At 42.3% G+C, this 135766-nt stretch overlaps 1 protein-coding gene across 4 annotated transcripts; it reads left to right on the forward strand.

Annotated features, from left to right (window-relative positions):
- The first annotated feature begins 13263 nt into the window (after window positions 1-13263).
- Window positions 13264-116372, forward strand: C1qtnf7 (C1q and TNF related 7). 4 transcript variants are annotated; one of them, XM_076546228.1, is made up of 3 exons: window positions 13264-13516; window positions 109043-109288; window positions 115288-116372. In XM_076546228.1, exons 2-3 carry the CDS (start codon window positions 109051-109053, stop codon window positions 115917-115919), a joined length of 870 nt encoding a protein of 289 aa, XP_076402343.1. In that variant the 5' UTR covers window positions 13264-13516; window positions 109043-109050; the 3' UTR covers window positions 115920-116372. The 4 variants fall into 4 exon arrangements, with proteins under 4 accessions (XP_076402343.1, XP_006995457.1, XP_076402344.1 ...); XM_006995395.4 differs by having other exon boundaries at window positions 13267-13827; XM_076546229.1 differs by lacking the exon at window positions 13264-13516 and adding an exon at window positions 47719-49014.
- The last annotated feature ends 19394 nt before the right edge of the window (window positions 116373-135766 follow it).

Below are 135766 nucleotides of genomic sequence, written 5' to 3' on the forward strand. Positions count from 1 at the left end.
GGACACTCTCTCTGCACTTCTTTTAACTGTTGTGTACTAGTCAGAGTTGTCCAGAGAAAGAGAACCAAATAAACGGAGGGAGGTGAGGAGGAAGAGTCATTAACTTAGTGTAAGAGACTAGCTCATATAATTTTGGGCAAATGAGTTCAAATTTTGTTTGTCAGGCCCGTGGGCTGGAAGCTTGAGCAAGGCATCTATAGTAATGCCTGAGACAAAATGCGTTCTTTACTGGGGAGATTTGTTTCTCCACTCAAGGTCTTCAACTAATAGAGTGGAGGCTGCTCACTGGTTTAGTCATTTCACAGAAATGTTGATTCTATCTATAACATACCTTCCCAGAGTCTAGATCGGGGCTTGATCAAACAAGTGGCACTATAGCCTAGACAGACAGATGTATAAAGACTACCACACCCTGTGTATTAAGTCTTCATAGACCTATCAATGTGGAAGTCAAGTCTCTTGCCCTGATGAAGGGCACTAAAGTCATTGTTTTCACCATTCCTTCCCAATATGCTATGGAAAAACAATATCTTTTGTTAAAATAATAAAACTACACACACTCAAAAAAAAATTCCTAGGAAAAAGGCTCTCAAGGCAAGCCTGGCTAAAGAGAATTCTCTGATTTCCTAAATGGAATATTATTGGTGGGGGAAAAAAAGAACTTGATGTATTAATTGGCTTTCATCACAATAACAAAATATTTGAGATGAATAATTTATAAAACAAAATGTTTCTTCTGGCTCATGGCCTTGGAGGTTCCATTCTAGGATGCAATGGTTATATTCTTTCAGAACTGTGGCAAGACAGGACACCATGGGGAGAGGGCTACAAGGGCAGAATGGAACAACTCATCTTATGACCCAGGAAGCAAGAGAGAAATAAGAAGGAAGAGATCAGGGGCCCACAGTTCCTGCTGAGGGTATGCCTCCAATGATCTCAATGAAAATAAGCTCAGGAGACAGGCACATTGTGAAGCTTGAAATACTTTCTTCTACCAGGCCTTCAAACAAGAACCCCATCCTGGTTTCATTCTTGTAAGACTCTGAGTATAGAATCCAGCAGTCTCCCACCCCATCCTGCCTCTGATTCTGACCTGCAGAGCTGTGAGCTCATGACTTGGACCATTTCCACCCACACACACACCCTAGATTCCACCTCTTGAAGGTTCCATCACCTCCCTGGGTCCCCACCCTTGAATCAATTCTTTAACACAGGGGCCTTAAATCACAGTAACTGCTTTCCTTGCAATGCACATGTTTGGTCTTACTACAGAAAAAGTAATCCCTTGGCCAGCAATATTGGCATTATTTGGGGTTTTATTGGAAAAGAAAGGCCCCAGATTCCACCTACAACTGCTAAGTTGGAGTCATCCTAGCAGGAACCTCCAATGCATTCATTTTCTAAATCTGTGGAACAAATTATCATAAACATGCAAAGCAAACCAAGTCATGAGCTCACAGCTCTATGGGTCAGAAATGGAAGCAGGATGGGGTGGGAGACTGTCACATTCTATACTCAGTCTAATAAGTATGAAATCAGGGTGGGGTTCCCGTTTGAGCCTGGTAGAAGAAGGTGTTTCAAGCTCACCAATGTGGCTGTCTCCTGAGCTTCTTTTCATTGACACTGCTGAAACGAGATCTTTCTTCAGCAGTGGTGAGGAGGCTTGCTCTTTGCTCCCGGAGGCTGCCCACATTCCCTCTCAAGGTGCTGCCCCCATTCTCAAAATCACGATGCATAGTTAGCAAACTGCTTTAAACCTTCATCTGTTCTCAGTCCCTGTTGTGTACTGCCGGAACCTGGAGGAAGCACTCTGCTTTTAAGGACTTATATGATGAGATCATACCATAGATCATTTACCTTCAGGAGTTGACTGTGTCATACTCTAAGACACGTACTACCTTCATGGGCTCCTGTGATAAAGGGTGGACACATTAGGGGTTCCACAAAGTCATTGTATAAAATAATACTCATTGCTGTGACAAAATACATTAAAAAGGCAACTGAAGGAGGGAAGGATTTACTTAGGTTCATCTGTTGAGGGTGCTGCCCATCAAGTCAAGGAAGTAGAGGCAGCAGGACCTTGAGGTGACTCGTCCCTTTGCATCTGTAGTCAGGAAGTACAGAGGGATGGATGCTGGCACCCAGCTAGCTTTCTCTTTTTATTCAGTCCAGGACTCCAGTCCATAGAATGCTGTGACCTACATTTAAGGTGGATCATGCTACCTTAAATAGCCTAATCTAGAAAATCCCTCACAGATGTGCCCAAGGGAATTGGCTTGTTTTGCTTGTTTCTGTAGTGATTCTAAATTCTACCAAGTCAACAATCAAAATTAACCATAAACATCAACTATAAATCCTATGCACCATAATAATGGTTCCATTAAGCACGTTTTACTGTGGGTTTTCACACAGTCAGCTCTTGAAACATGTGACACAAGAAACCCTTCACATTCAGTTAATGTAGTTTATTTATATTGCACTTCTGGGTGCCTTGTCCCATTAAATTCTCCAAATTGCTTAGTCGTGGTGGGGGATGCATTTATCTGAGCATGGAGAAGCTGGGGGTCAGAGAGTCTGTGCCCTGCCCAAGAGGTTAGACAGAAAATACACAAGCACACACAGACACACAGACACACAGACACACACACACACACACACACACACACACACACTCCAGTTTTGAACCCAAACTTCTGATTAAAAGCAAGCACACTTCCTCCCTCTCTTTCTGTCAAATGGCGTGTCTAAGTATTTCTGAGAGACCGGTCTTGGTTGGTTATTAGAAAAGCAATTCTGTCACTAAGTTCATTTTTACTGAAGTGCAGGAGGCGAACATAATGATTCATTAATTTGTTCAGTAATTATTCAAGGGGGCGCTTGCTGCTGCTGTGTGACAGGCTTGCTCTTTGGTGGCTGAGACCAGCGAAGCTGCTCTCTCTGCTAGAGTGGCATGTCAGCAGTCAGCAGTCAGCTGGCAGCAGCAGCTGAGCCCTGCAGGAGCTGGCAACTCAGAGTGACTGTGACTGGTCTGCAGGTTTGGGAAATCTCTGCAGAGAGCTTTGCAATTTGCAGTGTAAATATGACCAGATGGCATTTAAGTCACCTTTAGGGAGACAGTCTTAGATAAAGGCACTTTCCTCTGAAATGTCTTAGCCCAACCCTGGGAGTGATACAGACATTCCCAAAGGCAGGAAACACAGATGAAGCCACCAACTTCATAGCGAACATCAATCACACACTAGCCCGGAGCTTGGCTTTGGGAAACCTCAGTTGGAGTAATGTACCTGCTGGATGCTTCTGCTCAAGGGTGTTATCCTAGACACATCAAGAAGTTTTAAGGATGACCTCAGGAAAGGAGACACCAGATAACAGCAAACCATTGTGTAGAAACAATCTTAAATTCTCTCTCATGGCCCCAGGCTCGGCTGTCAGTCACTGAGCAAAAGCTGGGAAAGCAGGTGGCCCCAGAGTGGGCCAAGAAGAGGTGGCCTGGAGGAACTCATTGCTGCCAACTTTCTGCAGTGTCCCACTTCATGCCTCGAGGCCATTGGGTTTGGTAATGGTGTTACCCCATCCAAGCCACAGTCTTAGACAGTGAGCAAGAACTGTGTCTCTGGTGAGCCACTTTCTCTCGGACATTTTAGCAGCTCAAATGGAAAACTCTTGGGGACCCAGTTCTTGAAGCCTGGCGAGACAAATCATCAAGTTAAGTGATGCCACCTACATACTTTGTTTCATCTGGAAAGCTTTTCAAGTCTTTTTTTTTTTTTTTTTTTTTTTTTTTTAAGGAGTCAAGCATCTGGCCACCAGATGCCAGTCTCCACTCTCTGAATTATGTTGGCAGTTTAGCCTGGGGGTAATTTAATGGCCAATCCTCACTGAAGTTGGTGCTCTGCAACTTCTAGGCTGAACTTGGATTGTTATGTGGCATTTAAATCTAGGACAATGGCAGCCTTAGGGAAGAGGAGGTAAAGGTGAGCCCAGAAAACTGTCCTGGGAACAAAGTGATCACAGCCAACAAAACTCCTATAATTTTTCATTTAAAACATTGTTCCTAGAGTAAATAAATTGAAATAAGTATATAAAATAAGACCATCTTACAAGTAATAATTTAAAACAACTACCAAATTGCACTCCATTTCAAGACTTTTAACATTTATCAGAAACATATTTGTGTGCAATGAACTGAACTCATCCCAACTGACGTTTTAAACTCAATCAAGTCTTGATAGTTGCCAAATATTGCAGCATCCACTGTTTTGAAGAGCACACGTAAGCTGGAGGAAAGAGTCCAAATTCTCAAAATAATTGCAGAAATTATTTTTGAGAACTTATTCATTCGAAATCAACTTTCTTTCACATGTAACAAAAAACAAACCTGTCACATGTACAGTTCAGAGCTGTAACAACTGTCTACCATTGTAACCCTAACAACCAATCAAGATATTAAATGTTCCAACGACTCCACACTTTTCCTGGAGGTTCCCAGCTTCCAGCCTCTCCCCTACCCCAAGTTCAGTCAACCCATTATATCTGATTGATCAGTGTTTTCTTTCCTACAATTTCATGTCCTTGAGTCATTCCAGTACATTCTCTTTTTTATCTGACTTCTTAGTGCTTTCATTTAATATCTGGGTAACATATGGCAATTATCTGATTTTTCTTCTGAATAGTATTAATTGTAGAGATTTGACACAATTTGTTTATTCATTCAACCATTACTGAAAATCTGGGCTGTTGACAGTGTTCTAGCTGAACAGATATAACATAGATAGATGTAATAAGCATGCTGTAGATGGATATATTTATTTCCAGATTTTTTAAATCATTAACTGGGCTGCTACTAATATCTTTAATTAGCTTCTTACAGATGTATTATTTTAGTTGTTTGCAGTCATGTTATGGTTTGTTTATGAAGTACTACTTCCTACAAGGGCACTAATCCTGCATGAGGGCCTATCCTCACAGCCTCATCTAAACCTAATTATCTCACCAAGATTCTATCTCTAAATTCTATCCCATTGAGAACTAAGGCTTCAACATCAGAGTTTGAGAGAAAATATAATCCAGTCCATATTAGCCTCATAATAGCAAATTACATTATTTTTTTTTGCAAGTTAGTGTATGAGTAAATATACCTTTCTGGAAAAACATCAAGGAGTTACATAAAACTACTTTAATCCCTTTTCTGGAGCAGCCACTGTTGAGCCAAGAAACTCTGAGAGACTCAGTCTCTTAAATTTCTACCACTTCCAAATGCCATCAGCCTGGGGACAAAGAATCTTTTGCATAGACTCATAAAGGTCACACAATACCTGCCTATAGCTGTGTGTGGTGTTTGTCATCTCCATTACCTCACAAAACCTACCAGAAAGCTACATTTCTCTGCTGTGGGATGTTCTGTATGTTGAATGTGTTGCTCTTATTGGTTAATAAATAAAACACTGATTGGCCAGTAGCCAGTCAGGAAGTATAAGCAGGACAAGGAGAGAGGAGAATTCTGGGAAGTGGAAGGCTGAGTCAGAGAGATGCTGCCAGCCGTCGCCATGACAAGCAACATGTAAAGATACCAATAAGCCACAAGCCATGTGGCAACTTATAGATTAATGGGTTTATTTAAGACATAAGAACAGTTAGCAAGAAGCCTGCCACGGCCATATAGTTTGTAAGCAATATAAGTCTCTGTGTGTTTACTTGGTTGGGTCTGAGCAGCTGTAGGACTGGTGGGTGAGAGAGATTTGTCCTGACTATGGGCCAGGCAGGAAAACTCTAGCTACATTTCTCATCAGTGTTTGAGGTTGAATTTATGTTGACAAGTCCCAAGAAAAGAAGTTACCCAAGAAGGCTTCACCACATTCATGCTACCATTATTGTAAGTTTGATAACATTCAAAATAATATACTACCATATACCTCATGTTTTTGGACTGTTAGGTTTTTTTTTTTTTTCTCACAAATGCAGTCTAGTGTTTTGATTTGAAGAATCAAGCTTACACCACAAGATATGAAGTAAACTTAAAGAGCCACTGTTATCAATGAAAATATATGATGTCAAGCTTTAGCTCCTTCTAAAACAAATTTGAACATTTATCCTCTCACAGGTTTATATAACCTTATGTCTTGGCCCTTCATGAACTAAAAGATTCACACTTCATAACCAGGAATAATTTTGTTCATGAAGGCAAAATAAAAGTTGAGCCAAAGATCCTGTCCATCCCCAAAACTAAATCCAAGAAAAAATGTTTTCTTGACTGTCTTCCCATTTCCCCTTTCATTCTGGCAACGGAACGCAATCATTTCATTTTCTCATCATCTATCTCTTCCCTCGTCAGTATTCATAACCCATTAGCATCCTGCCCCTAACATCATATCTGGTAGCACTTAGCAATTGTTTGAAAATATATAAAAACAGGCACTTATACCTAAAATTTGTCTCCTAAATTTGGCCACATTTTTGCAGCCTAACCTTCCAAACAGTCTCCTTGTCTTGGTACACATAATAAATAAAACCCAGATATTATGTGAGGCACCATGGATATCAGAAAATTACAAGAAAGTTTAAAACATGATTCTAGTCCTTGAAAAACATATGCTTTAGGACAGAAAAAAGCACACAAGGAGAGCTATGACATGAAGCAGAAAGTGGTAAGTACCCTCTGAGTGAGATAAATGACCACAGCTTGAAAGAATTGAGTGTCCTTGTAAGCAATTGCTTATTCTGCCAAGAGAGCTACGCAAGCAAGAGTTAGTATCCAAGTATGAAACAAAGCTTTCCTTAATAGCTGAGATGGTGCCCGTTAATACCACCTTTGTGCTGGGAGTAGAGCAGCTCTGAAGATGGTGTAAGAGCACAAGACCTGTGCTTTGACTTAGAAGTAAGCATTGTCTGTCCCTGCTTCCCATTCCAAAATGTGTAAAGACACCAAGCCTAGTTTCTTGATAAACTAGGAACATCAAACACCTAAAACAGAATGAAAGATTGGTGCGGTCATCCTCTGGAAAGATGGCTTTCTTGTACCTATAAGAAAACAAAGTTAAAAGCCTACCTCACCTGGAATGAACGTGACAAGAGGACTGTCTCATCCCCCAAAGAATCACAGTTCCTTGGGGTAGCCATAGAGAAAGAGAATTCATCAGAGGGGCTATGTATCGCCCATTGTGATCCACTCACAATCCTTCTCTGATAGAGAACAACTGGGCAGGAGCAGAAGAATAATGCAAAAAGAAAACGGGCTGAAAATGAGCTGTGAGAAAAGGGGGCAGAACTGCCCTCCCTTTTCTTTGAAAGTTCTTTTCACGGTCATGAAGAGCTTCTCGGAGTGGAGCATGCATTCTGTCAAACAAGTGTTTGTTGAAAAACATGGAGAGTTTTACCTATCAGTAGATTGAACATATCCCTCCTGCATCTGTGTCCTACGGTTTGAATGTGTCCCCCCAAAGGACTGTGTGCTGGAAACTTGCTCCCAGTGTGAGACTGCTGTAGGTGCTGGAACCTTGAAGAGGTGGAGCCATGTGGAAGATAGCTCACTATCTAACTGAGGATATCATCGTCTGGGGAGAGGTAGGTGGTTCCCATTAGAGCCCAGTTAAGTCTCATGAGAATGAGTAATTAGGAAGCAAGTCTATCCTGTGTAACTGATTCCACTTCCATTTGCCTGTCCACTTTTGATTCTCTGCCATGCTGTGGCAAGGACAAGATACCAATATTGTGCTAAATGAGCCCCCCTTGCCACCAGAATCACAAACCAGATGAACCAATTTATAAAGTACCCAAACTTATTCATTATGTTATAGCAACAAAAACCAGACTCATAGACCATGCCTTTGGTAGACTTTTTCACACTGACTCTGAGTATGAGACTGACCTGAATTAATCAGTCATCAGCAACTTACATAAGCAGTCTTGAAGAGACATCTGCTTATTTCTACTTTGAAATCCTCTTAGACTTATATAACTGCCGGAGGGCATATGTAATTGTCTGATGGAGGAGACAGAGGGGCAGAGCCAGTTGCCACAACCAATGACACTGTAAATTCAGTCCCTGCCAGAAAGCTACTGTGTATAAGTTGGCCTCAGCAAAGAACTGCCCAAGCTGTGATGGATAAGATGAGCAAATATAATCCATGGTCTGCATTTTCAGTGACTAAGGTTATGAAGAAGTTAATGTTGCAAATAGTTAATTGTTGTACCCTCCTTGGAGATTTCTGTATTTATTTTACCATATGTCCCTTATCATTGAACATTTCAAGGTTTAGCTTCACAGATCATACCCCAAGGAAACACTGGGATAATAAAAATTATGATAATTCAAGTCCCCCAAGGACTCTGGCTTTATAAATACAACAAAGAAAAGATATTCAAGATCTGATGGTGGAGTATTTGAAAAAAAAAAAAAAGAAGAAGAAATGAACCAACAGTATATGTTTAAAATCCTAAACGCTTGGGAGGACTGTGCTGTAAATGACATATCAATGCCACACCAATGCCACACCAATGCCCCTATGGAGGAGTAGATTTAAGGGAAGATAGTTTAGCTTGAAATATTAAACCTGAGGATTGCACTATTTCCAGGAAGTGAGAGCCAATAGACACCAGAAAAGAACCATGCCACACATCCCATGGTGGGATGCTACTGTCCATTCTAAACAGTGAATAATTGACTAGGGAAAACAATTCTGCATAAGGATGCCTCAGAGTGATTAATCTGACCACATATTCTGAGGCCAGGGATGGGAGAGTGCCTTCTCAAGGCTGAGAGCAGAGTTGAACTGTAACTCAAATGTTGATTCTTAGGTCACCTTACCATACTCCTCAAGAGACATTTAGCCATTAATTGGATATTTGCTCACTGGAGGGCAGCCAAGCAAACTGACAGCCTAAATGAAATCAGGTTTCTTAAAGAACAGATGCAAAAGCCAGACTCATTAGACTTGAGGAAAGATGTGGTTGGTGGGAAGAGAAGGCTAAGAGTTACTTTAGTGTATTTGAAAGCTCTTCATATGTGGGAAAGAGGGCAGGCATATTTGATGCTGCTTGGAGAAATGTATTGATGCTTTGTGACATCATGACTCCTTTCTCTGAGAAAAGTTAAATAGAAATAATGTGGACACTTGCCAAGACTGTGCTGATGATCATGAATAGAGTGAATGGATTAATTAGAATATCCTCAAGCTTTCTTCCCAAAATGTTGTCTTACAGCCTACAAAACAATTTTTATCTACTCTTAATCTATTGTTTTGACTCTACAATAAGCTGATCTGTTGTTACCCTTAGTCACCAGTGAATAGGTGACTTCACATTAGTTCTCTCTGACAGTCAGGTTTCCATTCCTGTAACAAAGTACCTAAGTTAATAAACTTATAAAAATAATAGGTTATTTTGTGTCAGAGTTTTGGAAGTTTCCCTCCATGCCTGATTGGCACAATTTTGGGGAGGCCCTCGGCAAGATAGGAGGCACATGTAGTATAACAGAACTGTTCACTTCATAGCTAAGAAGTGAAGTCAGAGAGGAAGGTCTAGATACCATAGCTTCCTTAAGGGAGGGGCAGGGGAGGACCCGCCATCAAAACCCTAAAGTTCGCACATGAGGCTCCACCCTGTAAAGATCCCACCATCACCCTATAGTAGTATCTTGAGGATAAATGTAGCAAGTAAGTCTTTTGGAGTCATTCCAGATTTAAACCACAGCACTCATCAAGATCAAAATCCACAAAGGGAGAGTGAGAGTCTGCAAACCCCAGAAATGACTGTGGCCCCTTCTGTGTCCCCAGTGCCCAAGAGAAGAGAGCATTATGTCAGCCTCCGTGTATAGCCTGACATGGAGGAGGGGCCACACCTCCAGAGAGTCTACACCTTGACACTGGGACTGGTTTTTCTCCACCACTCTAAACACAGATTGTGTAGCTCATCTCTGATTTCTAAACTTAACATCTTCCCAAGGGATGAGAGCACTTCCTGACAAGATCTATACCTCCCCCCAGCCTTTTTCTTCATGTCATGTGTGATTGATAGAACTCAGCAGAGATTTATTAGGAAATCCAGGTGAAGCCACTGGGTTTCAAGATATAACTTGAAACTTAGCTGGCTGCAGCACGCAAGCTGAAAATAATCAAAGTTAGCCATAATAGCTCAAAGCTTAATACATGAAAAACGACTGAACGTTATAATCACATTCAGAGAGGGGCAGGCATGCTTTCTAAGTTAAAAACAACCTGCTGTGTTTTAGAAAAGCTTTCAGAAGAAACCAGAACTTATGTCAAATACCTGCCCAGCAATCAGGCTAAGGGGATGGATGACCTAGAAAGGTTCTCTTCACTTGCCCTGGAGAAATCTTTTCAGCAGCATATAAGAGTTTAGACAGATTGGTCAAACCAGACACTCTAGCTGCAAATCCCTAGCTCTGTGACCACGAGCTAGTCACTCAGGCTCTCTGTGCTTCAAGTTGTCCAACCATAGAAGGATTATATTAGTAGACTGTTGAGAGAATAAAATGGATTAATAAAATTAAAGATAGATAGATAGGTGATAGACATAATAAATGAATAGATACAAGTAAATATACATAATAGATAAATTGATATATAATAAGCCGGGCGGTGATGGCGTACGCCTTTAATCCCAGCACTCAGGAGGCAGAGCCAGGCGGATCTCTGTGAGTTCGAGGCCAACCTGGTCTACAGAGCGAGTTCCAGGAAAGGCGCAAAGCTACACAAGAGAAACCCTGTCTCAGAAAAAAAAATTGATATATAATAGATGATAGATTAGACAAGAGAAAACTTTTGGAAAAGTTGCTCATTTTTATTATTATTATTATTATTATTATTATTATTGTTGTTATGTAGATTATGGTTATGGTTTCATAGGTATACACCTTCCTCCAACCTCATCAAGATGTATATATTAAATATGTCTAGAATTCTGTCTGATAACTACATTTAGATCAAGGGCCTTACTTCTTGCATGTCAATTTCTCTCCACACATTTTGTTTGGTTCATGTTTTAATCTAGAAATCTAGACACTTAAACAGAAATCTATAAACAAAATTGACAATTCCTTCCCCACTTCTTTTTCTCTATGTCTCTGTCTTTGAATGTGTGTGTCTGTCTTTCTCTGTCTCTCTGTCTCTGTCTCTGTCTCTGTCTCTCTCTCTCACACACACACACACACACACGCACGCACGCACGCACGCACGCATGCGCGCGCACACACCATACAAAAAGTACAGCAGCAATAGGATAACCACTATTCTCATTCACAAAAGGATGAGATCAGAGGCAGCAATTAATGATCCCTAGTTTATCCAGGCAGCTAGTATGGGCCCTGCCCCTTCATGGGCCAAAGAGAGTCTTGGATCTGCCCATGGGGAAATTCTTATGTTCATTGCTCTCTTCTGCTATCATCACTTCCTCCTGATGGCCCCCTAATTTCAGTTTTTCCCTTGGTCAGAGAGGTGAGTATTGGGGAGTGTGCTTTCACATAAGCATGCATTTCACATCTTGCCAGTAAAATAAGTTGTTTTCACCCTTGAAAGACATTCTGAGTACAGACTTACAGAATTGCAAGCAATATAATTTGGTAACAGGCATTTTAGCCCATCAAGATATTGATAGGCTCTTTCAAATCATAAAATGGGGTCCCTTCAGGCTATCCCCCTTTCCCCTTTCACTGGGATTTAAAACTTGACCATTCCTTTTCTGGCATAGTCTCATTCTCAAAACACCTTGCCAACTGCAACCAACAGTGGCCGCCACATGACATGTGTCTTTCCCCATCCCTTTCCTCTAGAGCTATAATATTACCTTTCAAGTTACTGTTGCTATCAAGATCACCAAAGGTTTTGCCACTTCAGGCATGGGTTGTTGCCTTTCCAGCCCCACATCCAGCCCCTCACACTCACCTATTGCCATCTAATAACACTGGGTTAAGAGTTTTGATAGAGCAGCATCCATGTCTATCACCAATTTTGGCATTGATCAGGATGGTCATGCTAGCTTCTGTGATAAACATCGTAAGAGGACTTACTAAATTCCTAACACATAGAAAGGCACCTGATTAATATCTATTAAATAAATGCTTTATGATATGCATATATGCAAATACATTGTTTTTGAAACATTTGTATTTACAGTTTTATAATTACACTTTTTAAAAATAAGGCCACACATTCAGGATTACAGGGAATGTGGCTCCAGCCTATGAGTTCAGTTCCCCACACTGTCCACCATCCCTGGAGACCATTCCTCAGCAGAAACCCAAGCAAAGGAGGAGGCCCCCATCATTCCTCTGCTTCTCAGCATAGAAAACTTAAAGCCTGTTCACTTGCTTGTAGGCTTAGGTCATTTCTATTAGTACTTATTATTTATAGTATAAAATATTTTTAAAGCTACCTATTGTGTAATAGTTACTTGAATGAACTCTAAAATACAAGGGAGGGATTGATAGCCTTTGAAATAATGATGTTCTATCCCAGAACTTTTTTTTGCATAATTCTGTGCAGTGAGCATATTTTGTGGAATGTGTCCATGCCGATGTTTCCAGTCATTCTTCAATGGTTTATTTGTCTAACTGATGTTTTCTATTCATTGAGGGGATTTTATTGCACAGCTATTCATTATTTATCAAAGCCATACATTGGTCTATTTTGATTTCTACAGAAACTGGGACCCACTGACTGTTTTGAAGGAGATTGTGCATACAAATCAAAATTGACACAAACTGTTGATTGATATAAACATAAGCATTACTCCATTCAGTATTTACTGAGCACAGGTTACTTAACAGGCACTAAGAAAGATGTATTTTGATGTATATAATAAAATATTTTTAAATCAACATTTAAAGAATGCTTTAAAAGTTAGCTATAATTTTAACTCGTGTGTGTGTATGTGTGTGTGTGTGTGTGTGTGTGTGTGTGTGTGTGTGTGTGTGTGTGTGTTGACAGTGGGAAGAAATGGATAGTAAAATGTACAACACATTCACCAATTAAAATGCCAGAAGATTTATTCTGATTACAGGCTAAAATATTAGAAGATTTATTCAATTACATAGACATAATTTGCAAAGTATGTGTCCTTCCTAGATTTATGATACACATGTGGAATAATGCTTAAACAAGACCAGTGCAAAAAACATCATTTTAAGTTTTTCCCTGTTTCAGGAAAACATTGGGTGCAACAATTAAGGACAAGTCACAGAGAAACAATCCTGCTAACAAAAGTGATGTGTGGACACGATTCCACTGGTTTAGCCCCCTTTCCTAAGTTTGCTGTATAAACTTCCCCGAGTGCTTTCGTTGCTTCAGGGAAATGATGCCAGTCGGTCTCTAGACACCACTTTAAAGGCTACAGCAATTCGAAGAATCCACGTGGTGCAAACAGCAATGGATGCAGAGGGATGGAAAAATCCTCTGGATACCTGAGACCCTCACTTTGCATCTGCCTCCATCTGGGGTTTGCAGAAGAACCTTGCCCACTCCTCCTCATGACTAACGAGTGTATATAGTAAACTCTTTGAAATGTGAGTATTATGGGAAGGATCGCAGTTGCTTTAAATTATAGAAGTTGGCAAGTGCCTGGGAGAAGGAGTGGGAGGCTGTTTAAACTGAGAAAGACGGTTGCAGAACTTCATCCGACAGCATGAGCTCCGAGCTTCGCACACATCCTCTACTTTCCACCAACAGACTTCTCTGCATTGTTGTGGAGCAGCTTCAATAGTGAGCACAATTCTGCTCTGAATACTTTTTAATGGTTTCTAAATTCATGGGAAAACCAAAGCAAAGAAGGCTCATGTTTGGGGGAGAAGTCTGAACCCAGCAATGCCCAGGAAAGGTAAGCTATGGTTTTCACTACAGTTTTTCTCTTTTCCTCTTCTGTTTAGACTTTATCAAAATACTTGCAGGAAGAACCACAGACAGCTACTTGTAAGGAGATGGGGGGATGTGTGGATAGAGTGTCAACAAATGATAAATCAGAGGATGGAAAGCCTCAGCAGCGGTCTCTTTCCTACTTTCTATTCCGCTTGATGTGATAAGCGTCTTTGTATGGAAATGCTGTTTCTCTTAGAAAAGGTGGGAGGGCTTCTCTGAAACCCCCGGATTTTCAGCATAGGCTGTCCAGTGGGCAGTGGGCTAATGTACAGTCAAGATCTCAGTATCTGTTTGTATGCAACTTCCCTCCCAGAGCTGAGCGTCTTAGAACTCAGGAAACCTTCTCATAGATGGTGGTAACATTCTAAAATGTCTCTCGGTTGTGGTTACTGTAACTGTTTTATGGAATACGTTTTCTACATTTAAGGATACCATTTGACTGTTTCTTGTAAGAAGCCGGGAATATATTACTAATATTAACTTTATCTCCCTAGAGGGGAAAAAATAAACAAAAGAAAACAGTTGACCGTGACATGGCATTTTTAGCTTAAGTCAAAGTCGGCTGAGGGTGGTGTTATCTGCGCACGGTGACTGACTTTTCAAGTGTGCCTTCGGATAGCTCTCGGGGTTTTTTTCTATGCATTGGTTTTCTGTGAAGCATCTTGGGGTGGAGGGTTATGAACTTTCTGTGCATCTTTCTATTTCCTGGAGAAACACTCTGTTGTCAGTGAGTTCCTGTTTTTCAAGGCAGAATTCCAGGTGCAATCCCCCCCACTCCCCACGCCCCAGATATTCACTGAGATCAGAAGATGGACCCTGCAGGCTAAAAGTTTCAGCAGAGCCCTGCGTTGACTGCTCCATGCGCACACATATGTATGCGCTCTCGGGTAGAGGTTAAAGAACTGTGGGTTTGAGTGAGCTTCGGTGGTTGGAATATGGAAGTAACCTCAGTCTGCAAGACCCTCTGGTGTAGAAAGATTAGCAATCAAGGCAGTAAGGCCTGGGAGAGAACAGGAGCTATTGCGGCAGTCACTGTCTCCGGCTAAGAAAGCCTCTACCTTCTTGTTGTTTTTTCCTCCTCTGTCAAAGTCTAGTTACATAATGAGGGCTGCTCTGGCTTCCCTTGCCTTGAGGTCTTATTGATTAAGGTCAGAGTAAAGGCATTACTGTATAAAAGCAAGGAAGTGACTATTAGCTCCTGGCAAGGTGGTAAAGGAACACCATTTGTTAGCTACCTCCCCTTACCCATGACTGCTAATGGGGTAAGTAGCCCGTGTCTGGCAATCCATAGACTTCTCTATTCCTTATCTCCCTGCTTTCTTTTTCTCCCTCTACGCTACCCACACCAGCCTACTGACCACTACCAGGGAGCAGGAGGTCAGACAGGCAAACCTATCACCTCCGCCTCTTTCCCAGTCCTTCCGGCCCACCCCTGGACAGTAGAGGAAGCCCCCACCCTATCTGGAGGGGGTCTCCAGTACCCCACCCATGACCTCATCGCAGGCAGCTAGAGAGCTGGATGGCCAGCGCTTGTATGGCGCCTGAGTGGGCCCTGGGGATGGGTGCGGCCTAAAAATGCGCAGTATGGCATGACGTGGTTTCCCATCACGGGCTCCCACAGAGGCCCGCTGCGTCTCTGGAAGTCAAACTTGCCAGGCCCCACCCCAGAGCCCAAGAAGCACACACACACACACACACACACACACACACACACACACACACACACACACCACACTCTCCCCCCAGCCCCCGCCCCCTGCCTCCCACCCCCTACCCCAAGAAAATGAAAACAAAATCAATAAGGGTTGCTAACAAAAATCCCCAAGCCAGCTGACTCATCTGAGGCTCAGTCACGTGGCTTTGTAATAAGACGTGGACAGTGCCTTGGAAGCAACCAGTCAGGGCAGTCTCCAAAGGGGTCCTGAGGAGAGAGACCCAAGGTGACCTAACTATGTCCTTGCTAGAGAATCTAGGAGAGAGAAGCAGCCTCATCCAGGAATGGGGAGAGGAGAATGTTAACTACTGAACTGCCGGGGAAGACCGTGGCTACCTGTCTGACCTGCTTTTGTGTGAACCAGGCTTAGCCAAGATTGTGGCCTATAGAATGGGTCTCAAGTCAGTAGTCCAGACGTGATAAGCCAGGCTTAGGGGTCAAAGATCCGAGGGCCCCAGAAGTAATTCCATCTTGTTCAGCAAGTCTTTCCGGAGGGCCCCACTGTGTGCCAGGCACTGTAGCAATGTGTTTTAAAAGCAATGGTAACATTAGCAGCAGTGCAGACAATACAAGGACACTAAGAAATGCCTTGTACCACAGTCGGCTTCAGTCTGAGAGAGAGTTCTATGGAGTGGCCTTTGAACTAGACTTCGGAGGTTGAACCCCTTACCACAAGAAATCCAAAGACAGAGGTATAAAGATCACCTCAGCTCTCCAGTGGGGACAGATTTGGGTTGTGAATCTGTTTCCCAAAGCCAGTTCCAAGGCAACTGGCTTCATGGCTATAATACATGGTTCAACGTATTGCTTGGTCAAGCAGCTTTGGGAAAGTGGAAAGCTATGCATCACAGTGAAGCGGGGCATTGGGTTCCAACTTTGTAGATGTCGGGCATCAAATCCCAGCCTTCACCCTGATGTATGAACTTGAAGCTATTCAAATGACAGGGTTTTCACTCCTTAGATGAGAAGAGCAAATATATCCATCTTCTGAGGGCATTCTGAGGACTGCCTTGGAGAGTCTGTGTGAGGGTCTATCTCAGAGTACCTGTCATGGCAGCTTGATAATATCAGCTCTCATCAGCAACTCAGGCTGGTTTTACTGCGGGACCTCTTCCCATTTTAGCTGGTTAACGTGTCTTCTGGCTCTCCGTGAGTGGGATCATTAGGACATAATGTTTTCCAAAGTCATTAGACCGAGAAGCTTTTTTTTTTCTTTTTTTGGAAAAACAAATGAATGCATGTTGAAAAACCAGTGAGCTGAGAACAAGTGTCCTTAAGTTGCATGAGGTTTCCCAAGACTTAATAGAAATGTACCAATTCTTGCTGGCCACTTCACAAACTGCCCTCTCTGGAAGCCCAACGGAGATTCTCGTGTCCAAGAAAATGGAGTTATAAAATCCATTTTCAACTTTTAGATGGAAAAGGGGCAGAAAACTAAAAAAAAAAAAAAAACACTGGAAAAGTCGGTTTCTACCTCCTGGTCGAGGACCCAACTGAGCAGTGTCCTCGCTAAGTCGGCTGAAACTGCTATCTCCCTTCCAGGGATGTCTAAAGAGAGAAAATAAAATGTGTACTACAGATCTGAAAGGCAAAATTCAATAATTGTTTTATGGAATGTAAGAGAGACTCCAAGCAAGTGAAACTTCCAAAAAAGAAGACCCCAATAATCAGAATAGCCAGCCACATTCCTTAAGGACTAGCATGCACAGAGCATCCTTCACAATATGGCTGGCCCATTCCTAACTTATCCCCAACCCCTCAGCTGGAAGCAGATGACTCATTCCACGCTGAGCCAGAAGAACTAAGAAAACCCCCTAACCTTTCAGAGCCTAAGTGCTAAAGGGGGATCTCAAACTGAAGTACATCTGATGCCTTGGCCCTGGCAGGGCAAGATTCCTCAAATTAGATAACATGAAACATGATCCTTAAAGATGAGGGAAGGCTGGTGGGTGGGGCATTCCAGGCAGAGGGGGCGGGCCTAAGGGAGTACAGGAGAGAATTGGGGAGTTGTAGGAGGGCAGCCCTGACAGAAGGAAGTGTAGCCACAGAGAACAGAGCACCAAGGAAGATGAGACGTTGGACTGGAACCCCTCCCCCGAAAGCCTTAAATGCAAGAACACAAGGTTTGGTGTCTTCCATGGAATAACCATTAAATGTTTGTAAACAAGGAAGTAACATGATGAGAACAGAGAGAAAACCACGTTAGAAGGCTAGATGTGTCCAGGTGAGGCATGAGGTGCTGGAGCTCTAGCAGAAGTTGTGGGGAGAAGGGGTACACGGAGCCCAGTCTACACAGCCTACACAGTCCAGACCATCACCCTGGTCTTTGAGACAGCAACCCTCAGGCCTCACCAGATCCACATTCCCGAGAGGGCCTCCTCAATTCCAGTACAGTGGACCAGGGTAAACAATGGGGAGTATGGGAGGGGCTGGCTGACCCAGGACAGCCCTCCCAGTCCACACGCAGGAAGATAACATTCTAAGCACTTTTTATGGAAATCATTAACTATGCTGTTCCCTGCTCCATCACTGGGTTCCAGACTTTTAGCTCATATCAAGCAGGCATGTTTCCAAAACAACCTTTGGATCTACAAAAGTTTTATGAGTTTACAGCTCAAGCAATTACATAATAATGGTATTGGCATGCAATGATGGGGGGGGTTGTTTTAATATATCCCTTCCGGAGGAACTTAAGTCCCTCTTCCTGGCTGTCTGCCTTTTGCAAAAATAAACTCCCCTGTGTCTGGGAACTCTGACCGCAGCTCATACCACATTCTCAGAGTTTTTTGAATGGTATTACTCACAGGGGTGCTTTTTGAGCCTCTGCAGTACCCCAGGTGATGGCATTCAGAGATCAGGAATTAATTCCCCTTGATTCCCCATTGCCTTACAAATGGAGCAGGCCTGGATCTTAATTTACAGCAGAGGTCTGCAAGAAATGTCACATTCCCCGTACTTTCTTTAATTCAGCTGAAATCTGATTCCAAGAATCCACACCAGCAGGGCTTGAGCTTTAGAAATTAATGGTGCTGCCAGCTCTACCATCTGCTTCACCAGGATCAGACACCGATCTCAGGAGAACCTGGTTCACACCGGTTACACCAGCTCTTGCTGGTGTATGACCCTTCAGGTCTTTGGATTACACTTCCAAACCCAGGCTATGTACTGGGGATCATGAAAAGATGGCAGGGCCTACAATCTGAGCATTACTAGACAGTCCTGGCCTCTGAGATAAGACAAGCCGTGCTGGATAGACACACTGATTTTTCATAGATTTGTCAACTCAAGTCTGCCAGGTCTGGGGAAATCTCTCATCAAAAGCCCTTCATTTCCCCCTCCCCCAAGTATACAGTGAATCTGAAAACATCTCTTTTAAAAGATTTTTGTGTTAATTTTTTATTTTGAGGTTGTATTTTAATTACATTTTTCCTTTTCCTTTCCTCCCTCCAAGCCCTCCCATCTGCTCCTCCTCACTCTCCTTCAAATTCATGGCCTCTTTTTTCTTTAACTGTTATTGCATGCATATGCATATATATTCCTGAATGTAACCTGTTGTGTCTATATAATGCTACTTGTATATACGTTTTCAAGGCTGGCCATTTGATACGGAACAACTAATTGGTTGTTCCTAGCTTTACTCCGCTGTCTGTAGTACTCCGTATGGGGTTGGGGCCTCATGGGCTCTTCCCTTTGTAGTTTGGATTGTCTCTTGGTGTTGTCCTTGTGAAACTGGAACTCTCTAGAAAGAAAGGCCGAATTTTCCCTTTCCTTGAAACAAGAAAGCACGAGGGGTCTGCCAACACCCTTGAAACACAGAGGTGGAGATGGAGAACAGCACAGAAATTAACATTTCAGGACGTGATTCTGTTCTGTTCCTGCTAAGTATTAAATAAGCACCCAGGACATGTGCTCCCCACTAGTTAATAAAACAAATTCTGCAAAGTGACAAGCTCCTGCCAAAAAAAGTATTTACTATGTTCCTCTTAATAGTGTCCTTCAGTTAAGTGCCCACTACATTGCCCGCACCGTGCATGTACTGTGGCCACATCACCCTTGTTTTTAGGCAAGAGAAGGTGAGAAACTTGCCTAAGGACCTCTAGGTAGTTTGTGTGTGCACAAGCTCATATGAGTGTGTGTGTATTTGCATGTACGTGCATGCTCATGTGTGTATGCACAGGGGAGCGAGAGGACAACATGGATGTTGTTCCTGAGGAGACATCTACCTTCTGTTTGTTTGTTTGTTTGTTTGTTTGTTTGTTTGTTTGAGAAAAGGTCTCTCATTGGCCTAAGTAGACTAGACTGGCTGGCCACTAAGCCCCGATGACCCACCTTGGCCTCTTTAGCCTTGGGGTTACAGGAGCATACCACCATGATCACTCAGCACCATTTCTAGATTTTTAAACATGAGTGGATATTAGAAATATGAACTGAGGTCCAAATTTTCATGGCAGGCACATTCCTAACTGAGCCATCTCTCCAGCCCATGGAGTAGGTATTTGCACTCATGTTATGTCTGTCTCAAAAAATATCACACATTTTCTACTCTGCCACACAGGATCCCAGAAGAAATTTCCTTATTTTTTGTTTAGCAATGAAGAACTGTTCTTGGCTAATCCTTCAGTAACTACCTCCAATTAAAATGAAATGGTTTCATTTTGTTTGTTTTATGTGTATAGATGTTTTGCCTGGATGTATGTCTGTGCACCAAGTGCATGCCTAGTGCCTCTGGAGCCAAAAGAGGTCCCCTGGCACTGGAGTTTCAAACAGTTGTAAACTGCTATGTGGGTGCTAGGAATGGAACCTTGATGCTCTGGAAGAACAGTCAGCATTGGTAACCACTGAGCCATTTCCCCGGTCCACAAATGCATTTTAAATGGAGCTCTTCTGTCACTGTAGAGTTTATACTTTATGTGGTAAGATGCACCCAAAATGGCTGATTACCTAGTCCTGTATATTACCGGTGGCAGATGGATGATCCAATCCCATTGAAGAGAGGGAAGCAAGGTAGAGGATGTTATCCGATGCAGGATTAGTAAAGAGATCAAATTCCCATCCATTCTTCTGTCTTCTACCTCTAACTCAGGAGAAGAAAAGTGACTCCCAACTAACGAACAACTAACTACAGAGCAGCATCAGACTGATGAAGTTTGGAGCCTCCACGTTCTCCCAATAATGCAAAGCCAGAGCTGATCCTGTCACCCTGAAACACATTGCTACCAGATGGTCTCAGACAAAACTCAAGAGCAGTCATTAAAACACTATTTGCTTGCTAATGGCCAACATCCTCCAAACAGCTTACCCTCTTAAATTAGGACAGTTTTTTAGAGTGTCGTTTTTTTTTTCCTACATTAATTTATTTGTATAAGACTTTATGAGTAATTTCGATTTCATTCTACTCTGAACTCTAGTTTGACATTAACCTGGTTTGGCATTAACTTGTTTACCAAGGCATTATATCAGCTTCCAGGATATAATGTTTCTGCTGTTTCTTTGTTCCCTCTGTAATAAAGAGCATGTTTCTGGGTGTGGATTTGGGGAATGCTATGTTTTCAGTGTGTTCCCCAAAAGTAGATATCGGAAATGAAATCCCATACAACAATGTTGTGTGGCAGAGCTTAATGGGAGGAATAAGGTCATGTGAACTCCCTGTCTCGAGTGTATTGATGCCCTCTGCACAGAGCTTCCTTGTGGTGAGTTTCATTGTACATATGCCTTCATGTTCTGTTGCTTTCTCAAATGAGATAAAACAGCATTGAGGCTTTTAATAGATAAGGGCTCTTTGATCTGAGACTTTGCAGCCTCCAGAAGTTAAGGTTTGTTACTTGTAAACTGTCCAGTCTCTAGTATTCTATCATAGCAATACTGTAGCTGGAGTTTTCTCCAGTCCTGCCCGGGCCCACAGCTGCTCAGACCCAAATAAACAGAGGCTTATATTAATTAAAACCATATAGCCTAATGGCCCAGGCTTCTTGCTAGCTAGATCTTACATCTTAAATTAACCCATTTCTATAAATCTTCACCTTGCCACGTGGCCTGTGGCTTACCAGTATCTTTACGTCTTGCTTCTCATGGCGGCAGCTGGCAGCATCTCCCTGTTCTGCCTTCACATCTTGCTTCCTCTGTGTCTGGCTGGAGTCTCCTGATTCAGCCTTCCTGTTCCCAGCATTCTCCTCTCTGCTTATCCCACCTATACTATACTTCTTGCCTGGCTGCTGGCCAATCAGCATTTTATTTATCAACCAATCAGCGCAACACATTGACAGCATGCAGAAAGACATCCCCAGCACAACACAAAGGGTATTGAAGTGGGAGCTTTGAGCATCTATCTCTTGAGTACTCTCCTTGTCACCTTTATGCTTCCACTCTCCTCCATGAACCCACTCTTGTGGGCAGCCAGCCCTCAGTTCTTAAAGCAGTCCTTTACTAACTGAGGTCTGAAGAATCTGAGTCCATTTCCATTAACAAATTCTGTCAACCCATTCTATTATCTACCAAAGAGTTGCAATGTCATATGATCCCATTCTAATCTGGATATATAATGTAAAACTCTTGTTTCTTGGAGAAATTTACATACTAGTGGTCCTGGAATACATAATGCCCCTGCAGTCAAGAGTGAATGCCATCCAAATGAACTTTTAAACTCCATCCAAGATACAGACTTTATTTTCAGCTTTAAAACCAGCATGAACAAAATGCTGATACCTAGTAAAACCATCCCTTCCGTGAAACACCACAGATGATTAGAAAGTTCTTCATTATTTCAGAATCTGGCCATTACTGAGGGCTTCTGATTGTCCTTATTTTTTCTTCTTACATAGCAAGAGAAAGTTCTCTCTCCTCTGCCTGCCTTCCCTACCTCCCCAGGGTCTCTGCTTATTGAAAGAACGTTTCCTAGTACTTTGTGGTTTACTAAGAATGTATGTGTGTTTTCCCTTGACACAGAACCCAGGCCTGACTCCAGGGTCCAAATGACCTCCACATCCCCTGTCCTAGTTCCTACTATTCCTGTTACTATGACACAAGTATCTGACAAATATAACAAGGAAGGAGGAGTTTAGTTTGTCTTACAGTTCAAGAGTACAGGCATTCATGGCTGGGAAGTCAAGACAGCTAGAGTTTGAAACAGCAGCTCACGTTGCATCTGTAGTTGGGAAGGAGAGAGCCATAATTGCTCATGGCCAGCTAGCTTCCTCCCTTTTGTTCAGTCCAGGACCCAAGTCCAGAGAACGGGGCCCACTCTAAGGGTGTGCCTTCTAACCTCAATTATCCTAACCAAGATCATCCCTCACAGGTGTTCCTGTAGGCTTACCCCAAGGTGATTCCAGAACCTGTCAGACTGATACTCAGTATACATACCAAATCCCCCCTCTCTAAGTCCTGAAGCCCAGAAGCTACCTGAAGGCTTGCCCTGAAAAAATAAATAAAAAAAAATAAAAAATAAAAATCTTATCCCTGATCTTGAGCTAGCAGGAAAGCTCATGGCAGTCAATTCGTGGACATCATATGGAAAGTCAGATGTCTCTCAGGATGACTCTAACTACCACTTTAGTTATTGTCTGGTACCCACAGTCCAGGGAGCTGTTAAGTTCTGTGATTCAAAGATCCTTCTTCTATTAATGCTAAATTTGCACCAATAAGCCCATCAGTTAAAAAAAATCAGCCAAAATATTCTGTTTCTTAAAATGGTTGGTTCTAACAAAGTTTGTTTACACCCATATTAGAACTGGTTTTTCTTTTCTTAGCTAACTAAAATTTATCAAAAATTAAGAATCTTAACTTATGATCTTTTTATACACCAGTCTTAGCCCTGACTTTTCCCTCTTCTTTGATGGATATGTAAGTCATTTGACCCGTCTGAGCCAATGTTCCTCCTTGAAAATGGGACCAATGTATACCTCTCCCCTGCTCACTAGATGTATTGACTCACTATGTAAGAAAAAGTGTGTAGACAGGAAGGCAAACCACATGGAGGAGCCTCATCCTTTAGGCAAGCTTGATAATTTCCCCTTGGCCACTTTGCTATGGTGGAGATCTCCTCTCTGGACAAATTAACACCTAATTTAATGAATCCAAGAGGAATATAAGCACACCAGGGACTCAGAGAAGAGACATATGTGGGAGTGTAAACACATCGAGGACGATAACTGCAGCCAAGCTGAGCATATTTCCATGATGCTGTGAGGACAAAATGACAAGCACATTCTAGGCTGGCTCGCCTTGGCTTGATTTTATCATGTCATTCCTTTTTATCCACAGTCTCTCTTTCTACATTTTCATTGTAGAACAGCCCCATTCAGCAGTCATCTATGGCCTGAGAAGATTAAATAGAAAATTCCATAAATAAATAGCTCTTAAGTTTTAAATTATACACCATTCTAAATAATATGTAAAACCTCCCAGCATCCTGTACTCTCTTTCCTGGAACATGGATTAGTCCTTTGTCCAGAGTATCCATTCTGTATATACGATTCATGGACTAGTCATTTAGTAGCCTTTCCAGTGATCAAACTGAATGTTCTGAATTCAGTGTATACCTTCAAGTAACCCTACTTTACTGAATATTAAGCCCAATGTGCAAACTTTTATTACAGGTTAATTGTTCTACATTGTTGGTTATTATTAATGTTGTTAACCTCTTACTGTACCTAATGTATAAATTAGACATTATTAAAAATGTGTATATATAGTTTTAAAACCCCATAATATACAGAGGTCAGTGCTATGTGAGGACTGGGTTTTAGACTGTTAATCTTCATAAAGAATGGGGCATATGTGTGCCTGGTTTGGGATGATTTGTGCTTGCTATTTGCAAATACAATTCAGTGCTCCTTCCCTGATGCTTCTGTCTATGAAAGAAAATATAACCATTTCTCAAAAATACAGTATCAATATGATACCAACATATTTCTGGGCAATACATTGAGTCAGCAGCCACAGTCATATATCTACAGGAGTAACCAGGCACCACACACACATGCTTATGTCCTGGGAAGACTCCATAGAGTGAGGACTACATGTTCTAGCTGAAGCAGGCAGGTCCCACATGTTCTGGGGATGGTGTCCAGGGAAAATACAGCCTAACAGTGCCAGGTCTTCAGGTCTTTTATTTTTTAATTTTCAAAAATTTATTTATTTTACACCCCAACTGCATTTTCCCTCCCTCCTCTCCTCTCATCCCCTCTGCCATCTCCCCTCTGCCCTCCCCCTTCAATCTACTCCTCCTCTGTTTCTGTTCAGAAAAGGAAAGGCCTCTCCTGGGTGTCAAGAAAGCATGCCATACCAAGTTGCGGTAAGACTCCCCTTGTGTTAAGGTTTAATAAAACTTTATGTCCAGATTTCTTAAGACACACAGGCAAACACACACACACACACACACACACACACACACACACACACACACACACACACAAATGCTTGTGATGTGTTTGACCTACAGAAACAGCACTTATATGGTTCAACTGGCTATCATATAGAAAGATTTAAAAACTCTATTTTCTCGTTATGTGAGAAATCCCAGGATCGTTTGCCACTCAGCATCACGTCCCGATTTAGTATATAGACTAAATGTTCCCAGCTGCAGCCTATGCTACAGCATACACTCATCTGACAGGAAAGTGCCAGTAGTCTGCAAACCCCCTTAATATTCCACAACACCATTATAAGGTTCACACTACACATCTGCCCCTGTGAGACCCAAAGCCTTACATCATCCGGAAGCAACAACTACATAAATGAATATGTAATCTGCTGGCTGATGGAGCTGTGTCTTCACCTCTTTTGTTGTGAGACTCAATGGGATACGTGTGAAATATGTTACACTGCCCGTTCCCACAGAGGTAGATAGTGGAACAAACGATTGCGACGATCCTGTCATCTACTCTTGGCAATTTGAGTTTCCATACCCCATAGCTCCTCTGCAGCGACTCAGTCTCGCCTTCATCTCCCTCTTTTCCAGTCCTTAACCAGGTCCTGGTCTCAGCCAGCCGCTTCAGCCCGTTTTCTTTCTGCTCTCGTCTCTGAGTCAGGCCTGTCTTTCATTCTCTGGTTTCCGTTACCCCCTGTCATCACACATTCTCTTGTTCTTCCCAGTCCTTTCTTCCCAAGTCCAGGCCTTTTGATTTCCCTCAGGCACCTTCTCCAGGCACCCCCTCTAGTCCAAAGTATTCCTCTTCATTTTTATTTGTGCTTTTATCTCCTGCAGTTTCCATGTCCCTAGATAACTGAGGTTCCCTAGCACAGTACCCAGATTTTAGCAAAAATTCCAGAAATACCAGTTGGTCCTTTTGTCCATGATTTTTAGACAATGGGGAAGAAATATGCAAAATAAACAATTGAAATGGGAACACAAAATCAGAGCCATGACAAGGAGAAGAAATAAAATATGTGAACCAAAAGGACCAGTCTAGTTAGAATGATTGAGCGTGAAATTTCGCTTCCTGGCAGCCCAACCATGTATTCTCTGGTGCATGGGGGGTGAAGGGCCAAAGGAGAGGAAATGAATTCTCCTTTTGCCTTGACTCAGCCCTGCTTTTGGAACACATGTTATTCCCTATATCTCCATTTTGTTTTCAGCAATCCATTAATCTCTTGCTGGACATCCAGCTCGTCACTGTGATTTGAGTGAGCCTCACTCAAATCCTGTTTAGAAGGCTGTTCTCTATGGTAAATACAAGGCTTCTGATGAGGATGATTTATGTTGATGCTGTTGCTATGGTATTGGGAAAGAAGACCTGTAATTCTTGGTTAATCAGCTTCCCGCATGCAGGTTCCAGATGCAGGAGGGTGGCTTAAGGAGGAAAGAATCAGATGGAAGGAAGAAAGGAAGGAAGGAAGGAAGGGAGGGAGGGAGGGAGGGAGGAAGGAAGGAAGGGAAGGAGGAAGGAAGGAAAGAAGGAAGGAAGGAAGGAAGGAAGGAAGGAAGGAAGGAAGGATGGATCTTCTGAATTCTTTTCCATTTTCTTCCAAAGCCACCCTATGCTTCCTCCTTCCTTGTTTCTTACCCATCACTCTCCCTGAGACCATTTCAGGTTACTGTCTCAATCCAGTTGTACTGGCAAGCTTTACTGATGAATCCAAAAAGTCATCAAGGTGAAGGCAGGCTCTGGAATTCAGCTCTTCCATTTTCTAGCTGGTATCATTGGTGAATTAATTTTTAACCTGCATCTCTTTGTAAAAAATGAAGATGGGGTGTATATTAGACTCACTAGATGGATGAGGCAAGTAGACATTGGGGTGACTAGCAACCCAGCCCCAGCTTGGTTTGAGCCACATGCACATATTACTCTCCCAACAATGTCCTAGCCACCTGGAACTCCACCTGCTTTGAGCTACATTCCTCCCTTCTCCAAAGCAAGCGAGTCATGCCAACCCATAGCCCCCCTAGCAAACAATTTAGTAAAACTCCTGTTGTGGCCAAAACACATCTTATAACTAAGGGTGGTGGGCCAATCCAGCCTAGACTAGTTTAGGCTGCTTGTGCAGGAAGGAAAACTCTTGTCTTCAAAATAAACATTTAGGGAGAAAAAAAATACTATTTACCATCTTATGCCTATGCATAATCAGCATATGATTACATATGCATAATTACGCAAGATTAAAATCAGATGCATCATTGGAAAAACATGTCCAATGGCTTATATAAACTAAACCTATCCATCAAAATGGAAATCACCCATACTCCTAGCAACTAACTCTTCCTCCTGGAGCCACACACAGACACCTCTGGCAGCAATCAGAGGCTTCGAGGAAAGAGCTGAACTTGAGTTCTCTTGCTGTTCGCCCTGTCTGTACTTTCACTTCACTTCTGAATGAAACCCCTCAATACTGTGCTAATTAACTGTATGTGCTTCTTCGATTCTTTAACAAGATGCCAAGGACCTGCAAACCCTCACTCCAGGCAGAGACCACTGGCAGCAGGATTTCGGTGAAATAGTAAGGGGCTGTGCAAATAAATCATAGCTACTGCTAAAATCCTGTCTCCACCATTTGGAGCAAACTACAGGATAAACCTTTAGCAAGCTGGTGTTGACTGAATCATGGAGCATCATCAGGTTCTCTTCCCTTCCTTCCTTCTTCCTTCCCTTGGTTTCCTCTTCCTTCTTTCCTGTCCTTCTAATGACCCCAATGTGGACACACATTTAATGGGCATCCTAATTAAACACAACATGTGTAGACTTCATGACATCAATTCCAACTGTAAACCAACTTCATTACAAAATCGTCACCCTTTTCTACCCAAGACAACATTGTGAGCAAGACTTGGGTGAGATCCTGGGGAAGGTTCTGAACTTTGAAGAAAGGGAAGTCAGGCTGTGGAAGGCATGTGTGGCTACAAAATGTCCACAGCATATCCAGCCTAATTCTTCAACAAGCATGGTGGACGGGAGAGAAGGAGGCTTGAGAAATTAGCAAAAACAACAGAAATTGGCTTTGGAATGGAACTGACTTTTAGAATATGCAAGACCTAAGCATATTGAAGCCAGCATAAATCAAACCAAATCACATTAAGTTTCCAAGTTAGTTTTTAAATAGTGAGAGTCTGTTTGCCTTCATCCACTAGATTTATCAGAGGATCTTGACCAAATTGGTCCCGACTTCACACTTTTAATTGCTATTTGTGAAACCGGTCAAACGTGCCACATCGATACCTCTCTCTTATCCTCACAGACATCCCACAAAATGGCTACCCTCCATTTTACACATAAGGAAAATTTTTCAGATGAGTAAACAGGACTTGCAGAGCACAGAAGTTTCCCTAAAGTCAGTAAGAAGCCAAACTAAGAGGCAAGCCTGGGTCGCTATGACCCTCTAAAGCCTACTGTTTTTGACCCTGCTGTTCTGGACATAAAGCACGGCCTCAATTCCTGCAAAGTTGCGTGTTCTTTTCCTAATCTGCAAAAAGATGACAACGGTGGGTGCCCCAAAGGATATGGCACACACCAGAATCTGAATAAGAGGAGACATTATCACCAAGTCTGTAGCTATCTCTTCAGGTCCAAATCGTTTCCGAGACAAGTGGAAAGGTGTGGGGTCTTTGCTCTCATTGACACAGATGCCCGGGATGATGGTAGAGGAGCAGCCAGCATAGGAATTGTCCATAACTGCCACTAATCAGGAAATGTTGCTCCCTCAGCTCTGGGCAGTCGGGGTTTGATAGGAATATGATTGCGCCAAGCATCATTCATCTCCACCATCTGCTCATTCCTACTCCCTGAACAAGGAGTCCTTGCTGACTTCTGCCTGCCAAAGTGTCATGTGTGCCAGCCCATTTGGCCATCTCCTCTTGAGGAAAACCCAGTCTCCACGTCCTTTGATGGCTCTGAAAACTGATTAGTGTCTGTTTGCAAGCCACAGTCTTCTCCTAATGCCTCCAGGTGTTTGTGCTCCACAGGGCTTTGATTTCTGGTCTATTAACTTAGAAGAGGATTAAACCTAATAAAAATATAACATTAGCTCCAAATAGCTGCATAATGTGTGACAGTGAGATGCTCTCCTCTGGTCTGCAGAACGCTGACATTAGTATGAGATCTCCTTCGAAATGAGAGAGAAATGAGCAAAATGCCACTTCCTCCCCATAAGAAAGGCTGATGCAATATCCCCTTGAAGGACTAAATGGCACTTTATATTGCCTTAATAATAATTAAAAAAAAACACTCTAATGCTACATCTAAAGGGGGAAACTGGCTTGCAACTTCATCCCAGAACAAATTTAGGTTCCTTGAGAATAAATCTTAATAAGTCTATGACTTTGACTGTTCAGTTCAGATAAGAAAAACAAAAGCTAAACTGTCCAATAAAGCACAGATTAGCTAAGCATCTATTACTTTTTCATCTTTTCAGCTCATCACTCCTTTTTTTTCAAAAATTATTTTAGCAAGAATCTGAAAGAAGACATGTCATATGCCTATAAATACAATCATCTCAGATAGAACACATGTCTCAGACCAAAGTCTAGGGAGTTTATGGCAATTGGGCCATGCTTGCTGTCCAGAATATCCACAGTTTATTACAAAGTTGTCAGGAGAAAGGTATTAGTTGAGCATCCTGCCTGGAGAGGGTCCTCAGCTCTAACTGGGTGCTGGACTAGTATTATCCCCTAGAATTAGCCCCTCTCAGTTGTTTGTTATTGCCCTTTTTCCTAAAGAGAAGCTGAGGGAGATGGAAACATTAGACAACACGACCAATATGGGCTTGAGATTGGTGTCTAAGCTCAGACCTCTCTAGCTGTTCAAAATGTGTTTGAATCTATGAATGAACACATCTTGGAAGGCAACAGCAACCATAAAAGAAACTATGCAATGAATCTCTAAGCCCTGACTCTGGAGGCAAATGTCTCCCATGATTAAAAGGCTTTCATAAGACACACCACAGCGTTCACAGCTAGGACAACAGGTTTCAACAGGCTTGCCCACAGCTGGTTGTGAAGGAAGTTTTTGTGGAAGACTCATGTATGCAGTTAATCTCTATCAAAACCCACTTTGCAACCAGGAAAAACAAGGCACAGTGGGCACAGGAGAAAAGGGTGGGCAGGGCTGTAAAAAAAATGAGAAACCCCACGTAGACTGTCAGGAAGAGGAAAGGAGAGACTTGCCTGTGGTATCCTTTGTGAGGGCCAAGTAGCTCTGTTTAGTCAGAAAGGAATGTTCTGGAAGAAAAACAGTAAGATGAAAGAAAGAGATTAGAAAGGGATTTGAATTGTGACAGGATGGAAATGGAGGAGAAGTGAGTCTGACTTTCTTTTGAAAGGAATGGGAAGCCATCAAAGGCTTTGGTGTGAGGGAAAGACATGTGGGGAGCAGAGTTTGGGAAGATTAAGCCATTTCAGTGCAGAGGGGAGGGACTGCAGTCTGGGGCCAGATGGAGGCCTTCCCTCATCACCCCACAGCTCTCTGGAGGTCAGGGCTGTGGGAGGGAGGCTCTATGTGTCCTTTCAGCTCTGCTGTTCTCTGTCCTGGGTGCAGGAGAGTCCAAAGATGAGCCAGTGGCCGCAGCTCGTCCTAATGTGCTCCATGCTGAAGGGTCTAAATGCCCATGGCCTTTGATGTGGAGATGTCATCAGTACATTGTGTAGATTCCAGGAACACATAATACAGGAGGCCCCATGCAACCACATGTGGACCTCAGCAAGCAGAGAGATGGTGATGAGGGGAAAATCAGAGTGAAGGAAAAACGAGATCTTTTCTCCAACGTAGGAGGACATAAATTTAAATTATGGGTCCCAGTGCGGATACAATATGTGGAGCCTGACTTGAGTACTGCTGGTGCTTGCGGAACTATCTTCCACAGACATTCTGCCTTACCCTTTGACTACTCATGCACGCATGTGAGGCCCCATTGGATTCAGGTTGCTATCCCAGCAGTCTAGAGATTGGAGACATCCTAGCCAGGTCTGGGATTTGGAAGTGAAAGATTTTTTTTTCATGCTGCTTAAAGGTTATAAAATTTCAAGAAGGCTATGCTAGGGAACAAGAATTAAACCTGAGTTCACTCTTAGCCATGTGACCTTAAGCAAGTACGATCATCTCTGAATAGTAATGGAGAGATACAAGGGTCCAGTGACACAGGGGTTATGACAACATCTTACTCAAACCAAGGAGTTGATGTAGGAGTGAGCAGGGTCAGAACTCAATGTGGACACAGCCAGCCAGGAAAAGCAAACGAATCTGGTGGGATTCCTGAGAAATCAGAGCTCAGTGGCTACTTGCCTGACTCAGTAGCCTTACTCACAAGGGAGCCACATGGAATAATTCATAAACACCTAGACCAGTTGAGAGAGAAACCAGAAATCAAAGAAGAAAGATTTACTGTGGCTTCTCAAACAAGAGGCCTCATGTTTTAATTTTGTACTAGGCCTATATTATATTGTTGGCCCTAGAAGTGAGATTGAGGAAGAAGGAATATCTGATCATACAATGGGTAGAAATGAATAAAAATAGATTAATGTTACCAATATTTGCGTGGTGCATGATTCTACCTTACATAGACCTCTGTAGGACATTGTGAGGCACATGGCGTCCCAGCCCTTTCCTGGCTCCCAGTTGAACAAGCCAATCTCAGATACCTCCAAGCAAGTGCTCTACCACAGTCCCATGCCCATAGTAAACCCACATACAGAGAAAACTAGGTTGTTAAAACAAATGTGAGTGTAAGAAGCTGACTTGTGGAATTAAAAAATAAATTTCAGCATTGAAGGTAATTTTTAGGTTGTCATTCAAACTTCTGAAAGCCCTAACAGGATAGCTGGCACCTCCTTGAGAACTCTTGGTGGCCATCATCACTCTTAGAGTCTGATTTCCAGGCCCAGGGATCCAGCTAGAGCAAGTTTCCATCCCTTCCAAGAAAGAACTCTTTTCCCAGGAACATCCTCTAAGTGCATGATAAGGTCAGGCAAACAGTGGTACCCACTCCCAGACTCTGAAGGCAAAGGAAGAGACAAAAATGGTCACCCTGCATAAAGCTGGGAGGCCAGGTGACAGCCCTACCCCTGTCCAGGTAGGGGTAAATATAGGCTGGCAGTACATCCCCATCCCAATAGACATAATGCCATCTGCTTCAACAGCCCTAATGTCCTCAGCTTTGGCCTCATCTGTCAAAGGTCCGGCAGGACTAACAGTAATGGTCTGTCCTTGGAAAAGGCCCCCAGAGGTCTCCACTTGAACAACCTGAGTAAGTAGAGCTTTGAGGCTGCAGTGGATAATCGGGCATTGAGAGTTCCTTTCTCAGGGCAAAAGGAACCCGTCAGTCTTTTAAACTGTTAGCCAACAGGTGAATTTGCAACTGTAGAATCTGTGACTAATGCGGACTATTTACAAATCACACACACTTGCCACACTACCAAATACAGTCGGTTCTCATGGCCCACTGCAGTTCAGGATACAAAGTCCTCAGTAGCTTTGAACCAGAGCACTGGGCCACTGATGAACTATGGCTGCGGAGAAGTCTAGGGCTCGGCTCCTAAAAGCCTTCATCGGAGTTACAGTAATTGATCATTATAAAACCTCATCTTGGCCATGTTTATGTTTAGATCGTACTGTGAAATCATTAACATTGAACTTCTTGCCAAGAGCACTGTAGTTTGTGCCTGAGCAAAGTTTATATGATACACAGTTTCCTCTGTAATACACAGCGTTCTCTCAATTGGGAATACTGATAGCAAGCTATTGATCTCCATTTTTTCGTCATGACTTCATTTATTTTTATTTTATGTGTATAAGGGTCTGCCTGCATGTATGTCTGTGTACCATGTGCATACAGTGCCCTTGGAGGCCAGAAGAGGGTGTCAGGTCCTTGGGATTGAAGTTAGAGACATTTGTCTATGTGAGTGCTGTCATGTGGGTGCTGGGAATTGAACTCAGGTCCTCTGGAAGACCAGCCAGTGATCTTAACCTCTTAGCACTCTCTCCTGCCCCCTCCATTTTAGATAGTAGGACTGTAAAGCAAAAGAAATGTAATAAACTTAACACTAAGTTCACTGGGAAAAAAAGAAGAATAGTCATTTACAACAGGAGGGCTGAGCACAGAAGGCAAAATGCTGTCCTCTTTACCCTCAGCCATGCACACTTGCAAATACAATAAGTAGCAAAGCACTGTGAGCATCCATGTGTAATTACAGATTTGTTAACCACGAGTGAATTCTTGGAGGTAGCAGCATCTGTGAATGACGAGGAGTGGTTGTCTATATAGTCATCCACATTAACCCTGTCCAGCAGGTCTGCAATGGAGTCACAGCTCGGCTTCTCTCTGAGGCCTGCCGATATTAACTAGCCTACAGAGGACCATGTGTCAAAGGGAAACACAGCACTCATGCAAAGTTCTCTTCTGCTTTGAAAAGATGAAGATCTCAAATCTTCAAACCTTTCCAAGATACCATATAACCATTTACATATTTCAGCATTCAATTAAGAAAATATTTTTCCGATAAAGGCAGACTCTTTTTCTAACTGAATTTTAAATTTATTTTTAGCTTGGTTTTGTCTAGGTTCATTTTTGTTTTGAGAACTTACTATGGAGCGGAGTATGATCTCCTGCTTCTGCCTCCTTAGTGGTGGGATTTCAGTCATGTGCCTCCATACCCTGTTAATGTGCTCAGGATGGAACTCAGGGTTTCCTAATGCTGGGTAAGCATGCTACCACTGGAGCCACATCCCCAGCCCTGTCGTTTCTATTTTTAATTGATACATGGTAATCTGATAATCGGAAATACTTGGCCAGGGGAGATGAGGAATGGTGGGTGGCAACTTGGAATTTCCAAATAGGTATACAGTACACATTGAACATAGACTCACTAGCAGATATACAACTTCAAACACTTATCTCTTTGCGTTGGGGACACTCAGAACTTTCTTATGTAGTTTTTTGAAACATGTTTGACTATTAGGTACAGTTACTCTACTGACCTATAGACTACTAGGATGCAATTCTCTGAGTATGTTTTAACACTTAGCCAGTGCCGCCTAGTCCTCTCTCTTCTCTATGCTTCTCCATTTCCATTAGGTAGCATTCTAATCTCTACTTCATGCGATCAGTGTTTTATCTTCTGCATGTGAGTAAGAACATGCTGCATTTGTCTTTCTGCTTCTGGCTTATTCCATTCAACATATTGTCCCCCAGACCACATAGACCAGACTCGGGAACCGCTGCAAATTGGTCTTAGTTCTGTGCTTTGGGATGACACAGAACGCGGTAACCCTTCTTCCACAGAGCAGCCTTTGAGACATTTGAAGACACTGTCCGCTCCCTCTTTCCACTTCCAGCATCCTATTCTGATCGTTCCTCACCAGCCTCTCCGATTTCAATATATTGGTCACTTTCTTGGGGCATGTTCTAATCCATCAAAATTCACAGCCATCTCCTGCCCAGGTTCGAGAAAAACATTAGTAACATCAAACTTTGGACAAAGGCAATTCATTCACAGAGCTTTTCTAGGGACAGATTTCTCAACATATATGAGTCTATTTTTTTTTTAGATCCTATCTTTCCATGTCTCATAGTTATCCTAAAGGGAACTAATGAGATGATTCAGTGAGTAATGGCACCTGTCCCCAAGCCTGACTACGTGACTCACATGGTAGAACTGACTCTCACAAGTTGTCTCCTGATCTTCACAAGCACACCGTGGTATGTGTGTATGCATGCAAACATACACACACAAATGCACACACACACACACACACACGCACTCGCACACACACATGCACACACACACACATGCACGCACGCACGCACAGAGATAGATAGAGATAAATGATAGATAGATAGATAGATAGATAGATAGATAGATAGATAGATAGATAGATAGACGATAGATGATAGATAGATAAATGATTTTAAATATTCTGATGAAACAATCATAAACATGCACCAAAAGTAATTTCACTACAAGAATGTTCACTATGGAGATTTTTATTGCTCCAACATGTGGATACAATTAAAACATCAAAACTTACAATGCTAAAAAAAAAAACTGAGCCACATCTGTACAGCCACATTACACGATGTAGCCATTAAAGATGATAATGTCAGAAAGCCTTTATTGAGCTGCATAGGTATCTGTAGAATCATAGAGAACTGTATAGAAGAATGAATACAACCTGATTACATTTTTATTAAAATAACCATCTATTCAAGATATATAGAGAAAAATATCCCCCAGAGGCTAACAGTAGCTCTCCATAGTAACCGCTTCTATCACTGTGACAAATACTTTAAAAAAAAAAAAAAAAAGGAAACCGTGTTCAAAGAGTAAAGATTGATTTTGGCTGGAGGTGTCAGAGGTCCCTTTCAGTCCATGGTAGACAGGCTCCATTGCTGTGCATAGAAACGCAGGTGCCATGGTGCGCTTGTGAAAATCAGCAGATGACTTGGGAGAGTCGCTTTTCTCCTTCTACCATGCGAGTCCGAAGGACTGGACTCAGGTAGTTGGGCTTGGGAGCAGGGGCCATTGCTCACTGATAAAGCGGAGCTGCACAGTGACAGGGTGTGGCAGAGGAAAGTTGCTCAGAGCAGCCAGGAGATAGAGAGACAGGGAGGGGCTGGAGACATCTTTCAGGGGCCTGTTCCAGGGACCTACTTTCTCCAACTAGGCTTCATCCCCTTCTATTTGCCATCTGCCAAAGTAGCACCCCAGCTGGGTACCACACCTTCTATGCATGAGCTGGCTCAAGACATTTCATACTCATACCATGCGTTCTCTGTAGTTTACTTGATCTAAAGTATTTATCTTTGTTTCTTGTCTCCTTCAATAAGAAACTTCATTTATAATAAGAAAAGGTAACCCTTCGTTAGTTTCCTATTACTTTCAGAATAAGAACAGCACCCTGGTATGGGACTTAGGACTTAGGGTGACTTTACCATTTCCTTATATTAGCACTTTCATTTTGTCCCAACACATCACCCTGAATTCCAAACTTCATACCACTGCTGGCTGTCTGATACCTTCTGATAATTTTCTCCTACAGAACAAAGTCAAGCCAGGCAGTGGTGGTGCATGCCTTTAATCCCAGCACAGAGCAGGCAGAGGCAGGTGGAACTCTGTGAGATCGAGGCCAGCCTGGTCTACAGAGTGAGTTCCAGAACAACCAGGGCTGTCTCAAAAAAATCAAAGGAAAAAAAAGAAAGAAAGGTAAAGAAAAAGAACAAGGTCAAGACACTCCCTTAGGAGAGATGGCCCTCTAAATACAGCTTTTGTCACTAAAACATGAGAAACAGATTCTGCTCCCCAACATCCACATTTTAAAAATGTGTAGGAATGGCAGCTACCTGTAATCTCAGTGGTCTTGAGGCAGAGAAGGGGGAGTCCATGACATGTTACCTAACTAGACCAGCCAACTTGATAATCTCCAGGTTCAATGAAAGAACCTGCCCCATCCAATGAAAGCAGAGAGCAATTAAGAAAGACACCCAACATCAGCCTCTACATGAACTTCTATACCCACACACGTGCAACAATACACATGTTAACGTGTACACCACAAACACATGCAAACAAAAAAGCAAGGTAGCTTGGAGAAACTGTTGTCAATTACATGAATAGCAAGAAGGCAATACCAATTTAAGGTCGTGTGTCTGCTCTGAGGTTGTGTCTCCCCAGGATCAGGATTGTACAGTGGGACTTTTCTATCTTTGTGCTATAATTGTAGCACAAGCAAATCACTTACATTGTCTATGACATTATCTAAGAAGAAATACTCTGAAATATAGTTTCACTATATTTCCACTGCCATGTCTACAAACAGTAAAAATGATTCCAGATATGCGCTCTTCCCCTTTCAGAGAATGACCTTGGCTATTCAGAGCCAGATATTAAAGTCCAGTTTGCAAACATATGCCCAGCATAGTCAAAATCACGAATATGGTCTACTGTGTCTCATTATAAGAATTTAATATTAAATTACAAAACCCAAATGGCATAAATAAATTCCAGATGTCCTCCCAAATCCCTAAATCTCACATTTGACTAGAAAGAGACATTGCTGTGTATGAATGGTTACATTTAGTTCCCCCCAAAGCCCAGAAGATCCTTAGCAGTTCTCCAGCCTTCTCCCAAGGAAATACATGAACTCTCGAGCTCTCATGATTCACAGCCCAGCTGTCTGACATGCACTCTGCATATTTATCTCCCCTCCAGGGACAACAGCATCATGGTAAAGTACAGGGAATGGGAGCCAGGCTGCCTGAGTTCCATGCAGTGGGATCGTTTTGGGCAAGTTCCTCCATCTCCTCATTTGTACTTGAGGATGAACACAGCACCTACATTTCATGGTGCTCCTACCACGGTGCTAGTCACACAGTAAAGTGCTGGACTTGTTACTAAGAATTATGTGACATGGGAGATCCTCCAAGGCAGAGAAAGTTCATGCTCCCCTTTCAGCCCAGATAAATAGACCTGTGTCTCCTTAACTTTAGATTACAAAGAGTCTCCTTTTGTGAAAGGAGACTAATGAACCAATTCTGATCATAGACAGTTCTAAACCTGGCTGACCCCTGACTTCTCTTACTGGGGACAGTATTCCTGATCTGTGTGCTTAACCATGTCTTTCTACCAAATGTCAGATGTGCAGAAACAAAAACACAAATGTTCTGCCCTCAGAAGGTTTTTGGGAATGGCTTCTCATCGCCAATTAGCTTAAAGATCAAATCTGTGAAATTCCAACATGTTTATAACAATAATAATCAAAAGCTGATCGTTTTCTTCCTTCTTACTCCGATGACCTCATTAATAATTGGCACCTGTGTTTATAAGAAACAATTACAACTATAAAAGGTCTTCATTACTGACCCTTAACAGAGCATTTACAGCCAGTAGATCCTTCAGCGGCTCAGTTCACACCTCCAGAGTGTGGGCGCACGCCAGACGGCAACAGCACAAGCTTCAGGCAAGTTCCTACTTGGCCTGCCTCTTGCCTCTGAATAACCACAAAAGTGTGCACAATTTTAGGTTTGCAGATCACTTTCACATGCAACACCTTGATTACTCCTCCCACCAGCTCTGTGTGAGGAGGTGTTACTGCCATCATCATCACCACCACCATCATCATCACCATCATCATCACCACCACCACCATCATCATCACCACCATCATCACCACCACCATCATCACCATCATCATCACCACCACCATCATCATCAATCATCATCATCTTACCATGTTACAAGGTAGAAAGCTGAAACCTTGGAAGATGAGAATCCTTGTCTCAAATCACTAGCCAGAAAGAAATTTAGGAGAAATTGAAACCTGGAAGTGTGTGTGTGTGTGTGTGTGTGTGTGTGTGTGTGTGTGTGTGTGTGTGTGTGTGTTTTCTAGTTTCCTACTAAACTTCACTGGTCAAGTGACAGGACTGGCAACTGCAAAGCTTGAAACTGTCCCAGGAACTCTTGGCTCTACCTCTTCTTTGTTTGTTCTTTGTTTATTTGAAGCTCTGATTTTCCTGTTTTGTCTAATGTTCCCATGGTTGGTGAGATAAAGCCCGGGTGCAGGCTAGTCCTTCAGCCAGGTGAAGCTGTCTCTGCGAGCTGTGACTATGTACAGCAGAGAGGGGACCATGTTTAATTGGTATTTTGTTGGAGCAGAATTTTGCTACACTGTAGCCAAATGATGCCTCATCTACAAAGAAAAATGAACCATTCCAGAGAATTTGTTCACAAAGAAGCCAAATCCTTTGCAACAAACAGCAAAGTATTATACTCAGCTCTGAAAGTATTCCTTATTGAGTCTAGGATGAAAATGTGAAGGAGGGATGTGTCAGTGAGGGAGTGTCTGACTTTGGGCAAAAGAAACCAACCTCTTTGGCCTGGTCTAATAGTTTTCTCTCTTAAAAAGCCATGTGTGGCTATGTAGTCAAGTGTTGGTACAATGGTGTCTGACTTAGTTTGACCTCCTATAGCAGGATACCATTGACTGGGTGACTTAACAAATATTTAATTATCAGCTATTAAGACTTAGTAGTTAATGACCTACGAATAGGCAGATCTCATATACAGTGTTGGCCACGCCTATCCTTCATGCTTGAAATGCTCTCTCCTGGCAAAGAGGGAGAGATCATTGCTCTCAGGTTTCTTCTTATAAAGGGCACTAACTTCTGTCATGAGGGCACCATCCTCCTGACTCATTTACCTCCCAAAGTCCTATCCTCAGCCATCAAATGAAGGCTAGGGTTACAACACATGAATTGTAGGGGAAGGGACACAAACCTCTACCTTCCTGCACTTCTTTCTTGGTAGCAGCTTTCTGTTACTTCAATGTCATGACTTTATTTTGGACCAGTGACAAACTACAAATAATCAAATCTGAGCAGGCACTATAGACTTAGTCTTGTCTCTTTTCCAGCAACCTCATCCATCAGCCTCTGCTCATGCACCATTCTCCCTAGTGAGTGGATCCCATGGCCTCCACTGGAGTCTGGGAGAATGTGTGTGAGCTGATTTTACTGCCTCCCTAAAGAAGATCTCTGTAGTAAGAAAGAAGGAGGAAATAGGCATTGAGCAACATATGGGAAACTGCCATTCCCTGAAGGTCTGCAATGTGATAGGTACAAATCAAAACAGTACCAAAAAGAAAGACCACTCCCCTTTCATTAAGCATCCAGAAAGTGAAATTCCATGAAATGTTAAATGTAAAGGAAGATGTACTTTTCTTAGAAGATTGCTCTGTGGACTTTTTCACTAGACAATGAGTGACTGGCCCAGCACAGACACTCAAAAAATGGCTACAAATGTTCTTTCCTCTTTTATCTCTCTCTTAATTGAAATTAGGGATGTCATGCTGAAATGACCACATATATTCTCCAAGTAAATAATCTGTTGTGATCTAGGTATGGCTGCTGTTGTCCAAATCTCCTAAACCACACAAGCACAATGTGTTGAGGCAGGCAAATCTCTCTTGCCTCCTAGGTTGTCTCTTTTGGTTGATTCTAGAACTTTTGGACTAGTGTGTGTGTGTGTGTGTGTGTGTGTGTGTGTGTGTGTGTGTGTGTGTGTGTAATACTAGAGATTTAACCCAGGGCCTCACACATGCTAGGCAAGAGATCTACTACTGATCTATATCCCTAGCCCCCCTTTCACTATTTATTTTGAGACTGGGTCTCACTAAGTAGTCCAGGCTGGCCTTGAAGTGTGATCCTCCTGCCTCACTTTTTTGAGTGACTAAAGTTATAGGCCTATGACACTAAGCCTGATTCAAAGGCAATTATTACACAATATTATCTGCACTATAACAAGATAGGTTATCTTTCTAGTTTTAATTAAAATTAACAAGCCCTCCTGAATTATAATAACCTCACATAAAAATACCCTGGGAAAGAATGACCCACAAACTTCCCAGAATCGAAATCTGACTTTTATAGCATGGGGAAAATACCACCACAGAACAGAAATACTTCCCAGGCAAGCATCTTTCAGGTGCATCAGTAGCCAAGTATATGGGATGATGTGATAAAAGAAAACTCCCAGAATGCTTATCTCACTGGCCCAGGGTGTTGTAAATATGGTATGTTGGAGTTATGTGGAATGGTTAAAGTGTCTCTGTACTGCCAAGAGGACTGGTGAAGAACCCCTCCTTTGTGCGGCTGCTCCTGATTGTCAGTGAACACCACAGTGAGTTTGGCAACGTGACAGCATTGCCTCAAGCTTCCTCACTGGAAAAAAAAATGTAAATCCACAGCAGAGCAGGATATCACATTCTATCTTTGCACGGACATGTCTGTCTCCCTTCTATGAAGCAGCCCAGGAAATGGGGGTTTGGGAAGCAAACAGCAGGTGTCTGGCATCACCTATGCCCATGGGATGTATGTCAAAATCTAATGCTAACTAGGATATCTCAAGAGATTTTTTTCAACAGTATAAACATTAGAAATTTATTTACAAGCCTAGAACTAAAAGTTGGATTTGGTCCCCAGGTCTTTCATGTAATAAATGTGTAAGTGTGGACCCATTACTTACTGCCCTGGTTCTTTCTCTGTGTGTAAAAGGGAAATAATAACACTTCCATTGAGCAAAATGCAAATCTATACTTAGAGGAAGTTGGATGTTGGTGATTTAACATGATGCATATCTCTCACTGGATTGAATCCAGGGGAAAATAACTCATGTCTTTCTATTAGTTCCAACTCTTTGGGTTGCACCTGACCAGTACCTGACGCAGAGTAGCTTACCAAAAAAAAAAAAAAAAAAAAAAAAAAAAAATGGGAATGTCTTATTTCACGCAGTTAGATAGTCTTAGCTTCAGGAATGGCAAGGTCTCCCTCTGCCCTCCCACCCCTGCCCCTGCCTCATGTGTGTTTCTCTGTGTGTATGTGCCTCTGTGTGTGCCTCTGTGTATATGCACATGTGTGTGTGCCTGTGTGTGTGTGCATGTGTGCCTCTTTGTGTCTGTATGTGCTTCTATATGAATATCTGTGTATACATGTGCGCATGTGTGCCTCTATGTGTCTATATGTGCCTCTATGTGTCTTTATGTGCTTCTGTGTGTATGCATGTGTGCCTCTGTGTGTCTGTGTGTTGTCTCCTCCTTCCTCTATGTCTGTGGACTTCACATTGTGGAGAAGATGGCCAATGACTGAAAGGACATATGTTTCCAAGGCTGTCTTTCTTGAGTCATGCATGCCACTGACCTTTGTTGCCAGATGTATCACATGTGTTCTCCATGACTCAACCTGTTCGACCTGCTCATGGTGGGTGAGGCTGTAGGAGCAAAAGGTGCTGTGTAAGGCAGCCTTCTTTGAGCCACACAGAAAAGGAGGTCCCATACAGGCAGAAAAAATATATTCACTTCAGTTAGGACAGCACCATGGAGGTCCTGCCTCATGAAACATGGGCTCACATTACAGAGATTTCTGCACAAAGCTCAGAGGAAACAGCATACAAATTATATTTACTGTTTGACTCAGAGATCAAATAATCAACGTTGCCTAATTTGCCTAAGAGTTCCCTGGTTTTTATCAATGAACTCCATGCTCTGGAGAACCTCTCAGCCCTGAGCAAATCATTTCTTGTGTTTTCTTTTTAGTGTCATATTTACCTTTCAAACAACATGTGATTTGAATTTGTTTAGATCCTCCAAAGTAGCTGTTATGAGTTGTTTGTAAAACAAGCCAGGACTCAGTAAACACAGGAATCCTGAATAATCTGAAAAGTAAGTGGAAGCTAATTGTTGATTAAGTCAAGACACGCATGTGCAGTGGCTGGGGATGCTGACATGGTGCACTTAGGATGTTGGAGATGAAGATGAAAAACAAGGAAAGAAAGAGAATAGTGATGGTTTGGGATAGGGAGACTGAGAACTAGAAGTGGCTTGAGACAAGATTGTTATTGGAGTCTTGGTTTTACTGTTGACAGAGAAACAAATTATCAATAAAGAAAAATGTTGAGACTCAGGACCTTGTTATTTTGAGTCATCATTTATGAAGTAAACGAGGAAATGCCTTTTGGTCACAAACTAAGCTTTGAAGCTAAGCTTATCTTTGAAATTTTTTGATCAAAATCTTAACATTAGAAAGAAGTCAATTTATAATCTTTAGAAGGATTGTTCTCAATGGAGAAAATAGCTCTCCAAATTATAATCTTAAGAATAATATGGGCCAGTGAGATAGCTCAGCAGATAAAGGCACTTGCCACCAAGCCTGAGGACCTGGGCTCGAATCCCCTGAACCCACACAGCAGAAAGAGAAAACTAACTCAATTAAGTTATCATTTGATCTGTGCACACACTCCATGGTACATGCATACACACACACACACACACACACACACACACACACACACACAGAGTGAGAAATAAGTATTTAAAATAATAATAATGTGAATGACATTGACTTATGCAAATTAACTCCAAATTCTAATGCCCCCTCAGGACATAGTTTTCAACAACTCTTATATGATTTTTGTCCTTACCCACTACCACTACACCATCCATTCACTCTCCATTGTTCTATACATGTAATTAAACACAGGCTGAGCTGAATCAGCCAATGAAGCTCACTGAGGCACATTCCTATCAGAGTCCAGATGGTCTGGGCCAGTTTTTAGACCCTAAACTTTTTGAACTCTAATTAGGAAGAAATATAATGTAACCCGCAATCAAACCAGTGTTCTTAAGTGGCATTGAGGATGCCACATTACCTGGTTTCCCTCTTGTTTCTGCCTTTTAATATCCTTCAGAGTTTATAAAAGTGACCTAAATTTTATCCTAGTACAACAGCGAAGATTAATTAAAATTATTCCAAAAGAATCCGTGAACTGTGTTAGCACATTCCAGTGTTGGCCATGATTCTCCTCTTATGTCCACTGGCTGCAATAGGGAAGATTTACATAGTTCTTCAGGGAGGAGTCTATTTATTCTCGAAAAGCCAACCACATCATGAATGGCCAAGATCACCTTCAGAAACACATGTTTTCAAGTTCGTATACTGTGTTGGGGAAAATAATGTGAAAAAAAAAATATGTTAGCGTCATGGTTCCCTCTCTACAAACCAGGACACTCTGAAAGGAAACGTGTACCAATTAGAAAGAGACAAAGTGCTGCTGTGGCCAGAGACTCAGAGCAGAAAATGAGAAGGAAAACAAGTCTTTATGACGATTTTGTGAGTTTCTGCATGCGAGTTGAGTTGATTCAGGCTCAGTGGAGAAAATAGAAACAAAACCGAACAGAAAAGCAGACATGAAAATGTTAATGTCCCTCTTGAGGGACACCAGAAGCATTTTGGACTTGTAGATCTACTTGTTAGTGTTTAACAGTCTTTGTGTTGTTATTGTGCGAGAAGGTGACTTTTGTGTATCAGGTTTGTATACCTAGTTTTTGTCAGGATGATGGGGTTATACCCAATAACTGGGAGATCACCTTTATTTCTTCTCAAACATGTACTATTTCTAATGGCTTTTTAAATTTTCTTAGATTAGACCATGATAGTGTACTTATATAGAGCTTTAGGTTTGATCCCCCAAACAGTGCTTAGACTAAACATAAACTTTATTATATAAACTTACTGATAATTTTGCCTTCTCTAACTCAATAACTAGAGCTGTTACTTTTGCCTCTGACCTTGTTGACTATAAGTATTTAGGGATGATGGCAATAGAATTGCATTTTTGGTCTCCTCTGGTTAAGACATTGTCTTTCTTCATTTCCTATTGCTGCAACAAAACACCTAAAACCAAGTCCCTTATAAGAGAAATAAGTTCACTTTGATTTAAAATTCTAATAGCCACATCTTGTTAGAGATCCAGCCTGCCCTGTAGTGCATCAGAAGTCACAGGGATGAGTGGGCTGGGTCAGGGGAAGCCAGACTTAAGAAGGTACCTAATATATTCTGACAAGAAGAGCACTGGGCCCTCCTTATGCCATAACCACCTCTTACAGGCTCGGCCTCCCAACCTTGCTTCAAGAGCTATAGAAGCTCAGCATGGGCTTTGGAGAAGACAAGTAAATTCAAACCTTCACACACGACTTCAGGTATAGAGCAACTAAAGCCCAAAGAATGCTAAATCTGCTGCTGTGGCCATTTCTATACAATATGATAATGCCAGACAAAGAAAATTAAGGAATAGAGATGGAAAAAATATCAATAAGCGATATTTTATTTCAGAAAAATGAACAAACACAATTGGATATAAGTAACAAAATGACTAAAAGGCTTGAACTCTGAGATATGCCCAGAAACCATTAATCCTGTCAATTAGCATCCAGTTGGAGAAATAAGTATCACTCCAGGAAGGGATTTAAGACAAGAAATCGAAGCCTTAAAAATACATTGAAAGAACAGAGAATTTATGTATGCATTAAATTCTACTGAAGAGCACAACGTACAGGCGGGTTGTGACAGCCCCATTACTCCTTATGTTCGTATCTTTCCCTAGGTTTGCTGTTACCAGAAGATGTCATCAGCAAGGTAGTTAGCTTAGTTTATTTGTTGGCGCTTAGTGTTGTTGTTTCTGCAGCTTCTCGGGAGTGTGTAGCTGGTTCTAAATAAGACATTTCATTGAAGGGGCTGTGGAACAGCAACTGGAAAAACAATGATGTTGTTTTGCTGTAAACCCAGAGGCACAGAGTTACGGGACATCCACACTAAGATGATCCAGAAAAAGGATCCTGCCTTGAAGTTCCCCAAATATCACATGACCTGACAGAATTTTCTTGAGTTGGCAACTGCCATGAAAAATAATGTCCTCTACACTTTTTCTGTCCCCGCATCCTCATGAACCTCTCAGTGGCTGGGTACTGGGAATTCTGCTTTGACGCTCTAGGTTGCCAGTTCCTGGAAAAAGGAAAAGGAAAAGGAGGGGGGAAGGAGGAAGGAGAAAGGAGAGTAGAAAAAGAGGAGTGGGTAGAGGAACAGGGGACAGAGAAGAGAAGAAATGGAGAGAGGGCGGGAACCAGCCAGGAGTGACAACACCGAGTTGGAAGTGTATTCTAGTTCACTGATGCTTACAGTTCTGAGAGTTTATGATCGCGGCTTTGAAGAAAGATCAAAAGAAAATTCATCAAACTTTTCAGATTAAAAATTACAGAATTACAAAAGTAATTCAATTTCTAAGAATGATTCCTTAGTCTAATATCTGGCTATCTTCATCCAAAAGAATTTATAATAAAAATATTTTAAAAGACGTTTTTCAGTTTATAAAGCAATTCAATATGTGATTTCTCATTGGTTATCTAGGCACTAAAAAATCGGATATTAATAAAACATTTCATATGTGTGACACTTTCACTGCTATAATCCATTTTCCCCGAAGCCCACCAAATAAAGCTGTGCTCCTCAGTTCTCTTAGCTCAGCATTCTGCAATTCATGCTCCTTGTATATACAATCACTTGGGCTGAGAATGTCTTTCCCTGTTTAAAAAAAAAATGAAGAAACAAAGAAACAAAAAAACTTCCTTTCGTGCTCATACACGTGTTCACACCTCTTCATACCTCTTCACACCTCTTCACACCCTATTCCCTCAGGTCCTGCCCCCATCTCTTTCTAGAAGGAAACTAGTGGTGATAATGAACAGGTAGACCTATCATGCAGAAGATGAACTAAACTGCCCTTCCAGGAGTCCAGAGATTGACCAGAATGCCAAAAAGGAGGTTAAAAATCTAGTCCTCAGTTGCCTCTCTTCAGCCTAAGGAATATATCCTTGGGTAGCCAAACTAGCAAGCCTATGCAAAGTAGGATGGGAAGAATCCATTAAGGGGTCCACAAAGAACTTAATGCAGAGGATCCATGACTGTTCTGACAGGCATATTTTTTGCTAGTCTCACTGCTGCTGTGAACCCTGTAGTACCTTTCTATTGTTTATCTTCTTTGTTAGCTAGCCTGTATTCAACCTTCCCTTTTCCCCTTATAGATCCTCGTGTGTCAGTATAATGGATGGAGAAACCTTTAGCAGGAGTGTCCTTCAGCCTTCAGGGAACTTACAAGCAGTAAGGCAGGCAAACATTGGGCAATTTATCTTGGAAGTGCATATGTGCTTTTCCAATTGCAATCATGGTGAAGCACATTTACAAGGTTTTATAAAAAGGGGAAATTGTTATGAATGAGAAATATTGGATATGATGAGATACTATGAAAAATAAGAGTGGAAGTAATCAAAGAAAGCACTGCAAAAGAAGAAGCATGAGATCGGAGTTTGAGCTAATTGTGAGAAAGGAAGCAGGGAGGTGGCAACCTGGGCAGTGTCTAGAGCTGTGTCATCTTCGCTCTGTGGGACCCTGTAGGAATCCTGAAGGCTGCCCTCCAAGCGCCTTTTCTCCCCCTGGTGCTATGAAAAACTGTCTCCTCTCAGGCCGACTGATCGGGGAATTAATGAGGGAAAGAGTGTCTGAACTGAGAATATGTAAGTGCAGGATGGATGAATGAGGGCAGGCCTCACATCGATGGAGCAGCCTTCTGGCCATCACAGGCCACAGATGGTTGTTGCCACTTACTATCTTTGTGACTCACCGCCAACCTCTCAAAGTTGTTTTAAGGATTGAGTGAGAAGGACACAAGTCAGCGTCCTCAGTATTAGCTCTGTTCTCGCTCTCTCCAGCCTCACTCACAGACTGGGTTAAATACTGCCAAGATTCATGTGTCAGGTTGAGCTCACTGAGACAAACTTTAATTAGAAAACTGTTCTTGCCAAAGAGAAGAAGATGTGGGCCTTAACTGAAATGACATTTAAAAAATGAGTTTATGAAAGGGTGATGGAAGTCAATGGCATAATTAAATACGAGTTAGACCTGGGCTGTGTACATTTTCAAGGCGAAAGCAGATCTCCCTTTATTTGGCACCTGTGGCTGCTGTAAGGATAAAGAGAAATGGAAAGACAGTTTGGACTCTGTTAAAGAAACCTAAAAGTGGCAATCATGGAGAGTCAATGGGGTGAATAACAGAGAAAGAAGAAAGGAAGGCAGGACAGAACTCAGGAGCCCTGGACCCAGGGCTGTGAACCAATGCCGTGGATGAAGTGGGAATCAGAAGTGCTCCAGGCCCATTAACCAGATTTTCTCTATATTCAATGCTGGAAAAGATTACTGCCTTAATTCAGTAGTCAAGCTATAAGAAAATGACACAGACCAGGTAATTTATGCACAATTTATTCCTCACAGATTTGGAGACTGGTAGATCCAAGATCAAAGCAAAAGGCAGTTCAGCATCTGGTAAGGATCCAGCCTTTGCTTGTGAGATATTGCCTGCAGCCTCCAGAGAAGTCCAATGTTATGTAGTCACATAGAAGAAGGGTAAAAAGGACCTTCCAGGTCTTTTCATAAGGTCACTAATCTAATTAGTGTGGACTCCATCCCCATGACTTATTCACCGCCTCAAGGTCTTCACCACAGTAAAATGAGGGATCATATCTCCAGTGAGGAAACTGGGTTGGAATATTTAAGTGACCCCTTAGGCTTTCCTTTGCTGGTATGTATTCCAGGCAGTGGCTTAGTCTTGAATTTTCTCTTTCCACAGCCAATATTCTCTCTGAGCAAATGTCTAGACAGGCTATGTCTCTTTGTCTGGCATAGCACGTTTTCTACATCTTGTCCCATTCTCTGACTAAAACTCAACTTTTTCACACAAAAAGCATCTCAGAGCCTTCTTCCAAAAAGATTATGAGAAAGAAAAGGGGAATAGAGGCAAGAAAATGGAGTCGTGCTGATGGAATTCCATTCCATGGTACAATTGCTTGCGTCCTCCATAGAGCACTTTCTCAAGGATCACCAAACTACACACCCATGCAAAGGCCACTAATATGACCATCCCATTTTGTAGCTGCCAGAGATGTAACTCTTGAAATATATACTTATCCGGTGATGTGTTTTCTAGAGGCCAAAGTACAGGTATCAAAACTCCACATTTGCCTCCACCTCCCATTATGGACATAGTACCAAAGGCTCATGGGGGCTGAGGAGAGCCCTTAGCTCCAGATCTTCTACTAGCTGTGTGAGCCTTGTGGAGTGTTGCAAACCCCAGCCCTCACATCTTTCCACGGCCAACTGAAGGCGATGACATTGATGGCTGCCACAACTATTCTCTCTAGCAGCAATTAAGAAACAATAGCAGCCGGTCTTAGAAGATCTGTCAGAGAGCCTCAATTCCCCACATATGAAACGTGAGACGCTCAACTTGAACTTTAGATATTATCAAGACTCAGCCAGCTTTCCTAAACATGATTCGGGGAGCAAGCCAGCAGATAAAAAAAAAGGATATTTACTTTTTTGTTTATGATGTTCCTTTAAACAGCCAGGCACTCTGTAGATTCCTGCACCATTGGACGCCCTAATCTTGCAGGCTCCCTCTATCCACCACCCTTTGAAGATCTTTTGAACACAAATCAGGAAAGCAAGTATCAATCTGAAGCCACACACACACACACACACACAATGTGAGTGTTTTTTGCTATCAAAAGGGAAGGGGATTTGAGCTAAAGTCCACATCTGTGCAGAGTTCCAAGCATCCAGCTGTTGGAAGTTCTTGCAAGCACTGTAAGTAAACAGCCCTCTCCCCTCTCCCCCCATTCATGCAGACATCTTCAGGCTATTTTCACCCTGGAGAAGACTCTTGGCTTCTGTTGTCTTATACTCTCTGTGTGCTTCTCTGATGCTTGGGGGTGTTTACTGACTTGGGCCTTAGTCAATAAAACATTTCTGGGGGACACATGTGCCAAACTAAAGAGAGAAAGTGAAAGTCAGGCTCAGCTTTGCCTGGGTTAGTTTTGAAAAGCCCCAGACATACATTCCTCCCAGCTACAGATCAGTACTCTCACCGGGAGCATGGTACAGATACAGTGGGAGCAAAAAAGCCTCTGACCTCCCTGTGAATGGCAGGGTTGTCTGTGAGTCTGCTCCCACTGAACCCAGGGTGAGGGTGCTTCCTTCCATTTGCTTTAAGATTCACTTAGTGGAGGAGGAAGAAAACCTCCAAGCCAACACTGCTCCTTATAGAGTTCTTTGTAGTGGGATAGATCCTGCGCTCGATTTCTTTTTTGTTAAGAATGCTGATTTATTTATACGGTCTGTTTTATGATTAAACTAATGTTCCACTCCTTGGGGCTGTGGGCATAGTGCAGGACAAGAGCATAAGCATAGGGTAAAGGATGGACTCTTGTTAACAGCAATTCTAAGAATACACTGTATGATTTCATAAATGATGTGCTATGTGAACAAGCATTGCTTTTACCAGTATTTTAAATTGGATTGTGGTTTGTGAAACTGTATGTTTTCATAAGTGACGTGCTATGTGAACAAGCATTGCTTTTACCAGTATTTTAAATTGGATTGTGGTTTGTGACTTTGGAATCATGGAAAGAACATAACAAACTTCAAGGAAATCTTTTTTTTTTTTAAGCAAATTTTCTGCCATAAGTTTATACAGCTTCTTCAAGAATCCAGTGTCCTTTTTTTAGGGTCCTCTTAGTGGTTTGATGGTTATATGGGACTTATATCCCAAGATCTCACTGCCTACCCCATTACCAGATTGTATCTCCCAATGTGTTTTCATTTAAATTAGTAAGGTCCCACACCCTTGCCTAAAGTGTGTACTCCAGATTCCCTGGAATGTCCCCAAATTAACAAGAATAAGCCCTCTTAATGCTAGCTGATAAAATCTGTCTTTCTTGGGTTCACGTGATGGGATTCAATGATGATGATGATGATGATGATGATGACGACAGTGGTCCCATTCTTAGTAAATCAGCAATTGTCAGCACACACTTAAAAGACTAGAAATGTTAATAAGATTCTACAAGTTGTCAAAATTCCTAGCAGTCCAGTTCATGTGCAAAAACCACATGGACTTTGAACTTGGGGTGACCTCTAACCTTTCATCTTCACCTAAGTAGATGTCGTCTGCCCACTGCACTGAAGGAAAGGCACAACACATATCAACCCTGCTGAGACAAGCGTGTTTGCGGTCATAACACAGCACAAGCTGGTTTTCATTTCACAGACTAAAGATGCTGGAGGCTTACCGTTTGACATGTGCGCTGTACTGTATCATAAGACAGAGGAGAACGAAGTCAGTGTGTGAAAGGAGATGATGTAAGGGGGACTATTACTGGGCATTTAGGGTATTTTGGTCCATTACCTGGACATATTTCACCTGCTCTGTGGAGGAGGTAGACAGCTGCCAGGATACAGGATCTGAAGCTGGAAGGGCCGGGGCATAAAACAAACTGACTTCTGTGTGAGTGTGTTTACACAATGCCTCTGCACCTCAGTTCCTTCCCTATAATGTAGCAGCAGCATTCAAGGAAGGATCAGAGTTCATATTACAGGTTCTTTTTTTTTCTTCTTATTTATATATGAGACGACTAAAGCTAGTGAGGTGGCTAGCCAGGGTCCCATGAGCAGCTAGCCACGGGGACTAGAAAGAAAATTATCTGCTCTCATTATTGCAAAAATTCTACTTTCTCTTCCTTTGGTTGCTGGCATTCCTTCATGTGCCTTCCCTGAGGAGTTCTCGATGTGGCCTTCTGGGAAAACACTATTGACCTTGACTGCATGCAAACATCCTGAAGCTCAAAAACATGAAGAAACTCACCCAACACTACACGGCTCCATGTTAACAAGGACAGGATCCAAATAGGTTTTCTAATTCTACATCCTGTGTGCTTTCATCGACTCCACGTTCTTTCCTGCCCTTGCCAAGCTGTTCAGGGGTCATGACTGTGTCTCAACAGGAAAGATGGAGCCCGCTGTGGCTGCTCACAGTCACTATCAACGAGGTTATAACCATTCTCGGCACAGTGCTTCATTTGCAAACCCAGGTGCCCACGATTCCCTCCTAGCAAATCCTCCAGACAGTTCAGGTGTACATCAGAGTTCGCCCGTCGCCATGCTCAGTCATTACTGCAGTTGGTGGGGGCAGGGTGGGGAGAGGCAAAGATTGTGTATCCCTGTGTATTTAGTGTGACCTTTATCTGTAGAAAGCAGAGTTCTGTTCAGAACAAGAAACTGACCATTCTCGGCTCACACAATTTGTGTCATGTCCTGTGGTCAGAGGCAATAGTAAATCAGGGTGACTTTCTGTCTCGGTTATGTCCGGTGAGTTCCTCCTCTTTTGGTGGGTGTCACCTTCTAATCCCTGTGACCACCTGAACTTAAGCCACCAGTTACATTTGCTGCCTCAGACTTCAGCAAGCAGCAGAGCAGAAGAACGCTTCCACTGAACTTTTTTTTATTACAAATTATCAGTGCAATTTTAAACAATCATTTAAGGGGCTAGAGAAAAGGCTCCATGGTTAAGAGCACTGGTTGCTCTTCCATAGGACCCTGTTCATTCCCACCACTGACATAGCTACTCACAACTGTCTTTAACTGCAGTTCCAGGGGACCTAAGGCCTTCCTTCTTCTAGATTCTGCAGGCTCTACATGCACAGGCTGCCAGTCATACATGCAGGCAAAACACGCATGCATATAAATTAAAACAATTTTTTTTAAAAAATCAGTTAATAGATTTTATCAACAAATGAAAAGACTCATATGGTATCTATATTGTGAGAGATTTCATTAGAAAGTGTTATCTATCTAATGTGCTGAGTAAAATGTACTGGAGTTGTTACCTCTGCTGACTGCTGACAAGCCTATGAACACCAAAAAGAAGCAAGGCCAAATACATGCTCAGAAGCTGGGAACTTCAGCCCTGAGAAAGGGGTCATGGAGGCAGAGGGGAACAGGAACCATGGAACAATGTCAGGGGTCAAAAGGAAATAATTCCCTCTTTATCACTTTTCAACTTCAAGACCCCAAGCATATCACGTAGCTCTTAAGTTTGTGTAACAGACATAAACAGCTCATCCCAGCATTCCACATGATATGTGCATAACAAGACCCCCTCGATGCTTCAACCTTGATCCTACTTGATTCATACGCATTTACTGAACACCCAATGTTTGCCAATCATTACTCTAGACATAACAGGGAACAAGAACTGAGTGCCTGCTCTCATGGACTCTGTGCTTTTAGAGGAAACGGCAGACAGAAGAATCACAAACCCAAACGTTCTTTCACAGACTATGAAGAACAACATAAGTTAACGGACAGAGGGAAGAGCAGGTGCCATCCTGGCTAAGGTGCTCGGGGACTCATTGCTGATGAAGAGGCATTTAGCCCAGTTTTGGGTCATAAGGAAACACACAGAACTAAATCCAGGAGTGAGTGTAGACTAACCACATGATAGCAAAGTCACTGAAACCCTTTCAAAACTATTGATTATCATGTGTATATTCATGTGTATATAGGTACACATATGTACATGCCTAAAGGGTAAAAGACCATCTCAGGAGTTCCACAGCCTCTGTCCACCTTTTATTATTATTATGATAATGATGATGATGATAATGATGATGACGACGATGATGACGATGGAGTGTTCCCTTAGCCTGGAACTTGTTGTACATTCTAGGCTGGCTAGCCAGTGAGCCCCAGGAATATACCTGTATCTGTACCACCAGAGTTGGCTTTCAAGTGTGCACCTCCATGCTAGGAAATTTTACATGGGTCCTCCCTCTATCTAAACTATCTCTCCAGCTCCAGTGAAACACCCCTGTTAGACCTGATTTATGCATCACCCGTGAGCCTCAGAGCTATGATAGATCCACAGGGTTTTCTTATAGCCTTGGAGCCCTGTTTTGGAGTTTACTTGTTCTTTCTTAGTATCATGCTAGGAGCATGGATGTGAAAAGAAGGAAAAAAGCCCCTGAGCCAGTATCCCACAGTAGTCATTTGCTTCCTTATTCTATTTTCTGGGTTTTTAAATAATCTTCTTCCTCATCAGAGCTACATTAGGAGGTCCTAAATGAAGACTAAATAATCATTTCTCTTTCAAAAGCTTTAATCATCACCATTTCTAGGGATTAAGTTGTTAGAGAAGACAAAGCCAGGACATGGCAGACTTTGGAATGGGGTGAATTGTGTGGCTCTGTGCTGACTCCCTGTGTGGCATCAAGTCTGAAATTGTATCTATGTTAATGGAGCCAACATGCAGCATTGAGAGCAGTCAGCCAATCCACTTCTACCGGCCAAGAGTCATGTGTACAGCTCTTCCAAACAACTGTTCTGGCATATTTCCTCACAGAGCTGAGATAGCACCTACCTGAAGAGAAGGTCCCCATGCAGAGAACATGTCCCTGAGGAGTCTTTGTCTCTTAATTACCCAAACAATTGCAGCCAGGGTATTCTTAGCTGTGAGGATCCAGACAATTGTCTCATTGCTGCATTTTGCCTTTGTTTCCAGGCTATAAATGTGAATTGTGGATCCCTAGCCCAGATGAGAACAGATGCACGGGTGGGTTGGTTTGCAAGGGCCGATTTTGTTTTCTAATTTGGCTTACTTTATAACAACTGCCATCTTCCCAAACTGCAAAACATATTTCAAATTTTTGTTGTAGAAACAAGTTTCAAAGCTAAGATTCAAGGGCAGCAAAGAATGGGAAAAGAGGATGGGATTAAGGGGTTGGAGTTCACTGGCCCACAGTCCAGGAAACCGTACAAGTGGGACATTTTGGCAGTTTCGGCGTGAGATGAATGGTGAGCTGCTGTGGGGTGGGAGAGAGGACTTGGTACTGCTATGAAGCACGCCTTTTACAAATATCTCCAGCAGTTTATCCTATAATTAGCTTTTTCCTACGACTTTAGGGGGATGGGATGCAGCTATTGCACTATGAAGCTTATTTGAACGGAGTCAGGAAAGTTAACCAACTAGTGTGAGCTGGTGAGAAACAGAACTCCAGCTTAACATAAGTCTTTCACTCTTCCTAGCCCACTAATTTCACTCTGCCTCAGACAAAGAGGGTGCTTTCTTTCCCGCATGAATTATGTGTCTATTTAAGTAAACCAAGAATTTACTGCAAGGTTTTCAGTGTTGATATGGTCTCCTGAGGGAAGAGACTGCGGAAGTGTCTTCTTTGGAGGTCTATTAAAACCACATTGGTTATCATATATGTCTGCTATGACTTCAGTGTGGTCCTTCCCCAAGGTAAAAACATAGACAAAGTAATCCCTCCGGGTCTTTTCTCACTCTCCAAAGGTCACATCTGTATCCATGCAAAGCAAAATGGTGGGTCACATGGAGTCCATTGCCCCCTCACTCATACTCACTCTATTCCAGATTGTCTGGAAGGATGATAGTCTCTTGGACAACGACTCTGTGGACTGTCATCCCACAATCAGGAAGAGGACCCCACTCTGGCCTATTCTGTGCCCAACAAAATAAGCACCATTTTGAGAACTCTTTTGTTTAATTTCTGATATTTTGGAGACACAAATCCAGACAAAACCTGGCATGAACATAGTACTATGTTAGAAAACTGGAATTCTCTTAAAATTGTATTACAGGGATATGTTAGCATTATATTTGCCTGTGAGTATCATAAACCCAGTTCCTTTAGCAATTACGGGCTTTATCTCACCTCATATAACAATAAGGTGGTCCAAGGTGCGGCTGCTCAGGATGCCATAGGGAAACCACTCCCCTTGAAAGCTCTTGCCCCTCAATGTCATCGCATGGCTCTCATTTTCGCAGTGGTAATGGAGTTGTTTTGCCTCCAGTATTGAGTTCACATTCCATTCAGGAAAGTAAAAGTTAATTCTTTGTCTACCTGTGCCTTATAATTTGAGATAAGAAACTGAGATGACTCAGAGGTTAAGAGCATTGGCTGCTTTCCCAGAGGTCCTGAGTTCAATTCCTAGTAACCACATGGTAGCTCACAACCATTTGTAATGAGATCTGGTGCCCTCTTTGGAAGTCTGAATGTTTTGCATTACAGTCTTTGATAGAAAAGAAAAAGTAAAAGCAAGTGAAATAGGCTTTGAATGAGTATTTATTAAAATATGTTATAAATTCCTACTTCTGAAAATAGTAAATTTAGAATTTGACACAAAAATGGGACATTATGTCAATATTTACTTTCTGTGTCTATTTGAACATTTAACAATTCTTCCAAGTTTGCAGATGGTTTTAGGATAAGTAGGATAAGCAATAATGACAGACAGTGTCAGAATTTTACCTGGAGTAGATGAAATTGGAAGGTCTAGGGTGTCAGATCAAGGTCTTAATCCCAGCTCACTAGCTCTGGGGCACTTCTGGACCTCCATTTCTTTATATGTAAAATGAAAGGTCTGGGTCTGTAGCCCATCTGGTAGAGTGCTTGTCCAGGACAAAAAAGGTCTGGATTCCATCCCACAAGTTGCTAAACCAGGAGTGGAGGTTCACACTGTAATTTCAGCCGACAGGAGTATCATAAGGTCAGAGTCATCCTTAGCTACAAAGATAATTGAGGCTAGCCTAGACTATATGAGACCCTGTCTAAAAACTATAAAATAAAATAAAAAGTTTAAAGAAAGGGCAATCTTTGCAAAGAGTTAAAGAAGCTGTATAATTTTCATGAACCACATGAAGTGCATAGCAGACATTCAGGAAAAGGGAACTTTCTTCCCATTGCTTGCTTCGCATCTTTTATTCCGTGAATTTCTAAGCCTTCAGGAAACCTAACTCAGAGCTAACAGTCAGAGCCTCCTCTTTACAAGAAAAGGGAGAAAACCCACTTGATGGTACCCAGGCTTTTGGTGGAGTGCACGCCAAGCTCCTTTCATTTAGGGCATCATCATTTTATCTTAGCAAACCAAACAAAAATGCCTAAGCAATTTTGTTTTTTCCAAGATGCATCATACACTTCAAAGTGCCATCTGCATGTGACTTGTTACAAAACAGAGTCAACAGAGCCATTTGGTGACATTTTTAAAAGTGACTTCAATGTTTGTTACCAAGGGATCTAATTCTTCGCATTTGTGCAATTTGTCCTGTGTTGCTGGGATGTGAAATAAAGCCTTCACAGAGGCACTGGGCCATTGCAGTGTGCTGTCCTCATCCTAGCCCACAAAGCCAGGTTTTCAATTGGCTTTCTCTCAATTTTAATTATCTCCCTTGTCACTTGAATGGTTCCAGTCAAAGATGGATGCTAGAAACTTATCACCTCACACCATGACTGCAGAGTTTACAAAAGAAACAAATAAACAACCCCCAAAAAAGAGCCCAGAGATTTACATACTCCAAATTCTACCTATCAGCCAAAGTCACATTTCTGCAAGATGGCAAGATGAAAACATTCGAGAGTACAGTTCAAAGTCATGAGGCATTCTTATAAACTTTACCTTCGGAGAGCTACCATTTGACCTCATTGTCTCCTTTCTTATCTACAACAAAAAAATGAATATTATGTGTCTCACACAACTCTCCTAGTTGATATGAAAATTACTGACATAATATGCCTGTATATAATTATTGACATAAACGCACATGTACAAAACAAGGCACAATTCCCCCATACTTATGTTGGTACTTCCCATCTGCTGGAGTACAGTGTGTAGCGAGCTGGCCCTCATAATTAATCCCATGCCCCTCTCATACTCCCCTTTCATTTCTCATCAGTTTATGGACAAGTTTTCTTATGGGAGGTCATTTTTCCTCCTTCACTGTTCTCTTCTCTTCCCTGATCTGGCTTTGCTAGATCCTTCCTGAATTTTAGCTGAGTCTCTGTCAGGTCTAAGAAGTTCACTGTCTGCAGACCGACAATCTTCTCCTAACCTTCACAAAGAGAATTCCTTTTCTCATGTTTATTGGAAGAAAAGAAAACTGCTAGTACCTCCCAAGTGGACCAAAGAGAAAAAAAATCCCTGCTCTTCTGACAGAAGTACTTCATTCCTCATTCCTCAGGCCTCACAAGGAACACCAGCCACCCAATGGCATACTCTCCTCTTACAGAACAACCTCTTGGAGTCGGTCCTGAGCCCATTTTGGAACATAGTCCAATGTAACAAGAACTACTATGCAGAGGCAACCCATGGTCCCTAGTGTCTCTCTTGACATACAGCATCCACATAAATGATGCAGGCCCCCGCTTCCCTAAATCTGGTCATCTTCATCGGCCAAGAGTTGAGAACTCTGGGGTAGAGGTGTAGAGTGCTGATTTCCCAGGCTGAGTCGCCCAGCTCCTTATTTGCAAAGGTTCAAGCCGTTGCTGAAAGGTTTTACTGAAAATATTGCTTGCACTGCCCGACTGAACTTTCTCCGTCAGTCCTCAGATCCAGTCACTAGAGGACAGCAGGAACGACTTAGAACCTCGCTGGTCACTCCTCACTCAGGGTTGTGCACTCTGTATCCCTCGCACTTCTCACTTTCAAGTCTACATCCAACTTCTAGTTTGCCTTAGCTAGAAAATTCTAGAAACCAAGGAAATCTGAAAACTATTTTAAAGCGTTATGCCTTCAAAGTGATAGTGTTTAGAAATAGTTATTATCGATACTCCATTAGAAGGTGGAGGTGAAAATTATTTCCAAACTGTACTTCTTTGAAGGCAGAAATTGTTGAGCAGGGGCATCTGGGTGCTTTCTCTTGTCAAGTTCTGCAGCATCCTTAAAAAGAGCTGGCGTGATTTCTTTACTCCTTACTATACTGGAGGCTACTTTTAACACGTCAGGCCTATGTCCTTTTGGAAGGATAGGTGTGTGCAGTGGCTAGAGATGGTCACAGGAGCCAAGTCAGGATTACCTTGGGATAGAAGATACTCAAACATTTGTATTAGCTGAAAACAATAACCCAGGAGTAGAATTTGAAGATATCAGAGAAGGAGGTAAAGTGAGTGTTCCAGGTGATCTGGGTATGTCAGGGGCTGGGGAGATGGTGCTGTGGATAAAGTGCTTCTTGTGCAAGCATGAGAACCTGAGTTTAGATCCTTAGCATGCACTTAAAAACCACAAATTATGGTATGCATGTGTTTCTCCAGGGCTAGGGGCACAGAGACAGGGGAATTTCTGCGGCTACCCAGGCAGCCGGCCTAGCCTAAATGGTGAGCTCTGGGTTCTGTGAGATACCTGCTTCCACTCCCAACCCCCCAGAAATGGAGAGCAATAGAGAATAGAAGAAAATGCTCAATGAAATTCCTGGCCTCTGCGTGCACACCTATGAATGAATGTACATACACATGCACACACTCACACATACAAAGGTGAGTCAAAACAGACACCCAGAGAGAGAATTTGGTATTGAAAACTGAGGTTCTGACTGATATCTGTGTCTCTTGACCATGAGAGATGCAAGTAAGGAGAGAGAATGGTTGCGGGCAGAGGGGCCTCTAATGACACAACAGAGTGTTTTCCCCGGGAGGCTGGAATCCCAAGCACTGTTTAAGATTAGGAAAGTGGGCTGCCTCCATGTGCACTGAGAGAGTCCACTGGGGTGTGCCGCAAAGTCTGCTCTAGAAGAGAAGATTGCAACTCCGCCTCCCTTGAAAGGCTGAGATTTATACCAAGTGTTTATCTACAAAATGCTTCACATAAAAATAGCCCAGGACACCACCCACATGTCTTGTCTTCCAAGGGAAACACATGAGCTTTCTTAAACTTTCAGCTACAACTTCTCTAAACTCATCTTAGTTTTGACAATAACTTGGCTCAAATGCAGAGACCCTCAAGGAAGCCTTCTGACCACGTATATTCTTTTGTGACCCACAGGCCTAGAGAGTCCTGGACCCTCGCCAGCAAGAGGTGTGCATATAAAGAAAACTGAGATCTTTAGCTTTTTTACTCAATGCAATAAAAATGGTTCCAGACATGACATGTGGGAGGAAGATAATCTAAAACAGGGGCTATTTTCATGTTCGGCCTTTGAAGATTTTAATAAGCGTGAGCCAAGTCAGGTTGTTAGCTTCAAATGTTCCAGATTTACACTGTCTTCCTTTGATTGTTTGAAATCATAGCATTGTTTGAGGAAGTTCCCAGGCAGCTGACATACAGAACTCAGCAGGTAGTGACTTCTAGCAGAGTCTCCTTCATGTCACTCCATAGCCCCTCAGCTAAGAAACAAGAATGTGGCTAGATTGTTGAGTTCAGTCCAGTTCAGCCAGTTTTTCAAGGCTCCCAGGAGGAGAATGTTCTTCTGTGAACAATAGTTAGGAGCTTGAGATTCCTTGAAATAATTTGTGTTCTCCCCCGTTCCTTCTTTCCCCATCCTCTCTCCTTTCTTATAAGCAAGAATAGGCCTCTTTGGCTTACCTTTAAGAAATTCTCATGACCCACAAGACTAGCATATACATATGGACCCGAGATTAAGTATTTAGTTAGGATGTGCCTGGCCCAGCACTCTTGTGGTCATCTAGGACAGATCTGGGATAACTACCCACAAGATCTTTTTCTCCTGGATCTTAGGGTCCAGCTGAGGAGTAGAGAGAGAAAGAAAGAAAGAAAGAAAGAAAGAAAGAAAGAAAGAAAGAAAGAAAGAAAGAAAGAAAGAAAGAAAGAAAGGAAGGAAGGAAGGAAGGAAGGAAGGAAGGAAGGAAGGAAGGAAGGAAGGAAGGAAGGAAAAAGGAAGCAAGGAAGAAAGGAAGGAAGGAACAAACAAACAAACAAGAAGCACAAAGATGAGAGGACCTTGAAGTAGGGTCCTGTCAGATGGGCATAAAAAGGTTAGAGTCAGAGAGGGTACCATTGGCATGACGTGGAGCACTCTAAGAGCAGCATCAGCAATAGTGCTCTATGCCCAGGAGTCATGGTAGGAGAGAAGACACCATGGGCCTTGCTTGTGCTTGTCTCAAGAACACCAAAGGCACCAGAGAGACGTGAGGTCAGAAGGAAGTGGTAGAAGGTCATTTGTCATCTTGGAGAACTTTGAACTCTACCTATGAGGAGATGGGACATTGTTGCAGGGTTTGGGGCAGAGGAATGACAGATGGACTCTGACTAGAATCTCAAAGTCTAGTCTGACTGCTGTTTGGAAAACAGACTATGAGGAAGCCAAGCAAGACGGGTCCATCATCCTCATTCTCAGCAGACTGGCTAGGCAATTTCAACAGCATGCTTATAGATGAAAATTTCACAGGCCCTAATCAAATTATACATTTAAAAAGGGAAACCATAGGACTTACAGCTTATGTGTTATCTCAGCCTGAGCACTCCGTCTGAGGACAGACATACTGTGTCATGGCCTGCCAGTAAAACGAAATTAATGTGACCAAGCACCATTCTATTTGTGGCATCTCATTTCATCAGCAGGAAAGCTCAAACACCAGAAAGTCATTTTCAAAACCAGAACTGGAAAGCAGAGTACAGAGCCATTTGCCTTCCCCTTGGGCATGCCCTTCCCCTCAGTGAGAAAGCTTTTTCACAGACAGCAGGGAGGGAGTCCCACCCCATGCTGGCTCAACAGTATTCGGTTCTACTCAGGAGTTTGTGGCCAAAGCAGAGACCTGAGGTCAGAAGGAAGCAGAAGGGGTCATCTGTAGTCTTGGTGGATCTGTGAAGGGGAAGACATCTTCTGCAGGGTTTAGAATAGAAAAGTGATGTTCCCCTTCCTGCACCTAACTCCTGTGTATGTATGTGGCTTCTTAAGATCATATGGAGGGCCTGACATGAAACTATCTAGTAGAAAATTTAGTGTTGAGGTCAAGGATCACAGTCGAAGGTTGAAGAGTCGTCATTTGTAGCCTTTCATTTATTTTTCTGCTCAGGACATGCATGTCTCTGATGTACATTCATCCCTATTCTTGACGCTTAGGACTCAACCACAGAGAGGACAAAAATACCAGACTTTGAAGAGCTGCCTTTTTATGGAAAAAATACAAATGATGCAAAAAAAAAATGAGCCAAATGTGAAGCATGCTGGATAATGGTGTGTGTAGTAGGGGGAAAGGAAAAGGAGGGGGTGAAGAGTGGCTGGATTTGCGATCAAATAAGGAACAGTTCGAAAAGCTTCCCTGGAAACATGAAATTTGAATACATACATGAAAGAAGTGGCAGGGTTTAACGACTGATGCACATGTAGCTATATGACACCGGATGAAATAGATACACACATCAGACAAACCTATGCAGGAAGAAGACTGTGCGGATATCCTGTGGTAGCAAGGTACCTAGCTGAGGAGCAGTGCAGCCAGCATGGTCAGAGGTGAAGGATCAGAGAGGAGAGAAGTGGAATAAGGGACTCAAGGTGAAGAGACCCTCTCCTCAGGCAGTCCTGCGGCTCATTTTAAGCTTGCAGCATTAGCTTAGGGAAGCCATTAGAGATCCTAGAAGATTGCTGTCCGTCCAGTGGCTTCTCCAAGAACAGAAGCAAGAAGACTACTTAAGCAGGAAGCAACATTGAAAGAGACAAAGGTGGCAATGGCTGACATGGTGGGTAAATGGAGAGACACTTGAGATTATTTTTAAGGAGATTGCAAAGGATGGTTATTGCCAGATCTTCAAAACAGGGCAGTCAAAGGGATTGTGAAGTGCTTAGCCCAAGCATCTAAAAAATTAGTCAGTATGAGCTACAGGTGGAGGAAGACGGAGGCCCACACACCATATGTGTGTTGTGAGCCTGCTGGAGAAGCACATGGAGACAGAGAGTAGCTGAGTAGATGTGACCATGCCATTCAGAAGGGAAGGCTGGGCTAGAAAATGGATCTTCCTAGCCCTGTAGCTAACTGGGGCTACAGGAACAAGTGGGGTGCAGACACTGAAGTAAAGAGACATGAGGGCAGAGAAGAGAAAGAAAAAAGAGTGGGAAAGGGACTAAGAAGGATTAACTGCGGTAGGGAAGCTGAGGACAGTGAAAAGAGGAAGAGGCACAGTCGAGTCCCAGGAACCGTGAGCTGACCACAGTTACACACAGGCTTTCATCCGTTGGTGATCTTGTCAACAGCAATGCCAATGAAACAGTGGGGCAGAAACCAGATGGAGTCAAATTAAGAGAAAATGGGAAGAATGAAACTAAATAATGAGTAGAGGTCATTTATTTAAGGAATTTTTACTGTACACTGGTCCATCAAATTAAATACTGAAGATAATGTGTGCATATGTAAAGAGAAAATATATATGCAATTCTACATGTATATTTTATACATTATTTCTAAAAATACTTCTATGTACATACATATTACTACATGTATTTACTATATATATGTATATATATACATATATATATATATATAAACATGTGTAGCATATTACTATCCACATCACTATATCTACACACATGTAAGTGATCCTCTCAAGAAGAGGAAATTTGTGGAAGAGAGAGAAGAAAATCTTGAACTAAAGAGAACTAATCTTGAACTCTCAAGAGACTAGTTGTTGGTAAGGAAAAGCTCAATGGTATGATCATATCACTGTAAGCCTATAGCTGAATGAAAGACAGTATCATTAGAAGAAAACCTTGGAACTTTGAGACCAGGGCGTATGGAAAGGTCTACCAACTAGACACTGAAATCATGAAGAACAGTAATATTCGAGAGAATGGCAAGTAACAAAGAGCTGAATTCTACAAGTAATGAGGGGTGGCAGGTATCCATAGATGACTTCTACCAGGATGAGTGGTGAGTTGTATATATGAATAACATGAGATCCAACACTGGAGCATAGATGGTCTGGAAATGACAAGAAAGAGAAAAGAGGTTACTTGCTTCATGCAGTGAACAGTGACATGGATTAAAAAGTCACCATCTGAGTGGGCTGAAGAAGAAAAGGATGCCTCCTAAGGGCAGAAAGCCAGACTTTGGATATAATCAGGAGGCAGAGGATATTCAGAGGGAAGAGGAGAATGCAGCAGACCATTAAGGTGATTGATCTTGTGTTCTAAAATGCACCAATAAGAGGTTTGAAGCCAGGAAGTGTGCAAGATAGGCCAAGAAAGTGGTCATAAGCCAGGTGGTTGTGGTGCACACCTTTAATCCTAGAGCTCAGGAAGCCGAGGAAGGCAGATCTCTGTGAGTTCAAGGCCAGGCTGGTCTGCAGAGGTAGTTCTAGGACATCCAAGGCTACAAAAAGAAAGAAAACCCAGTCTTAGAAAAAAGAATGGAAGGAAGGAAGGAAGGAAGGAAGGAAGGAAGGAAGGAAGGAAGGAAGGAAGGAAGGAAGGAAGGAAGAGAAAGGAAGGAAGGAAGGAAGGAAGGAAGGAAGGAAGGAAGGAAGGAAGGAAGGAAGAAAGAAAGAAAGAAAGAAAGAAAGAAAGAAAGAAAGAAAGAAAGAAAGAAAGAAAGAAAGAAAGAAAGAAAGAAAGAAAGAAAGAAAGACAGAAAGAGAGGAAGAGAGAGAGAAAGAAAGAACAGAAGTGGCCATAAGATATGAAAGTCCACTAGCCCAGCAATGGCCTGAATAGATATGAAGAACACAAAGTAGGTTCAAGGTGTGACTAAACTCCCTGTTGTCTCACAGTTAAGCCTGCCAGTGAGCCTGTACGTAAGAGGAAGGAGTGAGGCCAGGCCCACAAGAGCTAAGGCAGGTCCACAGCTTCTCTTCACTCCTATCCATGGAGAATTAGAGACAGGGGAATGGTGAGCCCCCATAAATGTCCAGAGTACTCTCGACTACCCTAGTACCTTGACAGGCACATTGGTAACTCTCATCTTAATATGTAAGGATGTTGCAGAGGGGTAAATGAGGCAGGCAAGTTATGGAGAGAACCACGTGACACCTAGCACACTAGGACCACTGGGTTTAGTGATGTGCCATAATTCATCTGGAACTATAAAGATTATATACTCTTCTTCTGCCACATAACCATGTGCATCTGTTCTGAAGCCAGCAGGAGACAGATGTTGAGAGACCCACTGCAAAGACTTTGATTCTGTGAATGTGGGCCCTGGTTAGAAGTCTGAAATTGAAAGAGGGTACCTCCAGGAAGGAGAACTGGCTAGAAGTGTCATGCACAATCTGGTACTGCAGATAATGGGTAGAGTTTCTCCTTTATCAGTGAGTCCAGGCCACAGTTCTACTCTTAATTCCTTTCAACTGATTGAATTTTGAAACTTCATGCAAAGTCAAGAGATCATGGAACATAATCACATAAATAAGATATCTTCCCAGTAAAACCCGGATGAGTGTTTGATGAATGGCTGGGGACTGAAACTTAGCAAAATGAGCCTATAAAATAAACCATGACATCAGTGATTTCTATAAACCCCATATATCCTCTGCTGGGGACTCTTCACAAGCAGAAAAGAATCCATGACACATTAGGGGAGAAGGGAGAGAAATTCCACCTTACAGTGGGGAGAGATTACATCTGCATGCTTACATGGTGAGCATTCTTAGAAAAGGATAGAAAATAAAGAGTACTAAAAAAAAAATATGACTTTGTCCATCGCAGATCCATGTGAACTAGAGATGGCCTCAGTGGGAAAGAAAGCAAGGTGGGCAGAACCCCAGAGCAAAGTCATTCTAAATTTCCCTGGGCATCTCAAGAAAATAATTATTTCTCCAGCATGTCAGGATATTTAAGTAATGGATCAAAATCCCCTGCCAAATCTTCCACTGAAATTTTGATTAAGGAGTTGGCAAGCATTTATGACCACACAGGCAATGACCAGTGGTCTCTGGAAAATAGGGAGGAAAAAATTAACTTATACCCATGACCCCTTCTTAGGGGTGTATCAGGAAAATTCTTCAGTTAATGTCTTTCTATTGGAAGAGATAGAACACTCAACTCAAAATTCCTCAAAGCGAGACAGCAATAAGACTTTTTCATGCTAGGGCTGTCAGGTGTGGTGGGTCTGACTGCAGGCACTGGGGAACTCAAGTACTCTATACACATGCTCCAGATAACATTGTTCCATAACTCTTGGGTCTGCTTGTCTCTGGGGTGGCATCATTGTTACCCAGGCCTTTCTTGGTGTTGAGAGGAGAGAATCACCTACAGTTCCCGGTCTATATCCTTACAGTTCAGCCACCTCAACAGAGAAGACTACTAGATTTTAAGTTTGAGTAGAACCCCAGGGCTGAACCTCAGTGGATCGTCACACTTGAGCTCCCAGATTCATCAGTGTGATCCAAGAATGGAGTAGCTTGGAGCTGCTGGAGATGGGACCCCAAAGGAGCTTAAGTTCTGTGAAAAGATGGAGGGAAAGTCACTAGGTGAGACAGGACAGACTCCCCCAGCAGAATGTGCAAGGTAACTGACAAAAGGTGATGCCTTTTACCCAGAAGCGACAGTTGGAGCCGCAGAGATCAATGCATGGAAGAAGATAACTACACGGAGCCCCCATCCTGACTGTCAGTCTGTTCTCCATCTCTGAGGGGGTATGATAACTTTCTATCCTGTCTCTCAGCCCCAAGTGATCAAATGAGATAACATACGTAAGCATGCCTCTTGAACAATAATGGTGACATATATACAAGTAAAGATTCTTGAATGAGATATAGGATGCTAGTTTGGGATGATAAGGGAAATTAGGGGAAAAAAGGGGGAGGGATAGATACACATATGAAGGCAGTTGATATCACTGATAAAGAGGAGTTTGTTCTGTTTTGTTAATGTAGCTAGTACCTGTGACCTAAGCATCTCTGACCCTAAGAGGTCCTCTGGAAATTCTGATGATCAGTGGTCTTGAGACTACCACTCTGAGTAACTTCCTTGCTGTGTGATCTGAAGAAATGCTGCTGTCCTCTCTGGGCCTATTTCTTTAGCTTTAAAAGGTGGCAAACGTGCTCACTCTACATGGTAGGCTGTGATGAGTTGAGGACATAAGAGCATTGCCACCAAGACAGTTAATTCACTCATGTGGTACATGCTTATGGAGAGCCTATTATGTGCTAAGACTTTCCTAGACATGGAGACACAGCACTTAATAAGACAGAAACTCTGCCACATAGACCTTATCCTTTGCTGGGGTCAGAGAGTCTGTTGGTAGCCATTCCCTACATCAGAGAAGAGCTATACCACTGAAAAGTGGAGCAGAGTGAGCGGACAGGTGTGGCCAAGACTGGAGGGTTCGTTTCATACCGAGGGCCAGGGACGGGCTTGTGAATACTGGCATATCCTCGGGGCTCTGAAGGTAAGAAAGCTAGCCTGAGAGGCTATAGGCCATAAGCTCCCAAAGCAGAAGGAAAGCCTCATGGAAAGGCCCTGAGGCAGGAATGTTTGAGGAAAGCAAGTACATTCAGAGATTTCCTTAAGCTGACAAAGCTGAGTCAGAGAAGAACCCAAGGCCACAGAATGCAGCTTCAAAAAATAAGAACTAAGCTGACACATTACAGGCAGCCAAACGAGGCACTTTGGCACATGCCCATAGGGCCACATACTCTGCAAGATGAAGCAGGAGGCGTGGGGGCTCAAGATCAGCGTGGGCAACATAGCAGTTCCCTACTCAAAATGAATTGATGGTTTTTTTTAAATTGAAGACAACCTCACTATTCATTGGGATGAAAATGTCTGTATAAACTGTTCCATTTGTGCTAAAGAATCAGGGCAGAGACAACCAGCCAACATGTGTTTCTGAGTACAGAAGCATGTTGCAGAAAGCGGGCATGAGAGGATGCCATCTTAAAAATAAGTTTATCTCAATGGTACACATGTTTGTGCAGACTGAAAGAATGTGGAAGAATGTGCACACGAGGAAGCTAATGGGGGATCTAAAGGATGGGGTTCAAAGAAGGACTTCTGCACAAAGGGACATTTGACTTTCATGAGAAATATATTCTATATATTTTGTATATATTTTACAATATATTCCATATATATTCCATATATTTGTACTTTCAAAGGTACAAAATACATGCTGGACCCAAGTTAAACTAGACTGTGCACTCTTCACATTTGGGGATCACAGAAGAGACAATGAAATCCCAGAGTATCTTAAATCATAAATCCTGGCTCTGACACCTTCTGACCAAGCACATCTGCCCTAGGTGCCTTACGTCAGACATCCATGTCCCAGAAAATTCTAGTCACTAATGCAAGTTGAACCCCTCGTCTATTTACAGAAGGGCTGGATCAGGGCTGTCTCCAAACACCCTCTGAAGATTTTAGGGTGTGGAATGACCACCCCCACAGCTTCGTGCTGATCTAACCCCTTAGGTGCTCTCATTCTCTGGAATAGCGGACACATGGAGTCATACTGAAACACACACTGTTGAGGGAACAGGACCAGGACAGGAGAAGGATGAGGCAGAGCTTTTCCTGTGGAACACAGAGCCAAGGCAGGAAAATGGTTGGGCACTGGAATACTTGCAGCAGGCTCAGGAGCACAAGGACCATCCTGAGTTGACTCTATGTAGCCTTGGGATGACTGGAAAGAAGAAGAGTATTGGCTTCCTGGGCCCAAGTTCATCAGAAGAGATGGCTGTGGAGGACCTACGGGGTGGGCTCTGGGTTAGCTGGTTTGCACAGAAAGGAAACGACCCTGGCTAAGCCTTTTTTGTTATCCTTTAGGCTTGTCTATCCCTGCGTAGGTACCCTCTCCAGTCACATCAGCAATACTGAAAATGAGAAAAGGCAGTTGACCCCAGGTGACTCGACAGTACTTATTCCAACTCTGTGGCCCTGTGTCTTGGGTCAGTTCCATCCTTGACCTGAGGCTTGGCTTCCCCTTGCCTAGAATGGGGAAAATAATAACAACGCATGTACAGCTCCCATGTGAAGGATATCCATGTGAAGACTCACGGTCAGCCACAACACCAGTTACCACGTGTCAGAAGCAGCTCTCACATCCTTTCCTTTGTTAGTTTAATTGAACTGTCCACTTCTTACCTTGTATAACTATAAAACTGAGCTGTCCCGCAGAATGTCTGGTGTGTAGATACTGAGCGCCCAAGGGAGTGAACTGAGGGGTCACTCTCAAAATTTATAAGGTGCTTTCAGGTACTTTATACTGAGGCTCAAGACCAGGCACTACCCCAGAGCTTTCCCATCATGTTAGCTCATCTGTGAATGCCATTATCCCCATAGGATTAAAACTGCTACCGCAGCTTTCATATTTTTATGGGGAATAAAGTTCTCATGATTTTCTAAGGACATGCCATTAATGGATGGCAGGACAGAGATTCAAACCACCTGGTATGGTTCTGAAAGGAACATTGCTGTAACTCTAACATGTAAGCTATATTTGAGGGAAGTGAGATGCATGCTAAGACAGCTTCCATTGTTACTAGGCTCAACAGTCTCTCAAAGACACAGAATGCCTTGGATTGTATTCACATTTCTTTTATTGTAAAGAGATTTTTTTAAACTTGAGTGAGAAAAGGAGAAACATTTATAGACTATAAATTGCAACAGAAGGGGATGGCGGCAGTTCCCGTGACCCTTTGGGAGATATAGATGATCACTGTCATCTATCATAAAGCAGCCACATTTGCTCAGGGTGGTAAATAACACTGTCAACAGCATTCGGTCAGTGCTGGGGAAGATATATTTGCAGTCAAGAAAGCAGAGAAAAGCAGAAAGGGATTGGCTTCTTTTCTGGTGAAGACAAGAAATCTGAAGCTCCCTGCAACCTGAGACTCTGACTTTGGATCTTCTCCATTTGTCTCCAACATTTGAGGAAACCACTGGAGCGGGTCCATTCTAGACGCATGATGGATGGTCTCCTCTGAGTCACACCTAGGCATCTTTCACGGTTACCCTATTCTCTGGCTTCTTTGGGTTTGCTACAGAAACCATTGGCTTTTCTTGCTTTGCTTAACAGTAGAAAGCAACAAATTCCAAAATTCAGTGGCTTCCAACAGAAAAAGTTTGTGTGTTGATGTTACAATCTCATGGTGAGCCAGCTGAGCCCTGGGTTTATCACTGGCAATCAGGGACTGGCTGCCTTTACCATCCTCCAATATTACCAGTGTGGCACAAGGCTTCAAGCGCTCACTGATGAAGGAGCAGAGGGTACTGACGAGTCAGGCTACTTCTGTTCATAATCCCTTACCTAAGCAACTCCTCAAGCCATGCCAGACATGGCTTTCAGGGATGAAGGAGGATAACCCTTCTATATGCCTCAGAGAGGAGAGAACTGGCAGTGATGGGGAGCATATGGCCAGGACTACATAGCACACATAGAAGCAATCAGAATATTTCTATAAAAATCCATTTGCACATTGCAGACCAGTGAAGGAGGAGGGAGCGGCTGATAACTAAGGGAGAAACCAAGAAATTATGTTGGCTTATATTGTTTATGATGTATCTCTGATTGGATTCTTGAGATAGAAAGTGGTGAAGAGAGTGGGAAGTCGGGACCCCAGCATGGCAACCCAAGCTGTCCCTCTAAGGGATTGGTTATGAGTCACACTGATGTCCTAAATGCCAGAACCTGAGAGGGACATTTTACCCAGCCAGGTCAGGTAGAAGGACAGAGGAAGACCACCAACCTAACTGGACTCTGGTTAGCCATGCCTCCAACACACACACACACACACACACACACACACACACACACACACACACACACACACATACGATACTGCTGATAACATTGCTAGATTCATCTGTTCATGAATGAGCAATGCCACATGAAGGAACCTGACAAGGATATTGCAAGAAATAAACATAGAAGGCAAATGACAGAAAAAAAAAATTCTATCTTAAGTGACTGATCACCATGTTAGCTCGCATCGGTCTTTAATGAGTTACCAACATTTTCTCAGGGAAAAAAAAAACATTCATAAAAGAAACAGAAATGGTCAAAAGAAAAATAAGATGAAGACAAACTGAAAAGTAGACTGGAAGGGCTCAAGAAATCAATGGATGATGAGATAAAAATAGAGAAATGGTTCTCAACTAAGCAGCAATAGAAAATAGACACATACCACGCAAAGTACAGGGCACACTGAGGAAATCACACAGTGAAACAGGAGGGAACAAGGAGGTGAAAACAGCAGGTGATATAGACTGAAGACAAGGGGAGTTGATAAACTCGAAGTAGTATTTTGAACAGGAAGAGGAAGAAAGAAAATCTTAATATCAAGGGTTTCTCAAACTAGGAGAAACAGGTATTCCAACATTTGAAGCGCACACCCTGCCCCAGTAAAAATAAACCAACCTAATGATCTCAGATCCACACCAGGGAGCTAGAGATGTTGCTCAGTTGGTAGAGTGTTTACAGAGCATGCACCTAGCCCTAGAGTTAATCTCTAATGTCACATAAAACTGAATTTGGAAGTATACATTTGTGATCTCAGTGTTCAGAAGTGTATTCAGGAGTCTCAGAAGTTCAAAGTCATCCTCAGGCTATATAGTGAGTTTCAGGTCAGCCTGGACTGTATGAAACTCTGTCTTTAAAAATAATAACCCAGTCCATGAGACTCCAATATTCAAAGGAAATGTTCTGTGTGGCTGTTTAAACAATATGAACAACAGGGGCACTGGCCAGGCCTCACCATCACCTCCACAACACTTGACACTAGAACATAGCAAACAGCATCCACCAAGTACAAAAAGGCATGAAAGCATGACCCAAGGGTTCTTTTTATCCAACTTAGGCTGTTAAAAAAAATATGCCAGCATTCTTTAACACAAGAGAATCCAAGGACTACATTAAGAATACCCTTTTGGAAGTGTGTGATAATAAAACCCCAACATAACAAAACATGAATCAAAATTAGACACTCAGGGACTGAGAAGTCACCATAAAAAGACTCAAGGGAATGTTGGCTCCTTCTAAACATGGAGTCAAGACTAAACAATAATGGGAACTGGTCCACAGAACAAAGGAAAATGTTATAATTCTAAGAAGTTTAAAATTAATAATGTAATTAGCAAAAAATGGGAAGCTGATATAAAGGACAGAAAATATGCATCATCTCCTTTCATGGAGAAAAGAAAATGTTAGTTAAAGATGAAATATATAATTTTTAAAAGTGAAATTTGGCAGCTAGAGAGAGGGCTTGACTGTAAAGAACACTTACGATTCTTCCTAAAGACTCAGATTCCATTTCCCAGACCCCACAGGGTTGTTCACAACTGTCTCTAATTCCAGTTCCAGGGGATCCAATGCCTTTTCTGATCAGTACCAGGAACATACATGTTATGCAGACATACATGTAGGCAAACAAACACATAAAACAAAATAAATATTTAAAATATTAGTGAAATTCTGCTTTCAACTAAGAACAGCCTTTTAGAAACCAATATCTCTTATTATACATAAATATTTACCTGAAGTTTGTTTCTCTTATGTTTGATTCTTACTTTATATTCTTCTGGTAAATTCAAGTAGACTTAGTGGGAACCAATTTTTTCTTTTTTTATTTTATAATTTAATTTAATTTTACATATCAGCCACAGATTCCCTTGTTCTCCCCGAGCCCACCCCAACCCCTGCCTTCCCCCCCAGCCCACCCTCCATTCCCATCTCCTTCAGGGCAAAGACTCCCCTGAGGATTGAGGTTCAACCTGGTAGACTCAGTCCAGGCAGGTCCAGTTCCCTCCTCCCAGGCTGAGCCAAGTGTCCCTGCATAAACCCCAGGTTCCAAACAGCCAGCTCATGCACTGAGGACAGGTCCCGGTCCCACTGCCTGGGCGCCTCCCAAACAGATCAAGCTAATCAACTGTCTCACTTATCCAGAGGGCCTGATCCAGTTGGGGGCTCCTCAGCTATTGGTTCATAGTTCATGTGTTTCCATTCGTTTGGCTATTTGTCCCTGTCTTTTTCCAACCTTGGTCTCAACAATTCTCAGTCATACAAACCCTCCTCTTTCTTGCCAATTGGACTCCTGGAGCTCCACCTGGGGCCTGGCTGTGGATCTCTGCATCCGGTTCCCTCAGTCATTGGATGGGGTTTCTAGCACAATAGTGGGAACCATTTTTATAAAATGGTGTGTGCACAGTGTGAACCTAAGCATAATATTATCTCCACCAAGGCTTCTGACTACATACTTGCCTGAAGAAGATCTATTAACAATACTCCCAAATGTTGGCAAAGAATTTCTAAGTTTGTTTTGTTCCCTTTCCCCCCCATTTTCTATGTTCTTTTCTAAAACTATGAAAATTTTATAGGCAGTCACATTTTCTACAAATATAATCAGCACATTCTCACTAACATAAACACATTACTACATATGAGATCCAGCCCTGAAATCCACCACTACCTGAGCTCTGTGCTTCATAAAACCCTAGGCAGGACCAGCAGCCTGCTTTTCCAGGAAAAATGTGTCTGGCCTCCCCTGTTCTTCCTCATTGTGGTGAACCAAACATTTAATTCAGTGCTTCTCATTTCAAACTTCAAATGTTGTTTTAACTCTACCTCATCCTCTTATATGTTCAGGAATACTTTATTGGTGTCCTGTTGCTGTTGTAACAAATGTTCATAACAAAGTTCTTGAAGCCAGAAGTCCTAACTCAAGGTCTGAGTGATGCTGGTTCCCTCTAGGACTCTTAGAGAGAATTACTGTTAGATTTTGGAGGGCAGAGTAGAGAGACTAAGAGGAAGAAAGAGACCAGAGTCTGACCTCAACCAACCATTAGTTTATTGAACACTTATCAGTGCACACAGCAAGGGGAAGCCTCTCTTCTGCAGGAATGGAGGGATTTTCAGGGTGGAAGGGAAGTACTTAGAGTTTATGCAGAGGCTTGGAAATGAAGAAGTTGATACTTTAAGCTTCTGGTGCCTGCCAACAGTTATGGGGTTTTTAGATTGTGGGTGTCTCCTCCATTTTGCCTTCCTTTCTGTCTTTTCCCTTGTTCTGAAGACACATTTGGGTCCAGTGTGTGTCCTGATACACAACTATCTCCTCTCAATTTCTGTACAAGCCTTGCTTCTAAATAAGGTCATGTTCACTGGTTTGGGGTAAATGTGTGTATTGGAAGACCCCATATAGGAGCTTCCTGTGGTATAAACACAAACTATGAGCTGCTCCCTTGAAGAAGTTCATAGAAGCAGAGAGCCATCTACTAGATGGTTTCATATAACATCTGCTGCCCAAAGATGTCATGAGAGCACAGAGTGTGGAACCAGGCATGCCTGTGGTGTGGATTGGATGTGGGACATCCTCCACAGGCTCATGGATTTGAATGCTTGGACTCCAGTGTGCAGTTCTGTTTTGGGAGGCTGTGGATGCTTTTGCTCATGTGGAATAACTGGCAGATATTGGGTTGTAGGAACTTGGCTTGAGAATTACAGGACAGCTCCAAATCCAGCCTAAGCTACCTGCTTCCTGCTCACCAAAATGTGGGTAATTGTGTTATCACACCACCTTGAACTCTGCCTTGCCTTTCCTGTATTATGAGACTGTACCTCTTCAAACTATGAACCAAAATAAATATTTCCTCCCTTATGTTGCTTCTATCAGGGATATGATCACAGTGATTTCAAAATAAGTAACTAATCCACTGGGTACCAATTCTTAATTAGATATATTGGGGAAGTCATTTAACTTTTTTGGGTCTTGATTTTCATCAGGAAAATAATTTCTAGTGATTAAATCATGGTGGAGATTAAATGCAGGGTAGAGATAATGCCCATAAAGGATTTAATAAAGTACCTACAATGCAGCAGGCATTGATTATATTAGTGTATAGACTATACTTCAGACAGGATGTGGCAGGAATAGTAGTATCAGTAAGCTCACCGTGGAAGAGCAGAAGAGCAAATTCAAAGATGTTTTCATGTGTCCATGATCAGGATCGCTTAAATTGTATGTTCTTTGATTTTTAATGTACGATTGGAACTTTAAAGTGGCAAGGTTGGAGCAGAGTTGGCTATAGTAGTGTCATTTGATTCTTAATGGGAACCAAGATCATGGGAAACCAAACTGAGAGAAAAAGATATCCCAATTATCTGCACCAAAGCCTTTAGCATGGCTCATCTCTGGCAAAGACTGTCTGTGGAAACTGAGCTTACATTAGCTGCCATTTTTTTTTTTTTTTTTTTTTGGTTTTTCGAGACAGGGTTTCTCTGTGTAGCTTTGCGCCTTTCCTGGGACTCACTTGGTAGCCCAGGCTGGCCTCGAACTCACAGAGATCCGCCTGGCTCTGCCTCCCGAGTGCTGGGATTAAAGGCGTGCGCCACCACCGCCCGGCATTAGCTGCCATTTTAATGACACATCCCCAAGGTAGCTGAAATCAAGAGCTCTAATTCTGCAACACAGTGTTTTAAATTGAGGTCATCAATCATGTCAATTTTAGTACATATTGAGGTGTTCAGAACACCAGTGATATTCCATGGAATGACCAAAGGAAATTGTTATGTGTACCAGCTAGGAATGCTAACCTGAGTGGCAGAGATTGACACTAATTGGCATTGGCATTATTTCATGAGACAGGTGAGTGGTCATTACATAGGTTCAGATACTCATTAATGCCACCAGAGACTCAGGTTGATTCTCTCTTCCCACTGTGTGACTTCAAATGTCATGTCTCATGATCACGCTTATCATCAGGTGATAGCAGAGTGGCTAGACCCGTCAGACAACATATCTGTGTCAGAAGCATGCAGAGGAGACAGGTGTCTGCCACGTGGCTCTGTATCTTTTCATCAGGAAAACCCAGGCCTTCCAGACACCTCCAGATGAGGTGTCTGATCCTACCCTACAGGCTCTGAAGGCAATGCTTTTATTTGTTGTATTTTCCACTGCTATCCCTCCACCTGGATCCCTGCTTTCATAGGCCAGATGCTCAGTTAAATGGGTGACGGAAAGAGCAGAGCTAACAACCCAGATGGAAAATACCCGAGTAAAACCAGCAACAGGCGTACAAATGCGGGGTAACAGAGTAGAAACACACAGCTCACCCTTCACAGGCCTGGACACTCCAGAGGAGGAAATGAAAAGAAACTATGCGTGCTCACTGCCCTCAAAGGAACTTGCATTCCATCTAGGGAGACAAATTAAGGAGCAAGGGAAGTCAGAGGAAAGAGGGTGGAGCTGAGCATGAGAGCTGCCAGCTGCCAGCTTCCCAACTGGAAAATGGCGCATTTCTCTAGAGGGATGCTTATTGCAGTGTTATTGGTAAAGAGTCAAAAACTAAAGACAACTGAACATCCCAAAACAGGAAGTAGTGAAAACAATTCCAACGTGTTCATTTGATCTGATTTTAAATTATGTTGCAAATTTAAATTATGTTTTGTTGCATGAAAATCAATAAGATTAGTAAAGGAGGACAGAACACAGAAAAGTGATACATGCTTGAGAGAATAGACATCCTTCCAGATGCAGTTCCCCAAATGATAACCAGGTCATTTAGGGGTGATGTGGTGACAGCTGGCTTCTGTTATCATCCTCTTGTTATCTATATAGTTTTTCTATTGTTAATGGACAAGATTTTTCCACATTTAAACAACTGAGTTGGGGTCCACATATTAAAGTCTGTCTCTCCAGTGTGATCCTAGAACTCAGAGTCTTTCCCTATAACAAGAGGGCTGCTTTTAAATATTGGTCCAGGAATACACAAATGTTGGAGAGGCTCAGCCAAGCATGGGTTAAGAAGGCTGTAAGGGCATTCACTAATAGTACAACTGCCACGAGACCTAAGCAGCCTCTAATGTGAACAACAAGAGCACAGTGCAGACCTAGGAAACAACTGTAGTCAGAGTGTCCCTTGGAATGATACCCAGAGCCAAAGTCCCTTATCCTCAAAAGTTACTGCAAAGTAGATAGAGTTTTTCTCTTTTAGAGATAATAACCCTAAGTTCAAAGAGGCTGAGTACCTCCCCAACATCCTGCAGAGAGTAGACGGCCTGCTCTGCTGGATTCCCAAACCCTTGCTTGTTCTCTGCACTATAGTCAGTTCTATTTCACAGTGTCAGCCTCGTAGCTGCACTTGTGGAAGACCCTTGGTCAGCAGCTAATTCCTGTGCCAGACATCTCCCCAGGCTGCTGTTCTCAACCCATCGCTTTGACTACAAGTCTGAATCCGAGGCTAAGTGGATTAGACAGGAGACAAAGAGCAATCCCAGAGAAGCGTGAAATCTGGAGGATCTGGAGATGAATTACTATTAAACTGTGAACAAAACACATGTAAGCAAACACAATCACAACCAGGTACAGATTTTAAAAAAAGTTGATCTTGTAGAATGAGGAGGAGAGCTATTGAGTTAGAAGCCCATCTGTTCGGTGACCAGCATTCCTTCACCTCAACACCAAAGAAGACTTTAGGCTCTCTCTATGAGGGCATTTTGGATACCACTGAGTTGGACCCATCAGTTTACTTCATAGCTCCCAAAAGGGAGGAACAATGTTATGGATCAAATGTTTGTGTTTTCCTCAGACTTTCATGTTGAAGCACCAACCTTCACGAAGATTGAGAGATGTTAGGATTATGAAGTCCTGGGGTGGGGTCCTAGCGATAGAATTAGTGATTCCATAAGACACGCTAGAGAGTATTCACTCACCGCTTGCACTCCTTCTCCCCCTTCCTCTCCTTCTCCTCCCCACTTTCCACACCCCCCACACACCTAACTATGTGTAACACTAACAGTGATCCCTTACAAGGAAACAAAATTTGCCAGCACCTTGATCTTGGACTTTTTTTTTCCTTTTATTTTATTTTACAATACCATTCAGTTCTACATATCAGCAATGGATTCCCTTGTTCTCCCCCCTCCTGCCCCCTCCCCTCCCCCCCAGGCCACTCCCCTATCCCCATTTCCTCTAGGGCAAAGCTTCCCCCAAGGACTGAGATCGACCTGTTAGGCTCAGTCCAGGCAGGTCCAGTCCCCTCCTCCCAGACTGAGCCAAGCGTCCCTGCATAAGTCCCAGGTTTCAAACAGCCAACTCATGCAATGAGCACAGGACCTGGTACCACTTCCTAGATGCCTCCCAAACAGATCAAGCCAATCAACTGTCTCACCTATTCAGAGGGCATGATCCAGTTGGGGGCCCCTCAGCCTTTGGTTCATAGTTCATGTGTTTCCATTCGTTTGGCTTTTTGTCCCTATGCTTTATCCAACCTTGGTTTCAACAATTCTCGCTCATATAAACCCTCCTCTTTCTCACTAATTAGACTCCCAGAGCTCCACCCAGGGCCTAGCTGTGGATCTCCGCATCCAGATCTGTCAGTCGTTGGATGGGGTTTCTGGCATGACTATTAGGGTATTTGGCCATCCCATCACCAGAGTAGGTCAGTTCCGGCTGTCTCTCGACCATTGCCAGCAGTCTATTATGGGGGTATCTTTGTGGATTTCTGTGGGCCTCTCTAGCACTTTGCTTCTTCCTTTTCTCATATGGTCTTCATTTACCATGGTCTCCTATTCCTTGTTCTCCCTCTCTGTTTCTTGATCCAGCTGGGATCTCCCGCTCCCACAGCTCTCTTTCCCTCGACCCTCGCCCTTCATTACTCCCAGTCATGTCCAGGTTGTTCATGTAGATCTCAGCCATTTCTCTGTCATTGGGCGATCCTCCACTGCTGGTGGGAATGCAAGCTTGTACAACCACTTTGGAAATTAATATGGTGCTTTCTTAGAAAATTGGGAATCAATCTCCCCCAAGATCCAGCTATACCACTCGGGCATATACCCAAGAAATGCTCAATCATACCACAAGAGCACTTGCTCAGCTATGTTCATATCAGCATTGTTTATAATAGCCAAAACCTGGAAACAACCTAGATGCCCTTCAACTGAAGAATAGATAAATAAATTGTGGCACATATATACAATGGAATACTACTCAGCAGAGAAAAACAATAACATCATGAGATTTGCAGGCAAATGGATGGATCTAGAAAAAAAATCATCCTGAGTGAGGTAACCCAGACTCAGAAAGACAAATATGGTATGTACTCACTCATAGGAGGATAGTAGATGTGGAACAAGGATGACTGGACTGCTACTCACATCACCAGGGAGGCTACCTGGAAAACAGGACCCCAAGAAAGACACAAGGATCTTGGACTTTTAGATTCAAGAGAAATCTGTCTTCTCTTTATACCGCCTGATCTAAGACAGCTGACTCCAGCAACCCAAGTGCACTGAGACATCCAGTCCCTCTCTTGTGCTCCTCCAGTGCCACTCTAAATCTGTTAAATCTGGCAAGATCCAAGGAGAATTTCTCTCCTTTAACTGGATGATTACATACCCTAAAATAGTGTTCAAGGAAATGGACTGAGTCTTCCTTCATTTGCTTCAGTCACTGGGACATCACTGGAACAGTGGTTTCCAGCACCAGGTTCTAGGTCTACATTATCTGGGAAACTTGTTAAAAAACAAAATGAAACAAACATACAAAATCTCTCCTTGCTGGGAAAACTTAGGAAAGTCTAAGTCTTTAAATCTTGTGAGTGGGTTCCTGGGATCTATCCATATCTATTTAGTGCTCCCATTTACATTTGTATTTTTTAAGTAAAAGATGAGGTTAAGAAAAGAGACATACTGACTGTGTATGCTTTGATGGCATGGATTTTTCAAAAAAATCACTGTGTATGATGTGTACAGCCATGAGTGAGAGCTATGAATCTGGTGAGACCTATAGGTCCTCTCAATAACAGATCGTTGCACAAAATCCACACAGGACTTGTTGCGGGGTGGGGGGTGTGTGTTTGTCTGCTCAGCCAGAGTTCCTGCATGAGACAGTGGGCTGCAGAACCTGACAGCACTCCTTCTCAGGCAGCCCATGAGCTCCTGCATGTGCTGTTCACTTTCCCAGGCATCTCATCTATAAAATCTATGAAATGAGATAACCATAGCCACCTCCTTGCTTACCCCGAGACACAATACCAGACAGAAACAACTTAGAGAAACAGAGGCTCATTCGGTCTCAGTTTTAAGTGATACGGTCCATCAATCACGGTGAGGATGGGGGAGTGACTCCATCCATAGCCGTGGAAGAATGAGGTTACCACAGGTTACATCGTGGCAGCCAATCAGGAATCAGAAAGCAAAGCAGGAAGCATCCAAGAATATGGATAAAGTCCTTGTTATTGTCTGAAACCTTGTAAGTACAGCCTACCCCCTCCTCTGTTGGCATTCTGGTATTCCAAGCTCTCATGAAAACAGCTCTTTAAGCTCTACTTACAACATACTAGAGCTTTCCTAGGCGATGTCATCACAATCTTCCACATTTTTCCCACAAAGCAGCTCCAAAGGCTTAAATACCATTTGGTCATCTTTATCACAGCAAAGATTTTTCTCCTAGAGCACAATTTCTATATTAGTTCCTTTTCTCATCACAGGAGATGGTCACATCACAGCAACCAACAAGGGTGTGGACTGTGAATCAGAAAGCAGCCAGGGCTGATATACAACTTTCAAGGACAGTGGCCAATGACATAGACTCTCTTACAAGGTCCTACCTCCTAGAGTTCCCACAACCTTCAAAAATGGTACTGCCATCCAGGGAGAGAACAATCAGAAATAATCAAAATGTAACCCTATAAAGAACATTCCAGATTGAAACCATAACCCCTAAAAAACAGGGTATAAAGTCCAGTTAGGATGATGTGCATGTACATGAACGTGGTACCCACCATGGCACACAGCAAACACTCAGTAAATCATAGATATGACCTTCCTCCTCCTCCATATACTGGAAAAGAGGTTGTTAAAATGACCAGAACAGAATTCTCTGGGGATGCTAAACTCTTTCATGCCTCATGAAACCAAATCAGTCTACTGAAAGGCGGAAAGCTTATGCACTAGAACAGTTTCCACATGCCGTGCTAAGTGCTGATGGCAGGATTCCTCCCCTGGCTTTCCTGTCATCACAACCAGTCAAGGAAATTAGAGTGCCTTGGGCATTTTAATTTAGAGTTATAAGTGTGCACATTCATAATTTTCCTGGATACCTTCCATACAATTTTGAAGTTTTGACTTACTGCTTTATGTTTTCATTTGGTTAATTTTCCCTTAGAGATGTAAATAACTAGATTGCTAAATATGGGAAAAATAAAGAAAGGGGAAAACAATAATTCTGCCACCTTAACAGAGTGGATGTTGCTACTTTGCAATATTTTTGTTTATATGTGAGCTACAGTCAACAAAATCACAACACAAGCAACCTTGCTTCCCATATTTCCTCTTAACATTATATTGCAAATATTTCCCTTATTATGCCAAAGTCACTTTAATCAACACTTTTGACTAGTTGCATAATATTCCAGTGGGCAACTACCACCAATTATCTAACAGTTCTCTATTTATTTCAATATTTTTCTGCTACTATTCAATAATGCTGCAATAAACATTTGTGTATATAGGTAATTAAGAATTAACCCCTGAGTCTAAATTTTCATTAGGGATAACTCTTTTGGAGATTAAAAAAATAACAGTAAGGAACACTATTTACTGCAAATATGTCATGTGAATGCTCTTCCTCCTTGATCTTGAAGACTACCAAGTAAGTTTCCCAAAGTAACTACAAGGCAGCCTGAAATCTGCCAGAGACACACAGAACTGCAAAGGTTCAAAGGTCAGCCCTTTATCTGGCTGCTAAAACTTCTCTATCAGTGGTTAATTATTACCAACACACAAAGTGGAGATTGGAAAACCATTGCTCCCTGTCATCAAAAATCCACCTCTCATTCCATGTGTGCACAGGAAGGACAACACACTGTCATTGGACCTCACTGAAAGAAACTCGCCACAATGCTAAGGAATGTGTACACATCTAAAATTATCCCCTGATGCCATTTGATGGCTATTGTGCAATGTTTACCCATGCTTTAGTAGCAAACGTTCATTCATCTTCCATTATTCAAGGGAAATGGCAAATCCATTTCAATAAGAACTCCCTTACATTGGTGACTATCGGTATTTGAGTGCCTAGGCCAAGGGGTGCAGTTCAGTAGTAGAATGTTTGCCTAAAACTCTTGAGGACCTGAGTTGGATCTCTAGGACCACATCCACACACATGCACAAAACAAACTTCTTAATGATCCCTAGAGAGTATATTCTTGTTGCTGCCTATAGCTCAGGCAAAGTCTCATAGTCTCTGGGTTTCACCTGGTATATCAGTTTTTATCACTGCTATAACAAGTTAATCCAGGTGCAGTTCCTCACTCCTGTAATCTCAGTACCTGAGAGACTGGGGCAAGATGATTATAGCAAGTTCAGTGCCAACCTGGGCTCCATAATGAATTCTAGTCCAGTTTTAACCCTATCTATCCCCAAAAACAATTTGCAAATTTAGTGACTTAAAGCAGTATAGTCACTGTGCAATGCTTGATGGGTTCTCAGGACTATGTTCCTGTTGGAAGCTCTAGGGAAAAAGGCAATGTCTTATCTGTTCTGTCATCAGCTCTTCCCCCGTCTTCTCTTCCCTGCACTCATCCTCACATCCCACTCTCTTATCTACTCCCTCTTAGCAGTCTACATCACTCGGCACACTCGGACAATCCCAGATGACCTCCCTTACCATGATCCTTTATACAGCCACATCTATAAAGATAAGATCTTTGCCATAAGATCACATATTCACAAATACTGTATGTTGGGATGAAGACATCTTTGTGCAGACAGCTTTGAGGGGTCATTATTTGGCTTATCAAAGCTTGGGAACAAATATAGCTAAAAGAACAACCTGAAAAGACATGGTGTTCTTGTAGGACCACTTTCCTGGAGAGTCTGTGGGTAAGGAAAACAGCAAATTACAATTCTAACCCTACCGTCCGAGCCAGAAGCAGAAGACACAAAACACATTTAATGGACATGAGTTAACCCTCTCGGCATTAAAGCCCTTGATGGTTCCACGCGCATCATTTACCTTAACTTATTATTTTATTGTCATGACAACCCAAGCAAGGTGGCAGCATCCTTGTCCAAATCCTAAGCTCCCATTCATTTAGAAACTCTCCTGAGGTTGCATCAGGCCTGTGACTAGGACCCACACAGTTCTAACTCCAAAGCATAGGCATTGTCCACCCTGCCAGGAAAACAGACATCAAATTTGATCAAAAACATCAAGAAACTGGGGATGGTGGTATGAGCCTGTAGTCCTGGCACTCAGAAGGTGGCGACAGAAGGTTCATGGGAAATACACAAAGCCATGGGAACAGGAGATCTACAGTGTTTACACTACTCCAAGTGTCAGCTTGTCAATCATCTCCAGACTACCTCTCTTGTCTGTCATTGCCCTCCTCACAAAGGGAAGGATCTCATCTGTTGCTACACCCACTATGAGTGTAGGAGAGGCACAGAATAGGCACTAAGTAAATGTTTATGTAAGAAATCAGAAACACTCCTTTATCCCAGAAATAACCAATGCAAACAAACACAACCATTGCATCATGGGGAGGATAGATGCTAAAAATGAACAAATGCTCAGGGGAAAAAAAAAACCCCAGCAGCCAAAACACACAGCAGTACAGCCAAGTGCATGCATAATTTCTTTGGAAAATCCCGCCAGACCTAATCCAGAGCCTGCATTCCCCTTTTAAAAGCTGTTTTCTAACCTGAGTGTTGAGCTTTTAGCTGCTCCACTAGTCTCGATGGAAACACTTCAGACAAAGGCAAAAAGGAAGAGATTATTTATTTAAAATGGTGGAACCGTACAACACTGCACCGTCTTAGCAGAATTCCAAAGATGCATCTAGTTGCATGCTCTGTGGGTAGAGATAAGGATGCAGAGAGGATTGGTTACTCTTCTCGGTGTGACAAGCTGCAAAGCCACAACCCTAATGTTATGTCCTCCCTTCTCAGCCACGGCAAAGTGAGCATCTCAGTTTCCTTTCCCGTTACTGCTACAAAACACCCTGACAAAAGCACAGTGCCACAGTGGAAAGGCTTTCCCTCCTCAGTTTACACAATTAAGATAATCCCCAATAGTCATTTGTCCAGAGACCCATCTCCCAGGTAATTCCAGATTGTAACAATTGACAGTTGAGATTAATCACAGTGAATGTCTCTATGTTTTGGTCCTATGCTCTCCAATACACATGTAGCTAACAAAAATGACAGAGTCAGAAAGATACAGTACTTTCATGTGTGGGTAATGCTGTGTGGGCATTTACTTGGTGTTTAGTTTTATCTCTCAACCCACAAGGATAATCATCATTACCTTTGCCTTTCAGACTTGGACCTCAGATGTAGCTGCCTTACAGCACAAATTCACTTCTGCCCTGTTCGTCTCTCTCCTAGAGTGCTATGAGATTTTCAAGGCAGACAAGTGGTCTAATCACTTTTTCAATCTCTAAATTTAGCCATTGGCACCTGTGTGTTGAGTGAGTAGATGAAGCCTTAAAAAAAAAAAAAAAAAAAAAAAACCCACACACACAGCCAAAAAAAAAAAAAAAAAATTTCAGCAAACAGAAAGCCACAGCGAACTTCCAGAATCATAACAAAACACAAGTAATATTGTATTATATCTTTCCACCCTGTGTTTTGTCTTCTGTATTCAAAGCTATTTTGTTTTTATTATTTCCCTTATAAAATCACATGGATGTGCTCTTGGTGTGTGCATGTGTGCATGTGCGTGCGTGCGTGCATGTGTGTGTGTGTGTGTGTTTGGTTCTGTGCTGAACATTATAACATAAGCTTTGGCCCCATGACTTCTTATAGTCCCAAAGCTTGATTAAAGCGGAAGAATGTCCTAATGTGCCTTCAATGAGTGTAGGATTAACTTCAATTCTGGAGTGATCAGAAGAGAATTCTGCCCACATCACAGCTGTTCTAAATCAGCCTAAAGTTCCCCGACTCGACTAGAAAATCCTTTCGTTTTGCCTCCTTTAGATTTTATAACCTGTGCCCTAAATTTGGAACCCCTGTGTCTCCCCACTGCGTGAGCTCTGATGGCCTTAGGGCCACCACTAAGCTGCTCTACCAAGACTTCTTTAAGAAAACAAGGTGCCAGCCACTTTGTCTAGTGTTCTATTTTTTTCTACTAACATAAATACTTTTATGAACTCACAAAATATTTCAGTCATAGCCATCAAGGAGTTCCAGCTGATGATTAAAAAACAAACTGGGCTTGGGATAAAATTCAACATGCTTTCCATACTCCAGATTCATTCCTAGTTGACAGAGAGCAGAGGCCAATGCCTTGAAACCAAACATATTTTTATGAAACCAAACATCATAAAACATGAGCAAGAGAGGCCTTACATCACTTGGGCCACTAAGATGAATTGACATGCTGAAAGCATTGTTTCACACTTGCTCAGCTGAACAAATACATCTTTTCACAAAACAAGTCCAAACTCTTGGCTTTTCCAAGATGCCCATGATCCAAGACTCTGAGCTTTCAAATTCCTCAATGAGAAAGTTTAGGAGGGGGGATTTTGGACTTGAACCAAATGCCTAAGTCTGGCACCAGCCAGAATTGGCAATAGAATTGTACATTTAAGAATCGAAGCAGGGAGAAAGGTTAGGGGTAAATGAAGAAGAGGAAAAGTACTAGATAATATATTCTGAAGTCTTTAGTGGTATTGGTATTTATTTCTTTTCATTCCTTCAGGATATTGTCTATTGAGTAGGTACAGTTGGTCCTCACTTTATGTAACATTTATTGATGTGCTTCTAAGACTAAAAGGAGTGTGTTTATTGTCCCTTGCAGGAAACTTTAAAAGCGCAGTTGAAGTGAAAGTAGAAAATAAACATCATCCATCACACGGCAATAGAGGCACCTTGGCATTCTGTCGCTGTCCCTTCTTATCTTTATGTCTCATACACATATTATTTTTAGACCAGGATGAATGCTCAAACTCCTTGGTAACCAATGTTTTTTTTTCTGAAATGGCTTATTATAATTATCTGCTTTTGTCGTTAAATGTCCTGACAATGTAGTTTTGATAGTTGCAAAATAGCTCTTGTGTTGATGTTCCTTTGACTTAATCTCTTATTGCGGCAGAAATAATTTACAGCAGTGAAAAAAACAAACAGGGCTTCCCTGTGGTCAATGCACGGGTACATACAGCTTTTATCATGCCTCTTTTATTGTGTTCTGAGATATAAATATCAGGACAAAAGGCTTGTATGATTTTCAGACTCTTGGTCTTTACCAAAGTTATCGGTTGCTAAAAGTATCTCAATTTGAGCCAGGAATGGCGGCACATACCTATGATTATAGAATTCAGGAAGCTAAAGCACAAGTTCAAGGCTACCCTGGACTCCACAAGTTGAAGGCTACCCTGGACTCCATACCAAGAACGTGTCTCAGAACGCCAAAATAAGGAACAAAATAAAATAGAAACAGAAAAAGGAGGACAGGAAGTGGAGAGAGATCAGGAAGGGTGAAGAGGGGTGTGGAAAGAGAAGAAGAGATGGGAGAGGCGGGAGAGGAAGGGAAGGGGGGCAGAAGAAGAGAAGAGAGGAAAGGAGCAGGGAAGGAGAGGCTGACAGTTACAGGTTTAGTTGAAAATGGTCCACCTTGTACCTTTGTCCTGACCCTTAGGAAGCCTTTGACCTGAAGCTGGAGTGTTTCATTCCTGTGCATTCTTAATCATTTATCATTTGACTAGGTGAGTCACACATTAGGAAAAAAATTTCTTAAAGCATTTCATATATTAGCAGTGTGGTATAGCAGCATCTCCATTAACACATGCAGCCTCCCAGCACAAGTCACTCATCTATTAAGCAGCAAGCAGCCCCATGCTCCACTCCATCCAACTCTCTCATCAACTCTCTTATCAGCTTTCTCTCGCTGTGGACTTACCTATTCTGGACACATCACATAAATGTGGACTCACCCCGTATGGGGCCCGTTGTGACTTTCACGGAGCAACATGTTTTTAAGACTTACCTATGCTGCAGCGTATGCCAGTAGTCCATTCCTTCACATTCAATCACATTCATTAGACCAATGTACTGACTTTGGCTGAGGTTCACATACACCTACCTGCCACCTATTGCCTCCTGACCCGGTTTCAGTTCTGTAACACTGCAAGCAAGGACCTGGCTTCCATAGTGTTCAAGCCTAGAGGGAGGTGCAGATGCTCTCACACAAGGTTATCACTGGCACACCTGGATCTGAGCCTAGGCTCTACCATTACAGTCATGGGAGTGCATTGATATACCTGCTCTTGTTATGTTATGTTATGTTATGTTATGTTATGTTATGTTATGTTATGTTATGTTATGTTATGTTATGTTATGTTATGTTATGTTATGTTATGTTATGCTATATTGTTATGTTATGTTGTTATATTGTTATGTTATGTTGATATATTATATTGTTATGTAATGTTATGTTATTTCATCTATACAAAGGAGATGGAGCCGAAATGATGATGCCGTGTGGGGATGGAGTGTAGTACAGTAGATGGTACCTATACTGATAAATAAAAAAAACTCTGCAGAGTGATTTGCTCATAGTACATGATAATATTGGTTTCTTTTCTGTCACTGTGATAAAATACTCTGATTAAAAACCACATAAAGGAGAAAGGATTTATTTTTTCTTACAGTTCCAGAGGGGATAAAGTCAAGCATTGTGTGTGATTCTGTGACATCAGAATCTTGAGGCTACCCAGCAGTCATGTGACTTCTTGACCACAAGAGAGAGTGTGGGGTTGTTAACTTTCAGCAGTTAAGAGCACTTACTGCTCTTCCAGAGAACTGGAGTTCTATTCCTAGCACCCATATCAGGCATCTCATAAGATCCTATAACTTCAGCTCCATCAGAATCCAATGCCTCTGGTCTCCTTGGGCACCCACACTCACCCAGCCTCATACACATACACATGACGTAAATAAATAAATAATTTTTTTTTCATTTTTAATAATTCTTAATTTAAAAACAAAAGCGTATAAAAAGTCAAGGGCTGAAGTGCTCCGGTGTCCCTGAGATGTGGCCTCACCAGAGAGCGCCTGCTGTGTTCCAACACAAAGCTAAATGGGATCCTGCTGATGCTGCTAATCTATGAAAAGAATGAGATGGTGACATCCCCTAGGCCAGTGGTTTTCAATCTATGGATTGCAACCCTTTTGTGGTTTGAACAACCTTTCACGGGGGTCACCTAAGTCCATCGGAAAATACAGATATTTATATTAAGATTCAGAACAGTAGCAAAATTACAGTTATGAAGTATCAATTAAAATAATTTTATGGTTGGGGGTCACCACAACATGAAAAACTGTACTAAAGGGTCACAGCATTAGGGAGGTTGAGAATTGCTGCCCTAGACAGTAGGTGTTATCCTTACCCATGTCCAATTCTGCCTATACACCTACCATGAACCAGGCACAGAAACAGCTGTATGAGGTTACAAATGAACAGGGCCTGGCCTCTATGGAGGTTGTATGGCATTTGGGGACATTCAAGAGAAATTACTTATGAGATGCTAATCCAGAAATGGTATAATTACAGTGGAACAGGCTTGGATGTCCCCCACAATGGAGATTAGTGTCACCGTGGTAGTGATTTCCAAATTATGCTGCAGCTCTGTCCGTGCTTCAGGGACAAGGATGCCTGATGTTGAGGGGATTAACAATTCTCTGGGTTTTGTATTTATGCAGGAATGGGGCAGTGTAAATTCACACAGCCATTTGCAACACCATTTGGCAGCATGTAGCAAGACAGACATAAAGCACGCAAACCTTTTGACCCAGTAATTCCACTTCTGGGAAACTATCCCAAAGAAATAATCCTAAATATGGACGATGGCTTGTGCACAAAAACGTTCACTGCAATCTCATTCAGGATGGGAAAAATGGAAACAGCCTCACTGTATAATCATAGAACAGAATATTAAATAAATTATAAAATGACTATTTTATGGATATTGTTTGGCTCCAAAAAACTAATAGGAAAGAATTCTTGTGATATACTATTAGGTTAAAGAGAAGGCAAACACAGTATACCAGTGATAGTAAAAGCTTTCGAATGAAAACACACATGCACACAACAAAGTAAACAAAAGAAACATGAAATGACAATGGTGGTTATCTGAAAAATAGAACTATAACTAGTTTTACTTATATTTTTGTACCTTGTCCTTTTTATAAGTTTTCTCTAAGGAGGCTATCTTTAAAATAAAATGTGGTCAATTCCCTATGTCAATTATGCTGGGTGTGGAAAGCATAGAAGGTGAGTGTTGAGGTAAAAGGCAATATATGTATTTTTTGTCAAAACTTTGTAAAACACTAGTAGGAACTGTTAGAAATAAAGTACACACACACACACACACACACACACACACACACACACACACAAATGAGCCAAGTCTACAAGTGGCCTGTAACAATCCTGTTACTTTAGAAGCAGAGCTGGTAGTTGGATGGTTTGGTTGCCAATCCTTGGCCAAGAGTGCTGCCTACCAAGAGTTCTGTCCCCTTCACCCCTGCTTCTGCCAATTCCTATACCAGACAGCAGCCCAAGAAACAGTTCTAACGTGTATGTGAGGTCTCCTTTCTTCCAGGCATACTCTTTGCTGATTTCTTATTGTACCTAAGATCAAACCCAAGACCCCCTACAGCCCTTCAATACATACAGATTCAGCTCCAGCCATGGTGTCCATGCACCACTGTCTCTCACCACCTGTATCCAATCTCTTCTGGTCTCTCTCATTTCCCCTCACTCTTGCCAAAGTACCTGGTTGTCTTGACTTAGCACCAGGCTCTTATTCAAATTCTACCTGGAAAGACCATCCCACCTCATCTAAATCCATCTTCCTAGACACCTCACAAGGATGCTTCAGCTCTCAAGAAATTGACAAGTATCTCTTGGGAAGTTTTGCTGAACACAGAGATGAAAAAACACATCTAGGTCCCAGGCAGAATGCTACAAAGCCATGCATGCCCTATCCCTAGCAAGGGCATAGAGGAATACCTCTGACTTAAAGCTTGAACAATATGTTGCTCAGTGGTAGAATGTAGAGTGGTAGAGTGACGGCCTAGCCTTTGTGAGACTCTGGGTTGGATCCCTAGCATGGATTAAAATTTTTTCAAATGGGGTCAAAGAGATGGCTCAGTGTTTAAGAATATGTACTGCTCTTCCAGAGGGCTGGAGTTCAGTTCCCAGCACCCACATATGGTGGCACACAGGCCACCAGTAACTTCTTTTTCTCTCTATCCATATGAGTCCCTCTTGCCCCCTGAGACAGTTTCACTTCCGTTTACATGTTACAGATATGTGCATGATTTTATGTATCTATATAAGATCTAGGATCACAAAACAAAGAAAACGTACTTGTCTTTCAGAGACTAGCTCAGTTCAGCTAAGATGATTAATCACCAGTTGTGTCAATTTTCCTACAAATCATGTAACTTTAGTCTTATATACGACTGGACATTACACACACACACACACACACACACACACACACACACACACACAATGGTTTGGGCATTTAAAAAAATTAGTTTATGGGAAAAAAATACTGTTTCCAGAAGATAGAGCCATAACCTGAACCCTTTGCCCAAGATCCCAAGGCTGACAATAATGACTTTGGCCTAAAGCCGAGGGTCTCACTCTACCCTCTGCCACAAAGAAATGTCCATGAGCATTGAGAAGGCATGGAGGGTCTGATAATCTAGGCGCCAAGAGACTACGCCACTGGTTTTGTCTCTGTCGGTCTGTGATGCCTATCCCTCCTTGCCATACAGTGAGTGTTTGCTGGGTTTCCCAGCTCTCCCCACGATGACATAGTCTGTGAGGACATTGTTTTGGCTAACAGGATTGTTCATGCAAGAGATACCACATGCTTCTAAATGTGCCTTTGTTGGGTCTATGACAGCACTTGACACTGCCCTTGGCTGCCACTCACGGGCCCATGTGCCAAGAGGCCTCATGTGTTTTTAGCAAGAAGCCAAGCAGGGACCATGTGTCTCTCACTACTGGAACAGCCATTTAGAAATACCAAAACATTTGAATAGACCTGAAATTTATGGAAAGAAATGAGTTTAATAGATTTTTATTAATATTATTATTATTAAACAGTAAATGTAAAGTATTACCTATATTGTTACTGTTCATATACATACTGCCATAAAATTCTCATTGTCTAGGTAATATCACTGAGTGACTCTCTTGTACCTGAGGGAGGGCCTCTGAATGATTTTCAGAAGGGGGGTGTTGCAGAAGAGACACAGACAGATAATTGCACTTAGCCAAGGCTGGCAGCCAAAGCTGTAGTGCAATCGTAACACTTTTAAAGTTTACTGAGCACCTGCTATGTGCTGTGCACGAAGTGTCTCAAGTCATGGCTGCCCTCTATTACATTAAAGGGTGAGGTCTAAAAAGTCCGAGTCTCAAGGCCATGTCTATCTCTGCACAGCGGCAAGACTTGGGTCTGTTTCTCTCATTGGGAAGCCTCAGTTTCTACACTGGCAGTAAAATGGTAATAAAACCTACTTCTTCCTTCTCTAAGTGGTCAGGATTGGCTGTGGTGTGGATAAAGAAAGTAATTCATAAACAGGTATTGCTGGATGTCTCAAACTGGGGACCCCAATAAATAGGTAGTCAGTCCACTGAAAACTCCTTCTGGGTTGTGGCTGAAGCCCTTCAGATAGACCCCACCCTGGCCCACAGACAGAGTTCTCTGGAAGCCACCTATGGGCAATGCAGTGACTATGCCTGGCCGCAAGTACAGGAGCTGTCCCTTTCCCACAGCAAGTGTAAGCAGACTTCTGACTGCTAGTGTATGCGAGGAGGCGGGGAGGCAAGAGCAAAATAGATCTCACATTGCACCCAATGCCACCTACATGCTGGAAAGCAACCCCTCTCCATTTGCACTTCTGGTTCTTTCCTTTACATTGGCCCCATGGCCAGGTTTGCATAATGAGAAGCTCTGGAACCAATCCCTTTTCATCCATAACAAGCTGAAGGTTTTGGTTAGCTGGCTGCCAGGAGCTGCCGGTTTCCTGGCCCAGATTGAGGTGAGATCCCAGGTTCCTCGTCCCTTCTGGCTTCTCTCATTTCCTTCATTGGGGACATTGGCCATCATCAGGTGTTATTCTGAAGCCAGCCTTGCCCTGCTGGCCTGGGAGGCTCGCCTCCTCTTTCCCTCACCTAGAATCTGCCCACTGAGCCATGGCCAGAATGAAAATCCCAGAAGCATTTCTTGGCTGCGGGTGTCCCACCCACCATTTAGCTGGACATTTAGGAGAGGCAATTAGGATGGAAACTTGGGACCATAAGATGTTTCTCTTGAAGCTCAACTCTTCATCTTGGCACTAACGCTTACCCCCCTGAAGCTACAGCTTACGTGGATATGCAATAGGAGTAATAATATTCACTTGTGGGTTACTCTTGGGCAGTGTCCTGTCATCTGTGCAGCTGGGAAACACATCCTCTTTCCTTGTCCTCATGAAGGTTGAAATGGGGTACACTGACCTATCCAGCTCTTAGAAAAAGAAGACAAAGGTCATGTCCTGGGGACAGTGCCTGGCACACAGTAAGCGCTAAATACAAGAGAGCTCTCCCCTTCTTTATCAATACATTATTATTATCAGCTTCATTGTGAATGGTTTTATCTCCTTAGAACGTTACTGACGTCTCAGTTCAAATGCTTTCAAAACAGGTACCTAGTTTCAACCATCACTTCCACCCAGCCACTGACTAGTGAACTGTAAACCCACTAATAAAGTAAGTAGATGCCTACCAAATACTACATACTCAACACCTTCCTTCACTGTGTGTTCTTTGTCGTCATCAATTTATATTTTCTTTGGGTCAAAAAAGATAGTATATATTTAATTATTAGAATAGTTTTTCAGTAGGCAAGTGATATTGTTAATTTATCAAAAGTCTGCTCTTTGGCTTCACTTTAGCTACAGACTTGAAGGAAAACTTTTGCCCAGATGGAGGACACAGTGCAGAAGCATCAGGTGAGAGGTAGCAGGCAGTTGCTATAGGAAGTAAAGGTATTTCCTTAATTCTTGATGCATGCTCATCAGCGGTTGCCTAGAAAACCCAACCACCATAAAAGACTACTTTTTGTGCTTGTATTAGCACGTTTGGTTAGAATTGGTCATTAACTCAGCCAACATGTATTGAGAATTCCTGAACTCTAGTCCTTGGCTGCATATGGGTGATGTAAGAATGAATGGATCAGGATTGTTGTTCAAAGGTGCCCTTTGAAGAGCTGGAAAGGTGGCTCAGTGGCTAACAGTATTTGTGCTCTTGCAGAAGATCAGAGTTCAATTCCTAACACCCGTGTCTGGGTGGTTCATAATCATCTGTAATTCCAGCTCAAGAGGATCCAATGCCCTCTTCTGGCCTCCTTGTGCACCTGCACACACACACACACACACACACACACACACACACACACACACAAACACACACACACACACACGAGAGAGAGAGAGAGAGAGAGAGAGAGAGAGAGAGAGAGAGAGAGAGAGGGAGAAATATTTTTCAAAAGACTTCCCCTTTGTGAGGTGTACATGTTTTACCTGATCTAAAGCTGGGAAAACTTAGGCACAAAAAATCTGGCTTCCCACATCTGTCTGCAAATCCTTTGAAAGTAGAGGTTGGTTTTCTCACTTGTACTGAAGCTTCCAATAAATATATTTCACCATTCCTGCCAGAGATTTACAGAAAAATCAAGAGATGAAATAGGGGACACATTGACATCATGTTGTAAAGACAAATGAAAACAACCAAATGAGGAAGAGTGAAGGCTCTTCCTTCAGAGCTGTACACGCATAGCTCGGTGTTATCTGTGTTTTCTCAAATGCGATAGAAGAGTGGGAAGGTGCCATGAAAAGCAGAGGCTTCAAGCACTCCCTGGTGGGAGGCTGCTGGTGCTGGAAGCCATGCATTGTGTGTGATGGTCAGAAAGACAGACCTGATTTAGTGCAAGCTAACATACAAGGTTGGAATAGAGGAGGAGCTGGGATCCTGAGAAGACTGTAGGTCAGAATTCTGGATTTTTTTTATTTATGCAATTATTTTTATTTATTCTTTTAAATGTTTGTCATGTTTTTAAAGTTTTCATGCAATATATATTTTATCATATTCTTTCCCTTCCCCCGAAATCCTTCCAGATCCTCCCTATCTCCCTATCTATGAAACTTCATTTTCTTTTTATCTCTCAAATATATATATACACACACACACACACAAAATTATATATATATATCACCAAACCATAACAAAAACAATATACAAAAATACTATTGAGGGGCTGGAGAGATGGCTCAGAGGTTAAGAGCACCGACTGCTCTTTCACAGGTACTGAGTTCAATTCCCAGCACCCACATGGTGGCTCACAACCATCTGTAATGAGATCTGGCACCCTCTTCTGTATACATAATAAATAAATAAATCTTAAAAAAATACTATTGAGTTCATTTTGTGATGGTCTTCTACTTCTGAGCATAGGCCCTGCCCTGGAGTGTGGTTGATATACCCAGAGTCACTACATTGGAGAAAACTTACTATTTCTCTCCTAGAAGGTATCAATTACAAATACTTTCTTGGTTAGGGGTGGGACTTTGTGTCCCTTTCCCGTTCTCTGTGCTGGGGCTTTGCCTGGCTTGAATCTGGGCAGGTCTTGACCATGCTGTCACAGTCTTTGTGAGTTCATGTAAGCATCGGCCCTATCGTGTCAGGAAGAAGATGTTTCTTTGAGGTCACCCACCACCTCTGGCTCTTATGATCTTTCTCCTCTTCTGCATAGATCTCTGGGCCTTGAGGAAAGGAGATTGATAAAGAGACCCAATTTAGGACTGAGTTTCACTTTCTGTGCATTTTCCAATTGTAGGTCTCTGTATTAATTATCATTTACTTCAAGAAAAAATTTCCCTGATAGAGGTTGAACAGTGCCCTGATATATGGGTATAACAATGTCATTAGGAGTCATTTTGTTATTATATTCCTTTAGCCAAATAATAGCCATAGATTTTTCCCCTAGACCCATATAGTCTCAGATTCTTGGCCACTTTAGCAGTATCATGCATGAGTTTCATCTGATACAGTGGACCTAAAGTGGTTGGGAGGATGGAGAGATGGTTCAGTGGTTAAGAGTGTTTGTTGCTCTTCCAAAGGAACTAGGTTTGGTTCCCTACACCCAGAGGATCTATCACCCTCTTCTGGCCTCTGCGCTCAGGTATACATACCCATCCACATTCACACATGGACACAACACATGCAATCAACAATTAAAAACAGTTTTGTTTTGTTTTTATAAAAAGTGTTTGGTTACTCCCATAATATTATGCCAATAATTCTGCTTCATTTGGCTGAACATGTATCCTGCATTCCTTCAGTCTCTCAACATAAAAAGAAACTTAATCACCACACCAAAACTTGACTTGTCTTGATATAGACCTCAAGGTAAAACTTCCAAGCAAATAATTTCTCACTGTTAAACATTGAGATCCAAAGATTTCCTAGACAGGCTTACACACATATAGAAGGTGAGAAACCCCCTTATGTGTCTTCAAGTAGAAGACTCTAGAAGGACAGTGAACTCGAATTTCTAAGCTCTGATGAGTTGATAGTCAAGATTCCAGTCCAAGTCCCAAGGTTTGAAAGCCAGGAGTACCCAGGTCAGAAGGAGATCAAAGGCCCAGGTCTATCAGCCAGGCAAAGCACAAATGCGATCTTCCTATGCTTCTCTGTCCTCTTCCAGCCCTCAGTGGGTTGGTGGTGGATGGACACCACCTCAGTATGTCAGCTTTGAAAGCCACCTTCCTTCACATGGCATGCTCTTGAGCACTGCTGGAGTGTGTAGTCTGTCCCTCTATGGCTGAGTCCATTGTCTGGTTGTATCACTTGGCTTATCCATTCTGGGGTTTGCTAGTCACCTAGCCCACTTTACTTGTAAACTCAAGGTCAGTGAGAGGTTCTGACTGTACAAACAAGGTGAATGATGCCTGTTGAACAGCAGCTAAGGCCGTCCTCTGGTCTCCACACACATGCACACAAATATGCTCCTGCACATACATACACTTGCACATATACATGCTTACGTGCACTAAAAGATACACTCCAAAACTGGCATGCTCAAGTCTGTAGCTAGCCATACCTAAGACCCTCAGAGTGATGCTGTTTGCCCTGTTAGCTTTTACGTTCCAAGATTTAAGAATGATCTGTTCTCCAGTGATTCCCAGACTCTCTTGAAACACTATGACAGGTTTTGTTAGTAAAGTATAAGCTTGGACACTTGTTAGAAGCCTAACCCATCCTCAATGTGTCAGGGCACTGCAGATAAGCTTGGAACCATGTTCCCTCCCAGAATCCACAGTCCACAGTTAGGCCTGTAGTGAATCCAAGTTTTCCTGAGTTTTCTGTAATAAGTCATCAGAGAGCTTTCTTCCAGCACACAGAAATTTTTGTGGAAAAAAAACCTTGATGGCCATATAAAAATCACACTTCTGAATTTTTAGTGCACAAAATAGTGGTTTATAAGAAAAGTGCTTTTAAAATGTTTTGAACCTTACTAGGACATGCTCAATTTTAAAGGGTCTTAAGAGCCAAGAGAGGTACGTGGTATTAACCACTCTATTGATGTTCAAGATGACGAGTGTTTCTGAGCTTCATAAAAATAATTATAGACAAAAACAATATGGTGTCAGACATTTGCTTGAAAACAATTAAAATACAGGGAGGGTAAAGGCAATCAAGCATATGAAGGCGTTAAGCCAGCAGTATCAGCCTTAGTCACAAACGAAGATGGGTGGTGGGGACATGAACTCACTACTAGAGCCTTCTTTCTCCTTTTGTGTGTGTTTGAATTTTCCTGTCATTGTTTTTACAAAAATCCTTACAGATTGACTATGAAAGGTGATATTTTATACAAAGATAAGCATTATAACCTTAGCTAGATGCTATATTCACAAAAATGAATATTTGTCCTTATCAAAAATGCCAGTGTCTTCTACATGAGAAATTAGGAGTAGGGTCTTGGTGAGGCTGTTCTTGGTGGAGAGAAGCCTGGCCATCATGCTGAGGCCCGAGCTCTAGTGCTGGCTGAGCATAAAAACATGGTGGGAGTAGGTAAAAGACCCCTCTTCATTAAGCTGTTTCTTGTGTATGAATGGAGAAAATCAGGCAGCTCTCTTCTAATACCCTTCCCTGGGGAATAAGGTAAAAACCCCCGCTGGATTGAAACTCGGCCTTTGCTTTCTCCTCTCAAGGCTGGATGCCCAGGGCCTGGGGCAGTTCCTGGCCACAGGGGCGGTCAATTATACTTGTTCCTTCAATGAACCAGTGTGTTGCCTTTTTCAAAACCCATTTTCTCATCTGAACCTACTTCTTCCCTACAATGAAAGGAGGACCAGGTCCAAAGCCAAGCTGAAACCTTTCAATGTTTTCAGTCACTCTGTGAAGCCAGAAAGTGGCAGCAGCCACCAGTTCTGCCTTCATTAGCAGCATGGAGGGAAAATCAACAACCTGTGTCCAGTGTCTGCTCACTGCCCTTCAGGGGCTTCTACCTAACTCAAGATAAGGAGCAGAACCTTTCATGATGAGCAGAGTTCCACACGGCCCAGCATCACCACCATGCCCACTGGTCATTCCCAGCGGCCTCCATTCATCCTCTTCTACATCAGGCACTCAAGAGAGAGAGAGAGAGAGACGTATCTGGATCTCAGGTCTTCAGGGTCCTCTCTTGGCCCCGCCTTGTAGGTGTGACAGTTACCAAAGCCTCAATGGGGGTTGGAACTTCCAGATCAAAGCTGGAATGGCTACCCACTACAGTGTTCTCTCAGTCTGGCAGTATTTTCCTTCTCCTCTGCCTGGCAGTACTTACTCCTGTTTCGTATTAAGATCATATTATTCTCTTAGACAGATATCCTCTGAACCATACACTCAACTGTGTTACCTATGAAACACCCAATAATCCCTTCTCTGTGTTTTCAGAACACTCTCCAAAGTTCATTGAGTTGATTAAAGTTCTGTTCTTCCCATGAAATAAATAAAAAAAAAAAACCAAGTTCATCTTTCTCTCACTTGTTGGTTGATTCTTCCCTGCTTTTTCATGACCTAACAAGAAAATTCTTCAGCTTTCTGGTAATATTAGATATAAGAACATCTCAGCTAGTCTGTCTGATTCAGCTTCAGATACTAAAAAAAAAAAAAAAAAAAAAAAAATGTAAAACCAATATCTAGTTCACATCCAACACAAAACCTGCTCTTTCTCCATGGCTTCAGCTCGATGTGGAATGCTCTTCCACCACCTACTTCCTGCCCCTACAACTCCCTCCCACTTCTGGTGCCTCTACACTCAGCTCAGAAGGTGTAACAGAGTTAGAAGAAAATGATCGAATTACCTAAGTGGTGCTTCTACACACGCTTCCTGGCTTTCAGAGCCTGCTACATACTCCAAGCATTCAAATGTTGACTCTGTCAAGTAAAGTGCATTAGCAGGTCACCAGAAATATCCTGGGAACCCTATGCTTTACAACATACTGGTATGGACAATTCACTTCCCAAACTGATATCCAGTGAGACCCCCAGACCAGCTCAGCGTCTTGTGTCCTGGGGGAACTCCCGGTTGTAATTGAAGGCCTGGTAGATATAGCCCAGATCTATCTAGCTTCTCAGTGCTTTCATGTCCTGAATACTTGCCTCTCCATAGCTGGCCCTGCTCTGCTCTCTCATTTCAAGTCAACCTTTGCTGTCCAAATGCTTACTGTCTACAGCCAAGGAAGACACCCAGACTGGGAGTCCAACTTCCTGCAGTCTCTGACCAGATACCTGCAAGACTGTCAGTCACCACTCAGGTGACATCAAATATGAAGGGGAGAACCAGGTTCCTGCTGGTACCTCCTAACCTGTCAAGTGATTTCTTTGAGGTTTTTGTCAATTGCACATTGAAAATGGATGAGAGTACATGTCAGAATCTTCTGATTTTCAGTGAACTTTCAGAAGGTACTTGGACACTTATAGTCCATTTTTCTCTGTCTTAATTCAACTGAAATTCCAGGATGATGGGAATCCTTAACATCCTGTCAATCACAGTTCTAGGACTATTTGATGAATGCTTATCTTCTCCACTCAATTTTGACTCCATAAGCATTCTCTATGTTTGTTGAAAGTCAAGAATTCAGCCCCATATGGTACTAGAACAACAAGATGAGGTTGTAAATAAAAGAATAAGATGAGTGACAGGTGAAAGTTCCCAAAGCCAACCTACCCATCAGTATGACCCAAAGAGCTTTGAAAAAATATAAAGCTTATTCTTATCCATTGTTGTGATAGTTTAGTAGATCTGGTTTAGAAACACAGAGATAGGATTCATAGAAAGGTCCGAATAACGTGTTAGGAGAGTTCAGGAGAGTCTCATAATTGCTTGAAAATATCATGGAGAGATTCTAGGGGAAACAGTGATGAGAAAGGGCCTAGAGAGGATTTGGGTCATCAGGACCTGAAGCAGCCACATGGAATATCATTAGCAAGACTCTGAGGCTAGAATGACAAGATTTGATTTCTAAGAGAGCTCAGTGAATCTGTGGAGAGGAGGAGAAGCCCAAATCTGTGAAGCCCACCAGACTTCAGAAACTTGGGTGCAGAAGCTTGGTCTTGTATAGTTAGCAACATCCTAAGAAGAAAATACGTATCATGGTAGCACATGGTAACTATGGATCAGGCTCCCTATGGTAGTTAAAGAAGGACAAGAAAATAGAGTGAGAATTGAAGGACCTAATGCTTGCTCTCTGCTCATTAAATATCAGCTAGAACCATCTTTCTAAAGCAATTCTGGTTACTAACAAAATGACGTGCATGCGTGTATGTGTTTGTATGTGTGTGTCCAGTGGTGTAATGAACCACCTTAGATCCACCAGTTCTTAGGCCAGTTCTGAAGGCCAGTTCTGCACACAGCTTGCCAATTTTGTATTATGTGAATGTCATGCTGGTAGCTTCGAATTGGCTATAGTGGAGTATGCAAATGAAGGAAACTATAGCAACTACAGTTACGAATTTCATTTTTCTCTTTTTTGAGAGCTTGAGTTACCAGAATGCTGCTTGGTATTCTGGGAACATTGGCTGTACTTGAATGAGCTTAACTCAATTAAGTGGAAAAGTAAATAAAAACTTTAAGAAAGTAATAGTTTGATCTGGGAGAAAAAAAAATTAAACGCTTAGGAAAAAAACCGAGTAAGACCTTGGCCTTGAGGCAAGTATCAGGTAAAAATGGAATCCGGGGTGTTACTCTAAGCCAAGGTTCCCTTCAGCCTGTTTTCTACCCATAACTTTTTACCCATGCTTCTGAAATAAGTGTAAAAATAACTGCATGAAATAGACCTAAAAATTACTGTCTACATGTGAGTTCTGAACATGCTAAGAGAGCATTTCAAAGATTTGTACTCTCTAGAGAGAGAAGTTCAAGGAAGGTATAGACTGTGTTAAGTTATCTGAAATGAAAAGTGATTTTAGAAAGGACAAAAATCAAATATTGAATGGCATAAAAAATACCATGATCTTTCAAATATATGATAAATATTTGCACATAAAATGTGGTAAACACTAGCCAGGTATAGTGGTTCATGCCTTTAATCCCAGCACTAGGGAGGCAGAGACAGACCAATTTTTGTGAGTTCAAGACCAGGTTGGTCTACAGAGTGAGTTTCAGAAAAACCAGGGCTACATAGTGAGACCCTGACTCAGGAAAAAATTATGGTAAACACAAGTGTGGAGGCTGAGGTCTGTGGTATCCAGAAGATGAAAAAGCAATGACTAGGTTTGATCAGAGGAAGATGTAGAATTACATGTGTAGACGTGTAGAAATAACACATTGAACATCATTAATGAGGACAGTTACTATGTGTTCACCAAAGATCTTTAATGTAACACTAGAAGGAGATCAGAGAAGTTGTGAATGGAACTGAGAGCAAATGTAAGTATCCATGAATTATACCAATTAGTAGCTAACTGAAGGCAGAGGATAAGAACACACCTCCCAGCTGAGCAGGTCCCATACATCTTTAATCCCAGCACTGAGGATACAGAGGCAGGTGGATATCTGTGAGTTCAAGGCCAGTCTGGTATACAGAATGAGTTCCAGGACAGCTAGAGCTACATGGTGAGACACTGTCTTGAAAAAAAAAAATACACATCCCCAGTTACTGGTTAACAAACTAGTTCCTCAGCAGAGATTATTTCATTCCAGACAGTTGGAAAAACCCATTAAAGAAGTCAACACTTGGGGAAAAAAACTAATAATTAACTAATTAAGAGGCTGGATCACCTAAAATTAAGCTTGTCTGTGGCTGACACTGATGCACTCTATTAGCACGTCAAGAACTGTAAGGAAACGTACAAATAATTAAGCACAAGCATTTTATTTGAGGACGAGAAGTAAACCTAGGCACTCTCTACAACTAGGAGTCTACACTGACTTAGAAAATGAAATAGCTGGCTGATGTTTAAGACTTTGTTTGCACATGCCATGATGGTGTTCATGTTTTGAAAGTCAACAAAGTTAAAGGACCTATGCTCCAGCTTGGAGGATGGATAGTTAAAGGTAGTGTAAATCTCATAGGAATGGTGGTCCACTTACAGTTTTGGCCAAATCTGTGATCGGTGTTCAATTCCGGACTCTAGGGGGAAAAAAGGAAGAAAAAAAAAAACTCTTACAATTAGACAATTAGAATTCATATTGTTGAGAAGAATTGGGAGGAAAACAGGATAAAAGCAAGCTTTTTATCACATAATTTCCATAAATGCTGTCATGTATTACAAATTGCTGTTGCCAAGGAGATATAAGAAATACATATCAGATGGGAACAAGGACGTTGATTACAGCAACGTTGAACTAGTCAGGCTTTAGAGACACACTCTACCTTTGGATTTGCTAGGAAATGTTGTCTATACAAGCAACAATGGAGTCTGTATCTCCCTCTTTTAAAACACGCAATCATTTGTCTATTCCACAAAGAACAAAGAGAACATTAATACAGTTCTCATAGCCCTCTCTTTTGTAGTACAGAGAATAGAATGAATGGCCCGCTTCCTGCCATATTTGCCAAGAGTGGGGATGACAGTCCTTGGTCCCCATCTAAAAACCCTCACATAGTAAATTATTCTTTTCTCTAAGCTAACAACCAATTCCAGTAGGTGAGTAATTCTTTTCCCAGAACCATCTTATAGGAAAATCAATGAAAAAAGGAAAAAAAATTAAATAAGCAAATCTTTTAAAAAGGCCACAGCAAGAGAGATGGTAACCTTCCAAACTTACCAGTCAAGGAAAGCCGGCACTTACAGCTTGTCCCAAACAAAACCATAATTTTAACTGATCCCTGAGTTGAGCCTCGCTGGATGAATGACTTCCAGGGCCTCTGGCTCTTTGGGACTAAGCGAGAAGATTATTTTTAGTACAACTATTTGGAAATCTTTGAGAACTTGGACCTGCTGTTCTGTCTGGTACCAAGGCAAGTTTCTCACTGAGCTCTCAGGAAAGATCCTGACTTGTGTACATTGGGAATCCTGCAGCAACCCACCCTCCCAGAGCACGGTATGGTGTTTATTCTCTTTTTCAGAACTTTGGCAAATGTAGAGATCATGGTCCATCTTCATTATGATGGAGTCTTTGGCTCAGTGTGCAAGTAGCTCTTTAGGAAGGATGAAGGAAGTGAAGACCTAGCTCTGAATCTCTGACACTGGCTTCTTTGCCATGGACAATGGTCTCTGGCCCTTGGCTCTCCTGCAGACCATCACAAAGGGGTCCATGATTGGGTGATACAGACTAGGGGTTAGTTAGTGTGTAGACTCTAAAAATTTTTGCAAATGTCCAAGTTTCTTTTTTCACTGCTCCTCCATCATAGCACTTTACACAGAGCAGCCAAAACTGTAAATCAGGAGCTGTTGTAGAAAATCCTAATGACTATGTATCTTTTCATTCAACTTTTGTTGAGATTCTACTGTAGCTCAGCCTGTCATATATGTCAAGAATAGGGAGTCTATGTGTTGCTAGGGAAATGAACAAGCAAATAGGTATAAAACTGGTTGTGTGGCCTTAAGGGGGTATGCATAGGTCCAGCAGAAGGGACCTCATTTAAATGTGGTCTGCATTCCCAGTTCTACACAAGAAAATGGGACCTGCAAGGAGCTAAGGGGCTCATCAGAGAAAGAATGGGGTTTAGAAGCTCCGGTTTCCATCCTGTCCCAAGCTCATAGCCCCTCCTATTGAAGCAAGAAGAAGAGATTCTGATATTGAGCAATGTCTACCTCAGAGGCCAAGGGGAGGTCGAGTTCTGGCCCTTCTCAGTAACCTTTCCTGTTCCTAATGATTTCCAGGCAGAGCATTTTTGGAACTTGAATTAATTGACTCCAGTCTTCTGTCATGAGGTAATAGATGAGCATCCAGTGTTTCTGACAAGATGTCAGTTCAAATCCTAGCTGCGCCATTTTGTGAATTATAAAAATTTTGTCTCTGTGATTGGGACTTGTCTAGGAAAGTTGAATAAAAGAAATCTTATAGTATCTGTCCTTTTTCTGACTTGAGTGTTTTATGATATAATGCCTTGAAAGCCCATCCACGTTGTGCATTCATTAATATGTCTTGTAATTTTCAAAGCTGTCGCATATGTGTGTCACAGCTTATTTATCTGTTAGTTAGCACTTAGGTTGCTCCTTTTAGTAGCTGTGAATGCTGCTGCCATGAACATGAATATGCAAATATCAGTTTGAGTCCCTGTGCTTAATTCTTTGTGGTATATTCCCAGAACTGGAGTCCATACTTGACCATATTTGAGTCCTTGAAGTATTTTCTAGCATTTGTATTCTTATGAATAATATTTTCTATTCTTAGGACAAAAATCACTCTATTTACCAAGAAATCTCAAACTACATATATATTTTCCAGAGGCTCAATCTTTACATTGACTTAATCAATGCCTCCCTGAGTGTTTCTTATGGATAATTTGGCAAGAAAGGATTCTATGACTAAAAAATATGCATGCTACTATATACCACATCCTCCCTTAAAGATTCAGAATATGTATTTACATGAAAAGTCTGGTATATACATGTGTTTTAAATGTATGTTTTAAAATCTAAAAACATGTCACTTTGTTATCTCTAAAGAAAAAGTTAGAGTAGAAAGTCATTTACATTTAGCATTCAGAGCCTGTCTGAGATTAGCATTATATCCAGAGCTTTGATTTTCTAAATCCAAAGAAGCATAAAAGTGGAAAAAAATACATGTCAGTACATATTCTACATAAATTTGCATAATTCAAGCCAATGCTTGAAAGCATATTGCAAGAGAGGGGACTGCTAATGGAGATGTTTTCTCCTGAGGATTTTAAACATATTCTAAGGTTGGATTATAATGTGTAGTGAGTCGTATACTTTGATTAGTTTTATGCTGTGCAAATTATGTCTTTTCAAGCTGTCCAAAATCATTATAATGTAAAGTTTTGACTCGTGTGGTTTATTCTCAGTCTAAACAACCAAATTCCTTGTGATGCTTTAAATTCAGGGCAGTAGATGAAAATGGGTTGTTCAGGAAATGGTGCTGGAAATGTGCAGGTGTATTGCTTCCTCACAGTTTTTAATCAGGAAAACCTGGTGGACCAAATTTTCATATATGATAAAATAAAATGTGAGAATTGGAATAAATATAAAATTATGATTAGTATCCTGTAGTGGGGGAAACCTTCCAAACACAATAAATTAAACTTTAGAAAAGTTTTAATAATAAAAACATTTTAAATGTATGTGAACACAGGAGCTGGAGAGATGGCTCAGGGCTTAAGAGTTCTTGGTGCTCTTTCAGAGGATCCAGGTTTGGTTTATAGCACCCATGTCAAGCTTACAAATGCCTATAACTTCAGCTCCAGGGGATCCAACATCTCTAGCCTGTTCAGGTACTTACACTCACACACATGTACCTACACACTGAGACACATAATAAAAAGAAAATAAATCTTTTCAAAAGTGAGGAAAACCTAGAAAAACATTTTTTGTATTCGTCATAAAGCATATGAGATAGGTAAATATAAATATTCATTATACTAATATTTGTAATAGCAAAAGAAACTACCCCAAATTTCCATTGGCAGAACAATACTTAAATATAACATATGCATATGACTGATATCCTAGAGTCCCTGAAACAAAAGGAATGTGGTGCATCTATGTGAAGAGATGTCAATATAGATAGATGCACTAAGTCCTCTATCCAAAGGTTCCACATGCCGGCATTCAATGAATCACAGAAAAACAGTAAGTAATAATTGTTTATTAATTATCTGCTGCACATGTGCAGACTTTTTATTATTATTCTGTAAACAGTTCAACTGTTTACAAACATTCTTGTTATGTTAGATATTAGAAGTAATCTAGTGGTAAATGACTTGTAGATGTAACCAACCATCTTATTAAATAAGAAACACAGAACCAATGTAAAAGAGAAAGCCAAGAGGTCAGAGCTCAGAGCTAAAATCTCACTCTTCCTCCTGCAGTGGTCCTAGCTCTCTGAAAGAGAACTACTTCCTGTGTGTGTCTTTTCATAGTCTTTTTGTTCTGCCTTCTCATTGGTTGTAAACCCAAACACGTGACTGCCTCATCACTGCCTGTAAGTACAGCCCTCTAGGTCTTAAAGGCATATGTCTCCAATGCTGGCTGTATCCCTGAACACACAGAGATCTATGGGATTAAAGGCGTGCGCCACCACCGCCACACTATTTCTATGGCTCTAATAGCTCTGACCCCCGGGCAACTTTATTTATTAACATACAATTAAAATCACATTTCAGTACAAATAGAATACCACCAATGACCCCAAGTATATAGGACAGTGTGCATGGGTTATATGAAAGCACAACACCAACTGTTGTCAGGGCCTTGAGCCTCTTTGGCTCTTGGTATCTATGGTAGGGTGATGGTCTTGGAACAAATTCCCCACAAACATGGCTCATGTGAGAGTAAAATGAGAATGCTATCTACAGAACGCTAACTTGGAAAGGACACACAAGAAGTAGGCAGCAGGACTCATCTCCAGGGAAGAAACTAGTATTTAGGAGACAGAAAAACAACATTAGATTCACTTATAATTTTGTACCTCTTTCCTTTTGATCTTAATAAAAACATTATCCACATACACAAAAAAAGTTTAATATGTTTAAGGCCTTCAGGCTATATAAAACTAAATCAGTTCAGCTCTTAATGTATAGTCTTAATCACAGCAAAAAGAACCCATGGGTCCAGGAAAAACATTTGAACCTTCTTTTCCTTCTTTGTCTTATAATAGTCTCATAATTTCTCACTAGTTTTTCTTCCCACAGAACTCATGACTCATCTTCCAAAAGTCTCTTCTCCCAACTTGGATGTTTGTGTTAAATGCTGTTTTGGTGATGGGACTCATCGATAAATAAGAGAAAGATCCATGCCTTTGTGTAGTTTGGATGCTGTGGGTCCTATCTGAAAGAAATACATACCACAAAATAAAGACAGGGATCATTTAGTGGGCTGAGATGAGAAATGCCATGGGAAAAAGAAATGAAGCAGGAAGAGGGAGGGTTGGGGATAGAAGAGAGAGCTTTGCAATATTAAATAAGATGAAACTGGTTGTACTGAACAAGATGACATATGAGAAAGATCTCAAGAAAGGGATGAGGAATTAAGCCATATGGTCATCTTGGTGCAAGAGTTTTACTCAAAAGGAGACCAAAATGATCCCAAGGTGGGTAATACCAGATACCTTTCAGGGACACGGAGGAATCCACTGAAACTAGAACTGGAACTGAGGAATAAAATGAAAGATAAAGTCACAGAGTGTAAAGAGGGCTGTGAGGATCAAGCAGATCTTGTAGACGTGGCAATGTTGACTCTTAAAGGGAACTAAGAGCCACTGTGGTGAGAAGCCACTGTGGTTTCCCATGGTAACCCACACTCTCTCATCTTCATGCATGAACTGAGTCCTGAGACTTGCATGGACACTCACCATCATGCCATGTCATGCAGTGAGTACCACAGCACCTTGCTCCTCCCTGCAGGTGACTGTTAATACATCATCATCTTGAGTGATACTCAGAGGTCCTGACTGGAGCTGTAAGTAAGCATTTAGACTCCCATACCAGACAGTTCTCTGGTGCTTTTGTCAAGGAAAAGCAGTCCATTCCTTCAATGATAACACTGTTTCAGTGGCTTTATTAATTCCTCCTTTGACCATATGCTGCTGCTTCCAGTGAAGTATTCTTTCTCCCAAGCACATTCCATACTACCTGCTTCCTTTGTCTACTGTTAACCAGCTCCCCAGTTCACTCTTTTTCCATAATGCTCCTATGAAGACTTTTACACCACCACCAGTGCCTGGGCTCCCCAAAGCTCCTTTTCTCCCAATATTCTCAAGTCCTTCTCAGAAATACCTCTTGACCTCAGTTGTCAGCCTTTGGTGTTTTGTATGTATATGGTTAAAAGCCTCCTGAACATCCTCAGGAACTGGCATTTTAATCAAGGTATCCAGTTTTAACGAGAGCAAAGATTGCACATAGGATGCTCCTATTATTTTTGTCTTAGTCTTCTTCAAAACAGCACATATCTTTTTTCTAAAATAAAAAAATCATACACAAGTATAATGCATTTTGATCATAGCCATTCCATTTCCCACCATGCTCCCCCACATCTCTTTCCAATTCATTCTCTCTCTCTCTCTCTCGCTCTCTCTCTCTCTCTCTCTCTCTCTCTCTCTTTCTCATATATATATAGATAATTATATATTATATAGATATAAAAATTATTATATATGTACATAACACCACACATGTGTGTATGCATATATATATATATATATATATATATATATATATATATATATATATATTAGTGTTGTCTATATGTACATGAGTTTAAGGCTGACCATTAGGGCTTAGACAACATATCATGGGGCTTGTCTCTTCAGAAAACTGACTTTCCCTCTCAGCAGCCATAGGCTGCCTGTAGCTTCTCAACTGGGGGTGGGGCAGGGACTACTGTGAGCCTTACCCCTACCCACATTTGGGATGTTGACAAGTGTGCTCTTCTGGAGGTCTTGGCAGGCAGCCATAGATGTTGAGAGTATGTGGGAACAACACCCCTGCCATGTCCAGCCGAAACTCTTCTGCAGCAGTCCTCGGGTCCTCTGGCTCTTACCATCTTTCTGGTCCCTCTTCATGAAGTTCTCTGAAGGGCTCCTATTGCTATCAGAACCACAGGATTTGTCAAAAGTACCTTAATCCCATTTGAACACCAGGATCAGTGGTTTGAGGTTGGTACTGGCCCTGTTTGGAGTGTGATTTAACACAATGTTTCCAGTGTTAGAAGTTTGATCCCACTGTGGTGGTTATGAGAGGCAAAGGGAGCTCTAAGGGCTGGAGCCCAGAGCAAAGTCACATAATAGGCCCTGTCCATTGTTCTGGCTTCCTGTCTCCCCACCCCACCCCCACCTTGATACTATATGTCATGGTATGATGCAGTAACGATGGCCTTTGAGAGAGCCTGTGCCATGTGGCATTTTCAGTCCTCAGATTTTCAGCCTCCAGACTGTTAACTAAATAAACCTCTTTCCCTTGTGAACCCCTTGCCTCAGGCATTTTATTACAGTAGCGAAACACAGACTGATATAATATGGTATGGCAGGTCCAGCACATAGAAAATGACGAAAGTGTTTTAATCCTTGGATAGAGGATCTGGTAACACTGGATATATTGTTTAAGCATTTTTGATAAGATCTCTAAGACTTTCAATTATTCCAAAGTCTCATGTACATTTATTAGGTTATTAATCCTGAGTTGGGGCAAATTTTGGGGGGTATAATTCCAAGATGTTACAATCTTTCCATGGACACCATAAAGGTAGTGTGCCTTTTAAATTTTCTGGGGTGGATGTCAAAAATGGCATCTGATCACTTTTCCCATATTTTATTAATATTCCCCTTCAAAGAGTATTGTCCAGATCAACCACTATGAAGATTCGGTATGAAAACAGAGGCCCAACCATTCAAAAACTACTCGTGTACACAACTCACAGAAACACCTGTGTGCATTCTCCCATTAAAGAAACTGCTCATCCTAAGAATGAAAAATCAGGTCTCCCCAGCTTATGCCACCCTCCCATGACTTTAGCCTGTATGCCAGGGTGTCATACTAATAAATCATTCATTACTCTGTGCATCCAGGCTCTGTGGAGCAAGAAGCCAAGTCCTATTAGGTTAGACTTGAAGAGACCTGTATCTACTTCACACAGTGCACATGGCACTATGCATGATTTAAGTTCACACAGCTCTTTAATCGACCCCCAGTGCTAACAGTTTAATGGGACACAGAGGCATTATAGCCTGCAGATTTTAAATTAAAGTTTCAGACTCCCTCAGGACATGCACAGTACTGCAATTAACACTAATTGGCATTACACATGATTAACAAGTGGAAAACATGGTTTTTCTGAAAATGCTTCTTTTCTCCCATGAATCTAAGAACCTGATGGATGCATACAAAGATGAGTAGGATGATACCCAGCATGTGTTACATTAGCACAACTCTGTAAACAACTTCTATACACGCAAGAGAGGAGAGAGAAAGACAGTAATTAACGTTACAGATAATTGGTCCTATAAGTGCTTTAAATGTTACACGAAAAACAAAGTTCTAAATCACAGGATTGGCACAATATCACATTTCTTCACAACACAGACGCACACAAGACTAGAAATATGTATATACTGAACTATAAAGGACAATTAATTATCTCAGTAGTGGCAACTGTGCCATTGTTTATCTGAGTTATTTGAATGTGTTGTTTTATAATGCAAAAAGGGAAGGTTGTTTTGCCAAATGCATCCATTCTTGCAGAATAAATGCAGCAAAGAGGTGTGTTTAGAACGTTTTCATCCCTCATCTATGTCAGTCCCTGTATTAGGCACTGGGGAGTCTGCGTCAATGATGGATTGACAGCTTTTTAAATCATGAGAGGAAGCAGGGTTCTCGACGTGAGGAAAATCAAATGTTGGAGGAGGCTGCCGCGCACGCCCATCCTTCGGTTCACACCAACTCCGTCGTGCCGAAGCCCCTCCCTGGAGAGTGCACTGATGTCTTTACTTCTCTTCTAGAGCCCAAGATGATTGTCCTGCTCTACGTGACAAGTCTTGCCATCTGTGCCAGTGGACAACCTCGGGGCAATCAGGCCAAGGGGGAGAGCTACTCTCCAAGGTACATCTGCAGCATTCCTGGCTTACCTGGCCCCCCAGGCCCTCCTGGAGCCAATGGCTCCCCTGGGCCCCATGGTCGCATCGGCCTTCCTGGAAGGGATGGTAGAGATGGCAGGAAAGGAGAGAAAGGCGAAAAGGGCACCGCAGGTAAGGAAAGATGGGGCTCTGCGAACACCCCCTCCGCCCCTCCTTAACCCCCTCCCTCTTCTCAGCGGGAACTGCTCCTTCAGTCACTTCTCTAGTCACCTTCCTTAATCATACATAACAATTGGCTTTACCCTGCCTATGCTTCAGATGCTACTTGAACGCTTTCCAGCCTTAGTGACAACTTTCTCGGGTGGACATTGTAACGTCGGGAAGGTAAGAAACCCAAGCCTGGTTAAAGGCACTGCAGGAGATGAGCATAGACGGGAATGCACTGCGCATGACCGCTGGAGCTGGACTTGCAACAACTGACGCCTGGAACTATGGGGCAATGACTGGATGCGTGGAAGTTTGAACAGACAAATGGGCCAGAGCAGGGAAAGAATTGGAATTTGGAAACTCGGTTTACCACCCTGCTCAGAGCTAATGTTCTAAACAAATATTCCTCAAGGTCTCCTGGATTTTTCCTTGTATACAGCTAGAAGAACAATAGTGTCATATAGCCGGCCTTTCCCCGCTCAGCACTCTCCCACCTGCCCTGTTCCCTCTTTGAGAAAGGAGAATTGTCCTCTAGTCCTCGATAATTCTCAGGCTTTCCCTCCTACAGACAAGTTAGCCTGGGAAGCTTGCCAGACTCCACAGTCCTTCAGAGAAAACCAAATTGAAATTCTCCAGAGGTTGTGTTAACTCTACAAGAGGAAAGGATTTGGAATCAATCTTTGAAAATGCGCTTCTGAGTGTACAAGTTAGACAAAAGATAAGAAGGAAAAAAACACATAGATCTAAAAAATATGCCTCTACCCAATCACCACACGTGATTTACTGGGGTTCTGCGACACAGTGCCACAGTATATATCCAGATTATTGGCTAATGTGTCATTTCCAAACACTCCATGCAGAACGTATGAGGCAAATCAATAGCTGTCAGATGCGTGAGCGTTGTTCAATATTAAAGAACCTTATGTAAAGATTCAATGTCAGATAAACCTTGGATTTGGAGCTTAAATGTAGTTATTCAAAGGTGGCTGTCTATAAGGCAGCTCATGTGAATACAAATTATTACTGAGCCATGATTATAAATATCATTAAAATTCTATGACACAGAGATTATAGTTCTGTATGACTGACCTTTTCAGCTTGCTGTGTCTGGAAGGAAGAGTGTAGTGGCTGATCATACAAGCATTGGCACCAGAGAAACAGACTCAAACCTTGGCTCTTTCAGTTAACTTTACTTAACATCCTTGAGCAAGTAGCCTCCTTGAGCTTCATTTGTAAATTGGCAATAGTAAGGGCAATTGTGAAGTTTAAAGGTAGCCATATATGCAGAACGTCCTATAGAATAATTACCACATGCTTAGTACTTGGTAAATGCTATATATTGTTAATTATTAAATTTTGATCCACAGGTCAAAGATAAGTCTGTGGCCGCCCAAAGCCACAGAGTAAACAAAAAAAAAATGATTAATATATCCATCAGGTAGTTCCACTGTTATTTCAGATAGGATTTAATAATCCTTAAATGCTACAGTTTTAGCCCTATGAGGTCAAGGATAGTCCTATATACATCAATTTATTCATCCCTCTATGTATCCATGCACTATTTACCCAGAAATATTTTTGTGTACCTCTAACTACCAACTTTTATTTCTAGGGAATGCTTTTCATCCTCCACACCAATGTCATTTAGTGCTGAATAATTTTAATGGCAGGGTGAGGTGTTCAGTGTGGTCTTTGACAGCATGTCCCTGGATATCAGTGGCATACCTCTCTCAACTGTAGCAACCAAAACTGGCTCTAGACCAGTGGTTCTCAACCTGTGGTCTGTGACCCCTTTGGGAGTCAAATGACCCTTTCACAGGGGTTGCATATCATATATCATGCATATCAGATATTTGCATTATGATTCATAACAGTGGCAAAATTACAGTTATGGAGTAGCACCAAAAATAATTTTATGGTTGAGTGTCACTACAATGTGAGGAACTGTATTAAAGGGTTGCAGCATTAGAAAGGTTGAGAACCACTGCTCTAGACATTGCAAACTGTTCCCAGGGACTCAGCTGCTTGAGAAAGTGTGCTAGTCACTGGTATCATAGATATTTGTCAGGGAGTGAAGGGAAAGGATTATCTAAGTACATCACTGCAGTAATTCTAAATACTGAACATCTATTAAGAATTCACTATGTGTTGGGAATTTATTATGTTAATATTCACCATTATAGTCTACAGTAACTGTAACATACAATAAAATAACGCTACAAGTAAAACCATTGAGATTCAAAAATAAAGTGACTTTTCCAACCAAAGATTATGCAAATCCAACAGCTACACCTGAGGCTATACACAGCTCAGAGAGGACAGGTGGACCTGACTAAAATTGTGAAGAGAGGCACATATCACTCAGAAACCACATTTGCAAAGTGGCTGGCAAATGAGTCCACGCCTGGGAAGTTCTTTCCAGTGCTTCCTCTCTAGTAACAGCACCAAGTCTTTTCATTTGTGCACCCTTCTTGGATACCAGACTGCCATCACCTCACCAAGTCCAGGCAGAACTAACTGTATTCTTCTTCCAACTTTGTTACCCTAAGCTAGAAATGAAGAGATTATTACACCAAATTATAAATTCTCTGCAAAAACATATCTCACTGGTCTGTAGCAAGCATTATATATATATATATATATATATATATATATATATATATATATATATATATGAATATTAATCACATTCAATTAAATCCAAATGCATGCTCATTCAAATATTGCCACAACTATGTCCTAAAGCATTCTTATATCTTTTGGTTGTGAGCTTAGCCTTTAACAGCTGAGCCATCTCTCAAGCCTTCTTGAAGCTTTCTTCATTCCAGTTTAATATAAAGATTTTAGTATGTAGCCAGGCAGTGGTAGCACACTCAGGAGGCAGAAGCACCCTGATCTCTGTGAGTTCGAGGCCAGCCTGGGCTACACAGTGAGTTCCAGAAAAGGCGCAAAGCTACACAGAGAAACCCTGTCTCAAAAAAACAAAACAAAACAACAAAAAAAAGATTTTAGTATGTATAAGCCTATCACACTGTGCCCCTATCACATATGAGAGTCTTCAGACATTACATGGTTCTAAACATAAGGTAGATGTATGGATGGATGCATAAATCCACTGATGGAAGGAAGGAAAGAAAGAAGGACAGATAGATGGCTAGATAGATGATGCATGAATGAAAGGAAGGATAAAGTCATTCTAAAGAGAAAATCTAGGTAGGCCCCTTTGAGGGAGAACTAAAGCAACTCTATATGGCTAAGGTTCAGTACATACACATAGTTTAATCCTTAATGCATAATGATTTATCCTTTGTTTTTCCTCCTGAGTATATAGTCTCCTGGTATATGGGAAAATTCTCCATATAAAAAAAGGAAGAAGTCAAATATATATATATGTATGTATATATATATATATATATATATATATATATATATGATTTATTTATTTACTATGTATACAGTGCTCTGCCTGCATGCCAGAAGAGGACACCAGATCTCATTATAATAGTTGTGAGCCATATTGTGGTTGCTGAGAATTGAACTCAGGACCTCTGGAAGAGCAGTCAGTGCTCTTAACCTCTGAGCCATCTTTCCAGCCTCCATACACATTATTGCTGCATTTACTCTATGACTAGGTGATCTGCAGTTCAGGGTATTAACTATGTATTACAAGGAAAAAATTAAGCACTAAGATTGTAAACAGTTCCTCATATTTATAATTTGCATTTCGGTATTTATGAGCTGTTCTCAATAAGTTTTCAAGAGGGTGAGACCTCAAGCAACCTATGCAAAACCTTTATTTCAATGACTGGGCAGCCTAAGCCAGGAAGACTTAGACCTTCTTCAGATTCACTACCCAGTCCACAGCTGAAGTGCGTTCTGTCTCAGGCATGCCCAGTCACTGTTGACTGTGTTGCCTGCTAAGTTGGAGTAGACTTATATCCAATATCTTTGTATTCCAAATAGAGCCCTTGAAACAAGAAGAGGAGTGACTAACCCAGAATCTTATAAGCAGCATGATTTGAGTTTGTAACAAAGTCCTATGGTTACAATTGTCAGTGAAACATAAATGGTTTCATTATTGTATTGGAGATCAGTGATGATGGCAGAAAAGGTTAAGCTACTATTGAAGCTCAAATCCAGATTTCAGACTTTGTGGTCTTTGATTCGTGAATGACAAAAGAATCTTCTACTCCCTTTCTACCCCAAAGAAGCAAGCACTGATGAAGCTCAGACTGTTAGGACTTTGTTTCAGGAGACACCTATCATGTGGGTTCTGCTTGGACCAGTCGAGTTTCAACTTAACAGGACCGTCTGAGTTAAGGGGACATGACTGTTGTTGATAAAAATGCTGATCTTGTCTCACCGACAGCAGTGACATTCACTGACAATAACCTCCATGTGTCATAAACTGCTGCACAGCCATTTCATAAGGATTAAAGCACTGTGCTTGACATTTTGAGGGTAAAGCTTTAATTCTCCTAAACTTTACATTACCAAGATATTTCCTTGTTAATCTTGCCAATTAACAGGAAAAAAGATTCAAGTTATCACATGCATGCACTGAAGTATGTACAGCACTCCAATAATTGATAGCAAAGCACCAGCAAGATAAAGGGCTTAGCTGAGTAAGAGTCCCTGAGAAGAAAACCATGGTTACAAGTGAAACCAGGCCATTAACAATACATTTCCTGAATGACAAATATATATATATATATATAACTGAAGACCAACAATTTGGATACTTTGGATGGAAATACTATTATCCAATTATCCAAGTACTATTTATGACATGGATTTGGTCACAAAATTAAAACCTTTTATTACACTAAATATTGCTGTTTTATAAAAGAAGAAGTCAATTTTGCTGATGGCTTTCAATTAAGATCATTTTTTCTCTAGCCTCTAGTTAACCTGCAGATGTAAAGATTTGGACATGCAGAAAATAATCCTATACAGTGGCTTAAAAATTCTTACACATCCATTGTTTTTTCTATATGTAAGGGGCCCCAGAGAGGTTAGGAGTTACGTTTAAAGTGATACATTCAGTGGAAGAGCCAGCTGCAGGGTAAGAGGCATTTAGATGGAGGGGAGAAAGACACCATAAGGTTGGGAAGGCTTAGGATCCTTCTAATCCTAATGCATAATCGAGTCCCTTTGCCTCCTCGGGACTCTTCTTTCTCCTCCAAAAGCAGAACTGAAGAATGGTGAAAGCAGCCATCACTTTTCAGTTACAGTAGCATATGACACCCCAATGTTCCAGGTTCACTCAAAGTTTACAGGGTCAACCAAACCCACTCCCCTCAAGGATGGGGTGCCCAGACTCCAGAGTTGGGCAGGCATGTGCTCAGATCGCAGCTCCATCACTTAGTAGCTCTGTTCTCTTGATTCAGTTTCTTTCTCTGCAATGAAGTTAACAATTCTTAGTTTTTAAAGTTGTTGTGAGATTTAAATATGATAATGTGTGCAAATGAAACATTTAAATTGGTCCTTGTATATAGGAAATAGTTGATAAATAGCAAATTTGATCTTGATTAATTATTTTATTATTAACACTAACAGGGATAGAGTGAGACAAAGACTAAGCTGTCTCCAAAGCATCGTCTGGTTCTGTCTCCCCTCGGGACTCACTGTAGGAAAAATACCAGCATGCTCTCTGATGTCTTTCTGTAGTGACAAGTATCTGAATGTGATTAATATGCACCAGGTGATATGTCTTCAAAATAACAGTTTATTAGTCTAATTAGTCTAGGTCTACTTGAAGTCTCAAATACTGGAGAAAACCTATGTGAAGTTTTTCTATTTTCATTTTTAGTATATCAATGATTTCCAAATGCCTTTTAATTAGCAGGAAGCTGTTGATAGTTTACTAACAAGATATGATTGGAGTGTGTTAGCAGTGTGTAGGGATGTTGTGTGTGACTCTCTAGAAGAACTATTAATTTAGCTATGAATTGTTTTTGAAGGTCTAAAAGGTAAGACTGGACCCCTGGGCCTCGCTGGTGAAAAAGGAGACCAAGGAGAGACTGGGAAGAAAGGACCCATGGGACCAGAGGGGGAGAAAGGAGAAGTTGGTCCAGCTGGGCCTCCTGGGCCAAAGGGAGACCGAGGAGATCAAGGGGACCCAGGACTGCCTGGAGTATGCAGATGTGGGAGCATCGTGCTCAAATCTGCCTTTTCAGTTGGCATCACAACCAGCTACCCAGAAGAAAGGCTACCCATCGTATTTAACAAGGTCCTCTTCAATGAGGGGGAACACTACAACCCGACCACAGGGAAGTTCATCTGTGCTTTCCCGGGGATCTATTACTTTTCTTATGATATCACATTGGCCAATAAGCACCTAGCAATTGGGCTGGTGCACAATGGGCAGTACCGAATAAGGACCTTTGATGCCAACACAGGGAACCATGATGTGGCTTCAGGGTCCACAGTCATCTACCTACAGCCAGAAGATGAGGTCTGGCTGGAGATCTTCTTCAATGACCAGAATGGCCTCTTCTCAGACCCAGGCTGGGCAGACAGCTTATTCTCTGGATTTCTCCTCTACGTTGACACAGATTACCTGGATTCTTTATCAGAAGACGATGAGCTGTGACCTGGACTGCAGACATGAATGTTACATCATGAACACCATGAAGGCTTACACTTTGATTCAATCTGGGGAGCTGGAAGGTGGAGCAAGTGAGAAGAGGATTCAGAAACTCCTTTTACAGACAGCTCTGGCAGAATTTATCAAAATAAGGCAAACCACCGACCAGTTGAAATCACAACAAAACTAATGGTATAGAATAGCCCCAAACACGAAACCCTTGAAAGTAATGATGATAAATATTTAAGAAAATTAAAGATAATTTTAACAAATTTGAATGCCCTTAAAGATACAACCAGTGGGTAGTGGCCCTGACTCATTAAACATTCATAAAACTCCAGTTTTGTTTGTTATTTAGGATAATCATAACATTACAGACAAATTCTTTGACAATTCTCAAGAGTCAAAGAAAAGCAAGATTAAGAATTTTCTAACAAATTAAAATGGAGTGATAAATTATTTATTCCTTTATGCTTTTATATGTACACTCCACAACTCTGTGTGTGTATGTATGTGCGCATGTGCGTGTGTGTGTGTGTGTGTGTGTGTGTGTGTGTGTGTGTGTGTGTGTGTGTGTGTGTAAGCCAGAAGACAACATCAGCTGTCACTCCTCAGGTGCCGTCCATCTTGTTCTTTGAGTCAGAGAGTTCACTGAACCCGAGCTCACTTCTCTGGGTCGCCTGGCTGACTAGTGAGCCCCAGAGACTCCCTGTTCTCATCTCTCCCACACAAGGACTACAAGCACATGCCACCATGCCTGGCTTGTTTATACACGGGTTCTGGGGGATCAAACTCAGGTCCTTGGGATTATGAAGCACACACTTTACTGACTATGCTATCAACTCGGCGCTTAGCAGCTCTTTATTGAGACTGTGTGGGGTAGACACTGAGTGCAGGGCAGACCCTGAGTGCTGATCAGTCCCAAAGGCAGCAAAAACAGTCGTAGCCTTATTTCAGGCAGACTAGTGTGTGGTGAGCACTCTGCCCCAGTTGTATGTTATGAGCACCATGCCAACCAGATTGATTCGATGCCAGGGACACACAGGAAAACACTAGGCATGCCAAGGTATGTTTCTATGGGTGCAATTAATGCAGAGGAAATAAGGGATCAGCATCTGCATTCTCCTCATACCGCATGACATATCAGCGTAATAACAGCATTGAAAAGGAGTGAAAGACAGAAACAGGGGAAGCCTGAGAAGGGAAAAGGAAGTAATGATTGGAGAGAAATGGGCATTAACCCAGTGCTTTAACCTGGTAGTTTTCTAGCACAAAGTGGGTTTCTTCCAAGCAAGGGCACCACTTAAATTATTGGGGGAAAATGTTTCTCTAGAATTACCTAGAATTAGAATGCAGCGAAGCATGTGTCCCCAGACTTGTGAATGAGGTGGGATGGAGACTGAACAGGGAGAAGGGAGGCTGAATGTCGGCTATTAGTCTTCCAAGCCTCTCCCTTCCTTGTTAGCACTTGCTGCGTGCTGAGATTCTCTGCTTAATCTCAGCCATGATTCTGTCTTAAGTACCCCTCCTTAGATCTACAGTAATGATATTCTCTTTGCCTTTCCCTTCCTGTATTTTCTATGTATCCTTCTCCTTGCTCATTAAGGATTTTAATGTCTGCTATGTATGAAACACCATACTGGATTCTGTGATAATGAGGGAACATCAAGATGGATGTAGCCTAATCTCAACCATCAGATTCCTAACAAGACAAGGAATTGCATGCACACCCACACTCACCCAAACACAAGTCCCTGTGCTCTGGAAAAAGGCCGTGCTAAAATGTGCCAAGTGTTAAATGTTTACTTCTGAGGTGACAGAAGAGGGCCAAAGAAATTTCTACCCACCAGATCTTAAATGACAAAAGGACGTGGAGTGGCCCAGGTAGGGAAAGAGCAGCACAGACATCTAATACTGTGGATGGATGACGATGAGAACCGAGACCGGGGAGAGGAATCAGTGGGTCAGCCCCAGGAGGAAGGATACTATGCTTATGGGAATGGGTCTCAAAGCTGGCCACTGCCTTCCTCAAAGGTGACACAATGATCCTACAGCCTGTGGATATGAAATCCATGTTCAACCCCTACCTTGAGTCCACTGTACTCTGCCTGCTGGACTCTGTCTCCTTCCTGCTCTCCTAAACCAATTCATAGGCCCAGGGGCCGACAGCACCAAGAATAGACAAGAAAGAGGGAAAGGTTGGTTTGAAACAGTCACCTGTCTATAGATAACAACCACTGCTAGAATCCCAGGCAATATAGTATACCAAACAGCCACCAGAAATAGATAATAAAATACAGCCCACTTGAAAGCAGATGAATTTGCTGGAGAAATTGAAATGGAGAAACTATGCGGACTGTCTTGCCCCAAAAGATGGTTAGATGATTAAAACTTTACTCTGACAGGGATCTACTGATGCAATTTTGAACAAGGTCTTGTTAAATAGCTGGAGATAAGATTGAACACTTGATCAGCTGCCTCCCAAGTGTTTCGATGACAGGCGTGCACCACCAGGCCCAGGGTATGTGGTGCTGGTGATCAAACCCAGGGCGTTGTGTACACCCAATAAGCATTCTTCCAGCTGAGCAGAGTCCCATCCTAACAAAGGCATTCTTTTTCAACATTATCTTTTAAATGATTCTTCATTACAAAATCTATTTCCAGTAGATTTTTAAAATAGTTTCCTTCATTGGTCTTATGCCCAAGATGAATTTATTTTTAAATTATTAGCAGGGTGATGATGAGGGTTAGACAGCTGCTGTGGGAAATGAAAAGCAGGTTTTATATTAAAAATAATACAAAAAAAACTTTCAGGAAATGCTTGTGTCTTTCAGTCCTTAAAAAGTTCTTGGGCATCATTTTTCTACATCTGTGGATATTTTTGTAAAGAAGGAGAAGATTGGTTTGTTTCTAAAAACAACTCAAGTTTCATTCCTATCATTCTTGGTAAGGACTACCTTATAATGAATATGTATCAAGTCATATTTCTACTTTATATACTTGCTCATTCTAGAATGTCAGGAGCCCTCAGCGGATGTTGACTCTGCCAGCAACTGACCTTGGACATCCCAGCCTTCCAAAGTATAAGAAATAAATCTGAGTCATTCACAGATACTCAGTTTGGGGTATTTGTTATAGAAGCTCCATTGGACAAAGACAGTTGTGATAGAAATTATGCCCTTATTTTACAAATGGAAAAACAGGGGGACAGAGAGAATCAGAAATGTATGAAGTAAATCATAAGTGCACAGTAGGCCCTGGTGGTCTGACATGGATTAGGAACACAGTCCATCTTCCTAATTACCACTGTGGAATGCTGACTCCACACTGGTTTCCCAATAGTGGCAGGCTACATTGTTCATACTATCAGATATATAAAAGTATTCCTATCCATCTTTTCTGTGGATGATTGATTGATAAATAAAGTGCTGATTGGCCAGGAGCCAGGCAGGAAGTATAAGCGGACAAGGAGAGAGGAGAATTCTGGGAAGTGGAAGGCTGAAGCAGAGAGAGACGCTGCCAGTCACCGCCATAAGAAACATGATGTAAGATGCTGGTATGCCATGAGCCACATGACAAGGTATAAATTTATAGAAATGGGTTAATTTAAGATAGAGGAACTAGATAACAAGAAGCCTACCACAGCCATACAGTTTATAAGTAATATAAGTCTCTGTGTGTTTACTTGGGTCCGAGTGGCTGCAGAACTGGCAGGTGAGAGAGATTTGTCCTGACCATGGGCCGGACAGAACCAAGAAAACTTCAGCTACAATCTTTATGTCTCAGAATTCTACCTGCCATAGTATGTGCTCAAGGAAACAGTGCTAAATTAATCAATGGAAAGTTCTTCTTCAGTGTAGTCTTCACACATGGAGAGAGAGAGAAGGAGAAGGGGAAGTGGGGGGAAAGGGAGAGAGGGAAAGAGAGGGGCATCAGAACCAAAAACCTGACAACCACCCTGTGAATTAATCCAGAGCTTTGGATTGCAGCTGCTAGAATCCAATATACACTAACTCAAGAAATACAGAACCAGATAAAGAGAAATTCTGGAACAGATCTGGTTACACAGGCATTGGCCCCCAAAATTGTATTTCTCCCACCTCAAGGATTCTCTTCAGTACTAGCTTCAACTTTGGCAGGCTTTTCTTTTGTAACAAAGATGGCCACCAACAGCTGAGGTTGGTGTTGCTTTGTGATTTGCTTGTTTCCTGTGTGGTAGGGCTGGGGACCCAGTTTGAATTTGCTGTCCCATGAGGGATTCTGGCAGAAGGCTCAGCTGTGATAGCAATCTCACTACGATTGGTCCTGAGTCTATCTCTCAACCAGTAATTAGCCAAAGGGACGCACATGCTGGTTTCTGAGGGCCTTGCTGCCACCAGGGCCATGGTGATGTCTAGGCCCAAGCTGCTGCCGAGGGCCATGTCCGGGTCTGTGTTCCTGCTACAGCTGGGGTCTGTAATGATGTCCATAGCCCATGTTACCACAGGGGGTCATAGCAACCGCGAGTGTTGAAATCTGAGAGCTATGCTGAGCCAGCCCCACCCCTCACTGGCTCTAGAGCTGGCCCTACTCCTCACTGGGCTGCAGCAGGAGAGCTGGCCCTGGCCCCGCAAGGGAGAGCTGTCCTCACCCTTCACCACAGGTGTGGGAGAGCTGGCCCCATGGCATGGGCATAGGAGAGCTGACTCTGCCCCTTGTCTGAGGGGTGTGGTCCCAGTGGCCCAGACTGACCAGCTCGGCAATCACCCAGACCCACATCCTGGGTCTTGGGTTAGCCCACCCTAACATCTATCTCATCTATGACCTGCTGGAGCACATGAAGGGACTGGTCCTATGGAACAATAACGGCAGGATCCCCGTGACTCAGGGCAGCAGCAGGATATCCGAGAGGAGTTTCGGTGAGGGTCCAGTGATGCTGATGTGCCAGAGGCCTTGAACCGAACCATTGAGTCACAGCAATGAACATTTTGTGGGTGGGGCTGATTGGACAGAGAATACACTGTGTGACACACCATAGCTCCCAATGCCACTAGGATGAATGAAGAGGAGGAGCAAGGTGAGTTTTTGTTGTTGTTGTTTGTCATGTTTTTAATTGATTTTGGGGGTCCTTTCGGGGGGATGCTGCAAGGGTGAGGGGAGGATATGGAAGGACTGGGAGGTGATTCCCAAAGAATCAATACAGAATTGTGTTATTTAAAAAAATCAATCTCCTTATATCTCTTTATAGAATCACAAGGGCCAGTCAATTCAGTTTGTTCCTTAGAGAACATAACCCAGCACTGAAAAGCCAGTCTAGGTCAGGAACTACCATGCTGGCTGGTCAGATTCCTTTTTTCTTTGTTTCTTTTTCTTTTTCTTTTTTTTCTGAGAGAGAGACAGAGAGAGAGAAAACAACTGTCTACAGGTACCAGCAGTAACCATTTACTGATTGTACCATTTGTAAATGGACTCATGCTGGTTGTTTGTAATATGCACTTCATTTTATGAGTGGGGCGGGAGCATGTTAGTGACAGGATATGCTCTAACTTCTAGAGAGAACTCAATACCACACCCACATTCCTCATTAAAAGAGGAAAGATGGCATGGACATGTTAGGCGGCTGGTGCTTGAGAATGCACAAGGTCAACATCTCCTGAGGCCACATACCAACATCTATGACATCTGAGCATATGCTACTTGGAGACCAAGCAGGAAGTAGCAGGGCTCAGTCTAAAGAATATCTCTATGGAGACTTGAATGAGAGAATTGCCTTCAGAGGTGCAGACAAAGTACCAAGAATCAGGTAACAACCTTGAAGTTTCAGCCTTGTCAGATGCCTGGAGGGGACTGAGAGGCAAAGGTGTCACTGAGCGGCGCAGGCAAAGCATTGAGTATTTGGAAGAGGGACCATGCCACAAGAAGTGTACCAGGACCACATAGAAGCTGGAAGTAAGATTCTTTCCAACTAGTCTTCTGCTCCCCATCTCTCACTGGTGCCCCCATTGGTCAAATCCAACAACTCCAGGAGACAAAGGACCCTGGGTGACATGGTGCACAGAGATGAGCTTCCTTAACCCTGTGCAACTGAGAGGGGCAGGAAATGGGCAGAGAAGTCAGGAGAGCAGGAGACAGTGAATGGACAGAAACCAGGACAAGGCTTCCCTCTTAGACCACCTCCCACTCCAGAGTTCCTAATATGCCGTGCAGTGAGCGCAGTCCACCCAGAAGGGCAGCAAGCAGACACCCCTCCCACTGTTACTCAAGGCTGCCCACAACATGTGATCAGCAGCCCTCAAGTCCCAGAAGCAAGTCAGCTCTACTGACCAGGAATTTTTATGGGCATATGGAGTTACAGTTCTTGTGGAGACAGGAGACTTTGCCAGTATCCCCTCTGGAAGTCCCCTTTCAAAGTCACAGCAGCAGCAAAGAGTAGAACAGAGGTTCTCAACCTGTGGTTAAGTGACCTTTTCACAGAGGTGCCATGTCAGATATCCTGCCTATCAGATATTTACATTATGGCTCATAACAGTAGCAAAATTACAGTTATGAGGTGGCAACGAAAATAATTGTATTGGGGGGGTCTCCACAACTTGAGGAACCATATTAAAGAACGGCAGCATTAGGAAGGTTGAGGAGCATTCAGGGATTCTGAATCCCAGAAAAATAGCTTTCCAGCTCACATGAACTGTGCGGCCTTCCCCATCCATCAGAGACAGGAAATCCAAGGGTCAGCAATGTGCCCTCTGCCACACCTTAGTGCCTGGGCTTCTAACTCCTGACCATAGGCCAGCATGCTCAGGTGCTGTCACCAGCCTGTGCTCACCACTTCCACCACCCAGGGCTCTGCTTTACTGCAGTTTCACAGATGTATCATGATGCTGGGGGGAACCACTCATCCTCACTCTTGGTTTTTGACCATAGCAAACTCCAATATCCTCTGCTTGGCTGGAAGGCAGATCTGTCACCTTTGGGACTAGCTCATTCATGACTAAAGTATTTCACTGCTCTGAAAACTCTGAGGGGAAGCAATCTGCTGCCTCTTTTTTTTTTTTTTTTTTCTGTGCAAAGGACAAAGGTTGGCCCCAAAGGCCCAGTACAGACCCTTAGAGTTGTCATCTAGGTCTGACAAGGAAAATCTAGAAAAGAAATTTAGCATCATTATATCATTATAGTTGTAAAAACACACATAGTCTGAATTCACTCACAAGATAGCCCCATCTAACAGCAAGCATATACTTGTATGTTCTTCCCAGATTTAACCCTGACAGAAGCCAGGGACAAATAGGAACTCTCTCTCGACAGAGATTCACCCTGATGAGATTTGATGATCATGTCCAAGACACATCAAATGTATTATGTAAGTGAAGTGTCTTTAGGGAAGAAAACACTTAGGAAATCTCCACTGCCACACTGTGGTTCCCAAGAGACATGCTCACACTTTTCTTTTCCCTGTGTCGGAGTTTCTCAACCTTGGCACTGATGGCTTTCAGACAGATCATTCATGTTGGGAGGGGATATTCTGCACAGCATAGGATGCCTAGCAACAGCCCCAGCCTCTACCCATAGAGATGGGAGAATGTCTTCTTGATCATAATAATCAGCACTCTTCATGCATTGCCAAATGTCCCTGCATGGAAAGAAACTGTCGCCAGTTAAGAACTAGTTCTCAGCTGGGCAGTGGTGGTGCATGCCTTTAATCACAGCACTTGGGAGGCAGAGCCAGGTGGATCTCTGTGAGTTCAAGGCCAACCTGGTCTACAGAGTGAGATCCAGGACAGGCACCAAAACTACACAGATAAATCCTGTCTCAAAAAACCAATTCTCCCCAATGTTGGCATGATGATGGAGACTGCTCAGTACCCACGGTCTCCTTTCTTGCCTGTAACCTGCTCCTAAGTGGCATTTTTATAGGCATATTCATACCATTGGGCATCAGTTCTCTCATGCCAGCCTCCAGTAGAAGAGTGCCCACCCTGAAACCATCCAAGCAGCCATAAGAAAACTCTGCCCTCACCCCAATTCCCTCTTACTACAGACAGATTATTTTAGTCTGAAATGCACAAATTGCAAAGTCTCCTGTTTCTAAGAACTTATTCCAGGAAAGCAATTAATAATATTTGCAAAGGTTTAATTACAAAGTCTTATAACAGCCAAACCTGTAAAATGAAAATTTGAGAAATAGCCTGTTTGTCTGATAATAGAATATGTGTTAAATGAACTGTGATTCCTCCAATGGAGGACAGGCATGAAAGGGGGGGATAGAAATACATTGGCACTTCAGATGATCATGAAATGTTAACAAAACAATGGTTACTGGGTGATATATTCAGTAATTATCCCATGTTAAAATAAACTTGTGCATGCATATAGAGAAAGCTGAATAAAAATAAGTAATTAAAAAGCTGTATTTCTACCTTCTGACCTTTATTTTCAATTTATTATAATAAAGATATTTCATTTCTTTTATGTGATACTTTCACATAAAGGTTCGGAGTGGAAGGTAATTGCAAGCTATTTTACTTCCAAAGACTTGCAGGGGAAATGCTCTAAGAGCACAGATGAAAACAAACTCCTTAAAACTGTGGGTTAAAGTGTGAAATGACATCACCTTAAAATTTCCTAGTGACATAGCTGGATTTCTACCCCTAGAGGATTCTTCAAAGAAAAAACAAGGCAAAATAACTTGAGTTTGTAAGTATTTTTTTAAATTATCCCACTCTAACTTGAGCGGAAAAGAAAATTAGCCTTGAGTTGGCATCATTTTATTCTGTTTTTTATTGGTCCGGAACTATAAACCCAGTGGGTTAGCCATAGCATGAAGTCACTCGGAACTCAGAACCAATGCGTTTGACAGATGGCAAAGGGTTTACGAGCCACAGCAGGAAGAAAGAGTCTGTGGCTGCGCTCCATTGCCATCGTGGGGATGGCAAGATTTCTGAAAATAAAAGCTTGCCCAATCTCATCAGAATCCCAGGCAATGATCTGCGAGCTGTGGGGGCAGAAAACCATAAACTCTAGCAGGGAGGGAGATTGTAGCTGATTGAACATTACCAAAGTCTTTCCCAAGACTCTTTGTGGGGTGCTCCCTGGGCTGAACTATACAAGTAAAGGCTGTTAGATCTAGCCCCACCCAGCCTCACAGCACCTCATCTGTTAATGATGAAATCGCTCTGGGACAATGATAGGGGATTGCAAAGGCTTTCTAGAAAACATCCAGGTTGTACTGTGTTCAGAACCAGAGGTATACCTGCCCAGGCATTCCAAGGGTCAGACTACTGCCAAATAATAAGTGATGGTTGGCCTGTGAGATGGTCAGGACCCAGTGGAATATGCATCTGTACATCAAGATAAATGCACAAGAAGTCATTGCCCGTCTGTCTCCTGTGGTGATATTGTGTTCCCCAATATAGTGTGCACCCTAATAAACTTATCTGGGGCCAGAGAACAGAACAGCTACTAGATATAGAGGCCAGAAAATGGTGGCACACACACCTTTCTTTAATCCTAGCATTCTGAAGGCAGACATCTACCTGGATCTCTGTGAGTTCAAAGCCACACTGAAAACAACCAGGCAAGGTGACACACGCCTTTAATCCCAGGAAGAGATGGCAGTAAGGTATATTGAGGCATGAGGAACAGGAACTAGGGCCCTGTTAAGCTTTTAGGCTTTTGAGCAGCAGTTCAGCTGAGATCCATTTGAATGAGGACTCAGAGGCTTCGAGTCTGAAAAAAACAGGATCAGCTGAGGAACTGGCGAGGTGAGGAAGCTGTAGCTGGTTCTGTTTCTCTGATCTTTCAGTGTTCACCCCAATACCTGGCTCCAGGTTTGTTTTTACTAATAAGCCCTATTAAGATTTGTGCCACAGACTCCCCTTAAGATTCCCAGATAAAACTCAGGAAACTCATGTGGATTTCAGATCACCCAACAGTAATCATTTAGCTTAAGTTACACTTCATTTCTTTTCCTGGGTGTCCAGTATTATTCTTTGCCTAGTCTAATTACTCTCTACTCCTAGATCTCACCTGCAAAGACACAATGGGAATACACGAATACAGGAACCCTGCAGGAGTTCAATGCATATACTATCTAATAAGAAGACCTAACTTCACGTAGGAGAAACTTTGTGTGATGAGCATCTGGTTCCATGGTGCAGGTAAACCTGTCCATGCAGGCATGTGGGTGGAGCCTGTGACTGGACACTGGGTTTCTTCCTCAATTTCTCTCCATCTTACATTTTGAGATAGAGTTTCTCACTGAACCTAGACCTCTCCTTTTCGGCTAGGCTGGCTGCATGGCCAGCGAGTCTCTGGGACCCACTTGTCCCTGACACTCCATCCCCTAGCACTGGGGTTACAGGCATTCAATGTCACACGGGGCTTTTACACAGGTTCTAAGGATTCAGCTCTGGTTCTTGTGACTATAAGTAGCTTGCCCACTAAGCTATGTCCCCAGTCCCAGAAGGATTTTCAAGCTGCCAAAGTTAGCTGGATCAGAAAGCCGTAAGAGAAACTGGATAGAAACATAGTTGAAATTTCAGCCATCATCATGTGACTTTTGGATAAGATACTCAAATTCTTTAACTAGTGGTAAACAGGATGTGACTGTCCTTCTGTGTGTGAACTCACTGGACAGATATCACAGTTGTAGGCTCAAAGTTTCATAATTAATCCTTCCAAGGACCAAATGTGTTGATGTATGTTAAAGTGACCATTTTCACTAATTTCTCCTAAACCCAGAGCCTGAGGCAAGGATCAGAGCATAAGCAGTTTGTTTGGGGGTGGAGGGGTGTCCAGGAAATGCCAATAGTGTTAGGAGTGCCAGTGGTGGCTGATGCTTATCCCAAAGAGCAGTCAGCGGGGATGGGCGCGTGCGTACACGCGCACAAACACACACACACACACACACACACACACACACACACACACACACACACACACACACACACAGTATTAACTTCCCCCAAACAATACAGGCTTCAGTACTGAAGAACTCCTGGCTGAGATGTGCCTGTGCAGCTCTGGGGCTCTGCACACACATACATATGAAATTGGTGTGAAATATTAGGCGACTTTTAATAGAATTTAGCAGTTGCCTCTAGGTCTAGATCTCATTTGCCCTCATCTAGCCCCAGAGAGGACAATGTTCTACTTCACTCCAGGCCACACTCATAGCACCCAAGACACACCACCCCTGCAGATGACTCTTTACCCATAGCTCATTCTGGACAGTGACCCAAAGTCAAGTGAGGCTGGACTCTCTCCCTCTCACCAACGGCAGAAAGGATTCTGTAGCAGGAATCTTAAAAGTACTTATTAATAAAATCAAACCCAAGGCGAGTTATTGGGGTCCATGCTGGTAGATCAGAGAGACAGAACAAGCCACAGCTATCTCACCTCGCCGGATCCTCAGCTGGTCTTGTCTCCTCAGACTGGAGGCCTCTGAGTCCTCATCCAGAATGGGTCTCAGCTGAATTACTGCTCAAAAGCCTGAATGCTTAACCAGCCAAAATGCTTAACCAGCCAAATTCTTCTTGTTTCTGGTCCTCACGCCTTATATATCTTTCTGCTTTCTACCACCACTCCCTGGGATTAAAGGCTGGCTTTCTGGGATTAAAGGCGTGTGTCACCATGCTTGGCTATTTCCAATGTGGCCTTGAACTCACAGAGATCCAGAGGGATTTCTATCTCTGGAATGCTAGGATTAAAGGTGTGAGTGCCACCATTTTCTAGCCTTTGTATCTAGTGGCTGTCTGTTCTCTGACCCCAGATAAATTTATTAGAGTACACAATATTTTGGGGAACACAATACCACCACAGGACTCCTACTGTCTCACTGGTGACTTGGAGTCAGGACTTGGAATGGAATTTCTTGGGACTTCATAAAGGTTTGTTTTTATTGTTATTATTGGTGTGTGTGTGTGTGTGTGTGTGTGTGTGTGTGTGTGTGTGTGTGTGTGTATGATTTCCATGTGGGTGAAGGTGCCCACAGAGGTTGTTGCTGGAGTTACTCCCTTGGATCTGGAGTTACAAACAGTTGTGATTATCCTGATATGGAAGCTGGGAACCACATTCTGGTCCTCTGGAAGAGCATCAGGCACTCTCACTCACTGCACTGTCTCTCAAGCACCCTGGATTTTTTTTATTCTTTTAAGTGGTAGAATCACAGGTGCAGGGGTGGAGAGAATGATGGGTTTTTGTTTGTTTGGTTTTTTGTTTTTTGTTTTTTGCACATCATCTATGAGAAAGGAGCTCATCTGAACACTAGTTATCTATCCCTTTGACTCTCAGTGATGGGCTAGAGAAGTGTGTGTTAGAAATTGGTTCTCCGGGAGTCATTTTCAATTCCTGTCCACTCTGTCACTCAGATGTAAATGCATCTAGGTCTTTAAAGAGAGCATAAGTCCCCCAGAAGCAAGGACTATACCTTCTGCTTGACTCGGCTTTCACATGGAGAGCATTTGGCCAGCGAAAGGAGGAGAAAGCTGTCAAGTCTAAGACTCCAACATGTCAAAGATAGCTCTGTTTCAGCCTGGAAAGATGGCTCAGCAGTTAAGAGCACTGGCTGCTCTCCCAGAGGTCCTGAGTTCAATCCTCAGCAACAACATGGTGGCTCACAACCATCTATAATCGGATCTGATGCTCTCATCTGGTGTTCAAGTAAACATAAAGAGCACTCAAAAGAATTAAAAAAAAGATAACCCTCTTTCTTTGGGAATTTTTCTCTACAATCCAAATAGAATTTTTAAAAATAGTTATTTTGCTTTCACTTCAAGGCTTACTTTGAGGGGAATAGAGTGGAATGTGGCCAGTTTACTTTTTAACGTGCTGACCTCTAGTGACCAATGTGGGTAATGACATGACTGCAGATGGCATTTTCTCAAGGCCTGGGGTGAAACAGACTTCAGAGCTCTGGAGCTGTCTTTCTCTGCCTACTCCACACTGTGGGAGGGGTGCTAACCGACAGTTTCTCATATGGGACTGGAATCAAGGTCTTCCGGCTTCCCTCCCACTGCCTGGTATGCACATCTGAAAGCTACTTTTCTGAAACACCCCAATTAAGAAATAATTAAAAGTGACAATATCACGGTTTCAGGAGTAATTTTCAGGAGTGATTTGCCACAAAACAATGGAGGGTACACGTTTTATCTGAGTCGCCTTTAAATCTCCAATAACATTGCCTGCATCTGCCACATGCCAAGGACTAAATAAACGTCAGCTGGGAGAATTGACAGGTGCACAGATAAACTTTCATTCAAACGTAGACATGAATCCAAACCCCAACACTGCTTGCTTTCTGATGCAGTTAGCAAATGGGAGATCCTAGTCTTACAAGTGAGCAGATCAGTCTTCTCTCAAATGTTACCATCTCGTAAAGACCCCACACTTGTCTCAGGGACTCTCCTCCCACTAGTAATAACCTTTATATTTCGCCAGGTCAATATACCTGACCTAAGTACACATTATTTTTCAGACTCTCAGTCACAGGTTTTTCTTCTCAAATAAGAACCTAATGAAGATTTTTTTTCAATCATGAATCGGTTTCTTTCCTCGACATTCTGCATTTTCACAGAGTGTTCAATGTTAGGAAAGTCCCTGAGTAATGGGAGCCCAGTGGAAAGATAAAGGATGGGCAAGTATAATGAGTGGTGAGGACAAGAAGGATAGAGAAGGAAGCCTGGGTTACACTGTAACTCCTTCCCTAATTCAAGAGAAGACTTGAATTAGGAGCGCGCTTTAACAGTGTGGCTGTATCAGCATCTTGCAGAATGTGTGAGTGAACTTGGGATGCCATGCTAAAATAACCCAAGTTATCAGTGAAAAGAGACTCTATAAACAAGGATGAAGTCTCATGCCACCGCCACCACACATATATTATTTCAAGAATCAACTTGCCCATGAGGATTTCAGCAATCTTCACATACGCCATCACTGATGCCTGAAATTACCCTGCCTTTTCCCGTGGTTCAAACTCTTTCTGTAATTCTCCCACCTCACAGATGAGACGATGCTGGGAAGATTTTGATGATGTCTCAGAAATGAAAGGGAAGAATTATAGCACAGAGAGGCACTGGCTTACAGCTAGACATTATGAATCTAGACGTCCACTAGCCCTGTCTACCCACACGAGGTTGGCAAAAGCCCTCTCGGGCTCCATGCCTGTCTACTCCTGGATGAATAGCATATGGCTGTGGCTATATTTTGCTCCTCCTCGGTGGAACCCTCTCAAGGATATTCCCCTTGGAATCCAAGCCCAAAAAAGCATGCTGGTACATAGAGATAATTAGATAACATTTTGCTTTCTGTCCAAATGTCTATCTCTCAAATAACAAGAACACAAGCAGATAACAGTTTACAGATGCCTTTAGTCCAGTTATCTGTCTGCCAGCCAGTTCCTCAAAATCTGCCATGATTTCCAAAAGTATCATCAGGAACTGAGGTCAGAGGCATGTGTGCATCTCTCATGTACCTTACATGTATCTCTCCACCTACGGATGTTAGACCTAACTTCCCAGCTTAACAGAAATCAAGAAGTGTGGACTCCTCTGTGTACTTACCCTATATCCTAGGTTGGTAGAGGGCCCAAAGTATGGAAGTCTGACATCACTTTGCCTCACAAGGATCTGTGGTCATAACAGCAAAGTTCTAGAATCGGTAAGATTTCCTTCTTAAGCCAACTCTAGCAAATGGCCTGATTCTTGAACATTTTAGCACTTGGTACCCTGGGAAAAATACAATACATTTTGTGGCATCGCAGAACATGAGAAAATAATAACTGGATCAGAATGCTCCAAAAAGTATGACACGTTTTTTAAATCAAGAGAGCTTCTCAGCTATTCTTCTGTCTACTACTCCCAGCAAGTGTCTTTGGAGACGATCTTGTTTTAATAAAGATTCCTTCAAGCAACTGTCTTGACTATGTTGGATGCCCAGAACCTTGGGGAAATTGAGATATCACGGAACTGTCTGTGACCTAACTAATGCTCCCCAAATTTCCAAGTATTGCTTGTAGTCCTTGCCATACACTGAGTAAGTATGTAGAGGACATCAGAAACCTCCTAAGGAAACAGATGGACTCAGGGACTGGCCTCTGTGCTGACGGGCATCATCAGGACCTCAGTGACTACCTTGGATGGCCCAGACTGAGATAGATCAGCCAAACAGATGCTTGACACCATGGGAAGCATTGTGACATGAGAAAAAGGATGTTGTGACCCAGGGACTCGTAAGAACTGAAGTGACGTGGCCACTGCAGCCTGGAACTGAGTCGTAACCACTCCCGATACTGGAAGCAGAAGAGGTCATGCTGGGGTAAGCCACACTTGGAAAAAAAGTTCTCTGCCAGTGCTACTGACATGTGGGGTCAGATAATTGGTTTCAGTGTTGGGACTGCGCGTAAGGGGCTGTCCTGTCCACTGTAGGATGCTTAGCAGCAACCCTGGTTTCTATTCACAGGACGCCATTAGCATACCTACCTCCAGACTATTACAACCAAAGATGTCCCCAGGCTTTGTCAAATGGCTTGGGAGTAGGGACATCCACACTGGCTGACATGCACTATCATAAGCTAAAAGAGTATAGCGATGAGTGTTGGGGACATGGCTCAGCAGTGCATCCAGAATCCTAGAAATTCATGCAAAGGCCAGGCCTGCCTGTGATTCTAGCCTCAGAAGGCAGAAACAAGGGATCGCCAGAGTAAGCTGGCTAGCAGAATAATCCATCTCGGCAAGTTCTGGGTTTAACTAAGAGCCCCTGCCTCAATGAATAAGGAGGATGAACAATGGAGGATGCATCCAGACATCAACCTTAGACCTCCATGTGTACATTCACACATGTGCATCCACACCCACCCACATATGTACTTATACATATGCGAAAATGCATACACACACACAAAGCAAAATCAAAAAGCATGACTATAGGATTTCAGATTTGCAGCATCTGAATTGTCAGGTCCATTGGTGCAGCTAAGGATAAAAGTGCGTCGACACCATGAGATGTGAGCAGTGGCCAGTCAGACATTGCTTTTCTTCATTGGCCTTTAGCAAAGGGTTATCCTTTGAACCAAATAAGCCCTTCCCGATGTACAGACAACTCAAGGTGCAAAGAACCTTCAAGAAGACACTGGGTGTCCTGCAGAAAGGGCAAGCAGGTCTTCAAGCTACCGGTGGGAAAATGAAAGTTGTGTTCGGATCCATGCACTGAGCCAGTGCCAATGAGATATATATAAAGGAAATAGCTGCGGAGAACGTTTGTAAAACTGTAGGAAATGAACCTTCTCAATTAGAAAAACATTAAATCCAGCACTCACACTTGAGCAGCAGTTTCTCCCCTTATTTCAAGTCACAGCCCGAGTGTCTAAAAAGGAACAAATCTACAGGGTTTTTATTCTCAGTGGTTCTGACAGTTCTCTGGGGAAGAGAGAATGTTGTAAAATGAAGCAAATGACTGGAAAGCCTTGTAATTCAAAACAGGTTGAGAATCGCAGCGCTGCGGAAGGAAAATTAAATGCTTTGCTATCTACACAATAAAAACAGGCCACACAGCCGATAGATCTGCGTCAGTAAGTGCTTCTCTCCATTGACTGTAGAAACAAGAGGTTCCAACTTGCTGGCATATGAGCTATATTTCAGGGGAAGAACTATAAACTTCAGTAAATTGGAAAACATAAACTCAAAGCTGAAGAACACAGTTTCACAAAATTTATGACCCCAGGGTGAGTCTTCGGCTTTCAACTTGTGCCCCATCTTAGTAAGATGTTTTCCACTGTGATGCATTCATCGCTCATGGGAATAAATGAGCTGCAAACATCAGTATTGTAAAGTTCAAAGGCCTGCGTGCAAACGACACCACTATCTAAAGATGAAATTGTGTTGCCCATGCCCAGGTGAGGAAAGCATATCTGAGCCTATAGTGCTCTAAATAAGGCCACAATGCAACTGGGAAAGCAAAGAGAAGAAAGCAGAAAAGTCTCAGTGTCTCCTGCAGATCAGGCTGGACTCAAACATCCTGAGTGCCACCATGCCTGGTTTTATTCTGTGATGGTTGGCTTTAATTGTCAACTTGACACAACCTAGAATTACTTGAGAAGTGAGTCTCAGTGAGGAACTTTCTAGTTTGGGTTTGTCTGTGGGCATGTCTGTGGGGGATTGCCTCAATTGAATTCACTCATGTGGGAAGACCTGGTCCACCATGGGCAGTATCATTCTCTAGGCAGGTGTTCCTTAAGGGTTAACAAGCAAATCAATCAAGCTGAGCACAAGCAACTGAGCATGCATATGTTCATGTCTCTCTGCCTTTGGCTGTAGATGTGATATGACCAGCTGTTTTAAGTTCTTGTGTCCTTGGTTTCCCTGAAATGATGGACTGTAACCTGGAATTGTAATGTGAATATATTCTCCCCTAAGCTGTTTTTGTCAGGGTATTTTATCACAGAAACTAGAAACAAAACTAGGACATATGCAGTGCTGAGGTTTGAAAATGGATTTTGTACATGATCAGCAGACACTCCCCCAACTGAGCTACATCCCCAGCCCTACAGTTTCCTAATGTTTGTTTGAACAAAGAGTTCTATTCCCCTAAGGCAGTGGTTCTTGGCCTTCCTAATGCTGTGACCCTTTAATACAGTTCCTCCTGTTGTGGTGACCCACAACCATAAAACTATTTTCATTGCTACTTTATAACTGTAATTTTGATACTGTTATGAATTATAATATAAATATCCAATATGCAGGATATCTGGTATGCAATCCCTGTGAAAGGTCTCTCAACCCCCAAAGGGGTCTCTACTCACAAGTTGAGAACCACTATCCTGAAAACTTTTCAGAAGCACAGGGCTTCAAGGGGCATTATCTTTGGAGAAATCAAATGCATTTTCCAATTTATTCAGACCCTTAGCACATAAATGCCCAAGTCTTCCTGCAGCTTTGCCCCCACCTCCTCCCTTTCCAGTTCCTTGGCATCTGCTGGGGCTGCTGTAACAAACTGTCACACACCAGGTGGTTTGATACAGCAGGCAACTCCTTGTCTCATAGTTCTATAGACAGGTCCCAAATCAGGTACTGACTAGGTTAGTTCCTTCTGATAGCAGAAGGAGAATCTGTTCAATGCTGATGGAGTAGCTTTTGGCAGCCCCAGGGTGAGCACCTTGTGTTTTCTCATTCACTTCCTGCTACAAATGTCTATCTCTGTATTTCCTTTTATGGGGACACATTTGTCATGAATTAAGTTCCACCCTAATGACCCACTTGTACTCCTTTACCTTTGTGTCTTAGTGAGGATTAGTATTGCTGGGATGAAACATCATGACCAAAGCAACTTGGGGAGGAAAAGGTTTATTCAGCCTGCACTTATCACTGTTCATCATTGAAGGAAGTCAGGACAGGAACTCAAACAAGGCAGGAACCTGGAGGAAGGAGCTAATGCAGAGGCCATGAAGGAGTGCTGCCTACTGGCTTGCTCTTCATGGCTTACTCTGACTTCTTTCTTATAGAACCCAGGACCACCAGCCCAGGGATTAGCATCACCCACAACAGGCTGTACCCTCCCCCATCAATCAATAATTAAGAAAATGCCCTACATGCTTGCCTACAGCCTGATCTTATAGAGGCATTTTCTCAATTGAGGTTCCATCCTCTCTGAAGACTCTAGCTGGTGTCATGTTGACATAAAACTAGCCAACACACTCCATAAGGACCCTATCTCTAAATAATGTCAGATTCTGTGGTACCGGGATTGAAGATATCAATATAACATGGTGGGGGGTATGTCACTTCCTCAGTCTCATACCTACCTGCTCCCGATCACACACACCACACAAACATGCTGAGTCATATGTACACTGCATACACATATGTTAAAAAGTGAACACTGCATTCACTAGTATGGTGAGACATGCAGACATAGACATGGCTGTCGTGTAGAAAGGTTATTTTCACAGACCCCTCAAAGCCAGAAACATGTCTTATAATTGTACAGCAGAATACCATAATGGATATGCTTGTTTCTTGGGTGGGAAAATGGCTTAATCCATACAAATGCTGCTCTGGATGAATACCTGACTTCAGGTCCCCAGCATCCACATAAAAAGCCAAGTGGCTGGAGGCATTTATAATCTCAGGACTGGGAAGGCAAAGACAGGCTGATCCCTGAAGCTCATTGGCCAGCAGGCTAGCCAATCAGTGAGCTCCAGGTTCCACAGAGACTCTTTCCTGGGACTTTTTCCCCCTGGAAGGAAGGCTGAGGCAAGGTGAGTATGCGGGTGGGTTTAGAATCAGAAAATAACTGGAATTATTTCAGTGTGTTCTGGATCACAGAGGTGCTCCCTAGCCATCAGGCTCCAGAGTGACTTAGGGAGGGAGACGTTGCTTGGTGGATGAGTTTGAAAGAGGTAGTTGGAGATGCCAGCTTGGGGTCAGTTGGCATGTATCAACGGTGAATGTGTACATCTCAGAGGAGCCATTTGCTGCCCGTAGGACTTAGCTAGCATCAGAGAACTATCTAAGGTCCAAGAGGTGAAGGTGAGAGGTTCAGGAACACAGAAAGCAGGCACTGGGGGATAGTTCCATTGGCAAAGGGGCTTGTCAGGTAAGCATAAGAACCTGACTTTGAAGGTAACTGAAGCTCAGTATGGTAGCCCATGTTTGTTCTGTCAGCGTTGGGGGAGCTAAAACAAGCAGGTAGCTGGAGCTGGCTGGCCAGACAGCCTAGCCTAATCACCAAAGGCCAGCTTCCAGTGAGAGACCTGCTCTAAGAAAGAAAATGGCAGGCTTCTGAGGAACAACATCTGAGGTTAGGAGGCCTTGCTCTGTGGCATTCCTTGATCTGTGTCTGTCCTTGCTCTGTGGAGACCCTCTGTCTGCTCATTGCCCTTCTGT

The sequence above is a fragment of the Peromyscus maniculatus genome, chromosome 10, assembly GCF_049852395.1.
Source record: "Peromyscus maniculatus bairdii isolate BWxNUB_F1_BW_parent chromosome 10, HU_Pman_BW_mat_3.1, whole genome shotgun sequence".
Taxonomy (NCBI): domain Eukaryota; kingdom Metazoa; phylum Chordata; class Mammalia; order Rodentia; family Cricetidae; genus Peromyscus; species Peromyscus maniculatus.

What these genes read in the sequence shown, in the direction of transcription:
- C1qtnf7 (XM_006995395.4), top strand. An exon ending in AGGCGAAAAGGGCACCGCAG is followed by an intron (nt 109,289 to 115,287) that starts GTAAGGAAAGAT and finishes TTGTTTTTGAAG; the next exon opens with GTCTAAAAGGTAAGACTGGA.